General features: G+C 35.1%; 1 protein-coding gene across 1 annotated transcript; it reads right to left on the reverse strand.

Moving 5' to 3' along the window:
* Positions 1-42,292: 42,292 nt before the first annotated feature.
* LOC105479622 (multimerin 1) lies at positions 42,293-101,909 on the reverse strand. The gene is made up of 8 exons (XM_011737682.2): positions 101,190-101,909; positions 87,662-87,781; positions 84,694-84,800; positions 73,520-73,621; positions 68,790-68,963; positions 59,956-61,944; positions 45,166-45,318; positions 42,293-43,918 (listed from the first exon to the last, which is right to left on the reverse strand). The coding sequence occupies exons 1-8, from the start codon at positions 101,792-101,794 to the stop codon at positions 43,497-43,499; spliced, it is 3,672 nt and encodes a 1,223-aa protein (XP_011735984.2). The 5' UTR covers positions 101,795-101,909; the 3' UTR covers positions 42,293-43,496.
* Between the last annotated feature and the right edge of the window lie 42,270 nt (positions 101,910-144,179).

Here is a 144,179-nt window from a genome sequence, read left to right on the forward strand (position 1 = left end):
AAAAAAAAAAAAAAAAAAAAAAAAAAAAAAGCCGACCCAATGTGGTTAGTGCTTTATCGGAGTAATAAAAATGTGCTAGAAAGGCCAAACAATGTGAACAATCTATTCTTTCCTGGAAGTGAAGTTGGTGCCAAGAAAGACCCAGCAGTACAGCTTCAAGACACAGTTAAGATGTTTCCATATGAATAATATAAAAGACATTATTCTAGAGAGCAAAGGCACATATATGTAAAAATAGAACGTTTGAAGAATCCTGTGCTTATAGTGTCTTGGGAGAATGATAGACTACAGCTCCGACTTTAATTGTTGTACTTTAGCTTATAAACCTTCTTTGAAAACGTATTCATTTTTCTCTAAACCCCTTTAACACTTAGTAAGCATTAGACTCTGAGGGGATACAAACATCTAAAATACTTGAACAGTGCAATTTGATGTTTGTTTTTTCCATTCTTTATAAACCTCCCAATATTTTATATTTCCCTCTATGACCAAAAGCAAGTTAGAAGCTTTCATTTTTACTGCCCACTAACATCACCTAGGGTTTTTTTAAAAAAGACCCATATTCAAAGGCTTTTGTGTGTGTGTTTGTGTGAGACAGGGTCTCATTCTATTACCCGGGCTGGAGTGCTGTGGCACAATCATGGCAGCCTCAACCTCCTGGGCTCAAGTGATCTGCACACCTCAGCCTCCCAAGTAGCTGGGACTCAGAGACAGAGACCTTTTTGGATTCATTAAAGCAGATATTCAGGCAATTCTCACATGAGACTCTCTGGTGCAGGCTAAGGAGATCTGGTCTTCTGTGTGGTGTGTAACCATGGCCACCAGAATAATTAGTAGGACACACTCCTATACTAACTCATGTTCATTAGTCTGGAAAAGATTAACCTCAAACAGTCTGTTAAAGTTCAAACTTCTATCTTTCCTGAGTAGCTGATTCTTGAAATACCTTTCATTGAGTCCCCATGGAATTCAAAATAAAGTTAAAATTCTTAACAGAGCATATAAGACCCTTCATTATAGTAATAGTGTCATACTATTGCATATTCAAACTCATCAGCTGCTGTGGGAGAACAGACTATGCCACACCAAAAAATGAAAGACTATTGAACTGAAGGCAATTAAAAGTAGATGCAAGAATGCTCTCTGCCTTCCCTCTATTTACCTAAAAGCAGGACATAGATATACAAAGACAAAAGATATCCCTACCAGGGGAAAAAATGGTTAATAACTACAGACAACTTTAGAACACTACGGACCTGGCAATGGCACCAGAGGAATCTATATTAACAAGCTTTACTAAGAGCCTTTATCTGCCATTTATTTGTCTTTCCCCACAAGTTGCAATCCCTGGAGACTCACAGTCCTTTTGCTTTGTCTTTCACTTCTCTAAAAATTCACTGTTCCTTGTTGACAATGCTATATAAGCTGGAATTCAAAACCACTTCTTGGAAAATTACTCATTCCCTTGTTATCTCTCATGTATATATGAAATATACTTGTAAATAAACTTCTGCTTGCTTTTCTCTTATTTATCTTTCTTTACAGAGATTCCTTCCAACTAAGAATTTATGAGTTTAAGCAAAAATTGTTTTCCTTCCCCTGTAGCTGCCTTGTACACACACGCACACACACACATACTTACTTATACACACAGAGCTTTTTGTCCAATGACATACATACATTTGCCATTTTCACATGCCAGGATCCCTCAAAGCTTCCAGTTTTGAATGTCTCCCTCCTTTTGCCTATCCGGGTCTTATTCACTCATTTTACCACCCGCCTTGAGGTGTATGGCTGACTCATCCTTTTAGACTCCACAAAAAAAGTATTCTTTGATTGTGCCCCATTCCTCAGGATGAATTAGGTCCTTCCTACTCTCCTTATGATAGTGCTTTTATCACTGTATTACATAGCTAACTTGCCATTAATTACCTCACTAGGAGGTAAGTTCTTGCTGGTTAAGTAGTGGGTCACATTTTCCTCTGAAACCCTTTGAACAAATGCTTAGCATGCAACAGAGGCTCAGATGTGTATTGAAAAAAAAAGAATTATATGACTTCATTGAGGTATGTTATTATTCTCAAAGTTAATAATATTTCTAATTTTTGCATTGTCATTGAATATTTTCAAACCTTTGGCATGTTTAGGTGCCAAATCTGTGCAGCATGTTTTAGTTATAACTAGACATATGCATAGCTTTCTGTATATAAAAGTCTTCAGTTTTAGAGTTAAGCTTTTTGAAAATTATCTTATATATTTTAAATAATTGAAGTTACAGACTTGGGAAATGTTAAATGTTGTACAGATTTCTTTTTTATATTAATATAAATTAACTGGATAATTCTATTTGGAAGGAAATTTCATGCTGAGAACAAAAAGGCTTTTCTTTGTACTTAGTTCACTGTTTCTATTGTATTTCATGCTTAAAGTGAAGAGAAATGAAAAGCGAAGAAATTTGCGTAAATTGGATAAGCAATCTCCAGATCAGTGAGAAAGAACCTAATTATCCTGTGAAGATTCCCTTTCCTTCCATTTTTTTCCATTAAAAGATGTAGGGGTTTAAAAGTCTACCTCCATCTTCTTAGAGTTCTGACTAAGTCTGAGAATTGAATTGACATAACATAAAATTAACAAGAGAAAAGCATAATACAAGTTTTATGGGGCATGAAAGCCCTCATAAAAAAATGAAGACCTGAAGAAGCAGTTTGAGTCAGTTACTTATATATTGGATTGGACAAAGAATAGTAAGTTATGGAGAAACAGCTAAGTTATGTGGGATGCTTAAAAGACAAGAGATATTTCAACAAAGTTGGAAAAAATTCTCTTGTTTTTGACTTCTCTTCCTGAAAAATAAAGATGTTGCTTCTTTCTCATATCAAGAGGGTCTTTCACACGGGAATCTCACCCTTTGCTTTTAAAAAACAACATGAAGGTCAAAGTGATCTTTTTGTACCAGCTGTTTTCAAGTGTCTTTTACTTAAATAGTTAATATGCCATTAACTGTTACATGCACATTTTGAACCCTTCAAAGGGTAAAAGGAGCCTTAAAATTGCATAAATAAAGCTAGTTAATATTTAATGAGTGATTGACCAAATGCCAGATGTGAATCTACCATGACCAAAGCCAAGGAAATATCTTTCAATGGTTTTCACAGCCTATGTCATTTGGGAATTGTTTTTCAAATATGCTGCTATAATAATACTGATTTTTATAATCAGGCATTTATCCTCTGCTTCTATGGTTAGATAAGATGTAAAAATCTTTGGATTTGTAACCGATGAACCAAAAATCATGTCTCAAGGAAGTATACATTATATACCTCAAAACTGCTAGAAACACAAAGACAAATCTACTATGCTATTCTGACTACAATAGAGATATTTCTATAGTGTAATAAAACTTCCTATTTGAATCATTTCCTTTCTTACTCTTTTATCTCCATCAGTTGCTACTCACTCTCCTATAGTATTTTCAGACTGATTCTACCAAGATGCCACGACTTAAATTTTCACTTTTAAGTGTTGAAACTCCTGGTTACTTCCATCTACACTTCTTTTCTTAGTCTCTTATTCTCTTTCTTTTATGTCTCTCCACACGTTTTATTTCCTCCTTCCTTCTCAAATATCTTTATCTTACTTATTGCATATTCCTAACTACCAAAGGACTGTTGCAGCTGGGAAGCAGACTCTGAGATAAGATCTCTTTTATTTGGTAGAAAGTAGCGTCGGGATTAACGACTATGGAAGGAAAAGGAAACGTTTAGGTCCATTCAGGCTTCTGTAACAGAACACCTTAGACTTGTTGGCTTCTAAAAAAAGAAATTTGTTTCTCATACCTCTGGAGGCTTGAAGTCTAAGAGCAGAGTGTCAGCATGGTCAGGTTCTGGTGAAGGTCTGCTTCCTCCTTCATAGCAGCTGTCTTCTCGCTGTGTCTTCACTTGGTGGAAAGGGGGAGGGAGCTCTCCAGAATTTCTTTTTTTTTTTTTTTTTTTTGAGACGGAGTCTCGCTCTGTCATCCAGGCTGGAGTGCAGTGGCGCCATCTTGGCTCACAGCAATCTCCACCTCCTGGGTTCACTCCATTTTCTTGCTTCAGCCTCCCAAGTAGCTGGGACTACAGGCGCCCACCACCATGCCAGGCTAATTTTGTTGTTGTTGTTGTTTGTATTTTTAGTAGAGATGGAGTTTCACCGTGTTAGCCAGGATGGTCTCAATCTCCTGATCTCGTGATCCGCCCGCCTTGGCCTCCCAAAGTGCTAGGATTACAGGTATGAGCCACCACGCGTAGCCCAGAATTTCTTTTATAAGGGCGGCAGAGCCCTCATGATCTAATCACCTATCAAAGACCCCCATTTCCTAATCCCTTTGCATTGAAGGTTAGGATTTCAACGTATGAATTTTGGGGGGATACAAACATTTAGATTATAGAAGGAGGAAACCAGGATGGAGGAGGGGAAAGGTTAAGCCACAACATAGTTACAACAAAGACCTCAGCTCAGTCAGCTGATCCCACAGGGAGCTCTGAGGCTGACAGGGCTGTCAAACTTTCTGAGTTTAAGCAAGGAACCAAGGCCTTTATGCCTCCAGGTGGATCAGTCATTAGTTGGGTACTACTCCTAGAATGGGACCATGACCTTGGGCAAGGAGACTATCTCCACCTGAGCCAATTTCTGAAGAAGGCCGGTAGCTGAGGGCTCACAGCAACAATATTATCACTACCCAGGGAAGAGGTTCATCAGTCCTGAAAGGGGATCTCAGTGACACATCATAATGCCACTGGAAAGATCAAACTTGTTTGTGTGCCTTTTAACACAGAAAGCAAGACTAACACTTTCTAGGGAATTTAATGACCTTTGCTGACTAAGGACTTTAGATCACACTGTGATGCAAGATATGAAAATACTATGACATAAGAGATGAAATGTCTCCTTTAGCAAACTAACACTATTCAAGGGATTGAATTAGAGGGAAAAAAAGACTCAAGAAAATGGTGTGGGGATAGGAAGTACCAAGTATGATGGTTGAAGGATGGGCACTCTATGGAACAAAGTGCAAAAGAAAAGCCCCAAATAGCATGGGAGGCAAAAGGATTTCAAAGACCATGGTTGTCAATGTCTGACTGGAAGTTGCTGGCGTTGCTTCAACATAAATCTTTCTCAGTCACCCCCACTGAAGTCTTTATAGATCTTCTTCATCCAGCATCTTACATGAATGATATAATTTTAGCAGAAACTAAGTATAAGCTTCAGATTTGTGAATGGGTTGTATAGCATGTGTGCAAAGAACCTGGAACCAGAATTTGGCCATTTGAACATAAACCTTTGACAATTTTCATAAACATTAGCAAATGTTATTTATACATGGGCACAGGATAGGGTTTACACTTATCTTAATAGATTTCAAGGGATGAGGAAACTCCAGGTTATGCTTGTGAACTGAAGTAGTTAAGCAATGAAATGCTATTAATACAGAATTTAAAAAAGGAACAGCTTTGGAGCTCATATGCAGTTGAGATAGCAAAGATGCATTAAATATGATAGAAGAAGGGACATTTTTTTAATTAGCTGTGTTCAAGGCCACATTCAGCCTAGATTTTTTTTTCCCGTGAAAGTTAGGGGTGCTGATGCAAACTCTCCTTCAGCTGCGGTAGAAGGCATTTTGTGGCAAACATATTCACAGGCTTTGTCAATTGTATGTACATACCTGACAGGCCCTTAGTTTACAGTTCCTTTTCTGGCATAGATGTTTGTGTCAACAACTTATTAAAGGAATAGAGCAATGAAAATGGGACTAATAACATCTGTTTGATAAAGAAAATCATTGTAGTTTTATGATTAAACCTAGAATAATTAGAGGGAAAAAAATGAAAACATAATCTGTCATTTATCAGGTACCTACTCTGCACCCAGCCCTATGCAAGGTGTCTCAAATCCTCGTGCAGCTCTGAAAGATAGTCCCATTTTACATTGTAGAGCCCTAGGATGACAAGGGTTACATCTTTCAAAAGGACATGCAACTAGGATTCAAACTCAAATTTTCTGGTTAAAGATTCATACTTTCTAAATTGCTGAGAAATTTTGAAATTTTCTCATCAATTCTGATAAAAGCAAATGATCAGTCTGACATGCTGTAGCAAATTTCTATGTAGAATATAAATGATCATGAAATGTAAAAACAGAAGATGAAAGAACAAAAAGATCTTTGTAGAACTGTTGGTCAGTTGGATTGAGGTGTCTTCGATGGCTAATTAAGAAAGTATTGGTAATTAGCAAGAACATCATTGTAACTATACCTGCATATTATTTGAATTTGTTATAAAACACTCACTCTATTTAGTAAATTATAATATCTTAATTCTTTCATGTTTTATCAGTGGTTACCAACGTTCTTCTGTTGACTTTAGGAAATGTAGCTGAACTTGTGGGCCTAAATCATATTTGTAATCTGTGAAAAAAAAAATCTATAAAATCTGTAACTTATAAAATGATATACATGTGGGAAGAACAGGCAAGGATTATCCCTTACTGAACGATGCCTAAATCAGATCTGTCCATGTTTAATTTCATTATACCTTAAATTTATAGATGTCAGGCCACTGGAGTACTTGCATCACTACGCCCCAGTTCCATTGGCTAAGCATGGAGAGAGACCTTGTTTGCGAAAACATAAGGGAAAAGAACAAGAGTCTCTGCCTGGTAATCCAGAAAATTCTTCTGGATCTTGTCCAAGACCACCAAAGCTATACCTCTGTAAGTCTGCAAAAAACACAGCGATATTAGACTTTGGTCCCAAATCCCTTCAAATACCTGGAAAGCCTTCTCAAGAAAGATGGGCACAAATAAGCCCAGACTGTAAATACTACAATAAATACCTAACTCTTCAATCCCCTGACACAATGAACATCCACAAGCATCAAGACCACCGAGGAAAACATGACCCGACCAAATGAACTAGGTAAGTCACCAGGGACCAATCCTGGAGAAACAGAACCATGTGACCTTTCAGACAGAGAATTCAAAATAGCTGTTTTAAGGAAATTCAAAGAAATTCAAGGTAAAACGAGAAGAAAATCAAAATTATATCAATTTAACACAGACATTGAAATAATTAAAAAGAATCAAACAGAAATTCTAGAGTTGAGAAATGCAACTGACATAATGAAGACTGCGTCAGAATCACTTAATAACAGAACTGATCAAGTGGAAGAAAGAATTAGTGAGCTTGAAGACAGACTGTATGAAAATACACAGTCAGAGGATACAAAAGAAAAAAGAATAAAAAACAATGAAGCACAAGTGTAAGATCTAGAAAATAGCCACACAGGGGCAAATCTAAGCTGTTGGCCTTAAAGAGAAGGTAGACAAAGAGATCAGGGTAGAATGTATATTCAAAGGGGTAATATCAAAGGACTTCTGAAACCTAGAGAAAAATATCAACATTCAAGTACATGAAGGTCATAGAAAACCAAGCAGATTTAGGCCAAAGAACACTACCTCAAGGCATCCAATAATCAAACTCCCAAAGGTCAAGGATAAAGAAAGGATCCTAAAAGCCGCAAGAGAAATGAAACAAATAACATACAATGGAGCTCCAATACATCTGGCAGGAGACTTTTCAGGGGAAGCCTACAAGCCAGGAGTTACATAACATATTTAAGGTGCTGAAGGAAAACAAAAATTACCCTAAAATAGTATATTCACTGAAAATATCTCTCAACCATGAAGGAGAAATAAAGACCTTCCCAGACAAACAAGAGCTGAAGAATTTCATTAACACCAGACCTGTCCTACAAGAAATGCTAAAGGGACTTCTATCTGAAAGAAAAGGATGTTATTGAGCAAGAAGAAATCAAGGAGTTCCATTGATTGTAATTTCTTCCAAGGAAGAATTAGAATAAACTTGCCTAATAAGCAATCTCTCAGTCTCCTCAATAGACCTGAAAAACTTTTTCAAAAATTATTTTGGCCCTTAGTAGATGACTTTACCTCATTAGAAAAATAAAATTCACCAGAAATTACCTCAATTTTGCCATCTCAGTTACAAATATATCTTCTCCCACTCTCATCTTTCCCTTTTTTTCATAGAGTGTACAAATCAGTGGATAAAAATAAACCTATCTGTAGGCACATTAAGAACCTGTGAAAATTCAGAACATTATGGACAAAGAGAAACTTCTGTAAACTTTCAAAGAGAGGAAAAAAAAGGGGGTATTAACAAAAGATGGGTCAAAATTACTTTGAATTTCTCTATAGCCACGTAAGAAGCTGACAAAGTCACAGAGCGATGTGCTGAGATTGCGGAAAGAAATTGATTTTAAATTGAGGATTTGAAATCAATCCATATTCAATCAAGGACAAGAAAAGAATAAAAGTATCTTAGTAATGCGGGATAGCAAAGAATTACGTCTCATTAAAATGAGGGACTAAAACAAGAAAGAAGAAAATATGGAATAGATTCCGTTTGGAGAGACATAAGGGAATCTTCACTATGAGAGTAAGAAGAGTCTCCATATGACAACTGTTCACCAGGCCTAGAGGACAATGAACCCAGATTGGAGCCAGAGAGCAGAGATATTTCTTAAAAAAAAAAAAAGAAATTCATAGAATGATTCATGTGTCTGATCATTTTGAAGATTTAGACAATCGGCAAAGGGTTTAGAATTGAATTGTGGTGAGTACAGAGAAAACTAAGAAAACAAGCCAATGAAAACAAGATAACTAGCTCCAGAGAAAACTCATCTGTGACTGACACTTGCATAATCATCCTAATGTAAACATAAAATATAAATCTAATCAAACAATTGATCTAGCTACATTGGTAAGTTTGGTGGTGGTAAGAGGATATGTCCATGGGGCTTGGGGGAAGAAAGTTAACTGCTCTTTTTCCTCAATAGTAAGTGACTAAATAATTCCTAAAACTGAAATCTCAAGTAATAGGGATACAAACGTGATCTTCAGAACCATTTGTTTGTCTTTCAAAAGTTTCTGTGCATGTAAAACTTTAACACAAACAAAATGCAAAATACAATAAAAAACAAAACATTATAAAGGACTAATGAGATCCCATCCTCCCATGGGAAGTATGGCCTAGTAAGGGATACAGTCAGGTAATAAGCACATAAATAAAATGAAGCAACAAGTTCTAATATGTACTGTGAGAGGAACAAAAAAGGGTGTTCTGATAGACACTAGCTGGGGAGGATTTTTTTTTTTTTTTTTTTTTTTTTTTTTTTTTTGCATCAAATGAATCAGGAGAATTTTAGATTTTACCTAAGGAGGTGAAATGTAAGTTGAAACCGTAATGAAAAGTCATGTATAGCTGGGGCTGGGTTTGGGAGATTGTTCCATGCAGAAGGAAATATCAGTCTAAAGACGTAGAGGCAGGAAACAAATGAAGGTTTAGAGGAACTGAGAAAAGGCCTGAGTGTTTATAATAGGTGCGAGGTAAGATGGAGAGTTTGAGATGAGTTTGGAGAAACCAGAAAGGACTAAGTCATGCATGGATTTTATTTATTTAAAAATAAGAGTGTTTAAGGAAGCAAATAAACATATCTAAATATCAAACTGGCTTCCATGTTGAGAATGAATTGGAAACAGACAAGATTAGAAGTAGGGGACCACCTAGAAGGAGTCCAGGCTAGGGACAATGAGATGTGCTCTAGAGATGGAGAGATGTGATTAAACAGAAAATTTCTGAGACATAATATGCAAAATTGGTGATGAATACCACGTGGTGGGTGATAGAAAAGGAAGTATTGAGGATTGCTCTCATATTTTGCTTAGGGAAACTTGGTAGATGGAGGCTCCACTTATTAAAATAGAAAATGCTGGAGAAAGCACAGATAGAAGTGTGCAAGTAGAAAAGTGAGTCTTTTTAATGCACAGTTTAAATTTCAGATACCATTAGTTATTCAAGAGGAACTGTGAATCTCACAACTGGATTTGTTAATCTGAAGTTCAGATATATAAGTCAGGGAGCTATCAGAATTCAGAAGGCATTTACAACCAAAGGAATAGATATGATCACCTAGACTGAGCAGGTAAAAATGGAAAAGAATAATACTCATGGTTGACCTCTGAGTAATTCTAAAAATTAGTAGTCAAAAGAAAAGGATCAGAAGAAGAGATTAGGTGAGTTACAGACTAGTAGCAAATGACTGCTTTTCTTTTTCAAGTAACAAGCATTCACATTAAGTAAAAAAATTAGAGCAAATTTCTCAACCAACCAGAGTCACAGATGTCAAGAAGACCAGAGCTTTTAATGCTCAGTTGTACTTTAGAATTTTAGTTAGTAAAAAGCAAGTTATTCCAAATGCCTATTGATTTTTACATCTTCAATTTGTTTTGCCACCCATACAATTTTAAAGCTGCAAGGGTCCTCTATTCACTTCTTATAGCTTCTGTAACAAATTACTGCAAACTTGGTGGTCTAAAACAACAGAAATTTATTATCTCACAGTTCTGGAGGTCTGTAGTTTGAAAGTATAATAGTATCACTGGGCTGAAAGCAAGGTGTCAGCAGAGCCATAATACCTTGGCAGGCTCCAGGGAGAATCCATTCCTTGCCTCTTCTGGCTTCTAGTGGCTGCTGGCATTCTTTGGCTTGTGGTTGCATCATTCCTTGTGGCTGCATTCCTCCATGGCACATTGCCTTTGTCTCTCCCGAATCAAATATCCCTTTTATAAAAAAAAAAAATGGTGATTCCACTTAAGGGCCACTTGGATAATACAGAATAATCTCTTCATCCAGAATCCTTAGCTTAATCACATTTTCAAAGTCCCTTTTTGCCATGTGAGTTGACTTTCACAGTTTCCATGGATTAGGAGTGGGATATTATTAGGGAGTATTATTTGGCCTACCACAAGTCTTTATACATTATTTAACTTGACTATTTGTCGTTTTTGATAAGAAAAAATGAAGCACAGTTAAAGTTACTCACGCAGGTGCATACCCAATCTCAGACAGGGCTGAAACCGGAGGCCACTCTCCTTGCTGCAGAAACCACGCATTAAATTAGAAGCAAGATGACATTTTTTTTTGTTGTTCTCTGACACTGGTTTTGTACAGGCAAGCTAGAGATTTTTGAATCACAGAGATTAAAAATAAAAAATTTGAAAAATGTTAAGTTGTATGATTTTATTTTAATAACTGAAAATTACTTTTAACAATTATACTCACAAAAGTTCTCATTTATAGTGATAATTCATAATTTAATACATTTTATTATAGAGTTTAGTGTCTTCAATTAGTGTTTCTTAAGGGAATTTGTGAACGACTTTCCTGAGGGTTCCAGAGACTTTACTTTTGAAGAAAGTGCTCAAAAACACTAGGATATATCTGTATACCAGAGCACTGGTGATTCAGATAATTAAACTTTTTTTTTTTCGTCAAGTAACTGGAGAGATAGAATTAAATGGTATGTGGTTCAAATCATCCCTGTTGAAGAAGCAGGCAAAGCAAGCAGGGTTTACATGTTTCCCAAACCACTTTTACACCCAAATTAGTATACATTTTTAAATTTTATTTGTTTACACTTTACGCATAAACACTTCTTAACCAAAAACGAAAAAAAATTAAAAACTCGGCCGGGCACGGTGGCTCACGCCTGTAATTCTAGCACTTCGGGAGGCCCAGGTGGGCAGATCACGATGTCAGGAGTTCGAGACCAGCTTGGCCAACATGGTGAAACCCCGTCTCTACTAAAAATACAAAAACTACCTGGGTGTGGTGGTGGGTGCCTATAGTCACAGCTACTTGGGAGTCTGAGGCAGGAGAATTGCCTGAACTCAGGAGGCGGAGGTTGCGGTGAGCCCAGATCGCGCCATTGCACTCCAGCCTGGGTGACAGAGCGAGAGTCCATCTCAAAAATAAAAAAAAAATTAAAACCCTGTCTTAGACGATAAAATCAAACCACAGTAGATGTTCATATGGTAAAATTTTTGTTGTCAGTCATCATTGCAAACTTTTCCAAGTGTCACATCAGTCTTACATAAAAAATCATAAAATGTAGGAGAAAAACATTCAAATTCAAGTTGATTATTCTGCAGTCACTCAAAGCTGTCACAGAAAAGAATGAAGACATAATATTACCATATCTTGAAAACAGGTGGGACCTGCCTACTACTGTTTGGAGCTCTCATATATGATTCCTGATTGAGGAACCTTTTCCAAATATTAATGCATTCAGCTCCACCACACCTTTTCTGAAAAATGAGTGTTGACAAACACTATATTTTGAATCTAACTTCCTTTTTTGTTGTTGCTGAGACGGGGTCTCACTTTTTCACCCAGGCTGGAGTGCAGTGGTGTGATCTCAGCTCACTGCAGCGTTGACCTCCTGGGCTCAAGTGATCCTCCCACCTCAGCCCCATAAGCAGCTGGGACTACAGGCATGTGCCATCATGCCCAGCTAATTTTTTTTTTTTTTTTTTTTGTATTTTTGGTAGAGACGGGATTTTGCCATGTTTCCCAGACTGGTCTTGAACTCCTGAGCTCAAGAAATCCACCTGCCTCAGCCTCCCAAAGTCCTAGGATTACAGGCATGAGGTACTGCACCAGGCCTTTGAATCTAACTTCTGTGCTCAGGAAAGTTCTTAATTCCATTCTTCTGCATCCTTATGAATATTTGTTATTTTCAAAGCATTTTATTTTCAGCAATTCAGTGGTATGTTCACTGTGCAATTCACTGTGCTTGAATTCTGCATTTCCCAATGTTATGCATTCATTTACATGTTCATTGGCTATTTGGATATCCTCTTTTGTCACGTCCCTGGTAGAGGACTTATGTCTATTTTTTTTTCAGCTATACTTTATTTTCTTACTGATTTGTAAGAGTTTCTTATATGTTGTAAACATAAATCCTTTGCTGGATATACACATTTTATTCAGAATATCTCTTTCCCTTTGGAAGTTACCTTCTCACTTTCTAAATTTTTTTTTACACTGACCAATTATTAATTTTAGTATCAAACAAAATATCAACTTTTTTTCTATTACGATAGGGCTTGAAAAATTATTGTTAAGAGGCGAATGGATCACGAGATCAGGAGATCACGACCATCCTGGCTAACATGGTGAAACCCCGTCTCTACTAAAAATACAAAAAAAGTAGCCGGGCGTAGTGGCGGGTGCCTGTAGTCCCAGCTACTTGGGAGGCTGAGGTAGGAGAATGGCATGAACCTGGGAGGCGGAGTTTGCAGTGAGCCGAGACCGGGCCACTGCACTCCAGCCTGGGGGACAGAGTAAGACTTCGTCTCAAAAAAAAAAAAAAAAAAAAATTGTTTAGACTTGTTTTGAATCACATGATCAGCCAGCTGTATGAATTTAAATAACATTTTTAAAAGCTGGAATATTGAATGACATCAACCTTAAAATAATGAATCTTCAGGTGAAGAACCTAATTAGAATTCATGCACAATTATTTGAATGAGAGTTATGTGTTAATGTAGCATAGTAAGTAAGCGTGGGTTTGGCATCAGGCGTGGTTCATATATTTCTTCTGGCATCTAGTTCAGATTAGTAGATAATATAACCTTTATGAGTCTTCCAGTAAATTCCTCTGTAAAACTGGGGTAATAATGCATACCTGATAGTCTCTTAAATAGCTACCATATATAAGATGCCTTAATATGACATTATTCTCAGATGCTAATTTTGTAAACATGTCAAAGTACCAAAAAATGTTTTCAACCGGAGGATGCAGTGAAGTTTCCGGCTATCACTAAATATATGAATCAAAATATCCCTATACCTGTGGAATAAACATAACTCATTTGAAAGCAAGAATTATGAAGCACCATTCAGATGATGGATGGATGCTCACAATTTTACTTTACAAATGACACTCAGGTACTTAATCAATTTTTAAATTGCTTTATGAGAGATAAAAAATAAACTCATATATCATCAACATAATAATGTCAGCTGAAACTGTGCTATAGAATGATGGTCTTGGAAAGAAAAATATAACTTAGATTCAAGAATTCCAGAGCCATCTTAATTCAAGAATTAAACTCCATGGGTCTTAATGGTAAATGGGAAAATGCTTGGCAATATTAATAATAAGGTACTATATATACTGTGTGAGCAAAGAACAAGCCCTATTTAAGTCAGTGACATATGCTTTATAAGAATGTGAGGACTCATGATCAAGTATGTGAAATAAAATAGACAGGTCCAACAATACAAAATTGACAGCATGGTGTTATCAGCATACACGAGCAAATGAGTGGTGCAATTCTCTGAAAGAGGGCAGTCATCATGCTGTGGAAAGATCAAAACACAGATAGAAATTTCTCATTAAGATTGTTACGTTGGAGGCAATTGTGTAAGTATGTTGTCAGCACTTTTTAAAATGCTGCTCTAGCAATTGGCTAGAGAAGGCAAATTGCTTTGGTTAGATAGTGGTATTACTATATCCCCGTAAGCTTTCCATGAGGTATTCCTCATGGATAAGATCATTCTCTTTGCAATCTATTATTTTCTAATATTCACAGTGTTTTCCAAATTTAGACAAATACTTATAAAACTTACATGTTGACATAAATAACTTACATCATCTCTCCTAAGGGAATTCATCCTACTGGGGATATTTACATAGAGATACATAAGCTATAGATGATATAGACAGAGACATAACATTATAAAAATCTTATAATCATATGTGTGTGTGTGTGTTGTATACATATATAAGATGACTTAATATGATGAAATTCTCAGATGTTCTTTTGTAGGCATTTCAAAGAAGTACCATAATGTTTTCAACCTGAAGCTCCAGTGAAGTTTCCTGCTATCACTAAATATGTGAATCAAAATATCTCTATAGCTGTGGAATAAACACAGCTCCTATGAAAGCAAGAATTGTAAAGTTTAGTTGGTTAGGGCTGCCGTAACAAAATGCCACGGACTAGGTGGCTTAAACCAGAAATTTATTTTCTCACAATTCTGGAGGCAAGAAGTCCAAGATCATGATGGCAACAGGTTCGGTTTCTTTTGAGAACTCTCCTGGGCTTGCAGCCAGCTGCCTTTTCACTGTGTCCTCACATGGTCTTTCTTCTGTGAACATCACTCTTATTATAAAGATGCCAGTCAGATTGGATTAGGGCCTACCCTAAATATCTCATTTTAACTTAATCATTTCTTTATTTTGTTTTTTAAAAATTTTGTTTCTACTGGTCACATTAATCATCTCTTTAAAGTCCTTATCTCCTAACACAGTCACATTCTGAGATACTGGGGGTTGGGACTTCAACATAAGAATTTGGGGTTTGGGGACACAATTCACTTCATAACAATACATTCTGTATTATTTTATGTTGTGTGTTTAATCACATAAATGTGTTTTACTACAATTGCTGTTTTACCACTAAGTTCGGTAATTTTTTTTTTTTTTTTAAATTTATGGACTGTCTTAACTAATGTGAAAGTGGGAAAAAAAAGCCTGCTGTCCTATCTCAAATGATCCTTGGTGACACTTCCTGGGAAACCGGAAATGTTGAGGGGCGGACACTGGCAATCGCAATGTCAAGAGCCTGACACCCTTGACAATTCCTATTGGGCATAAGCACCTGAGCATCCTCCCACATGACATTTGAACTGGCCTTGCAGCACAACATGCGCTTCTGGGTGTGACACTCGAAAAGGGGCATTGGCAAGCTGTAGCTAGAGCCTGAAAATAATTTTCTACAGAAAATAATAGAGAAATGAGTCTTAGCTCAATATTGAGAATAATTTATGTGCCTCAAAATATAATAAGCTTCTCATTACATAATAACCCTTCATCCAATAAAGTGTCCAGGGACAGGATAAGCCCTAGACCAACACTACCCACAAAATACTCTTCTCTTTTCATTTCTACTGTTAACAGAACTGGATCGTTTGCACATTACCTAAGTTTACAATGTGATTATACATTAATTTGTTTCCTGAAAGAAACCTGTAGGTAAGTGAAATGCTGGGTCTCCTTTTAATATCTAATGGCATCTAGGGTTTCTGGACTGTCAAAGACTATGAAATATACTGAGATAGTTACCATCTTATTCTCCTTCAGCTTATCACTATTTGAAGGGTTTTGAATTCTAAAATTAACCTAATAATTTTATAAAGCAATGTGAGAACTTATTTATTTATGAGAATTTTCTTGAAGCAGGTATATATTCTCCCCAATATAAAAGTAATTATGTATTGGTATTTTCTTTCCCCATACCTCCCCATCTTGGAATTAACTGTGCAGTCCATTGTGTGGCTTAAGATCTGCAATAGCTTACCATAATATACAAATAAATTTTTTAGAAGGATTTAAAAAATGTTGACTTTTTTTGGATGTACATCCACTCTTTCTATTGTCTCTTAATTCATGAAGATTCATATGACCAGATCAAATCACCTGAAGACATTTTTTTATTCCTGAAGACCTAGAGAGTCTTCTGCTTGGGAGAGCTACTTTCTAAAAGAAAAGCAAGCATAAGAAGGAAGAAGATGAGCCAGGTGCGGTGGCTAAGGCCTGTAATCCCAGCACTTTGGGAGGCCGAGGCAGGTGGATCATGAGGCCAGAAGTTTGTGACCAACCTGGCCAACATGGTGAAACCCCGTCTCTACTTAAAAAAAAAAAAAAAAAAAAAAATTAGCCAGGCTGACATGGTGGATGCCTATAATCCCAGCTACTCGGGAGGCTGAGGCAGGAGAATCGCTTGAACCTGGGATGCGGAGGTTGCAGTGAGCCAAGGTCAAGCCACTGCACTCTAACCTGGGTGACAGAGGGAAACTCCGGCTCAAAAAAAAAAAAAAAGAAGGAAGAAGATAGGGGACTAAGGGTTCACAGGAGTGACTGAATTACACTTCCCAGTGTATTGTATACACTGCAAAAAAACAAAAACAAAAACAAAAAAAAAAAAAACGTGAGTTCGAGTTAGGTTTTGCCTGGAGGGGATTAGTACCAAAAGAAAGGGAAATAAATTTGACATTTGCATTTGTGGACTGAGATTTGCATTCCCACATCTAACAAGTAAATTGATCTTCCTTTCATATTTTTAGTTAGGTTTAATCTTTTTTCCAATACTTTATCACAGTAAAGTGGACAAACATTTCATGAAAACAAAAATATTACATTGGGATTATTCTCAAAATCAGGAATTTTTATTTAATAATATTTTAAATATTTAAAATCCATAGAAATGTTGTAATTCATATGGATTACTTTCAGTTTTAAATGAAACCAAATATTTCTTGATTTACACAATAATAAAAAAATAAAATAAAGGAGTATAAATTATGTGCCAAGTGGTATTCTAAAAGCTGTATGTCTGTTAATTAATTTAACCACCATACCAAATTATTTTAGAAAATAATTTCATATCACATTTTGTTTCTTTGTATGCTCTCATTTTAAAGCATTCAGTTTTTTCCTATGTATGAGCTGTTTTACTAGAAGTTAATGACACATTTGTAGTTGGAAAATCCAAAGTGCAAAACCATTTTCCTCAGTTATTTTCTTTCAGTAATCCAAATTTTCAGACTGTTGACCAAAATTAAGACTGTTGAAGCAGAAAAAAAATTATACAATTTTATTTAAAGCCAAATTTGAGGATCAATCAAGAAAGACACACCAACAAAGGTGGGTATGTTCCAAAGTTTGTTCCAAGTTGGAATGCTTTTGTAAGAAAGTTTAGAAGATGGGAGGGTGACTCCTCATACTGGAGTTGTCCTTTTTCATTGGAGGTTACAATCCAGAGGTTACAATCATTGGCTACAGATAACATCTTACAGGCTCAAATGTTTAACGCACAAGACAATAAGTAAAACTTCATGATTTAGAAAGAAATCAGCAAAACTTTATGATTTAGAAACAAATTAGTGTCGTTTTCAATGTCAGTAGGTTACATACTAATCAGTACGTAAACAATTTGCAGAACTCATGATCAGATTTGAACATCTCACGATAAGATTCTTTACCCAAGGACAGGATATAAGACATGAATAATAACCTTCCCCAGGCAGTTAAAACATATTTTATTATTTAAGTATAGGGGTGCACGACTTAACCCTTGCCTGGCATGGGCCTAGGTGCTGTATATAATTTGGTATTTTATTACCATGAAGAATCTGTTCTATCAGTTTTGTAATCTCTATTTTAACATTAATGCTGGTCAGTTGTTGTGTATAATCCCTAAAAGGGTAGAGGTATAATGAGACCTGTCTGATTTCCCATCCTGTCATAGCCAGGAACTCAGTTTTTAAGGTTTCTTTGGGGGTCTCCTTGGCTAAGAGGGGATCAGTTCTGGCAATGGGGTGCTTAGGATTTTATTTTTAGTTTACAAGATGTCTATGTGTTTATGTATTTGTAAATGTGCATGTATATGATAAAAGAGTATGCTTTGTTAATATTTTATCACTTCTAATCTTGCTTTTCTCTTGCTTTGCCAAATCACTAATCTAACAATACAACTGAGTCAGTCTCAACCTAATTCTATTCCCACCTTACTTCGCTGAATTGCATTTGTTGTCAGTGGTCGATGAGGCTGTTTTAATATACTTATTCTTTCATCATGACTCTTTTTCTCAGAATTTCTCTTCATAGTATATCTAACCACTTCATGAAGTAGCTCATTAGATCATTTCTAACCTTCTCCTTCAGTGACACATAACTAAGTCAAATATGCAGGAATTATGTGGATTAAGTTTGAAACTTGTGGTTTCCCTATACCATAGCCAAGGTACTTGATCATGTAAGAAAAAAAGCTTCAGAAGGGCAACAGAGATAGATAGAAATGAGTGGGAAATTAATTTTAGTAGCTGAAAGTTCTTGTTTTACATTGGCTTACTCAAGACATTCTTAATAAAATATTGCCTGTTGCCGTCTCTTGATATTTACTTCAAGAAAGATTCTTTGAGCATCTCAAAATCTTTGTTTCAAGTGAAATATTTTTGAGATTAGGAAAAAGCTTGTTTAGATAATAAATTGAAACGTAACAGCTCTGAGCAATAGTGACCTGACATCCAGAAAGATCCTATCACATTTTTTTACACTTTGACATGGTTTCAAATATTTGTTGCTATCATCTTTAAGTGAAGAATTCCAGAATTACCAGTAGCAAATACTTCAGGAGTACGAATTCTGTGCCAAGTGGTATTCTAAAGGCTGTATGTCTGTTAATTAATTTAATCACCATACCAAATCTATGAGGTAGACACAGGCACACCTCGTTTTATTTCACTTCATTTTATTGAGGCTTTGCAAGTATTGCATTTTCTTTTTTTATTTATTTTTTAGTTTTTTTAATTTTTTTTATTTATTTATTTTTTTAATTTATTTATTATTATTATACTTTAAGTTGTAGGGTACATGTGCATAACGTGCAGGTTTGTTACATATGTATACTTGTGCCATGTTGGTGTGCTGCAACCATCAACTCCTCATTTACATCAGGTATAACTCCCAATGCAATCCCTCCCCCCTCCCCCCTCCCCATGATAGGCCCCGGTGTGTGATGTTCCCCTTCCTGAGTCCAAGTGATCTCACTGTTCAGTTCCCACCTATGAGTGAGAACATGCGGTGTTTGGTTTTCTGTTCTTGTGATAGTTTGCTAAGAATGATGGTTTCCAGCTGCATCCATGTCCCTACAAAGGACACAAACTCATCCTTTTTGATGGCTGCATAGTATTCCATGTTGTATATGTGCCACATTTTCTTAATCCAATCTGTCACTGAGGAACATTTGGGTTGATTCCAAGTCTTTGCTATTGTGAATAGTGCTGCAATAAACATACGTGTGCATGTGTCTTTATAGCAGCATAATTTATAATCCTTTGGGTATATACCCAGTAATGGGATGGCTGGGTCATATGGTACATCTAGTTCTAGATCCTTGAGGAATCACCATACTGTTTTCCATAATGGTTGAACTAGTTTACAATCCCACCAACAGTGTAAAAGTGTTCCTATTTCTCCACATCCTCTCCAGCACCTGTTGTTTCCTGACTTTTTAATGATTGCCATTCTAACTGGTGTGAGATGGTATCTCATTGTGGTTTTGATTTGCATTTCTCTGATGGCCATTGATGATGAGCATTTTTTCATGTGTCTGTTGGCTGTATGAATGTCTTCTTTTGAGAAATGTCTGTTCATATCCTTTGCCCACTTTTTGATGGGGTTGTTTGTTTTTTTTTCTTGTAAATTTGTTTGAGCTCTTTGTAGGTTCTGGATATTAGCCCTTTGTCAGATGAGTAGATTGCAAAAATTTTCTCCCATTCTGTAGGTTGCCTGTTCACTCTGATGGTAGTTTCTTTTGCTGTGCAGAAGCTCTTTAGTTTAATTAGATCCCATTTGTCAATTTTGGCTTTTGCTGCTGTTGCTTTTGGTGTTTTAGACATGAAGTCTTTGCCCATGCCTATGTCCTGAATGGTACTACCTAGGTTTTCCTCTAGGGTTTTTGTGGTTTTAGGTTTAACATTTAAGTCTCTAATCCATCTTGAATTAATTTTCGTATAAGGAGTAAGGAAAGGATCCAGTTTCAGCTTTCTACTTATGGCTAGCCAATTTTCCCAGCACCATTTATTAAATAGGGAATCCTTTCACCATTTCTTGTTTCTCTCAGGTTTGTCAAAGGTCAGATGGCTGTAGATGTGTGGTATTATTTCTGAGGGCTCTGTTCTGTTCCATTGGTCTGTATCTCTGTTTTGGTACCAGTACCATGCTGTTTTGGTTACTGTAGCCTTGTAGTATAGTTTGAAGTCAGGTAGCGTGATGCCTCCAGCTTTGTTCTTTTGACTTAGGATTGTCTTGGAGATGCGGGCTCTTTTTTGGTTCCATATGAACTTTAAAGCAGTTTTTTCCAATTCTGTGAAGAAACTCATTGGTAGCTTGATGGGGATGGCATTGAATCTATAAATTACCTTGGGCAGTATGGCCATTTTCACGATATTGATTCTTCCTATCCATGAGCATGGTATGTTCTTCCATTTGTTTGTGTCCTCTTTGATTTCACTGAGCAGTGGTTTGTAGTTCTCCTTGAAGAGGTCCTTTACATCCCTTGTCAGTTGGATTCCTAGGTATTTTATTCTCTTTGAAGCAATTGTGAATGGAAGTTCATTCCTGATTTGGATCTCTGTTTGTCTGTTACTGGTATATAAGAATGCTTGTGATTTTTGCACATTAATTTTGTATCCTGAGACTTTGCTGAAGTTGCTTATCAGCTTAAGGAGATTTTGGGGTGAGACAATGGGGTTTTCTAAATATACAATCATGTCATCTGCAAACAGGGACAATTTGACTTCTTCTTTTCCTAACTGAATACCCTTGATTTCTTTCTCTTGCCTAATTGCCCTAGCCAGAACTTCCAACACTATGTTGAAAAGGAGTGGTGAGAGAGGGCATCCCTGTCTTGTGCCAGTTTTCAAAGGGAATTTTTCCAGTTTTTGCCCATTCAGTATGATATTGGCTATGGGTTTGTCATAAATAGCTCTTATGATTTTGAGGTACGTTCCATCAATACCAAATTTATTGAGCGTTTTTAGCATGAAGGGCTGTTGAATTTTGTCAAAAGCCTTTTCTGCATCTATTGAGATAATCATGTGGTTCTTGTCTTTGGTTCTGTTTATATGCTGGATTATGTTTATTGATTTGCTTATGTTGGACCAGCCTTGCATCCCAGGGATGAAGCCCACTTGATCATGGTGGATAAGCTTTTTGATGTGTTGCTGAATCCGGTTTGCCAGTATTTTATTGAGGATTTTTGCATCGATGTTCATCAGGGATATTGGTCTAAAATTCTCTTTTTTTGTTGTGTCTCTGCCAGGCTTTGGTATCAGGATGATGTTGGCCTCATAAAATGAGTTAGGGAGGATTCCCTCTTTTTCTATTGATTGGAATAGTTTCAGAAGGAATGGTACCAACTCCTCCTTGTACCTCTGGTAGAATTCAGCTGTGAATCCATCTGGTCCTGGACTTTTTTTGGTTGGTAGGCTATTAATTATTGCCTCAATTTCAGAGCCTGCTATTGGTCTATTCAGGGATTCAACTTCTTCCTGGTTTAGTCTTGGAAGAGTGTAAGTGTCCAGGAAATTATCCATTTCTTCTAGATTTTCCAGTTTATTTGCGTAGAGGTGTTTATAGTATTCTCTGATGGTAGTTTGTATTTCTGTGGGGTCGGTGGTGATATCCCCTTTATCATTTTTAATTGCGTCGATTTGATTCTTCTCTCTTTTCTTCCTTATTAGTCTTGCTAGTGGTCTGTCAATTTTGTTGATCTTTTCAAAAAACCAACTCCTGGATTCATTGATTTTTTGGAGGGATTTTTGTGTCTCTATCTCCTTCAGTTCTGCTCTGATCTTAGTTATTTCTTGCCTTCTGCTAACTTTCGAATGTGTTTGCTCTTGCTTCTCTAGTTCTTTTAATTGCGATGTTAAAGCGTCAGTTTTAGATCTTTCCTGCTTTCTCTCATGGGCACTTAGGGCTATAAATTTCCCTCTACACACTGCTTTAAATGTGTCCCAGAGATTCTGGTATGTTGTATCTTTGTTCTCATTGGTTTCAAAGAACATCTTTATTTCTGCCTTCATTTCGTCATGTACCCAGTAGTCATTCAGGAGCAGGTTGTTCAGTTTCCATGTAGTTGAGCGGTTTTGATTGAGTTTCTTAGTCCTGAGTTCTAGTTTGATTGCACTGTGGTCTGAGAGACAGTTTGTTATAATTTCTGTTCTTGTACATTTGCTGAAGAGTGCTTTACTTCCAATTACGTGGTCAATTTTGGAGTAAGTACGATGTGGTGCTGAGAAGAATGTATATTCTGTTGATTTGGGGTGGAGAGTTCTATAGATGTCTATTAGGTCTGCTTGCTGCAGAGATGAGTTCAATTCCTGGATATCCTTGTTAACTTTCTGTCTCGTTGATCTGTCTAATGTTGACAGTGGAGTGTTGAAGTCTCCCATTATTATTGTATGGGAGTCTAAATCTCTTTGTAAGTCTCTAAGGACTTGCTTTATGAATCTGGGTGCTCCTGTATTGGGTGCATATATATTTAGGATAGTTAGCTCTTCCTGTTGAATTGATCCCTTTAACATTATGTAATGGCCTTCTTTGTCTCTTTTGATCTTTGATGGTTTAAAGTCTGTTTTATCAGAGACTAGGTTTGCAACCCCTGCTTTTTTTTGTTCTCCATTTGCTTGGTAAATCTTCCTCCATCCCTTTATTTTGAGCCTATGTATGTCTCTGCATGTGAGATGGGTCTCCTGAATACAGCAGACTGATGGGTCTTGACTCTTTATCCAGTTTGCCAGTCTGTGTCTTTTAATTGGAGCATTTAGTCCATTTACATTTAAGGTTAAGATTGTTATGTGTGAACTTGATCCTGCCATTATGATATTAACTGGTTATTTTGCTCGTTAGTTGATGCAGTTTCTTCCTAGCCTTGATGGTCTTTACACTTTGGCATGTTTTTGCAATGGCTGGTACCGGTTGTTCCTTTCCCTGTTTAGTGCTTCCTTCAGGGTCTCTTGTAAGGCAGGCCTAGTGGTGACAAAATCTCTAAGCATTTGCTTATCTGTAAAGGATTTTATTTCTCCTTCACTTATGAAACTTAGTTTGGCTGGATATGAAATTCTGGGTTTAAAATTCTTTTCTTTAAGAATGTTGAATATTGGCCCCCACTCTCTTCTGGCCTGTAGAGTTTTCTGCCGAGAGATCTGCTGTTAGTCTGATGGGCTTCCCTTTGTGGGTAACCCGACCTTTCTCTCTGGCTGCCCTTAAGATTTTTTCCTTCATTTCAACTTTGGTGAATCTGGCAATTATGTGTCTTGGAGTTGCTCTTCTCGAGGAGTATCTTTGTGGCATTCTCTGTATTTCCTGGATTTGAATGTTGGCCTGCCCTACTAGGTTGGGGAAGTTCTCCTGGATGATATCCTGAAGAGTGTTTTCCAACTTGGTTCCATTTTCCCCCTCACTTTCAGGCACCCCAATCAGACGTAGATTTGGTCTTTTTACATAATCCCATACTTCTTGCAGGCTTTGTTCATTTCTTTCTCTTCTTTTTTCTTTTGGTTTCTCTTCTCGCTTCATTTCATTCATTTGATCCTCAATTGCTGATACTATTTCTTCCAGTTGATCGAGTCGGTTACTGAAGCTTGTGCATTTGTCACGTATTTCTCGTGTCATGGTTTTCATCTCTTTCATTTCGTTTATGACCTTCTCTGCATTAATTACTCTAGCCATCAATTCTTCCACTTTTTTTTCAAGATTTTTAGTTTCTTTGCGCTGGGTACGTAATTCCTCCTTTAGCTCTGAGAAATTTGATGGACTGAAGCCTTCTTCTCTCATCTCGTTAAAGTCATTCTCCGTCCAGCTTTGATCCGTTGCTGGCGATGAGCTGCGCTCCTTTGCTGGGGGAGATGCGCTCTTATTTTTTGAATTTCCAGCTTTTCTGCCCTGCTTTTTCCCCATCTTTGTGGTTTTATCTGCCTCTGGTCTTTGATGATGGTGATGTACTGATGGGGTTTTGGTGTAGGTGTCCTTCCTGTTTGATAGTTTTCCTTCTAACAGTCAGGACCCTCAGCTGTAGGTCTGTTGGAGATTGCTTGAGGTCCACTCCAGACCCTGTTTGCCTGGGTATCAGCAGCAGAGGCTGCAGAAGATAGAATATTTCTGAACAGCGAGTGTACCTGTCTGATTCTTGCTTTGGAAGCTTCCTCTCAGGGGTGTACTCCACCCTGTGAGGTGTGGGGTGTCAGACTGCCCCTAGTGGGGGATGTCTCCCAGTTAGGCTACTCAGGGGTCAGGGACCCACTTGAGCAGGGAGTCTGTCCCTTCTCAGATCTCAACCTCCGTATTGGGAGATCCACTGCTCTCTTCAAAGCTGTCGTTTGCGTCTGCAGAGGTTTCTGCTGCGTTTATTATTGTTTACTGTGCCCTGTCCCCAGAGGTGGAGTCTACAGAGACAGGCAGGTTTCCTTGAGCTGCTGTGAGCTCCACCCACTTCGAGCTTCCCAGCAGCTTTGTTTACCTACTTAAGCCTCAGCAATGGCGGGCGCCCCTCCCCCAGCCTCGCTGCTGCCTTGCCGGTAGATCACAGACTGCTGTGCTAACAATGAGGGAGGCTCCATGGGTGTGGGACCCTCCCGGCCAGGTGTGGATATGATCTCCTGGTGTGCCTGTTTGCTTAAAGCGCAGTATTGGGGTGGGAGTTACCCGATTTTCCAGGTGTTGTGTGTCTCAGTTACCCTGGCTAGGAAAAGGGATTCCCTTCCCCCTTGAGCTTCCTGGGTGAGGCAATGCCTCGACCTGCTTCAGCTCTCGCTGGTCAGGCTGCAGCCGCTGACCAGCACCGATCGTCCGGCACTCTCCAGTGAGATGAACCCAGTACCTCAGTTGAAAATGCAGAAATCACCGGTCTTCTGTGTCGCTCGCACTGGGAGTTGGAGACTGGAGCTGTTCCTATTCCATGTATTGCATTTTCTTTTACAAATTGAAGGTTTGTGGTAATGAGCAAGTCTATGGGTGCCATTTTTTTCCAATAGCCTGTGCTATTGGAATAACACAGGCTATGGGAAAACATGGCAACCATAGACCAAAATGTCACAAAGAGACTTTGTGCTTCTCATAATAACTCAACCTTTTTCATTATTATATCTGTTATGATAATCTGTGATCAGTTATATTTTATGTTACTATTATGCTTCCTTTGGGTTGCCATTAACCATGCCCGTATAAGATGGCAAACAATCAATAAATGTGTGTGTTCTGACTCTTTCACTAACAGGCCATTCCACATCTCTTTCTTTCTCCTTTGTTCTTCCTGTTTCCTGAGACATAACAATGCTGAAATTAGTCCAGTTAATAACCCTACCATGGCCTCTAACTGTTCAAGTGAAAGAAAGAATTGCATGTCTCTCACATTAAATCAAAAATTAGAAATGATTAAGTTCAGTTAGGAAGACATGTCAAAAGCTGAGATGGGTCAAAAGTTAGGTCTTTTGTGCCAAACAGTTAGCCAAGTTTTGAATGCAAATAAAAAAATCTAGACAGAAAGTTAAAGTGCTACTTCTGGGAACACATGAATGATAAGAAAATGAAGCAGCCTCATTGCTGATATGGAGAAAGTTTTAGTGGTCTGGTGAAAAGATCAATATGGACACAATGCTCGCTTAAGTCAAAGCTTAATTCAGAGCAAGGCCCTAACTCTTTTCCATTTCATGAAGGCTGAGAAGGGTGAGGAAGCTGCGGAAGAAAAGTCTGAAGCTAGCAGATGTTGGTTCATAGGCTTAGGTAAATGCCATCTTCATAACACAGAAGTGCAAAGTGAAGAAGCAAGTGCTGATGTAGACGCTGCAGCAAGTTATCCGAAGATCTAGCTAAGATCATTGAATGAAGGAGGCTTCAATAAATGATTTTCAAGTAGATGAAACAGCCTTCTTCTTTTGGAAGAAGATGCCATGCAGGACTTTCATAGCTAAAGAGAAGTCAATGCCTGACTTCAAAACTTCCAAGGACGAGCTGACTCTCTTCTTAGGGGCTAATGCTACTGGTGACTCTCAGTTGAAGCCAGTGCTCAATTGCCATGCCAAAAATCTAGGGCCCTTAATGAATATGCTAAATCTACTCTATCTGTGCTCTAGAAATGGAACAACAAAGCCTTGATAATAACGCATATGTTTATAGCATCGTTTATTGACTATTTTAAGCTCCTGTTGAGATGTACTGCTCAGGGAAAAAAAAAAAAAAAAGATCTGTTTCCAAATATTACTGTTCATTGACAATGTATCTGGTCACCCGAGAGCTCTGAGGGAGAAGTATAAGGAGATTAATGCTGTTTTTATACCTGCTAACACAACATTCATTCTGCAGCCCATAGATCAAGGTGTAATTTTGGCTTTCAAGTCTTATTATTTAAGGAATACATTTTGTAAGGCTACATCTGCCATACATAGTGATTCTCCTTGTGGATCTGGGCAAAGTAAATTGAAAATCTTCTGGAAAATCTCCACTATTCTAGATGCCATTAAAAACATTTGTGATTCATGGTAGGATGTCAAAATACCAACATCAATAGGAATTTGGAAGAAGTTGATTCTAACCCTCATAAATCACTTTGAAGGGTTCAACACTTCAAAGACTTCAGGGGAGGAAGTAACTGCAGATGCAGTGGAAATAGCAAGAAAACTAGAATTACAAGTACAGCCTGAAGATGGGACTGAATTGCTGCAATCTCATGATCAAACTTGAATGGATGAAGAATTACTTCTTACAGATGAGCAGAGAAAGTGGTTTCTTGAGACAGAATCCACTAGTGAAGATGTTCTCAAAATTGTTGACATGACAACAAAAGATTTAGAATATTGTATAAACTGAGTTGATAAAGCAGTGGCAGGGTTTGAGAAGACTAACTCCAATTTTGAAAGAAGTTTCCCTTTTGGCAAAGTGCTATCAAGCAGCATCACATACCACAGAGAAATCTTTTGTAAAAGGAAAAGTCAATTGATACAGCAAACTTCATTGTCTTCTTTTTTAAGGAACTGCCACAGCCACCCCAACTTTCAGCAACCACCATGCTGGTCAGCAGTCATCAATATCCACGCAAGACTTTTCACCAGCAAAAGGATCATGACTTGCTGAAGGTTCAGATGATTGTCAGCATTTTTTAGCAATAAAGTATTTCTAAATTAAGATATGTATTTTTTACATACCTTAACAACATAATGCCGTTGCACACATAATAGGCTACAGTATAATGTAAACATAACTTTCGTATGCACTGGGAAACCAAAAACTTTGCATGACTTTCTTTATTGTAATATTTACTTTTTGCAGCAGTTTTGAACCAAATCTGCAGTATCTCTGAGATATGCCTGTATAATTTTTATCATTTCTCATTTTATAGAAGATGAAATTGTCACTCAGATTAAATAACTAACCATAGGGCACACAGCAGGTAAGTGGAAAACCCAGGTTTTGAGGTAAGCAATCTTGTTTGTAGCCACTATGCATTCCATCTCTTTAGAAAAATCCTTTTAGTTCATTGTTTCTGTGCCACTTTTAATCTAATGTCTTTTCCAGCATGCTAGACTGAGGAAATAGTATTTTTAATTGAATATTTGAAAATTCTTAATTTAAGATCAATCAAAAAATTTTAGTGAAGCATTTTATTACTACTGAGCCAAATAATTTTTAGCAATATAAAATGGTTTCCTTAATTTTCATTTAATTTTGGTGCATTAGAACAGCTTGTGATATTCAGTAGCTCTAACTTCTACATGGTCTGTGTGATTTGTTATATTGACATTTATGGTTAATATAATACTAAAGAATCTATGAATACTATATTAAAACAGATTCTAGAAAGACAATAAGCAGACTAAAAATGGATTAAACATTTTACTTATGGGAGAAATCCTTTTTCATTTTGGTAATAATTATTTTTGCAAAACCTTTTGTAGTTAATCCTTTTTTACACCCCTGCAAGGTTTGTGACACTATGACACAAAGAAAAGTGAAAAATTAATATAGCTGCCTGAAGTTCAACAAATAATTTCCTCTTGCATTTTCTTGTTCATATGTCCTTGTTTCCTATGCCAGCCTTTTGCTGAAACACTGATATATTACCTTAGGCTAAGGATATATTTCATTTCAGAAGTAAGCAATTGAATGTGTAAGGCTATCTTTTTATCTATTTTTTTCCTTTTAGTTTTTTAATCTGTCAGATGATGCCTGTGCGAGCTTATGCTGGTGACATGATATCTCTTGATTTATTCATTTCCAAAAGTTGTTGTACTCTGCCAGTTCTGTTCATCTTTGTTAAAACTCGAATCCAACAATAAGCAGTTATTTAAAGCTTTCTAATTGTCTCCTCTTTCCTGTGCATTCTTCTTTATCCTTCACAATCTTTTTTCTAGCATAATCATAGTGCTAGCCAATCATTTTGTGGGTATTTGCTAAGTACCAGTCATTGTGCTTAATGTTTTGCCTGCATTGCCACATTTAATCTACATAAGAATCTTAATAAGTAGGAATCATTTTATGTCCATGTTACAGGTGAAGAAAATGAGGCACAAACAATTTGAGGTTAAGAGGCTGATGACTGTAGTTTAAACTCAATCGTCTGTGTCCGTATGATTCCCCACTCTTATTAACCAGCCTCTTGCATCAGATCGGTATGACCTTTGGGTTTGACCAACTGACAACTGATTTTAGGTCTTGTTTACAAGGGAAAGCCTGATTATCTTTGTGCCTAAATCTGTGATTATTGTCGCTAAAAAAAAAAATTTGATTTAAGGTAAATAAACAGTGGAATCAGAACTTTTAAAGACATGCAAATAATCAAACTATGGTTTACAGATGATTCTCATAGAGTTGTCTTTGGAGTTGATTTAGTACTATAGACTTTATTTAATTGTTATGGACAATGATCACAGGGAACTGGATTTATATGAGAGATTATTGTTATAAAAATTAAATTTTACCCTTACTATTTCCACACATCTTTATGTATAAATTATGTGATTCTTCATAGCATATTTCTGTTTGAAGTAATTTTAGCTAACATATTTGTGCACACCTAAAACATATGTCCTTATGAATACTTCACTCACATTAATTATTTAAGTCAAGCATTCACTAAAAACATATTAAGTAAATTATCTACTATATGTTGACCATAAATAATCTACTATATGTTGACCATACTATATATGATATCTATAAGGTATGACTCATGATACCTTATAGATATCATGAACAAGAGAAACCAATGTTAAGTCCCTGTGAAACAGCTCTAATAAATATAACTAGTAAGTGAGTATTGCAGGTTTCTGATTATGGGAGTGAATTTTTTTTTTTTTTTCTGTAGTAGCTACGCCTGAATGTAAATGCTAAATGCCAGTGTTTCTTTGTAATGAAAAGCAATATACAGGAGTTCAAAAATCTTTTCTTTTTAAAATTTCGGTCATTTGGAAAATAGGTTTGATTATTTAGAGAGGTCTATAAATTACCCTTTATTCAAAATGTCTATAATTTTAATCATGTTATTTTAATTGCAATAGGTTGTAAATTTGCAATAAAATAACAAGAAGGGAGGCTGTAACAGATGTTCTGCCAGCACACGTGATTTTATCTGAGACAATCTAGCATTCATCATGCTTAATCTTCATCAGTTGAAATGTACTACTGCTTTTCAATAATGTCAGCTCTGTACACTCAAACGGCTTCTGATATTTAGGAAAAAAAATTGACTCAAACAGTTTTTTTGTGTGTAGTTAAACGATGTATCTTTTTATCCTGATTGTAATTTTATTTAGTTGTGTATTATTTCATATTACATGATTTTAAAAGATAGCTATCTCTTTCTATAGATGCAGTATTTTTATTTTTTGGATCATCCCATGTTTCTTTGCACATGATGAAAAATATTTTACCCAAATAGGCAAAATATCATCTATGCTAAAACTGGATGCAATTTGTAAATAATGGTGTTAATTTTTTTCTTTGGAATATACTACCCAGATGGCAGCGTAATTAATTTAGATAGCTGTAAAATCCTATGGAACAGCACATTAGCAGTAATACTTTCATAAAGGAAACACAATTTAGGCCTGCTTCAGTACTATATTCAATGAAAATTAATTTCATTAATAATATAGTGCTTCCTAGAGTGTGTTTTGTATTATTTTAGGATCTTAGAACTTATGAGGTAAAAATAAAATAAAATGAGAAAACAAAACAACATTCTTTAAATGACGGTTTATGAAAATGTATGTCAGAAAGAGAGTAAGAAGGAGAAAAAAGAATAAGGAGAGCAAAACAGAGACTGAAAGTGAAAGAAGAGAAATACAGTAATAAGTACGTAAAAAAACTAATGGAAAGAATAGGAAGCAAAGGAGGAAGAGGAAAAGATGGAGGAGAAGGAGGAGAGGAAAAGGAGAAGGGAGAGGAAGAGGAGGAGGGAAAAGGGAAGAGATGGGGAAAGAAAAAGAAGGGAGAAGCAAAAGGAGAACCAGGATCCTGCGAGTAAAAAGACCAAAGCTTTTCCTTTCACTTGCAAAGCCAGACATTCATCTGCTGACATTCAGAGGATCCTGTAGAGAATCAAGCTGTTGGATAATGAGAAGGTGATCTCCTGCCTTAGGGCTTGCTTTCATAGAAAAGGAGTGGACGTGGGGAAAAATGAATGAACATTCCTGCCAATGGGACGTGGGGAGAGACCATTAGGTCTTGGCTAGTTCTCAGATACCACAAATGCCATTTGTCTAGGCCTGGAATTGTCCTTGTTGCTGGGTAAATGATGGCAGTTTGAGAGGCTCCCAAGGAAATGTGGGGAGTTGCCCAGAAACATAAGGCTGGTGAATCAAGAGGTCAAAATAAGATTTCAAATTGGCAAAAAAGGAACAAAATTGCGCTTGTTTGTTTGCCTTTTCTATCCAAAGGGTTGGAGAACAAAACAGAGTAACTTCCAGAATATCTTTTCATTCATTCTAAAAAATTATCATGATAATCTTGCCTGGATGACATTATAAAACGTTTTAGCAAGAAAAAAATCAGAAGAATGTGCCTTTGATGTCTTTTCTGAGATTTATAAAGAAACTCCTCTCCCAAACTCCACTCCCACTGTTATTTGTTTATGAGATTCTCAACTTTTCCAAAATAAATGCAGGATGAAATCAAGAAAGTTTTATTTTAAGTGGAAATTTGTGTTATCTTTACGAGCTTTTTGGGAGAGACAGTAGTACATATTATTACAGATTATTTTCTGGTCAATATTTATAAGAACATATTTTGTGCTAAGGGCCAACTGAATTCAATGAAGACTTATTTTAAACCCACTACTCTAAAAAATATTTTAAAATTCATATGCCATTTCCCGCACTTTTAGAGTTCAGAAAAAAATAAAGTTTAAATGTATTTGCTAATTTCCTACTTTAATTCAGTAGCAATGCCAGTGTTGAAATTTAGCAATTCCATTATGAAAGCTTAAGTTCCATTTATTAAAACTGTACCCATTTACCCATTTATGCCTTTTGTTTTAATGGACAGAGCTGCCTCGTACGACTTCAAGAAGTATGCTGAACAAATGCACCAATGGTCACATTATACCAGGGAATAATCTTAGGATACCACTAAAAGAAAATTTATGGAAATGGTAAGTTTTTATTTTTTCTTGTTCGGCAAATTACCAGGTTTCAAGAGTTAACAGGGAAATAAACGAGAACACATACTCACAAATAATTTTTTAAATGGAGGCATAATCCTAGTCCTTTTTCTTGCTAATTTGTGAAGCTAGTATTGAAACTGCCTTTGCAAAATTATTAAACAGTGAAACAGATCCAATTTAACTGACTCCATCTTGCATCTAACCTCCAAGCTGTCCTTGTTCATTCCTGACCATAGGCTGAACTAACTTTGGGAGAAACTTAGTTTGTAGTTTATAGTTTAAACAAAGACAGCCTTTCCCAAAGCAGACTTCCTTCTTGCCTAGGGACTGGACTAACATAAAACACAGGATTAGAAATGGTTTAGGAGTCATGCAGCTGGAGGCTACAAGATTCTGACCCTCCCTAAACTGCTCCTAACATCAGTGCTTGAGATATTTTGCAGACCCTGCACTTGATGGATCAGCTGGCACCACCCAGATCAACAAACCGGCTTGTCTGATCTTGTAACCCCACCCAGGAACGCTGACTCAATGCAAGAGGACAGCTTCCGTTCCCTATGATTTCAGCCCTGACCAATCAGCACTCCTGGCTCACTGGCTCCCCACCAACACCCAAGTTATCCTTAAAAACTCTGCTCCCGGCCGGGAGAGGTCGCTCACGCCTGTAATCCCAGCACTTTGGGAGGCCGAGGCGGGTGGATCACAAGGTCAAGAGATCGAGACCATCCTCCTGGCCAACATGGTGAAACCTCGTCTCTACTAAAAATACAAAAATTAGCTGGACATGGTGGCATGCGCCTGTAGTCCCAGCTACTCAGAAGGCTGAGGCAGGAGAACTGCTTGAACCCGGGAGGTAGAGGTTGCAGTGAGCCAAGATAGCGCCACTGCACTCCAGCCTGGGCGACAGAGCGAGACTCCATCTCAAAAACAAAAACAAAAACAAAACAAAAACTCTGCTCCCTGAATGCTCAGGGAGACTGATTTGAGTAATGGTAAAACTCCCGTCTCCCGCACAGCTGTCTCTGCGTGAATTAGTCTTTTCGCTATTGCAATTCCGCTGTCTTGATGAATCGGCTCTGTCTAGGCAGCAGGCAAGGTGAACCCCTTGGACAGTTAAAGTATAAAGTTACTCAAAGAATGACAATTTTTTTTTCTTCAACTTTTATTTTAAGTTCAGGAGTATATGTGCAGGATGTGCAGGTTTGTTACATAGGTAAACGTATGCTATGGTGGTTTACTGCACAGTTCATCCCATCACCTAGGTATTAAGCCCAGCATCCATTAGCTATTTTTCCTGATACTCTCCTGCCCAGCTCCCGCACCTCTAATGACAGGCTGCAGTGTTTGTTATTCCCCTCTACGTGTCCATGTGTTCTCATTGTTCAACTCCCACTTATAAGTAAGAATATGCAGTGTTTGGTTTGCTGTTTCCTTGTCAGTTTGTTGAAGATAATGGCCTCCAGCTCCATCCATGTCCCTGCAAAGGATATGATCTTGTTCCTTTTTATGGCCGCATAGTATTCCATGGTGTTTATGTACCACATTTTCTTTATCCAATCTATCATTGATGGGCATTTGGGTTGATTCCATGTCATTGCTCCTGTGAATAATATTGCTGCAATGAACATACGTTTGCATGTATCTTTATAATAGAATGATTTATATTCATTTGGGCATATACCCAGTAATGGCATTGCTGGATCAAATGGTATTTCTGCTTCTAGGTCTTTCAGGAGTCACCACACTGTCTTCCACAATAGTTTAACTAATTTACACGCCCACCAACAGTGTAAAAGTGTTCTATTTTCTCTGCAACCTCGCCAGCATCTGTTGCAGAATGGCAATTTCACCAAGTCCAAAGGATGGACTTAAAATGTGTTCAAAAGTATGTCTCAAAATGTGTTCAAGATGAATTTGCAAGTTTTCAAAATGGCAACTGGAGTAGAGACAGTAATGGTTTCCTATTATAGATTTCCTCTCCTAGTTTTTCACATCATCTAGGCTAGAGGGAGGTTGATGGAATGGTACCAGGATCTTACATCTCTGTGGCTTTCACTCTGCCACACTATGTCACACTGTGTCTGTTCACCCTCTGTCTCTTAACGTGGACCAGTTTACCAGTTTGGATATACAGTTGACCCTTGAACAACATAGGTTTGTATTGTGTGGGTCCAATTATACACAGGTTTTCTTTTTAAAGTTTTTTTAAATTAAAATAGGGACAAGGTATCACCATGTTGACCAGGCTGATCTCAAACTCCTGTGCTCAAGCAATCCGGCCCCCTTGGCCTTCTCAACTGCAGGTATTACAGGCATGAGCAACTGGGCCTGGCCTATAAGCAGGTTTTCTTAAGCCTCTGTCACCCCCACCCTGGAGAGAGCAAGACCAACCCTTTCTCTTCCTTTTCCTCCTCAGCTAACTGGACATAAAGATGAGGATGGAGACCTTTGTGATGATCCACTTCCACTTAATGAATAACACATATATTTCCTCTTCCTTATGAATTTCTTAACCTTTTCTCTAGCCTACTTTATTGTAAAAATATAGTATATAATACATATAACATATAAAATATGGGCTAATTGACTAGTTGATGTTATTGATAAGGCTTCTGTCATTAGTAGCTTCTTCGTAGTTAAGTTTTTGGGGAGTCAAAATTTTCATGCAGATTTTTGATGCACAGGGGATCAACGGTAGTTTTTTCTCCTTCTCATTCCCGTCTTTCTTTCTCTCATTGTGATCCTCCTTCTCTTTCTCTTTCTCCCACCTCCCTTCCTCTTCCTCCTCCTTATTTCTGTTCTGTTCTTTTGTCTCTTACCTTTAATTCTTGTTCTTTTTCTTGTCTTTGTTATTAACTTCTGCCAGGTAGCCACCAGAAGATGAAAAACAATAGGGAAAGAAAATGTCCAGGAGGTTTGTTCCTGAAGTTTGTGTTGCTTTAGATTTTACAATTATAGAAAAAATGATATTATGCCTTTAAAAGTGTAGTGATATAAGGAAGATTAGTCACTCTGGGTAATGTCCACATCAAAAAGAAAATGACAAAATCAATTTTACATTATTATTCACTGTTGAATGTGATCATTCCCCTTGAGGCTGGAACCATTTGGCCCTATTGCAAATAGTTTTCTCACAGGGTCATTTGCCAAGTAAATTTCTCCATTGGGGTGGTTAACCTAAAACAATCACAAGATCTATAAATTTAGAAAGGGAGACTTCATTTCTTGTAAAAGGTTACAGCCTTGCGAGGTGGCCATCTGGCAGGCTGGGAAGTGTGCCTCCAGCTGAAGCCATTTGCAGGCACTTTGAGGAAAGGAGGGGTAGGGCAAGAATTTAAGTTGAAAAGGTTGGCCAAACATACATATTCAACAGGTTACAGGAGGAGCTATGAATATTCATAAAGATGGTCTTGACACATGAATATTAAGTAAACATGCATGTAATATATGACCCTTGTTTACCTTGGGGGTGCAACTTAACATTTAAATGTGTTACAATTAGGCCCTATACATCAAAAGATGAAGGAGAGCTACAGAGGCACTCAGCCATAATTAGTCCATGGTCAGTGGTCTTATCGGGAGACAGTTATTGAAATCAGTCTTTTGCCCAATCAAAGCTTGTGGAGCAGGGGCCAGGGACCAGTTAGTCTGCATATGGTAGAGTTGCAAATTGTTTTAGTTTTGCTTAGCTCAAGGCCAGCGCTTGTTATTTGCTAGAAAAAAACAAACAACAACAACAACAACAAAAAACCCTTGTGGCAGTTAAAATATAGTTTATTCTTTAAGTATAGGGGTGTATGACTTAACCCTTGCCTGGCATGGCCTTAGTGCTGTTTATAATTTGATATCTTATTGCCACAAAGAGTCTGTTCTCTGTCAGTCTTGTGGTCTCTATTTTAACATCAGTGCTGGTCAGTTGTTGTGTCTAGACCCTCACAGGGAGGAGGTATTGACAGGGACAGGAGTCAGAGAAATTCTAGGCAGAAAAGGGCAGGGTTCCTGCCCAGGGACCCACCCTCAAGCCTGAAATCTGGGGCCAAAGTGAGAACTTTACATCCCCGTTTTCCTGTTCGAATGTTGCCTTTTCTAAAACCATCCCTGGCTTGCACCCACCCCCACCCTGTTCCCATAAAAACCCCAGGCTCCACTGGCAGAGAGCAAAGAAGTGGAGAAGAGAAGAAGCAGCTGAACATCAGAGAGAAATAGTTCGACTTCAGAGGGATGGCTTGACTGCAGGACTTCAGAGAAGAGTCTGGCTGGAGACAGCCGGACTTCAGGGGAAGTTCCCACTCCATCCCCTTTCCAGCTCACCCTTCCTCTGAGAGTCGCTTCCATCAGCAATAAAATCCTCCTCATTCACCACCCTTTAATTCATTTGTGCAACCTGATTTTTCCTGGACACTGAACAAGAGCTTGGGCGCCACACAGGTGTGGACGCTAAAGGCTATCACACCGACCCTCGACCCTCTGCGGAGAGCAACTGCCTCACATAAAAAGGCAGAGGGCCCACTGAGCTGATTAACACTTAAGTCATCCACAGATTGCAAAGCTAAAAGCATGCAGCACTGTCACACACCCCTCTGGGGCTTTGGGGGTTATGGGTACTCCTGCGAGATGCTGCCACAGGGCCTGCATGGAGTTTTGCTCCTGCTGGTGCCCAGAAGCACTTGCCCTAGCTCCTGTGCCCATTCACCTGTGTGCTCCCCCTCCTGTGAGGGGTTGGACTGAGTAAGCGAGGTACCTCTGCCGTGAGGCCCACAAAGGGGTGGTGGAAAATGTCCTGTTTCAGTATAACAAGGCATGTCTGGCTTTCCATCCTGTCATGGCCAGGAACTCAGTTTTTAAGGTTTCTCTGGGATCCCCTTGGCCAAGATGTGTCTGTTCAATTGGTGAAGGTGCTTAGGATTTTAGTTTAAAGCGTGAAGAAGTCGTATCTGGTTGGCAAAACTGCATCAGTGTCTTAGGATATAGCTAGGGCATGTAGTAGCTGTTTGTTAAAACCCAGAATGAGGATATTTTAAGAAAATTCGACATCTGCTTTGTAGGCCTAATTCAACAAAGACGACAACATTAATCAAATATAGATCTCATATTTTACCTCTTCAGACTAACAAATAAAAATTAGGAGTAGATTTGGGATTTATATTTAAAAATTCATATATATCTCCATTAAGATGTGTAAAATGAATTTTACTAGAAAATTTTCTAAGTTTTGTGACTTTCTCAGATTTTTTTTTTTCATGAATTTGAGACATTTAATTCTTTCTATATCTCCAGCATGTTCTGAGCATTTACTGAACTCAGTGTTTTTTCCATTAGCTGCAGTGCCAAGAACTTTATTGATGAGCAATTGGTATATGGCCTCATGGAATTCTAAAATGCTCTGTAGGCATTTTAATATACTTATTCTTCAAAACTGATTATAGAATCAGTTTTCAGATACTAGTATTGTTCCAACAATACCTACAATGTATTTCTTACATTTAAAGTTTCTTTTGTGATACCCAAGAATGCCTTTAGAGCATGTAGGTGTGTTGTTGATAATAATGATGGCTTCTTTTTCTCAAACAGATGTTCTCCGTTGAGTGTACCACATGGGAAGAAAAAAGCCACAATTATACGGAAATGTAATTTGTTTATTCTTCCCTCCACCTTTGTTTATTCTTCCCTTCATTGCATGGGGTAGATTACATAGCTTGCTGTTAACACAGAGCTCTGTAATAGAGGAAAACTCACTGATGAGCTCTCAGTCTGCTGACCATTTAAAGGAAATAGAATTAATATATCAAATAGAATCAAGATTCAAGGGATTTAATGACAAGATTCAGAAAGGGCAGTAAAAGTCACATTAAAAAGACATGTAATCTCTGGAGGATCTTTGAATTTCATCTACAGAATAACTTCTACACTATTTAGCTTCCTCTTCAGCTGGAATAAAGAAATCTAAATATATTTGTTAAAATAGCAAAGCTACTATGGTGAGGTTGGCAAAAGGGTACAGTAGAGATTGAAGGAGGGTTTGAGACTGTGGGAGGAATCTTTGTAGGTTATTTTTTGTTAATAGCAAGGTGGCTCTATGACAAATCATAAAAATTAATGCATGTTAATATACCTAAGAAATTAGGATAAGGAAAGACCATATTCTTGAGATATATTTGATATATAAATAGCAACTAAATGTCTTTGTATGAGTTTAATACTTTTCTCAACACAAAGTATACATCTAGTCACCTTAAATCACTTTTAGAAAGGGTTTGGAAGCACAAATAAATGTATTTTTCCTACGTATATTTTCTAGCAAATTACTATCATCCTTAATCCACAGATTTCATATCAATAAAAAAAATACATGTGGTTCTCTTTATATATATTATGCATAATCACATATTTTGAAGATGATTGTGGCAGCAAGCATAAATGAAGGGAAGTAAATTACAAAAATAACAGAAACTATCCATAATCATCTGTATCCTGGTAAGAGGGACTCAGTGAGTCAATTTCTTTATCAGTGGCTTGAAGTTAGGAGAGTAAAGTGGTATTTATAAGAACACCCATTCCTTGGGTTGCATTATGTACTATTTTCACTGTTAACTTGAGTAGATATAATTAATAGTATGATTCAAAAAAATAGTAAATCCAAATAAATATTTGAATCCAAATAATACATTGAAAAAATACATCAACTTTAAGATAATGTCATGTAGCACATTCACTGTTATCTTCAGTGGGCTTGCTATAAATGTTTATTTGAATCTAATAGAAAATCACATTATAACTAGGATCTACTATAGACTGATATTTTAAAAGCTATGCAAGGAATGTTTTAAAACACTATCCTAAATATCACTACATTCAACACTTGGTACTGTACACTGCATGTTTGTGCCCCCTCCCTCCATCAAATTTATATGTTGAAGCTCTAACCCCAAATGTGATGGTATTGGGAGGTGGGGTTTCAGGAGTTAATTAGGTTTAGATGAAGTCATGAGGGTGGGGCCCTATGATGGGATTAATGTCTTAAAAAGAAGGAAGAGACCAGAGCTCTCATGTGCTCTCCGCCCTCATGCTCCTTCTCCCTCTCCCTCTTGCACCCTCTCTTCCCCTCTTTCTCCACATGTGAATACACAATGAGAAGGCAGCCTTTTGCCTTCTATAAGCCAGGAAAAGGGACCTCACTAGAGACACCAAATCTGCTGGCACCTTGATCTTGGACTTGTCAGCCCTCAGAACTGTGAGAAATAAATGTCTGTTGTTTAAGCCACCCAGACTATGGAACTTTGTTGTGGCAGCCCAAGCTAACTTAAATAGTTGGAATCTGAAAAGTGTTTTGACTAAAGCCTTGGCTTTGAAAGTTTATGAAGCAATTCATGAGTAAATATAATAAAAACTCCAAAATTTGGACTTTTCCCAGAGTTTTAGATTGTATAATTAGGATGTCAGCCCAGAGAAATAAATACTACTTTATTGTTGTTTTCTCTGAACACAAATGCAGTATAGCTCATTGAGAATTCTCACTGAGCTGTGGTAAAAGCACTCAAGGGAAGGTTCTTAATAACACTCCCCAGTCTGTTGATGAAACCCTCGGTTTGAAATCACAGGGACAGGAAATAAGCAAACATCCCTGCCTTCCACACAGGAAAGCAACCCAGCTAAATTGTACACTCTAGGAAAGGCAAGCCTATATTTTTGCTTTAATGTATCCCACAGGTGCCTTGCAATGATCAATGATAGACAAAATTGTGAATAATGAGAAAAATTTTGCTACATTGAAAATTACCTTTGTTGAAGACAAATACTATGTATGACTCACGAGGTTTCCAATGTGAGTTGACAAATTTATATTTTGAAACAGATTAACAACAACCAAAAAATTATCTCTATGTGCCCTAAAAATCAAGCCAACTGAAAATTAGGATGGCTTATTTTAATCATTTCTTAATGATTAACTAATATTAGCTTATTCTTCCAAATTGCAAATTTTGACCAGTGAAAAGAGTAAGAAAGAGCAATTGTAGACACTCATAGCTTTGAATAGGAAGTCTCTCAATTCTGGGAATGAATACAAAAGGAGGTAACAGAAGACTGGTCAACAGCGGGAAAAAAAAAAAAAAAAAAAAGAGGTGGGTGGTTATTAAAGATAAATTTCTCATTCTTACAGAGCTATCCATGATTCTGGTGGTCGTAAATGCCATCATAACCCCGGATTATGTATTTCAAATGCAACATTTGTCTGTACTGATTTACTTTATATACTTTTTATTATTTGTTATATATAATTTATCATGCCTCCTATATTATGTACCTTCAATTAGGTATGTAATTAGCTACTTATTAAATACTAAATGAATGGATTTGAGATATTCATCAGTAATTAGTGACTTGGTGTACTTTGGGAGCCGGTGTGGCTGGAAGATATTGTGAGAGAGAAGGGCTCTGAAATTGAATCTAAAAAATAATATTCAAGGTACTTGGCTATCTCCATAGAAGAAATAAAGAAACGTTCCAGTGCTATATTTTTTTCTACATGTATAAGTTTAAAGATGATGATTAAAAATACAATACTAAATTATCTTTGATTATATTGAGTGACTTTAAAAAAATAGCCAAGCAAGTTCATAGCAACTTAAAAGTTGTTATAATGCCTCTTGGCTATTGGTGGCAATTTGTTATTTAATTGTATATATTCTACAAATCCATATAAAAATAAAGAATATTATTAATAATTATATTTCCAAACACCAAAGCATTATGTAATGCTAAATGTTATTATCTAACTAAAAATAAATAAATTATATTGGACAGTGCAATCATGAACATTGTCAAATGATTTCCTTCCTTCTGTTCTGGTAACAGTAAAGAAAAACAATATAATGAAATCACTGAAATCTATGTCAAAAAGTATATATGGAAAACAAAATCTATTTTAATCTGTGAAGAAATAAAATTTTAAAAATTTAGATTATAGTAAATTTTTAGGCAGAGACTGAAGATATCATGAGAACTTTTTAAATGTTTTTGAAAATGACATGTTTACACATAACAAGATAAAAAGTTGTCAGTCATTCAGTGATCTGGTTTGAATTTGTGTCCCCAAGAAAATCTCATATCCAATTATAATCCTCAGTGTTGGAGAAGGGGCCTGGTGAGAGGAGACTGGACCATGGAGGTGGATTTCCCCCCTGCTACTCTCCTGATAGTGAGTTCTCACGAAATCTGATTGTTTAAAAGTATGCGGCACCTCCCACCTCTCCCCTTCCTCCTCCCCCAGCCACGTAAGATGTGCCTGCTTCCCCTTCACCTTCCACTATGATTATAAGTTTCATGAGGCCTCCCTGGCCATTCTTCCTATACAGCCTGTGGAAATGTGAGTTAATTAAACCTCTTTTCTTCATAAATTACCCAGTCTCAGGTAGTTCTTTATAGCAATGCGAGAATGGACTAATGCATCCAGTTGTCAGTTTTAACTCTTGGGTCACACTCTTCTTTGGCAGCCTGAATCTAGTAATGAGTGAGGCTACAGTATGAAGGCCTGATTATTTTGACTCAATGCAGGACATTCTGATGGACAATACTTACTTTAGAGTTCCTCCTTGCAGAGGTGACGAAGTTTGTTAGACTGCAGTTTAAAATCTTCTGCATAGTTATTGTGAAATTCCCAGGTGTTGTACTGTATTGTATACGTACGTGAAAGTTTGCTTAACCACTTGTCTGTTGCAGGACATGTGGGTGATTCCCAGTTTTCAAGCTATTACAAATAAACTATGAACATTTACATACAAGTCTTTGTATGGATGTATGCTTTCAAGTTTTGGCAAATTTGAAAAATTTTCAAGTATCTGCTACAAATAGAAGATACTTTCATCTTGAAGATTGGAAATATTTCAAAAATTGTTAATTTTTATGAGGATGTGTAGGGTATAAGGAGCCGTTTTTCATATTGATAGGACTTAGATTGTTAGTACCAATCGAAATGGAAAATTATGGTCATCCTTTGTCCCAGAAATTCTCCATCATTGGCTATACTACTAGGAAAATTACTTAACTTCTATGTGCTTCTGATTCTCATGGGCAGAAAGAGAGTAATAATATGTAGTACAAATTTCATAGGTTAATATGTAATTCATTATGTTATAGTGATCATTAAACAAATCAATTCATAAAAAAAGACTTACCATACCAAAACTTTTATTATTATTTTTACTATTACTTATGAAAGTCTGTTCTTCAGAAACATTTTGTCAGATATCCAAGGAATGTATTTTTAAGCATGTTCACTACAGTAATATTGTAATAATAAAAAATGGGAGACTACACAAATAGCAGATAAAGGATTAGTTAAAGAAATTTTAGCACATCTGTGGGAGGTAATATAGAGAAAGGATGGATGTGGGCTCTGGAGAAGACATGGCCTGATTCCAAATCCTACCTCAGCCCTATGAGCTCATGGGCCTTGGTCTCTGTGTCTTAGGTTCTTTAACTATAAAAATCATGGTAATAATGCCCACTTTACAAGGGTTATTGTGAGGAATGAGACATCACATGTAAATTGTTTAGAAGAGAAACAGGGCATAGTGAGCATCCCATAAATTGTAGTATTACACAGATAATGACTTACCCTTTAGAAGAAGAAGGGCAGATCTGCAGGTACTGCCATAGAAGAATACTTATTAGAAAAATACTGTTTCCCCCTTATAGATGTTGTGTGGTGGTAAATGATCCACTCATATATTCTTAGACTTGAGTGTACATGTCCAACTACGTGTCACTTACTATGTTATAATTAGATAATTATAGGAAGAGAACAATAGTTAAGCATATTTCAGATTTTCAATTCAACTTGCTTAATTTTGATTCTGAATGAAAATCTTAGTATGGAAAATTGATCAACTCAACGTAAAGAGTAAAAATAAAAGTTTACAAAACCATTTTCATTTTTTGAGTAATTTATTGAAATTTGTGAATCTAGAAAATGTATGTTATATATTTATATAGAGGGAATAACAAAAGTTAAGTGTTTTATTGGAAAGAAAACTGACTGATAATATGGTGTAATTACCATTTTATAATATTACTTTACATTGCAATGATTTAAAATGAAGAAATAAAAAGAGGAATAATTATGCTAACAAATTCACATTGTTTCATGTGCCACTAAATTTCTTTAGGATCAAGAACTCCTTCATATTCAGACATTAAAAAAAATTCAAATAATTTTATAAAATAAACAGACATACAAGTTTACTCATATTAAAAAAAGAAGTTGGTTTTCTTTTCCTGTAGAAAAAAACAAAACAGAGCAGATGTGCAAGCAAAGATAAATGAAAACACTGGCTGTTTCTCAATAAAGGTGATAGTCTGATTTTCATACTAACTTATGTACGATATAGTAAGTAACCACTAAATGTAGTCACAGGGGGAAACTTGGCTGGAATTGTTCCTTTCGCAAGTCGTAACCAGACTTCCTGCCCATAATTTAATTCTAATAAGGCATCCCCAGTTAAAACCCTATCACAGTGTATTTCACTGTTAATATTTTCAGACTCAAATGCAAGCTTGTCTATTCCATCAACCACTAAAAATCCAGAGATATGAGCACTGAATGACTCGATGGTATACTTGAAAACATATACTCCAAGATATGGAATTCTAAATTTTCCAGTTCTTGGGGTATATGAAGCTCCATAATTGACATCCAAGTTATTAAACAGGATAGGACCAGGTGTAGTCATTCCATATGTATGAGATGCAAAAAATGCCACCATAGGTGCATATCTGTAAGATCCTTTGGAAAAATCTGTTAGAGGAAAAAATGGCAAGAGTTAATTTTCATGTTTTTATCTTATTTTGTCTTTCCTTATATCTTCATCACTTTTATCTCAGTTACAAAAAGTCTTAGCAGAAGAGAAAGGCCATCCATAAAATTTAGCAAAGGTGCATGTGTCTCGATGCCTGTCTCTTCTCTTGGGCAAATTACTCTAAATTGCTTAGCCTCTTGGTGCCTCAGTTTCTCCATTTAGACCAGGATACAACAAAAATAACATTTGACACCTTCCTCAGACAAATGCCTCAAACATAATTTGCATTTTGCTTTGATCTCCCGAGAGATAAAGGAATTCAAAGCACTCTATGATTATTATGGTTATGTCAGAATGTTTTAAAGCCCCTTGCAGGAATTGAAGCTGACATGATGTAGAAACAATTTTTCCGGCACCTTGTCAAGCAGTTTCTAAAGGCTAAAACGAAAACCATATAAAGTCATATTCACTGTAGCAAAGTAGACAAAGGCAATTTTCTGTGTAATTAATGCCAATTGTACTTACAAAGGCTGAGATCTAAAAACAGACTAAAAAAATTTGCATTTCACTATGCAGTATATTATTAAGAAAAAGCTGATTTGAAATAGGTTTTTTTTTGCAGTCATTAAATAACACATTTTTATGCTGCACATAAGTTTCTGTATAAAAATCAGAAATGGTGCACTCTTGAAGTAAATCCAAAGCACAATACTTATGAATTTAAATAAATAAAAACGCCATCTTGTTTTACTTAATACATTTGAGCATGTTCTACTAGTTCTCACACAGTCAAAATGGTACCATTAGTTTAACCTTCACAGAAAACGTGTTACTAAGCATGTATTAAAGCCTCATTTAAATGACCATACCAGACATAAATCAAAGATGTATTTCTTTAACTACTTGTTTGAGGAGAAAGTGTTTCTATCAGTCAGATATATACATCCATATTTTATTAGGATGCACAAGAGAAAAAAAGTTTGTGAGAGGGTGGAATTTTTCATAAACTGCCTCTATATAGCAATATTGAAAATTTCAACAAATTCATGTGAATAAGAACTTGCCTAACAAAAAGACATTTTCACTTGTAAATCAGGTACATTATTCAGTAAGTTTCAGAAAAGTAAAAGGAATTGTCAAGTAGATCCAGATTAAGCAGGCTTAAATATTCATTCATAAATATTCTCAAAAAGTGTTTCTATTTATGACAATGAGCACGTCCAAAGATGCATATAGTATTTTTTACCTGGAGCTAAAGCATTTTCTTCCACAAGCTTGATAGTGCAGTTGTCACCAGTGAAAGGATGCCTGCAGGCACAGGTAAAGCTAGTTCTTCCATTTATACATGTGCCCCCATTTTGGCACGGATGCCTACTACAGCTTGAATACTCCTCTGTTACTGAAAAAGAATCAAGGTAAAAGAGAATAAAGTGACCTATTTTCCTGTTGATCTCAAATCGTAGTTTGCATCAGAATAGGAAAATGACTGAATTTAAGTAAGAAAAATGGGCTCCACAGGCCAGGATGCCTGTCGATCTGGTCACAGAACGTCATGCAAATCCCTCAGCTCTGATATCTCCTTCAGTAAAGTGGGCAAAAATCTGGGATCCATTACATTTATTGGTGTGAAATGTTAACATTCTTGTCAACTGCAGAACAGAACAGAATTATCTCAATACAGATCATGTATATTTGAAACTGGTATGTGATAAAGGTAATGCTTTAAATCACTGGAGAAGAAAAATATCTATTCAATACACGGCGCTAAGCTGGTATTTAATATATATAAAAATATAAATTCCACATATACAAAAATACTAAATATAAAAAATCAATATGATTGCATTGCAACAAAAAAGGAGAATATCTTTCTAGAGCTTTGAATTTTTTAAAAATTCTTTCAAAGCAAAACAAAGCAAAGCAAAGGAAAACAAAACCATAAAAGAAAAACATTATCATGTTTGACCTAAGAATTAAAACTAGTTTGCATTGAGAACTACCATTCTCAAAGTTTAATAATAAGTTACAAATTAAAAGAAAATATTTTTAGAAGACATGGCAATCTAATGACTAATATTCGTAACATATGAAAAGCTCTGAAAAGAAAAAAAAAAATTCTCCCCTTAAAAAATGGAAAATGAGGCTGGGTACGGTGGCTCACACCTGCAATCCCACCACTTCAGGAGGCCAAGGCATGAGGATGGCTTGAGCCCAGGTGTTTGAGACCAGCCTGAGCAGCATAGTGATACCCCATCTCTAACTTTTTTAAATAAAAAATAAATAAAAATAAGAAAATGGTCTTCACTTAAAGATCAGAAAAAAATAAGTTAAAAAATGGATAATGTATCAGTAGGCAAATCATTGAACAATACCGACAAAATCTCACTAAAAGTTTTAAAGCATATGCAACCTCATTACTAATTAAGAAATAATAAATTTAGCAATAATAACATTATTTAAATATCAGGTGGCAACATTTAAAAAGATGGAAAATATCCAGTCATGTCAATATAAGGGAACATGGGCCTTTTCATGCAATTCTGGCTGGAGTGTAAACTGCTATAGCTGTTAATAGGACAATGTGACAATATTTATCAGTATTAAAAAGGTTCATTTACTTTGAGCCAAACATTTCTTCTGTCTGTATATATATACTCCAGACATACTTGTCCATGTGCACGAAGACAATTTTTCAATTCAAAATGATATCATTTGCATTCGTGAAAAATTGTTAAATAAATTATAACATATTCCCACTGAGGAATATTAGACAGCAATTAAAGAATGAGGTAGATTCCCCAACAGGTTTGGTTTACTGAAGACAGAAAGTTACAGCTCACACATTACATATAGAATAATTTCATTTGTTGTGAAAGCTTCAAATTACGAATATGGTTATAAAGATAATACATAATTATGTAAATGCAGAAACAAGGTCGGAAGAATTCAGCGCTTACACTACTTGCCACAATTACTCTGGTGCCACCTTATGGTAATGATGTAGTTTACCATCCACTTATTTCAAATCAGGTGATTGTTGATGATTTTTAATTTAGAAGTTATTTGCTTTGTGCAATATTTTTCTCATGAAGTGAGATTTATAAATTTCTATATACATTCTATATATCTAAATTTTCATATACATTATATCCGTATAATTGAAATTCACATAAAATGTGACCAAACTGCATGCCTGTATTATTAACATTTTTTGCAAAGCAAATATATTAATATTGCACTTATGTAATGAGAAATTAATCAGAATTATATTGATATATTCTCTGTAATATTCTATAAACTATTATTCCTTATTAATATTTTATAAGCTAATATTCCTTATTAAGAAAAGTATTAAAACTATTACGTGTGTGCAATATCTTTTAACAAATATTTCAACTGGCTAACATTCCTTTAACCTCATTTTGCTGCATGTGAATAGAGAACTTTGCCTATTATTTTCCTGTGTCAAAAACATCAATGACTTTTCATTACCTGTAGTAATGTGAATATTTTGTATCAAAGCATTTGCTTCATTTATTTTTACATTCTCTGAATTTAGCATAGTGATCAACCCACAGGAGAGGTTTCAATTAATGCGTTTTACTAGGAATGTATCAATTGTGCAGTAGAATTGGGGGACACTAACTTATTTATGTAATTTGATCAGCTCTATAATTTTAATTTTCCCAAATATAAAAAATCACACTCACCTGTAACCTTGGCCCTGTTCATGAATCAGGGATCAAAGCTGTGCTATAAGGAGAATTTAAGAAACTGTAGAAAAGAATAGACTTATCTGCATTGCTATTGGCTCTATTCTGAATCTTCAGGATGAAGGCTTCTGCCTGCTATTTAATGTCCAGGAGCAGCATTCCATTTTTTGCTTCTTTATGTTCCATTACTTTAGGAATGGGGTCTTGCCTTGCTCTAGTTCTTTGAGTTATTTCAGAGGGTACTATTTTACCCCTTTTTCCAATTTCTTTTTAGGGTCATTCATCTAGAGGAGGGCTCCACTTAAGTTTAATTGAAGGTCTGCATCGACTCCTGCTGTTACAGTAGCCCAAACTTCTTGAGACTGCACACAGCTTCCCTTCTAGGACATCTTTCATGGTGCCTACTGACTCTCTGCCCAGGATGCCTCAGCCACTTGTCTGTACCTGCTTCGACTGCTTCTGTTTTAAGTTCCTTTCTGTGCCTTTTTTGCTATTTTAGGTATGTCTGGACTTTCCAAGTCTCTGCCAAAATAATCACATTTTAGTATATAAAATCATGTCCATGGCACCCAGAACTGGACATATTGCACCAATGGAGCCTAAGCAGAGTAGGTTATGGTAGCAATTGCTAGTTACCCCTGCTGAAATGAACTTACACTTCTGTTAAGATAACACAAGCATTAAGTATTCATTGTCCATTTCTGCATCTGTATTACACTGTCTCATAACAGGTCTCCTGTGCTTTGATACATTGAAGCTTTCTAAAATCTCATGTTTATTTAATTCATTTAAACATGAATTTACAATTATTATTGATAATAAAATTTATCTTATTAGACATGAGTTACCATCTCTGTCCATAGAAACCATTCAGTTTTATTCTGCATGAGATGTTTCAGCCACCCTCCCCATCTTTGTTATTATTTCCAAATTTATGTCTCATGCGTTCCTCCAAGTTATTGATAAAAATAACCACTAGAAAAGAAATACCTAATGGATTAGTGACAAATACAGAGCCTTATAACAGACAACTGAAGATTGGCTGGCACTGATTTTTCCAACTGAAGCTATTTGTACTTTGTTATACAATGAGTTAGAAATCAACTTTTGGCTGGGTACAGTGGCTCATGCCTGTAATCCCAGTACTTTGGGAGGCTGAGGCGGTCAGATCACCTGAGGTCGGGAGTTTGAGATCAGCCTGGTAAAACCCCATCTCTACTAAGAATACAAAATTAGCTGGGTGTGGTGGTGTGTGCCTGTAATCCCAACTACTCGGGAGGCTGAGGCAGGAGAATTACTTGAACCCAGGGGGCGGAGGTTGCAGTGAGCCAGGATCATGCCACTGCACTCCAGCCTGGGCGACGGAATGAGACTCCATCTCAAAAAACAAAACAAAACAAAACAAAATCAACTTTTGTATACCACCTGACTTATTTTTCTCCTTTATTATTAAAATACTTAAAAAATGGTCAGGTGCCTTTATAAGTACCTACTCATATTTGTGCTTAATAGGCTACTTGTTATTGAATTACCAACAAAAATCAAACTCCAATAAAGCATCATTTTCTTTTTGACATCTTTCCTCATCCCTATGAGTAAATTACTTTAGTTCTCTCCATTTCTGCCTGATGCTCCAAAATCGTCTTCTTGAATTTATCACACTCAACTGTAATTGCTCTGGTGTCTTTCTCACTTCCGACAAGAGTATGAGGTCTCATGAGGTCAGGGATCATGTTCTCTATTACTTAAACTTCATATCAACACTTATTAGCATAATGCCTGACATATAGAAAATACTAGTTTTAAGAATGAATAGACAAATTAATAAAAGATGGAATAGAATGCCACATTCTTATCAAATTTCAACCTTCTTCCCAGTTTCTCAAAGGTCACAGAGTTTGACAGTATGTTATCATTGTCGTGTTACCCTAGACACATGAATCTATTTATTTATTTATTTTATTTTTGAACTGGAGTCTTGCTCTGTCGTCCAGTTTGGAGTACAGTAGCGTGATCTTGGCTCACTGCAACCTCCGGCTCCTGGGCTCAAGCTATTCTCCTGCCTCAGCCTCCCAAGTAGCTGGGATTACAGGTGCATGCCACCACAACAGGCTCTTTTGTATATTTTTAACAGAGACAGGGTTTCACCATATGGGCTAGGCTGATCTCAAACTTCCAACCTCAGATGATCCACCTGCCTCAGCCTCCCAAAATGTGAGTTTACAGTGTGAGCCACTGTGCCTGGGAGTGAATCCATTTCAGCAAACTTTCCACAACTTCTCTCCTTACTTTTCAATAACCTCTTAAACTCCTTCCTGTCCATTTTTTTTTAATGGAGATCAGTGCAATTAGGTCAACAGTTCTTCCAATTCAACATTCTACCACTGTGCAAGTAGCATAACTGATATTTCATTTATAAGTTTCAATTTGTTCTGGTCTTTGCTTTCTGGACCCTAATATGTGCTCTAGTTATAATTTTCTATTAATCCTACTTTCATATATCCTAAATGTTCATATTAAATTTGAACCAATTGGAGAGCACCTTACATTTTCAAAGCACCCTGTCTTTGCTAACATTTGTCATTTTTTTATTATAATTACTTAATTAATGTATGAGCTTTATCAGAAGAGGGGCTGTGTTGAGTTTATTCTATTCATTCAACTTTTCTCAGTGCTCATTCAGAACTTACTCAACAGGAATTTGATAAATAAATGAAGGGATACATTGTGTTGATGATTCCTACTATATTCTTACTTTTATTTGTATTACATATAATGTCATCCATCATATACTTTTATTTTAATTTTACTTTATATTTCATTGCTTACTTCTACTTTAGCATCAAAATCTTAATTTCTTCATGTAAACAGTAACATTGTGAGGGCAGATAACTGATCTTTGCTAGGGCACAATGGAGTTTCCAACAGATTAGTGAGGGAACCTATCGTTTTGCCTCTCCTCCAGTTTTACAATACACAGATGAAAGCATTCTATAAATCTGCTTCTAGGTCATATGCCCACACAGCATTTGCACTTCTCTGTATGTTTCATCCTGATTCCAATGCTCTATAAAATGTTTTCATTTCCATATTAATGGACACATTCTAAACTTTCAGTGCTTTTATGCTTCCCCATTTGTCAAAACTCTTTATATCAAATAAGGTCTATCTTTCTATTGTTCTAGAAATATTTCATATGCCCATTGCCAGCAACTTTCAGGAATACTAATACTTATCTGTTTTTATTAAGTTTTCAGATTCATTGTTTTAATTATTAACATTGTGTTCTTTGGTGTATAGATGGATAGAAATACTGTTTCAAACCATGTTTACTGCTTCTCCTTCAAACCATCAGTTTTTATTTTTGCTATTCTTTTTATATCACACCCATTGTTTCTTATACTGTTTTCTGGGATCTTTTTTCCTCAACCCTTCATATATTACCTTAAAGCACAATTAGTTGTATCAGCAATCTTCAGCAAATATCTTACACCTGTCCCAAAGGGTTTACTTCATCCCTTGCTGTTAAACTATTATTTTGTTATCTTAAGCCATGACCTATGAAATTAAATGTTTTCGTTTGATGTCATAAACTGATTTATCCTTTTTATTTAGTGTCATAACCATCAATCAAGAGAATAATTAAAAACATTGTCTGGCAAATACATTAAAATATGTTCAGTGTTCCTAGTCACTAGGAAAATGCAAAACAAAACCACAATGCAATGAGATATAACTATGCACCTACTAAAACAACATAAAAGATACTGACAATGTCGAGTGCTGGCAAAAATTTGGAGCAATTCTCATACATTATTCATGGAAATGCCAAGTGGTTAGTCATTCCTTATAAAGTTAAAACTATGTATCTTATAACCAAACTATGGTACTTCTGTATAATTATAAAAGAGAAACAAAAACTGACATTCATACAAAAATCCGAATGTGAATGTTTATAGCAGTTTTATCCACAGTAACGCCAGACTGGAAACAACCAAAAAAAGATCCTTCAACTGGTAAATAGATAAAGAAATTGTATATTTATACAATCTACTACTTACAAATAAAAAGGAATACATGCAAGAACATGGATGAATCTCAGACATGTTACATGAAGTGAAAGAAGCCAGACTCCAAAGCCTACACATATTGTATGAGTTTGTTTCTTAGATATTCGGGAAAAAATAAAATTGTCTGGGAAAAAAACAGATCACCGGTTGCCAGTGCTTGGGAGTGAGAACAGGGTTTAACTACAAAGGCGCATGAGGAAATTAGGGTTGGTGATGGAACTGATCTCCATCTTGATTATAGTGAAGGTTATATGACTATGTATTTGTCAAACCTCATAAGCTATCTATCAACATTAGTACATTTAACTAAATGTAAGTTATACCACAAACAAATAAACTCACATTGTTTCAGGTCCCTTAATTTCCTACCTAGGATTTCAAAATCACTAAGAATATTATAGGTCATCATCCCGCCTTTTTTGTTGTTTATAAAACTTATTATTTTACCAAATGTAACTTCCCAAAAGTAATCTCCCTGCTCTTTGATTTCCATTCCATCCCCATTAGCTTTTCTAATTGATGCTCTCATTTTCTCATATCTAGATGATTACAGCAGTCTTAACACCACTTTGCCTGCCTCTAAACAACCCTCGTCCATATAGCTGTGAAATATGCTTCCCTAATTACAATGGGATATAACTGCACAACTATTAAAATGATAAAATAAAAGATACCGATAGTGTCATCATTGTCTGTCAAAAGTCTCATATTTAAATATTTTTTAATTTTTTAGACAAACTTTTTGGGCAAAGTTAACGTGCCCATGTGTATTTATGTGCACACAGGTAAAACACGGCCCTTTCATAAGTTGCCTAAGGGAGCGTAAACTGATACTCTCTGAAGAGCAACTTGGCAATATTTATCAAATTCTTTTAAAATGTGCATGGGCTTTGCACCAATAATTTTACTTCTTGGATGTTATCTTAAGGAAGTAAGATTAGAGATGTTCACAAAAATTTATTAGTGCAACACTATTTAAAATAGAGAAAAAATTTAAACTGTACAAAAGTCAAAAATCGAATACTTAGATAAATACTTAGAATATGCTGTGGTGTGTTGTTTCTTTCACATTCAAAATAGCTTCATAAAAACATGGTATTCATATGCAAGTACCAAAATATCAAAAAAGTATAAAATATAACAGAACATAACACTGCTCTATAGGTATATCTTTCACTATCAATTTTTTTTTTTTGAGATGGAATCTCACTTTGCCACCCAAGCTGGAGTGCAGTGGCACGATCTTGGCTCACTGCAACCTCCGCCTCCTGGGTTCAAGCTATTCTCCTGCCTCAGCCTCCCTAGTAGCTGGGATTACAGGCATGTGCCACTACACCCAGCTAATTTTTGTATTTTTATTGGAGATGGGGTTTCACCAGGTTGGCCAGGCTGGTCTCGAACTCTTGGCCTCAAGTGATCTGCCCACCTTAGCCTCCCAAAGTGTTGTGATTACAGTGGTGAGCCACCACTCCCAGCCTCACTAGCAAATTCTTCTAGAACAAAAAATTGCAAAGCTTACTGAGCCAGAGCCTTGCTTTCTAACTTGATCCCACTTAGGACTTAATATTTGTTGAATCAAGTTGAACTTTCAAATCAAATTCATAATTCTAAAAATAATTCATTTGGCTCCTAAAACAAAAACTGCTTTAAAAAGTTTTAGCACAACATCTTAAGTTAATATGACCATGAATAATAGAAATTATATCTTTATTGTAGCATCCGTCTAGGAAGGTGTTTTACAAAGATCCTCTTGAGGTAAATCTGCAATTTCACATTTTCAAACAAACTTCCTAGTTCAAGTAAATGACTAAATACATGTACACATGATTGTGTACAAGCAATTTCTTAGTTGACAGTAAAGTCACTGAGTTTAGGTTACATATAAAAGGTAGTGTTGATGTCTCATTATTATTCAGATGATGATTTGGGATATTATGTATTTTTTATAACTTCCAATTTATTTTGGCAGGCCTGGAAAATGCAATCATATGCTAGCGTCCACATCAGATGAACTCATCCTCCTGTCTCTTTTGTTTCTTCTTGATATTCTCTCCCGACCTCTCTCTCTCCAGTTATGCTTTAGAGGTTGCTGTTCCTCTGATTCTGCTCTTACGTGAGTCCCCTGGCTCAGTTCACCCACACCCAGAGTTCCCAAACACCATTTTCACGCCAATATCCCTCAAATCTAAATTTCCACACAAATTTCAAATCTTAACACTTGTTTAAGATTATAAAGTCTGGAAAGTAATTCTGAAAGGAAGGTTGATTAACTGTAAAACAATTGTTTACATTTTTGTAAAAAGTAAAAATATAGGTGTAGTTTAGAACTTTTATCATTCTGGCACAACATGCAATAATTTTTTTCATTGATTGCTTTATTTCTACAAACACTGTGTCATAATTTCACTGGTAATTTGATTTTAGGGTAAAGACACTTGAGTTTAGATTTATTAATATTGATATCAATGGAGTGTCATGTGATACTTTCCCCTAAAACAATGCTGTCAACATAATCAGAATTAAAAAGTTCAAATTAGGTTTTTATCCTAAAATAATTATTATTTCTTTGGAGAGCCCATTTTAATCTATGTATAGTAAAACTGGCAATTAAAAAGTTAAAGTATGTTTTTCAGACTTCATATGCAGTTAATATATGACACAGCTATTATTTCTATGCTGTGATTTTTGTCAGGATGAAAATATCATGTTCACTTAGATCATTCCATAGCAAATTTACAATCTGTCATTTAATAATCCTGGCACCTTCCTTTTCATGTTTGATAATAAGTTACAAAATAATACTATTGTGTACAATTTTAAATTCATAATATAGTTAATGACCAGTACAAAAATATATGTTTATTGCATTTCATTTACAGACAAGAATCTAAATTCGTTTCAAATCCTTGGTGTCAAAGAAATCGTCTATTGTTGGGAAACAGCTCCTGTGATTCTTGCTTGGGAAAGAACCCAAGCATATGCAGTGACTGTGTAAATGGAACCTGGAATTCCTTCCCATTTCCTTTTTCATGTCAGAGCAAATGTTAGAAATTCTGGTTCAGAGAATGTGATCATTAAACGTCTGGGTTTCTGACTGTGCGCCTTAGATAGCCTGGCTACTTTACTGAGGACAAGGTGACAGAAAAGGTTGTCAATTTCGTCAGCATTCGCTCTTTAGCTGTCATCATCCTTCCTTATGAAGAGAATCATATGGAAATCTGGGGGAGTCTGTTCTTCTCACAGAGAGCCATGAACAAAAAGGAGTTCATTTACTATTCCCTTCAACACTGGTATGTTTTATTGACACAAACTGGGGAGGCCATCCCCAGCAGACAGGCCTCCTAACCAATTCTGACACAAAGAATATCTTTAAGATAATCTGCAGAAAAGAGTGAACAGAGCAGGCCAGAGACTGCTATCTTTAGAAAGGCTTACTTGGAAGGTTTTACCGTTGGTTAGCATCTGGGAACTTGACTTCTCTCCATTCCCTAACTGATAAGTGTCATTCACCATGCCCAGACTCTCTGTACAAACAATATGGCTTATGCTGAATATCTGCTTCCCTTCTGAGAGTCTGGGGTTTTGGTATGTCCTAGGCAGAGGATGCTAATGTGACCAGCCCCCAGTAGAACTCTTGGGTGCTGAGTATCTGATGGGCGTGTCTGGGCAGAATTAATGTACACGTGTTACTAATTTTGTGTATGTGTATGTGGCTAGAAAAAAAGAGCACACAGAAATGCTGTCCATCATGGGAGGGATAAACATAAAAAGTGCTGCGCCTAAATTTCCCCAGACTCAGCTTGTATCTTTTTCCTTAGCTGATCCTATTATGAACTTTTTGCCCTAATAAACCACAGCTGTGAACACTATAGATGCACCAGATCCTAAGAGCGCTTCTATTGAATTACAAAATGCATACTTGCTTTTGGGGGACTTCTAAAACACATCATAAATTCTAAATTGAAGCAGATAGCTTTCAAAATTTAACTGGCTTATATTCAGCCATTTTGTACAGAAGATAACCTATTAGTTATCTTGAGGTATATTTGAAAATATTTTATAATATAGAAAAATCACATAAATAGTAGAAAATCACTTGGAGAAAACCACTTTTTGACATTTATTTTCAGTGCTTATCAATGTACATGTTTTTACAGTGTCTTTATATTTTGTATCCTATTCTTTTTGATTTGTCGTTGTATGATAACCATAAGCTAAGTTATAAGCATATGCAGAGTTTGAAACAAAGTGACTTATCAAAGTAATAATAAGTAACAATGAAATGCCATAAGTTTGTAAATTATGTTGATGCATGGAAATATTAAGTGAAAATGTTGAGAAAATAAAAACATATACACTGAATATAGCTAAGAAAATTGCATCGTATAGCAATAACTTAATACACTATCTGCAGATTATATTCTTGATTCTCAAAATAAGCTTGTAAGGTTTGTATGTTATTCTTATTTTATAAATGAGGAAAGAAAGGTCTAGAAAAATAAATGACTTATTACAAATAAATACATTGCCAGGCAGGACTTGAACCCTGGTGTCCTGATTCCAAGTTCAGGGCTCATTAGTCATCACAATTGCCTCTATGCTGAGTCACAAAATTTAGAAATGTTTTCAATGTGATATAAGGCAGGTAAATATTCACTAGATCCTCATTTTTTCTCTTTTAAATAGCATATATTTGCATCTATTATAATTTTTTAAATTACATTTTAAAACACTACCAAATGTTTTATACAAAGTAACCTTTCTTGGGAGTACAGGAATAATTATTAATAAGAGAGGCTTATGAAGGAGGACTAAATTGGTAAACATTAGGGGAAAAGTTGAAATAAAAAGCCAATGGTTTTACAAGCAGGAGGTGCACATGCTCAACAGTGAGCTGCTGACATTGTGTTAAGGCAGGATTCAGCTGCTCTTGGAAGGGCAGGCAGCCAAAAGCTCTCTGCAGGGATAAGTCTGCCAATTGCTGTACAAACAAATCTTCAAAGATGAAATAAAAACCTCTTGGTGTCTATTAGAATATTGTTTAGAAACAAATCAAGTTATTTAGCAATTGAACCAGAATAGCTTATCATCAGTGGCCTACTAGGAATCAGAATTAGCATGAATAAATGTAGGAATGGCTCAAAAGGAAGTGGCAGGGATGAGTACTCTGAATTTTGTCCTTCTTCGTCAGGCAAAGGAAAACCTTGTGACTATTTGATGGTGACTTTCAATAAGTACCCACTGGCCATATCCCAGAAAAGCCAAACTGAAAAGTAGCACCTCTACTTCCTCATGTGCAGAAACAAATTATCAGTATTTGGGTCTTCAAGAAAAGAGACTCCCTAAAAATATCAGCTCTGGCCATATGGAATATTCAGATATGGCCAGACTGAAAAACATATGACGCATGAAACAGAAACAGAAAGAAGAGAAAGGCGTGTGAACACACGCTACAATCTCTCTGAGCATGTGGTTGAGGACTGAGCCCTGAGTCTAGCTGGCCAGAAGCCGAGCTCTATCACTTACTAGTTGAATTACCTTAGGCAGGATACTTGAGTTAATGTCTCCAAGGGTCAGTTTACTCATCTTCAGAATAAATAATAATACTTACCTCACAGGTATTGTTAAATGAGGTTATGAATATTGGGAATTTTCACAATGTCTAACATACAGTAAATATTAATGAATACTAACTAATGTCATATTATTACAGTATTAATATTATCAGGCTTCAAAGTAAGTTATCAGTTATTAAAATTAAGATTAAAACACTGTTTCTATTGCTTTTTTTCTATATACTGTACTTATTTTGCAAATGATGGCAGCTATAATCTGAATAATATGACTCTGAGATTCATAAGATGATGATAAATTATCTTCTGGCTTTAGTTATGTGGGAGAGCAATGTGCCTGTATAATACCTATATAATATCAAAGGTGAAATGAAACAGCCAAATTTAAGCAGTGTGTCCCACTCCTGGTATAAAACAGGGTATCAAAAGTAGTAGATTATTCTGCAATTGTTTGATTCTTACAAGAGAACTTAGCCTGAGTTCATTGGTTTCATCATCTTTCATAGCCCTTGCCTGCTGAGCTGCCCAGTGAGTGACATCTGTTCTATGACCCATGGAAGTCTGGCTGGCTTAATGGGCATGCAAACCTATGCACCCACTTAAAAGGGTCCCATACATTTTGTTGCTGGCCCGGTCTGGCATAAAATGAATATCTACCTTGCACATGGGAATTAGTCCTTTATTACCTTGACATCATTATTGGTATCTTCACTTAAAATAAAGAACTTTTATTTAATAGTTATTTTTGGTAGACAGGAACATAAAAAGTTCTATTCTCAGTAAATAAAGGAACAGGAAGCAATGTTATCAAAGCCTTATTGGAAAAGAAGAATCAAAACTGAGTTATTTCTTATTATTAGCTTATTAAGCTCAATATTGAGTCAATCACAAGTATCTAGATACAATTTTTATAAGGTCCTAACATGGATTCATTATATTATCAAAGTTTAAAGGTTCTTATGTTCTATAAATGTTTTTGCCTCAATTTATTTGAGGCTATTTCAATTTTATACTTACTACGAAAATAGCATATATATATGTTTAAAAAATGGCATAGCTTGCCTGATGTATGGTCACACATGCTGTATAGCTAATTGAAGATCATGATAAAGTGTCCACGTGAAGACCAAGAATAGAAATAGTATGAAAAAACAACTCCTTATATTTCCCAAAATTGTTAATGTAAGAACATCTTAGTTACTGTCTTTCTCTGGGAAACGGATAAGTCTAAATAGTTTGTTCTATGTTCCTACAGAAGTAAAATTAGTTCTATTAGTTCAGATTAATCTGGGGGAGTCATAAATAAATATACTAATTTAAATTGTGGAGAGAATTCAACTCTTATTGTTATTTTTAATATTATCAAAACATACATTAAATAAGAGTCATATTATGTTAGAATAATGGTCATCCTTTGTAATGAAAAAGCAATAAAGTACAAAATTCATAAAAATGGACTATAATTTAACAACAGACTCATATGAGAAAAACACAGCCATTTCTTTTTGTAAGAATGAATAGCCATTCTTATTGTGAAAAGATTATTCAATATTACTTATATGACAACCATATTCATAAAACACTTATTTCATACAGAGGTACTATTATGCAATTTATATGCACCACACAATTCCTCTTTCTTCCAAAATACATGCTTCTTCTTTGGTGTTTAGAACATCTGTTAATGGTACCACTATTCTGTCATTTCCCAAATTCAAAACATGGGAAAAGTCTAGGTCTCTCTCTTTTCCAAGTGTCATGCATTAAGGCTGTGAACAGATCGTGGTTTTTTTTACAGTGATGCAATCTTCAGCATATCCCTACTAAGCACCTCAGCGAATCACCTATTGCAATCTCATCACCTAAAAGGAAGAAACTAAGGCCTAGAGAGGTGAACGTTTTACCTAGTGCTATTAACTAACTCAGAAACTTACTAATACAGCTAGGATCAGAATCAAGATTTGATGTTCCTCAAATCATTTTTCTTGACACTCTCCCTCTGTTTCTGTTTATGGGAGCTTTTCAACATTTCTCACATCTGCCTTAGAGCTTCCTCTATGCCTCTTGCCAATATTCATTCAGTAACATCCCTAATATCACCTCTGCAATCACACTATACACTATTGCTAGCTTCATGCTTTTGAGTTGCAGCTCTTACCACAACCAATCCACTGATACAAATTTTCAGACACCTACTCTTTACAAAATCATGTCTAAGCACTTAGCTTGGCATTGATGACCTTCTATGATTTACCCAAATCTATTTCCTGGACATTCATTGTCAGATCGTCATTGAACAGATATTTACTGAGTTCCTATTGCATATCAAAATGAGCAAGTCTGGTCTATCAAAGATCTCCTTGCTTAACAGCTTTGTTTAATTACTTGTACAAAGCAAATTGTTCTATAGGAGAAAATTTAATTATTTTATAGAGGGCTAGTCAGAAAAATTTTAGAAACTTATAGCCAAATATACACTAGAAATATTTGTTTTGTATTGATGCCTAAAATACTGTAAGATAGATTCAGATTTAAATGTCAGTCATCTTCACAACTTGACTATCTACCCAAGTTCAGGTATGTTGTTTTATATTTAATGGTCTTGCTCAACTGTACAGATCTATTAAATATCATTTAAGTAAAAAGAGAGATTAAAAGTTACTTTTCAGTAACAGCTTACCAGGATATATTACGTTGTCTGTGTTTCTTTGAGTCCGGCCTATCAGGACAGTGGTAAGATTTACCGTTGGTTTCTTAAGCATATTAATTTTCTTCGGCAATGATTTTACTTGCTTCTTAGACTTGACAACATTTGCCAGACTATCAGGCAACGATTGATCTATACAACAAGTTAAATTAGAGAGGACAGCTTGAGTTTTTATTTGAATTATTGGTTCCACAAATTCTGTCAGACCTTTCTGAAGAAGTTGAATATCTGGCAGGGAACGTTTTATCCACTTAGGTATGGTAGCATTCAGTTCTGACACACTTGTAGAAGCATTGTGACACATTGTTAAAACTTCATGGAGAGTTTTGTTAAGCAAAAAGAAGTTACTTGAAAGATGGATGGATTTTGCTTCCAATGCCTTAAATCTAGAATTCAATACTTGCAGTTGAAGAGCCTGATCTCTCTCATTTGTAACCACATTGCCTTTTTTAAGTGAAATATAATAAGGTATGAGCGTCTGGGTAACTTTAGACTCAATGTCTTGCAACCGAGTTTCCAAATTTTTGGAAATCTTGGTGGCTAACAGCATTTTTTCTTCCAAATGACTCATATTTTGCTGGTATTTTCTCACTTGGGAAGTGGTTTCATTGAACATTTGAAACATCTTTTGGAAGTTGGACTGATTTAGTTTCTCATCTCTAGGAATACCTGCAAGGGTCTTGGCAACTTGCAAAACAAAGTTGTATCTCTGATTGTCATTGATCAAAATCTGAATAGAATCATTCAGACGTTGGAACTGAGGAATAAATGTCAAAATAGTTTCCATATCGGAGGTACATTTATGATGGACCTCATGATTATCTTTAATAGTACTTAAAGTCTCTTTTAGGGCATAGTTATCTTGAATGAAATCAATAGCATTATTTACAATAGTCATTGTCTTATTTAGGCCATCTTCCATTTCTAAGGCATATTCATTGATACGTCTTTCTAAGGTATCATCACGACTCTGTACTTCATTTCTAAGTAAGTTGTGTCTTTTTGTAAGTTCTTTGATAATAAAATTTAGACTATTGACAGCACTAGTCAGATTTTCTATCTTTTTCCTTGTCACTATTGCTTCCTTTGGTTGTTCATATGTCATTGTCTGTCTGAGTGATGCTCCCTGCTCAAGCAAGGGTTGAAGGATCTCCATATCATAAGTCAAATCATTTAGTTGCTCACTCATTTGATCCATCTTATTGTCCATTGGAAACAGAACTTCAGCCAATGTTTGGTTTAACACATGTAAATTCTCTTCTGTGTCCTTAAGTTGAAATTTAAAATCATTTCTGCATTTGGATAACATGTCTTCACATTCACCTCTGAGAGACTCTTTCTCCATCTCTAAAGAGATGGTGAGATTGTTAATCTTGCTTTCTTGAATGTGCAAATCTTCAAACAGTTGCAGCATCATCAAACTCTGCTTCTTTATATTCTCATGTAAAGTAGACATGTATTCAGTGACATTATTGCTAAGTGACTCAATGGCTGGAACATTCTTCTGGTCTGATACCTGTTCAGTGGATAAAAGCTGCTCATGTACTTCCTTCAATTGAGAAAGAGTTTTATTGAGGGATTCATAATACAGAATGCTTCTTGAGTGTTCCTGTTCTAGAGCACCTTCTAAATGAGTCTGCTTTACTTCTAGTTCTTTAATAGGCTTCTCACATGTAACAGTCATTTCTTGCCTTACATTCACAATGTGATTCCTTAGATCTACTATATCAGTCAAAGTGGGCCGATTGTCTTGCATTAAAACAGACTTTTGCTGGGCTGCTATTGAAACCACAGATTCATTAACTTTTTTAATTATTTGCCTGGTGCTTTCAAGGTCCTCTGATAGACTTGATACAGTCTTGAAGAGCTGTGCTACGGTGTCTTGCATGTCATTTTGAAACATTTTAAATTGTTCTCTTACTATGTCTCTTACCAGTACATTAATGCTTTTTGATTTTAGATCTAGAGAAAGAAACAATAAATAATACATAATTTTCATTATATGAGACTTTAAGCATCTCTAAAAAGATTAAAAAGTTTGAAATTAAACATTAATAACATGTAATAATAAAAATACCACTTAACTACATTTACTTATAAAATTTTAAAAATTACTATAACTTACAAAAGGTGATCAATTCCTTAAATAATAAATCTGAGAGGAGATATCACTTGCAAAACATACTAGAACATAATAAAACCATAAAACTAAGGTCCTTTGGATGAAAGACATGAGGGAACTACTACTGACTTCAGTAATACACTGTTGTGTGTAATAATTCTAGGTCTAGTTTTAGTTTTGTATGAAAATAAATGGCTTTGGGCTTTCTGCTTTAGTAAATAATACCTGGTGTTAGCTCATGACTGTGTTATTAGGTTTCTAGTAATTAAGTTTCAGAGCTTATGCTTTGAGCTTATAAAAGCTAATAAATTGACTTCTGGGGAAAATCTTAATGATATTCTCAAATGAGGAAAAAATGAAGTAATATTCATAAGATTTAATACTGGTTTATAATAACAATAAAATAATAATAATGAAGCTTGGGAATTTCAAAATTAAGTCTTCCTCCAATGAAAATAGGAATTCAAGATACACCTGACATATTATTATAGTATGACATTAATTTTTAACAAAAAGAGAAGAGAAAACTTGCAAGTAATGAAACACATAGTACTGTCTCAAATATTAGAAAACATGGATTAATCGCAAGACATGATTGCAGTAGTCTCTAAACGTAGCATAAAAAAAGGAACAGGAAAAGTATACTGGACTATTCACAGTTATTAATATTCATAACTATTTAGAATAGAAAATGACTATTTAAAATATAAAAAAACTTGCATACAAAGACAGAAAACAGAAAAAAATACATATACTAGAGATATATTTATAATATCTAGTGATGAAGTACACATAAATGGAAGATATGTCCATTCACATTCAAAATATAATTAATATGGCTTGGCTGTGTCCCCACCCAAATCTCATCTTGAATCTTACTTCCCATAATCCCCACATGTTGTGAGAGGGACCCAGTGGAAGGTAATTGAATCATGGGGGTGGGTTTTTCCCATGCTATTCTCAAGATAGTGAGTTCTCACAAGATCGGATGGTTTTATAAAGGGCAGTTCCCCTGCACATACCCTCTTGCTTGCTGCCATGTAACACATGGCTTTGCTCTTTCTTCGCCTTCTGCCACGATCGTGAAGCTCCCCTAGCTATATGGAACTGTGAGTCCATTAAACCTCTTTTTTTTTTTTTATAAATTACCCAGTCTTGGGTATTTCTTCATAGCAGTATAAAAATGGACTAATATAGTTGTTACCAGTAGAGTGGGGAATGGTTATCAGTAGAGTGAGGTACTGCTATTAAGACACCTGAAAATGTGGAAGCGACTTTGGAACTGGGTAACGGGCAGAGGTGGGAATAGTTTGGAGGGCTCAGAAGAAGACAGGAATATGTCAGAAAATTTGGAGCTTCCTGGAGACTTGTTGAATGGTTTTGACCAAAAAGTCCAGGCTCGGTGGTCTCAGATGGAGATGAGGAACATATTGGGAATTGGAGCAAAGGTGATTCTTGATATGCTTTAGCAAAGAGGCTGGTGATATTTTGCCCCTGCCCTAGAGATCTGTGGAACTTTGAACTTGAGAGAAATGATTTAAGATATCTGGCAGAAGAAATATCTAAGCAGCAGAGTTCAAGAAGTCACTTGGGTGCTCTTTTCAGTTTTATTAATTCGCAAATATATGGCTTGGAATTGGAGCTTATGTTTAAAAGGGAAGCAGAGCATAAAAGTTCAAAAATTTGCAGCCTGATGATGAACTAGAAAAGAAAAAAAAAAATTTCCTGAGGAGAACTTCAAGCTGGTGGCAGAAATTTGCATAAGTAACAAGGAGCCAAATGTTAATTGCCAAGACAATGGAGAAAATGCCTTCAGGACATGTCAGAGTTTTCAAAGCAGTGCCTCCCATCACAAGCCGAGAAGCCTAGGAGGGAAAAATGGTTTCATGGGGACCTTGCTCCATTGTGCTGTTTCAGGACTTGGTGCTCTGTGTCCCAGCCATGGCTAAAAGGGACCAATGCATAGCTCAGGCCATTGCTTCAGAGGGTGCAAGCCCCAAGCCTTGGTGGCTTACATGTGGTATTGGGCTTTCAGATGCACGAAAGTCAAGATTTGAGGTTTGAGAACCTCCGCCTAGATTTCAAAGGATGTATAGAAACACATGGATATCCTGGCAGAGGTCTGCTTTAGGGCAGAGCCTTTATAGAGAACCTCTGCTAGGGTGGTGCAGAAGGGAAATGTGGGGTGGGACCCCCCAAACAGAGTATCTACTTGGGCACTACCTAGTGGAGCTGTGAGAGGAGGGCCACTGTCCTGCAGACCCCAGAATGGTAGATTCACTGACAGCTTGCACTGTGCATGAGGAAAAGCCACAGACACTCAACATCAGCCCATGGAAGCAGCTGGGAGAGAGGCTGTACCCTGTAAAGCCATGGGGTGGAGCTACCCACTACCATGGGGACCCACCTCTTCCATCAGTGTGACTTGGATATGAGATATGGAGTCAAAGGAGATCATTTCGGAGCTTTAAGATTTGACTGCTCCACTGGATTTCAGACTTGCATGAGGCCTGTAGCCCCTTTGTTTTGGCCAATTTCTCCCATTTAGAATGGGTGTATTTACCCAATGCCTGTGCCCGCATTGTATCTAGGAAGTAACTAACTTCCTTTTGATTTTACAGGTTCATAGGCAGAAGGAACTTGCCTTGTCTCAGATGAGGCTTTGGACTGTGGACTTTTGAGTTAATGCTGAAATGAATGAAGACTTTGGGGGACTGTTGGGAAGGCATGATGGTTTTGAAATGTGAGGACATGAGATTTGGAAGGGGCCAGGGATGGAAAAATATGGTTTGGCGTTGTCCCAACCCAAATCTCATCTTGAATTTTTGCTTCCATAATACCCATATGTCATGGGAGGGATCCATTGGGAGATAATTGAATCATGGGTAGGGGTTTATCCCATACTGTTTTCATGATAGTGAATAAGTCTCACAAGATCTGAGGTTTTATAAAGGGCAGTTCCCCTGCACATGCTCTCTTGCCTGCCACCATGTAAGGTGTGGCTTTGCTCCTTCTTCACCTTCTGCCTTGATTGTGAGGCCTCCCCAGCCACGTGGAACCAAGTCCATTAAACCTCTTTTTCTATATAAATTACTCTCTCTCAGGTTTTTTTTTTTTTTTTTTTGTAGCAATATGAAAATGGACTAACACCATAATCAATGACTATAATGTTAAATACAACATAATGCAAAGCATTTTAGACAGGAAAGTCTGTACAATGGGATATTGCCATCAGTTAGGGCTACTAGGTAGTCTATTAAAGAAAGATCATCCTAGGATTAAAAGAATAGGCTCTACATGTCTCTATTTTGTAAGTAAGTTTTAAAAAGCACTTAACATACATGAGGGACTTACATAAAATATGTGAAAGAGTGATTATTAAAATATAATGATGTTTGAGCATTTTGATATTGACAACTTTGTACAAAAACAAAGCTGTAAATATTACAATTTAGATGGATAAACGTTTCTCTGGAAATCCTACATCATAAAGATCAGTGTTGCCAGATGAAAAAAAAAATGGCAAAGATATTTTCCTTTACATTTTATAAACTTAGTGGAAACTAAAGTAAGTTTAAAAGTCCAAAGATCAATTTGTATGTAATTGAAAAAAGAAAACAAAACATGAAATATGGAATAGTAATCAATGACCACAGCCTTAAAGTACTAAGAAAAGGCTAAATGAATTAGAAAAGACTAGCCACAATTAAGATAAATTATGCAGAAATAGTCCTAGCATTTGTATCAAATAACATGGATAATCACACCAGAAAGGCTTTAAAATATTTTTATCTTCTACATTTTGCTTAGCATTTAACCAGTCACCCATTTATTAAATAAATATTCATGAAGTACATTCTATATGCTATACAGAGAAAGTAAAATTTAGAAAATTAGACTTCTGGTCTTAAAAAAGAATATGTAAGTATCATTGAGTGTAAGGTACTATTCAATAGTAATATTAATATTACTCTTTCTATAAGAACATTTAGTCATTTCCCATTAGTTAAAAATGACTCTAATTCTCCTGATGTCAAAAACTTGATGAAATATAATAAAACATTTAAGGTTCAGATTAGACCTTCTTTGACTTTATAACCTTACAATTTTTCAAAATTTAAAAGAAATAATAAAATTTAAGCTTTATTGACTTTATTAGTTGTGAACAATTACAATAAATGTTTAACTTCAGCAAATAAAAAAACTACATGACGTGAAAGCCATAATAAGAGTAACAATAAGCAAAAACTCTGCAGATAGATAAAACTCAGTACAAAAGCTTGATCAATATAATTAGGAAAAAAAATGAAAATGAATAATATAAATTAGCTATTATGCTTTAACACTTTTTTGGAAAAATACATTGAAGAGAGTGCAAAATCACAGCAATGTCTGAAAAGACATTAAACAGATTATTAGCTTAAAAATGTGTTTTGGGATAAGAAGCTTTTCAGATGACATTCCTACAATTTGTTACTAAACAAGCATCTGTGCAAGAATCTGATTTTGCAAGAACATATCAAAGTGCTTTATGTTAATATTTGAGTGGGCATATCGTTTTAATTCTATTTGATTCTGTTTCCTGTGACTGATATGCTTCCACTTTCTTAAAAGCATATTACATTTGGTGACTTACCAGATATATTTGGTATCAGATACCTTCGCATGCCCCTTCTGTGACTGTGAATGTATGGCCTTTTAATAACATTTAGGTGCCTCTTAAGGTATCCACCTCCTCTTAAGGAGTTGAGACATTTGATTTTCAACAGTTTCTATGGCTACTGTCAGATTAAGCAGTGTTTTTCACCTTGGATGTAAAATAAACAAGGGAGGAAGCTGTGGTTTCACTAGGCAAGCACAGCACCTTGCAGGTGGGTTTAGTTTTTGTTTCCTGTAAGAATATTCATTAACTTCAAGCCCTCTGGTTCTTATAATTAACGACTGTGCTCAGTATACAATTAATTCCTCCTATTGAGGAGGGAGTTTCATTATTAACGCTGTTGCTGTGAGTGTGTGATTTTTCTCCTGTGTCAGTGCCACAATCTTTGTAGTAGGCTGGTAGGTCACAAAAAACAGGTGACAGGCTAATTCTCTTAGCTCATGAGAATGAACTCTTGCTAAACAAATCTCATTCAGATGGTTATAGTCAATTACATACTGTTTCTATTTGACTTCTTTCTCATGCTGTCACGTCAGGGGGAAAAATATTTCCTTCTCATGCTTAGCATTGGTAAGGTTGGGTCATATCAGATACGTAGGACAAGGTCTCTCTTTTAGTGGCTGAGTAGCAGCAATTATTTATATGATTAAAAAATCATAATTGTTGTTGAGTTATGTAAGTGTCTGTACTGGTAGATGATATATTAAATATCCACCTATTTGTCTTTTTTAAATCTGAGAACCACAATAGAGAAAAGATAACTTGTGAATCATAAAAATTGGGTTGTACACTGAGTTTTTTAATGAATAAAGCAAAGGGAAAAAACCCAGTAATCCTGAAACTTGCAAACAGACAAGCTTCATACAATAAACCCATTTGGGACACTCCCAGGAACCAAACTAACTGCATGCCTAGGACATCCTTGCCCTACCTGAAACTCTTTTGCCTGGTTAACATCGAGATGGTTTCTCCTTCTAGATGCTTTCCCTGGTACCCTTAGATTGGATTTGTTGCAAGTGTCAAGTAGTCCCATTCTATCCTGTGTATAACACTTTCATAGCAATTACTCACTATGCATAAATCTCTGTGGCAGGCAGAATAAGACACACCCATTTCCCCCAAGGTGTCCATATGCTAATTCCCCATATCTGTGAATATGTATCTTACATGGCAAAAGGGACTTGGCAAATGTGATTAAAGTTAAGTGCCTTGAGATAGGGAGATTTTTCTGATTATCCAGGTAGGTCCAATGGAGTTACATGGTCAGAAAGATGCAGAGAGAACTCAACACAATGTAGCTGGCTTTAAAGATGGAGGACTATGAGTCAAGAAATGCAGTGGCTTCTAGAAGCTGGGAATGGACCTCAGTTTACAGACATCAAGAAAACAGGGACCTCAGTCCTACAACTGCAAGAAAATGAGTTCTGCCAACAACTTGGATTAGCAGAAAATGGATTATCCTGTAGAGCCTCCAGAAAGAAACATAGCCTGCTTTTAAGCCCACTGTTTTAAGAGCACAAAATTCAGGCAAAGCCTATTCACATATATAAATTTTTTTAATATTAATAATAACTGGAATGTTTTAGGATATATTTAGTAGATTTTACACCATAACCTAGAAAATTTTGGGGCTAACGATCCACTTCAGATTAATATTGAGTCAAACAGGCATCTAGCTGTCTTGATCCCCTAAATGTATCTTTATTCTTGAAGTGGATAACACAATGGAAGTAAATTAATATGACTCGCGTTAACTAAAAATGAATATAAGTAAGGCTATAATTAGATGCATTATGTTTATCAACCAAATGGAATATTCAAAGACTTCAGTATATATAATAAAATGTAGATATTTCAAATTATTTCAGAATTTTAGTGATTTTATATCTCATTCAAAAAATATCTTTCTTAGGTTTCCATACCACCCAGACTAAAGCAAAGATCTCGAAGTGATGTAAGAAAAGAAAAATGAATCATTTGCTTCCTGTGTTACTGAATGAATAATTTATTTTATTTTATTTTTACCTTTTAGAAGAGATTGAAATTCTCTGCCTTTATCTTCATTGACTTTTCCTTCTAGGGAAGAGTAAGTGTTCCTTATGTCATTCACAGTCAAAGAAATATTGTCAATCTTGTTCTGCAGAAGTGTCAGTTTCTTTGCCTGGTAGTTTACCTGGTCAGTCATTTTTCGCATCACTTCTGCATATAGAAGAAGAGAAAATTGAGACCATTTAAAAATATATTTTGACCCATAGTTTGTATCATATAATGGAGAAAAACTAAAACCCCCTTTCTTCTATCATCTGGAGCACAACAAGGATGCTCACTTTCACCACTGTTTTTCAACAAAGCACTAGAAGCTCTAGCTAGAGCAATCAGACAAGACAAAGAAATAAAGGGCATTCAAATTAGAAAGGAAGGGGTCAAAGCATCCTTGTTTGCAGATGATATGACCTTATATTTGGAAAAACCTGAAGACTCCACCAAAAAACTATTAGAATGGATAAATGAATTCAGTAAAATTGCAGGATACAAAACCAACATATGAAACTCAGTAGCATTTTTATATGCCAACAGTGAATAAACTGAGAAAGAAAAAAAAGTAATCTCATTTACAGTAGCCACACACAAAGTTAAATACATAAGAATTCAATTAACCAAAGAAGTGGAAGATCACTATAATGAAAACTATAAAACACTAATGAAAGAAATTGAAGATATGTCATGTTCATGGATAGGAAGAATAAATATTGTTAAAATGTCCATACTATCCAAAGCAACCTACAGATTCAATGCAATCCCTATCAAAACACTGATGACATTCTTCACAGAAATACAAAAAAAAAAAAAAAAAAAATCCTAAAATTTATATGGAACAACAAAAGACCCAGAATAACCAAAGTTTACCTAAGCAAAAAGAACAACTGAAGGAACAACTGGAGGAATCATATTACCTGACTTCAAATTATAATACAGAACTATAGTAACCAAAACAGCATGGTACTGGAATAAAAACAAATAGACCAATGGAATAGAATAGAGAACCCAGAAACAAATCCACATATCTACAGTGAGCTCATTTTCAACAAAGGTGCCAAGAACAAACACTGGGGAAAAGACAATCTCTTTAATAAATGGTGCTGGGGAAATTGGATGTCCATATGCAGAAGAATGACTCTAGACCTCTATCTCTTGCCATGCACAAAAATAAAATAAAAAAGGATTAACTATTTAAGTCTAAGACCTCAAAACATGAAACTCCTACAAGAAAACATTGGAGAAAGTCTCTAAGACATTGGTCTGGGCAAAAATTTCTTGAGTAATACCCCACAACCACAGATGCTCAAAGTAAAAATGGACAAATGGGATCACATCAAGTTTAAAAGCTTCTGCACAGCAAAGGAAACAACAAACAGAGTCAAGACACAACCCACAGAATGAGAGAAAATCCTTGCAAACCACCCATCTGACAAGGGACTAAATAATCAACATATATATGAAGGTCAAACAACCCTATAGGAAAACATCTGATAATCCAATCAAAAAATGGGCAAAAGATTTGAATAGACATTTTCAAAAGAAGACACACAAATGGCAAACAGGCATATAAAAAGGTGCTTAGCATAACTGATCATCAGAGAAACTCAAACCAAAACTACTATGAGATATCATCTCACCTCAGTTAAAATGACTTATATCCAAAAGATAGGAAATAACAAATGCTGACCAGGATGTGGAGAAAAGGGAACCGCCACACCCTGTTGGTAGGAATGTAAATTAGTACAACCATTATGGAGAACAGTTTGGAGGTTCCTCAAAAACTAAAAAGAGAGATACCACATGATCTAGCAATCCCACTGCTAGGTAAATACACAAAAGAAAGGAAATCAGTATATCCAAGAGGTATCCACACTCTCATGTATTTTGCAGCACTATTCGCAGCAATAGCCAAGATATGGAAGAAATATACGTGACCATCAACAGATGAATAGATAAAGAAAATGTGGTATATATGCACAATGGAGTATTATTCAGCCATTAAAAACAAAGCAACAACATGGATGCAACTGGAGATCATTATGCTAAGGGAAATAAGCCAGGAACAGAAAGACAAATATCACATGTTCTCACATATTTGTGGGATCTAAACATCAAAACAATTGAACTCAAGGAGATAGAGAGTAGAAGGATGGTTATCAGAGGCTGGGAAGGATAATGGCCGATTGGAGTGAGGTGGAATGGTTCATCTCCCAGGTGCAAGCGATTCCTCTGCCTCTGCCTCCCAAGTAGCTGGGACTACAGGTGTGTGCCACCACGTGCGGCTAATTTAGTAGAGACGGGATTTCACCATGTTGGCCAGGATGTTCTTGATCTCCTGACCTTGTAATCCACCCGCCTTGGCCTCCCAAAGTGCTGAGATTACAGGCGTGAGCCACCACACCCAGCCTAAAACCATTTAAATGTTTAATTAAAAATTAAATATATATGTGTGTGTGTGTGTGTATATATATATGTTTAAAAATATATAAATACAAATTTGTTTTTTATTTGAGTATAAAAATTTTGTTAGAGGCTGGGCACAGTGGCTCACAGCTGTAGTCCCAGCACTTTGGGAGGCTGAGGCAGGTGGACTGCTTTGGCCCAGAGGTTCAAGACTAGCCTGGGCAACATGGCTAAACCTCATCTCTGTAAAGAAAAAAAAAAATTAACCAGGCATGGTGGCACACGCCTGTAGTCCCAGCTGTTTGGGCACCTGAGGCAGGAGGACTGGTTGAGCTCTGGAGATGGAGGCTCCAGATGCATGATCACTTCACTGTACTCCTGCCTGGGTGACACAGAGTGACCCTGTCTCTAAAAACATTAATAAGTAAATAAATAAATAAATAAAAATAAAAAAGAAGAACAAAATAAAGAATGAATAAGACCTACTATTTACTAGCACAATGTTGTGACTATAGTCAATAATAATTTAATTATACATTTTAAAATAACTAAGAGAATATAATTGGATTGTTCGTAACCGAAAGGATACATGCTTGAGGGGCTGGATACCTCCTTCTCCATTATGTGATTATTACACATTGTGTACCTGTATCAAAACAATATATACACCTACTATGTACCCACAAAAATTAAAAATTAATTATATGTATTTAAAACCACTTAATTTTTTATTTTTTATTTTTGAGACCGAGTCTCGCTCTGTTGCCAGGCTGCAGTGCAGTGGCATGTTGTCGGCTCACTGCAATCTCTGCCTCCCGGGTTCAAGAGATTCTCCTGCCTCAGCCTCCCAAGTAGCTGGGACTACAGGAGGGCACCACCATGCCTGGCTAACTTTTTTTATTTTAGTAGAGACGGGGTTTCACCATGTAGGCCAGGATGTTCTTGATCTTCTGACCTCATGATCCACCTGCCTCAGCCTCCCAAAGTGCTGGGATTATAGGCATGAGCTACTGTGCCTGGCCTAAAACCACTTCAATTTTTAATTAAAAATTAAATATATATATACATTTAAAATCACTTAAATTTCATGATAGATTTGAAGGTAATTCAAATAAACTATATTTGCACTAATACATTTGAAAATATAAGCCTATATTCATTTAGCAAATGGCAACTTGAATGTTAAGACTAAGTGTAGAAATTTGTAAAAAGCATTATAATAGCTTCGATTCCTAAAATGTTTTAACTTTTCTCAGAATTTTCTGTTTTAAAAAAATTATTTCAAAGAGTTACTGTTACACTCTCAAGAAGAAACAAAGGGGCAGAAAACCAAAATAACTTGCTCGCAGTTACAGAGCTGATGGCTCATCTTCTGCTTCCAAATTCAATACCTCGATATTAAAAATATGCAGCTGTATATATGTATGTAGTTGTAGCTATGTTCTGAGAATTTTATTGTTTACCGAGGTATTCATTAATCAAGGATAAAGAGACTTATAATTTAGTTTGAATCACTTTATATAGCAATAATACTGTCTATCCCTTTACACATGTATTGCAGTAATTCAAGAATGTTATGGTCTTTTATAAAGATACTGAATTTCAATCCCTTAAAAAATTACAATACCATTGTTAGGGGATATTCAGCTGCATTCTTAAAGACAGCCCTTTAAGTGACATTTCTTAATTGAATGCCTTGTTTTGTATGACTGGATCCATGCCAAACACAGTGAATAGGTGTTTTAAGCAGCAACCAACCTTATGTTTGTCAGAGCTAAAGTTTAGCTTAAAAGAAATGGCAAAACCTGATTAGAAAGATGGAAAAACATGTGACATGCCAGCTTTGGATCAGCAGGAGGTTCTTGTTGATTCTGAGTCATAATTTCGTTTCTTAGGGATCAGCACCTGTTAAGCGATCTCTTATCAATGAATGGAAGAGAGCCTTCTTAGATCCCTTAAAATAATATGTTGTTCCTTCCATGTCAAGGGTCTTCCATAATGGCACTCTTTGGAGAACGAAAGTTTGGTCTTGTTTTGGAAACCTGTGGTTTCCTTACAACCTAATATCATAGCATTTTTATTCATTCTGTGTTTGCACACAAAGCTTCAATAATTGTACATGGTCTTTTCAGTACCTATTATAGCTTATCCACAATTTCTCCCAACATCCAGCACCAGTAGAAAAGGACTGAGAAGTATGCTAATGTGTCACCATCAATCATTTGACAGCTAAGAGATTTCTTGCTTAGAAGTTGTAATAAATAGCACTGGCAATAATTGGGTTAGAGATGATAGCAATTACAGTCTATGACCTGGGTCACCACAGTCTTGCTGCTGCTGCTCAGCTACTCCTCTGCCAACAGCTGTATGACTTTCAGCCTGGTTGGTGTGTATCAAATGTTGCTGTTCCTGGGCTAAAAGGAAGCAGAAAGAGAACAGAGACAGTTAAGCGCTGGGACGGCCTCATTTTTTCCAGTCCTGAACAATAATGTGGCTGACATTCATTTTCCCGTGTACTGAAGCATGATGGTCGGGGATGATTGCAGAGTAAGCTGCTCCGCCCCCAACCATAGGGCAATGTGACACCACACTGGAGTGGGAAATGCAGGACTCTAATTCTGCTTGGAAAAAAAATAAAATTATTCAGGCCTCCTTTCCATGAAAATGGATAGTAGTTTGCGGGAGCTGTGTAAAGTAGCAGATGTATACTGCCTGCCTAATTGAGGGGATTTTAAAATCCGCTGTTAAAAGCTGTAACAGTTTTATAAGTGGACTGCCACAAAGGCTGATTGTTTAACAAGGCAATTTCCAACTGAGGTCTACTTGGATAAAAGGGACAGCTACAGGTTCCTTACTAAAATAAAAATAGCTATTTCATTAATAGTGCCACTTAAATGGATTGTTTCCAGATTTTTATAGTCTCAAACTGGACTAAAAATAAAAGTAAACTATTGCAGGCATATTTCAAGCAAATCAACTGGTAAAGTCAGTGAAATTTCATTAAATAGAAATTCTCGTAAAATAAGTCAACTCTATTGAAGATTTAACATGACTCAAGTAATATTTTAAATGGCAATATAGTTTTTCATCGGGGAAAACAGTTTAGAGAAATGAACTATTTAAAATATTGAGAACAGGGCAGGTGTGGTGGCTAATGCTTGTAATCCCAGCACTTTTGGGAGGCCAAGGCAGGTGGATCACTTGAAATCAGAGCTCAAGACCCACCTGGCCAACATAGTGAAAGCCCGTCTCTATTAAAAATACAAAAATTAGTCTAGTGTGGTGGTGGGTGCCTGTAATTCCAGCTACTCGGGAGGCTGAGACAGGAGAATCAATTAAACCCAGGAGGCGGAGGTTGCAGTGAGCCAAGATGGCACCACTGCACTCCAGCCTGGGGGATAGAGCAGGAATCTGCTAATAAATCAATCAATAAATAATAACAATAAAAATAAATAAAATAAAATATTGAGACCATCAAGTAATGTGGCTTTAATTTACAGACTTCTAATGAACAAATTTATCCATTAAAGTCTGCATGTCAGACATGAGGAAACAAATGTTTTGTGTCTGGCTGTGCTTCTTCCCATGTGAATTTATGAACCAATGAAACTCTGCATCTCTGGCACATGTTAATTATGCTCCCTAAGCCATATGTGGCCGTGACTATAGTACTTAAGCTTCTCTACTCCACAGGAAGTATATTTGATATTAATTTGAGTCTCTATTGTTAGATTGAATTTTGCATTGTTTTTCTTCAGGGCATTGAGCTAAATTAATGAATTTCCATTCATGTCCAATATTTTTGTTTTGACGCTGTTTCTTTTTGATTTTCATTTCCTCCACTGTATTCTATAAAGTCCTGTGTAATTGTTGACTTATCTGGTGGACAAAGGCAATCTGCAGCTTGGGAAATAGTGTAATTATTTAGGGGATGGAGTGGGTGGCGAAAAGTGTAAATCTTCTTCTAAGACCTAGCAATAAGGTTATTATAGTGTAAGTTTAAATTAATTCACACAGATACAACCATTTAATCATTGCATAAATTTTTATCATGATTCCTCCTTAAATGGTGTAATAAGGCCTTTTATTCTGGCAGCTTAAATGTAAATCCATCCAAGAGTATAACTAGAGAGTAAAGCAATGGTTCTTAGACTGGGGTTCCTTAATCAGCAGTATGAGCATCACCTGGAAACTTTTGGAGGTAGAACTTCTAGAACCCCACCTTGGACCTACTAATTTAAATATGAGTATTAAGGATACAAACTTAAAAGTATTTATAGCAGTAAGAACAGGTGAATTTAACAGCATGAACAATGATCTTTTCATTTATTTGCTGCTTACATTTTTGGCTAGATCATAGGAACAAAAAGAGCTGGTGCATTTGAAGGTAGTACCATTACTCAGTAGGCTGTGGATACTTCGTTAGGAAGGGAAGCATAATTATAGTGAAAGCAAAGATAATATTGTTTTATGGTGTACAAACAAGGTTACTCTTCAAATTTCCTTTTCTATCATTAACTTTTATTATAACACATATTTCTTTACATCCCATTAGAAACTTTTTTTTCTCATGGATGGAAATCAGAAGTTCCTGTATACTTTGAAACATTAAGTGTCCATGTTCTTTTCACTCCCTCATCTGAGATTCTCATTCAGTAGATCTATTTTGGGGAATGGGACATGTGCATATTAAAAAACAAAACAAAACAAAAAACTCTACAGGTGATTTCCATGTATGGCCCTGGTTAGGAACACTAATTTAGAACAAATTGCTAAGCTTTCTACTTCTAAGAGGGAAATTCATTGTTATAATGCAGAAAATACTAGATAGATTAATACTAAAATTGTAATCCAGAAATCAATCTTCATAGACTTTTAAATAGCATTCCTGTTAATAACAAAGGCATGTGTTGAAGACATGATTTAATAAAGTTTAAGAAATGAAAACCTTGAGTCTCATACCATTCCTTAACGAGTGAGTGAAGTGGGATGGGGGTGGAAGGTGCCTTTCACAGGTTCCTGATTTCCTCATGTAGACATTACCATTCTTTCTATTGTTATAGCACAAGATCCCTAAAGAGGCACTGCTAAGCATGGAAGCATATGAAGGGTGTTTGTGCTGCCTTCACAGCAATCAAATCTACAGCCCAATGACAATTTTAGAATGTCTCAGAAATAAAATCGCTTTCCACTCAAAAGCCAGACTGTTGCTCCTTACTCCCATCTAGCAACATTGCACATTCCCCAACTCCATGATTGTGTTTTGCCAGTATGTAGCAATGTGGTCGGCCAATTGTTAAAATATTGAAATATAATAAAGCCACAACTGTTGGCAAATATATAATGCTGAAGTCCAATAACTGACAGGCTGAGTTATACCAATTATAATATTAACTAATTACAAGTTAATCATGGATACATGATAAAGGATATATTTTTTAGGATATGTGATGAATGGAATTCCTACTGTGGCAACATCTGAAAACTATTTTTCAAAATTAGCATTTTGTTGGACCGATGTCAGGCACTGCATAGATTCCGTGAAACAGTCAGTGTTTTAGTAGAATGAACTGTTTATCATTACTTATGATTTATGTATTTGTTAGAACTTCCAAATCTTTTGGTGCTCAATTTATTTTACTTATTAGTATGTGCTAATTGTTCTAAATGCATAGTTATTTGATAATTATAGTCCAGAAGTTTATAGTAAATTATTGAAGACACTGAAAAAGAAACAAAAGTTTAACCAAATTTTAAAAGCATTTGTTTCAGGTATCATGAGTATGAATTTTTTGAATCTGAGAATAAAACAAAAATTGTATCACTTAGGAACCTAGTCGTAAATTAGGTAATGATACTGTGCCAAACTCAGTCTGGAACATCTTTTAATATGTACAACATCTAAATAATACCAAATAATTATAAAAAATAAATTCAATATTAAATAAATAAGCTACATTTCTGGAATGAAAATCAACTTGATTTTCAATATTAGTAGATTATTTTTTCTTGCTAGGTAAATGTTAGATTCAAACAATCATACAAATTTGTATAATAAAGAGATAAAATTGCTAGACTCATTTTTCATCATAATGACATTTACCCATTATGTTAAACATCATTTGCAACCATGAATCATGAAGAAGAAAATATTAAAGAATGTTATGAAATTAGTCTCATGAAATAAGTATTCTTAATAATAAAATTTTTCAACGAAATCAATTGAAGTAAAAAACTTAAAAAATACTTTATCAGATGTTAATAAAGTGCCCATAAAATAAATAAAATATTTAGAAAAAAATCAGAATTTTAAATTATTTCTTTTTTAAAATAATAAGAGAATTAAAAATAATAGAGCATTTTAGAAAATAAAAATATTATAGAACATACCTAATATAATAATTCTGATCTAGGAATATCATTACAAATCAGTTTTATGATACTGCTTTTTGTAAGACAACTTCTTAGAAAACTTAAAAGTCAACTTGAAAAAATATAAAAGTATTATTAATGAAACTTGAACTCTTTCATATACAAGTATTTTCATAATTTTACTAAAATGTAAAAATCAAGAATTTTAAAGCAGTTAATTTTTTTAATCTCAGTAAATCAGAAGGAAAAGCATCTTTAATACTACATTAGTAATGTAGTAATACATATGAACACTCGAGAAAGGAATTTTCCACGAAATTTGTGTATGTGAAAATTTAATTTTTTAGATAGGTGAAGCCAGTGCAATAATAGTGAAAAAGTAAACCAGGAATTCCAGGCAAATTTTAGATAGACTTCTGTTATTTTTTTAAATTTTGGCACTCTAAGTTACTGTATTCAAATATTTCTGACTGAAAGTATAATGTGTTATCAAGTAAACACTTGAAATCTTTTCTACATGAATTTCATATTTACTACTATATATCAAATAGGGAAGAGACAATAAAAATAGACTAGAGGGAGAGAGAAAGATAGAAAGACAGATGGAAAGCAAGAGTACATGCTAAAAATTAAAATAATAAAAATTAGAAGAATATTTGGACTTCAAAGATAGCCTGTGATACTACAGCTAAAAAGGCATTTTTTAAATTCTATCAAGCCCTATGAATTCACTTTCGTATAAATTGTGAAATTTAACATTTGGAAAATAGACTTTTAAAAAAAAAGAAATGATTTTCAGAGATGACACACTAACAGAAATGCCAATCCTTTTTCAGCTTTACAAGAAAATTCCCCTTGTTAAACTGGAGACAATTTAAAAAACTGATCAAAGATAGTATAGATATAAAAATTTCATGTATTCTGTAAATATACATTTGAAACATATATATTCTATTTTAAATGAGCATATATTAATTGAAATCTATAGATGTATATATACTATTTGAAACAAAAACTAGTAAAAAGACCAATTATATAAGAAAAAAGTTTTCTAATAAATTGTTTGAAAATAAAATTTATGTGACAAAACTAAAAAAATGCAATAAATATTCTTTGATTTATGCTGCCAGATGAATTTGGCCTTATGACATTTACAAAGCTCTATAAACAAATAGGATATTTATATAAGAATTTTCATGATTTAGTTAATAGTAAAGATAGTAAACTTTCAAAAATACACATAGTATTCAAGTGCTGATAAAAATTGAATGCAATCACTTTTTATTCAGGAAAGCCCAACAGATAATTCAGCAGGAGGATAATTTAACTGATGTTAATAGAAATTACAAACTTATTGAGACCTCATGTCACCCAGTTTCTCTAAATCTGATGGGTAAGTCATTAAAGGAGGTTGAGAGAGTTCCCTATATTAAATTACCTCTCTGACCAGGACATCATTTAGCTGGTATCATCCATGGCAAAAGACCACACCAATATAATTTGTAGAAATCAATAAATTGCTTAGAAATTATTAGAATGACATGAGTGATTTTTGGTATGATTTATCTTACTTTCTTACTTGGTCTGTAGTTTTAGACTGTGTTATAGACAATGCTTTAATTTAAGAAAATAAAAAGTAATGCATTCTTAATTTTTGATTTATATACAATATTGACTGTGACTGCTGCCCCTTCCCACCAATCATCATAATCAAAAGGCAGATTGGTTTGGGTGCTCGTGATCCTGAAGTGGAGAGACCTCAATACAAATCACAAAAGCATTTTACACAGGATTTATTTCCGGGGTTCAAAATACTTTGGTAAAGCTTTATTATAAATAGTGACATGTTATTTTAAGTTGCATTTTATAATGGAATTTTAGTCAGTTCTTTTCATTTTACTTCTTACAAAGTATTACATGCTGCATATTTAATATGAAGATTATAATATAATGTTTTACTTAACATCCTTCAAGGACTGGGAAGCAAGGGCAAGGTCTCTCTCTCTCTCTCTCTCTCTCTCTCTCTCTCTCTCACACACACACACACACACACACACACACACACGAGGATGTGTGGGGGGGTATTTTAACTCTTCTAGGATCCTATTTGAGACTTCAGTAGGAGCACTTCATCAATATATAGTTCCTTCTGTGTACCCAGTCTAGGAAAGATCCTGAATGCTCAAGAAGTAAAAATTTACCTAGGTGAGAGGTAAAGTGTCAAGAATAGAAAAGAGGCAAATGAAGAGCATCAAAGTTTAATTTTCTATTGACCTGAGGGTCAAAAGAATTTGAGATATATATCACTCATGTGATCTTGAAAAATGCTATTACATTAAAAAAGGGAATAGACAGTGATATGTGGGAGATAATCAATATATTGAAAATAGTAACCAAAAACATAAGAAAAAACTTTAAAATCAGTGACAAGAGGGAGAGGAGAGAGTAAATTAAAAAGTTGTCAGAAAGAAAAAAAAACAGCAATTGAAAGAGATAAAAAATAAACATATATAGAAGAATCAAGTAAAAATCTAGTTTTCCTGTACACTAAAATTTGATGATTAATTCCTCAGTATATGAAAATAATATCTATAAAATGAGAGAAATTAAGCTTTTTTCATATTTTATAGTTTCAAGATCGCTAATTTGAAAGAAAATGTGATTATGAAGTATTTTATAGTATTAAATGCCAAAAATTAATGTAATTGCATGTGTATATGTGCATGTTCATAAAGCTTCCCATTTGCTCTTAGCAATATTGTTAAATCCTTTTTTTTTTTTTTTTTTTTAGAATCTAAGTGAGAAAACTGTACTCCTGAATAAAAGAAACAACTATTAAGCATCACACAAAGATCCTTGAGATCCAATTGTCACATGAATCTCTTTGCTCGGGAATTCATTAGATGGAGTCCCTGCCAAGGCTGTTGAAAACTTGAAATGCCTGTTTTACAAATTCAATAGTTTATGTTATCTTTCCCTACTTCTGTTTGTTGACTGGAGTTCAATACTTCCATTCATCCCAATTTATTACACGGGATTTAACCAGCCACAGCAAAGAGCTGATAGGATCTCTGACAGTGGAGTCAGTTACTCTCCTGTGATAAAGAGCCTCGTTGATTGATGCTCTTTTGTTTTTTCATTTAGCAATCTTTCTGTCTCCCCAAATGTATTCTCTACCACAAGGACTGCCACAGATTCTAGGTTTTCCAAGCAATCTATCTTTCACTTGACACAGACCTTTGCTTTGTTCCTTACAGGACAGATTTCTAAGTTTCTTTTTCTTGTTCCCTTCTAAGCGATAAGCACAGGGACAGAGGACATTTATTTCAGTCAACTAAATTTGTAAAGATGTTTGTGCACTTCAGATTTTTTTTAAATGCAATATATTTTTTAAGTTGGATTCCTTTGCTTTTCTCCCAGCACAATTACTCTCTTTTTTTTCCCCTTGCAATGGAAGACCTGACCTTGATGGATCAAGGACTTACAGAAGCAAGGTCTGCAAGTGTCTACAGTAGGAGCAACAGCTTCCTTATTAGATCCTTTTTTTTTTTTTAATTAGATGGGTTTTATTTGCATTATTTTGTTGTTGTTTTCCTTCCAGGCCTTTGAACCATATGGAGAAAGTCATTAATGGCAACTCAGTAATGAGAATGTTTGCTCTCTCCCACTCAGAGCCAGAAAACCTTCCTGTGTGGCTTGAGGAGACAGATATCCAGCTGATCCATCAATATCAGGTGAATACTGGCATGGTGAATGTTCGGTGTACATATTAAGCTTTACTGAGATTTACTAGTTAAATTGAAGTAGGCAGTTTGGTGCAACAATCACTTATGGTACACAGTGTTCTTCACTAAAGGCATCATCATTTTATTGTGAAAGATGCTTAGAGAAGGTAATGTTCTTTCTCAAAGAAGAAAACATTTGCTACTGCTGGGAAGAACTAGACATGCAAAACTACAGGGAATGCATTTTACAATCCTCCTGCTGGAGAAGCCCCATATTCAAATGTTAGTTACAGTAGCTCTTATATAATTTATTGCATGATTTCACAGCATTTGTAAAACCAAATATTTGTTATATATTCATAACATATGGTAGGGGCCAGTTTATTTCAGCACTTGTACATGCTCACATTTTGTCAGCATTCATAATATCTGTAGTACAAAACAGAATGTTATAAGATACCTTTTTCCTATAAAAGATCTGATGATTAAAGCCACTGTATTTTTAAAAACAGATTTGCAGACAAGTTTTCTTCATCCTCTGTAATCTAACATTATTTGTGTTTAAATCATTGCCCTTTGTGTCGTTAAAGTAAGTCACGCTTTCCTTGTCCCACTTCAGAATATTTTAGAGACATCTACTGGAAAAGAGCATTATTGCAAATTTTATAAAACAGGTTTAAGTGTATGTTACTGCTGACTTTTTGAAAAGTGTCTTGAATACCATATCACAAAATTAGGTCCTTTCTAAAGGCAAAACCCTTGTGCAAACTGTCTTTGATGACTCATTCCTCATTATGTACAAATATATATATTTGAAATGAGAAAATGACATAACAAATGTAAAACATATCAGAATTATTGCTTTGATGTTGGACTTAAAGCTCCTTTTTTCCCCATATAAGGTTCTATTCATTTAGATTTTTAAAATTGGTTTCCTTTTGATAATATGATGAATATTTTTACAAGGTAATCTAGAACTGTGGCTACCAGTATTTTGATTATCTTGAGTTGCAGCTGAAGTACATGTGTAGCAGATTAGCATATTGTGGAATAAAGAGAGAATCACCCATGGATTCTGAGTCACCACATCTCTTTCTAACAGTTTCGCAATGGATTTACATCCCCAAAGAAATAGAAAGAAGGGTATAAAAGAAAGAAATGGAAAGAAGGGTACAAAAGTGGAGGAGAAGCAGTAAAAAAGAGTACAGTTGCAAATAGCTCCAATTTATTCCTGAACTGGTGACATTTCTTGCATATTTACAAGATCTTCCTACTACAATTTGGTTAGCTATTAGAAGGGAAAATGTGCAAACAGCCCCCCAGGAGAGAAATAATGAAGGTTCAAGGGACAAAGGGACACAGTAGTTCGTAATACAACCAGTGCATCAATTGCACTAATAGAAAATTCAGTCATTGAAAATACAACTGCACTAAAAGTGAAAAGTAGAATGGTCAAAGTATAGTAGGTAGCAACAGGAGGTTCTTTTGGAATCAAAGCTATATTAGAATTGGTTGTATGACAACATGACACAATATGCACATCTGCCATTGGAACATTATTCCCATTGTAGATTTCCTTAGAAAAGAGGCCTTTCAATAACAGCTTAATCAATCAGCAGATACCTGAATTATGAGTGGTTCCAATTACGCTGTTATGACAGAGGTAGTAATCGGAACTGTTCTGGGACATTTTTTGTCACTGGAAATCAATACAATGATTTGTAAATCTAGTATAAAACCTATCCACAGGTTACTTCCAATTAGGATATAAGGTGCCATTAGACAATCCCTAAACTACTTGAATTCATAAATATTTCATATCATACTTTGAAAAATGAGAATGGCAGGACACAGTCTATATTTGAAGCTGTCGACTAGTCTTTGTTTCTTTTGTCTATATTTACAGGGATATTCTGGTGTTTTTTTCTTCCTACATGTGTGTAGTTCACCATAGTGATAAAGAATTGATTCCTAAGTATAAAAGGTTGAAACACGGAGCAACAACAATTCTCATCAACTGGAGTCCATGACATTGTTTCATCTGTAGACTTTTTCCCTTCCATGTGTCTACCAATAGGATGTGTAATAACATCCTAAATTTCTAGAAATGTGCTCTGCAAACAAACACTCGAATCACCAAGAAATAATGATGGAATTAATAATCTCATGATATCCTTCCTTGTAGAAGAAAATAAATACAGATTTCAGAAACAGAATTCTAAATACTATTCAGAACTTTTAACCATTCACCAACTCTAGACACAAATATGTTTTACCATTGTGAGTATATTCGTGTACTTCATGGAAATCAGAAATCAGGATCATATTTGGGCCTTTTTAGAATATGCAAAATTCTTTATTTCCAAATATTTTCAGCATAGATTATATTTTATTTAAAAGTTTATTTTGCCTGGTTATAAATGCAGTACATATTCATTCTATAGTCTAAAAATAAATTGAATTTTCATAACATCTTCGAAATTCAGGCCAGACCCAGAATAAATAGCATTATGGTGAAATTTGCCTGCAGATTCTCATTGTATGGGCTAGTAAAACCATAAATAATATCCCTAACTAAAATGCAGGATTCCTAGAGCTTTTGTATTATAATTTGCTTTTTCTTAATGTGAGTCATAACGGTTTATTCACACTTATATTAATTTTTAATCACAGTCTCTTACACTGTTGATTGAATTCCCCACCACTGCTAATGGCCTTTCTTGTAATATTCATTCACTTAAAATATGTATGCTGATGCCATATTTTATTTTTCAAAGGAAACCTGTTTAAAGCCAAAAGCAAAATAATAGTCACATGGATATTAAGCCACAGCGGGTTACCATGTGTTTGATCAGCCTTGCCACCAGAAAGTCCTTAAAACCTCGGTTGAAAAAAAAATAGCTCCATTAGAATTTTGAAAAAGAGAGAATTATTCATGACATACTTTGTATGTCCTTTAATACTAAATTTCATTCATATGCACATTATTTCAAATAACTGAACTGGAACAAAATTAGAGAGTAGTCTTATTTTTAAATTGAGTCACTTCTAATAACACTTTATTTAAAAATTGAAAATTAGCATTCCTGATATTTTAATAAGGCATGCCTCTATAGCTTGTTGTTAAGAATAAGTAAGATCTTTCATCAGATTTCCATTTGCTCATCATATAACTCCAACATAAAAATGGGGGAAGAAATTAGAGACTAGCTTATGAGACTTCAGAGTGTTATAAAAGCTACCAAGTTAGAAAGCTTAGAAAGTTAACAGTCCTAGGAATTTGGCTACATGTTAATTTACCTTGGTTCAAAGGGGGAAATGCTATTCTTTTCTTCAATAGAATCAGTTTCTTATTGTTCAGAATTGTGATTACTAATATTAGAGTATACCTCTTAGCTGACATTTCGGCCCACTGTATCCAGGACAACACCTCCAATCCAACGAGGTGACAATTTTATGTTGCATCCTGTAGATAGGATTGGATATCTTCTGAGATCTAGAGAGTTGAGCAGTTGGGGGGAAATCAATTATTTGTTTCACATTAAATTATCAGTTGGAATAATAAATGTAAAGTTTTTGGGGAAATGCCTACAATACAACAAGCATTTATTTAGTATTAGCTGTTATAATCATAATATTCATCATCAATATTATTGCCTAACTTAGGTTTCTTTCAATACATTACAAAAAGCAGTAGTAGTTACGGTATTTGGTATTTTAAATTGATAGCTGTCATTGACTTTCTAAAGATATTATAGCTTTTCTCTTGATAATACTTTTCGCTAAATCAATGTTAAAACATATTTTATTACAATTTTAAAGTTATATGGAGATAATTTATTCTACTTCATATTATTTCCTATATTGTTATAATTAAAAAGATCTATATTTCCTCCAGATCAGTATCAAACAACTTGAAACAACTGGATATTCGTGATCTAATTGAAATTTTGATAACCACTATCATTTTCCCATTGAAATTTTATCATCGAAGTTTTGAAATTATACTACCTACTATTTTTGTCATATAGTATTTCTCTGAGAGAGACAGAGAAGGACAGAGAGAGAGAAGGGATGTAATATGAGGAACTTTTATTTCTAAGATGAAACCATAAAACAGCAGAAGAGAAATAAGGAAACTATAGCAGTTCAACACAACAATCAACATAATTAGTGAATGCTACTAAATTGTGAGCTCCGTGTGTGTAAATGTAAGTCATAAGTGCAATTTGGCCATATTAGTCTTACCCATGTGACTTTAATATTTAGTTGCTATTTATCAAATGGGTCTGTAAAATGGGCACATACTATCTTGCTTAATTTTCATATTAGTTTATGATGAAGGCATTATTATTATCCTGATTTGCTGATGAGGAACCAAAAGAACAGAGAGATGAAATAACTGGCTCAAAGTCCCATATCTAAAAGGGGTAGAGCTGTGATTTTTAGCCCATGACATGTGGGCTAGCCTCCAATGTTATTATCCTGGAGTTCGCCACGTACAACTATATGGAGACAACAGTCATCCACATGGGTAAACGCTGAACATGTGGAACAGTAACATTATAATAGACTGGCCTTTAGGGACTTGGGTTTCAGTTTCTGCTATAACGTGACAGGTAACCGAGTATGTCTGAGGCTATTTGTCAGTTGCAAAATGAGCTACAAGATCCTTTCCATTTGTGAAAGCATGCTAATCATTTACCCTCATTTATTTCACTAAATCTTTCTGTCTAGTGAAATATCATCTGCAATCCCATAGTTAAAGCTAAGTAGGAAGTAAAGCAATTTGGAAAGGGACTCTATATGGAGTTTGTAAGGATGGGCTCAAGCAGTTAGTTGAACTATTGTTGGGGTCAATATTCCTGCTTTGGCAAATTGAGTATCTGTTGCATGTAGCTCAGACATAATAAAAGAAAAGGTAGCAATTATGACATAAGTATTAAAATAGCGAATGAATGGACCCACTCAGAAGGCATAAAAAAGATAAGATTTGAGAATAAAAATAAATACTTCTGGTTTGTTTGAATAAAAGAAAAAATAAATAAAAAGAGCTCACCTTGAATCCAGAAAGGCAGTATGCTAGAGTCTACTGTGGTCAAGTTTTCATTACTAAAGAATTAGCAATGCATTCTTTGTGTCTCATATTGGCAAGGAAATTGTCACAAAGGGAGTAAGGGGTGAAAATAGAAATAGAGTTCAGCTCTCCCAAATCCCTAAGATGTGCTTAGCTCTCTGGACCATGAACCTTAGCTATTCCTCAAGGGACTAAGAAGCACCTTGATTTTATGTATCCTTATTGTGCACTGTTCCAGATTGCCATGTGTCAGATTCATTGCCTGAGTTATTTGTATGACAATTTGCATAACATTAGCCATCATGGCCTGAATAACAATTTGAGTTTTTATTGCAGGCTCTTTGGAAACACCCCTAGCTGAGCTACTGTGACTACATGAATTCAGAGAATTTATCAATTACTCAGCCCCATCTTTTAGGACAACAACATAGATTTTTTTTTTTTTTTTGGAGACGGAGTCTCGCACTGTCGCCCAGGCTGGAGTGCAGTGGCCGGATCTCAGCTCACTGCAAGCTCCGCCTCCCGGGTTTACGCCATTCTCCTGCCTCAGCCTCCGGAGTAGCTGGGACTACAGGCACCCACCACCTTGCCTGGCTATTTTTTTATATTTTTTAGTAGAGACGGGGTTTCACTGTGTTAGCCAGGATGGTCTCGATCTCCTGACCTAGTGATCCGCCCATCTCGGCCTCCCAAAGTGCTGGGATTACAGGCTTGAGCCACACCGCGCCCGGCCTTTTTTTTTTTTTTTTTTTTTTTTAATGATAATCAAATGACATGGCTAATTACAATAGATACAAGAAGAAAAGCTTCACTTAGCTGCTTTACCATGCATAATTGTAACTAGAAGCACTTCTAATTTTAGAATATGAACCAAGTTATAAACTTGTCTCTGACCTGGCATGAAGAGAAAATAATAAATCTTCAAAATTGTGCATGAAATTCATAAGCAATTAAAGGACAGGATTGTTGACCTGATATAGAGTAAAAGTAATAGTGATAGTAAAAATAGAAATAAGCATGAGAATTAACATTTATTGAATGCTTACAAGGCACAAGGCACTAGGCTAAATATATTATTGCATGATCTCAAATGATTCTAAAAATGACCATATGAGGCAAACATTATTAGTGTCTACATTTTCACTTACTGAAGCATAATGCGACGACCATCCCCTGACCCTACTATGTATTATGTACCTTGGATGACTAACATTATATATTCCTAGCTACAATTTATTATGGTGCAAAATCAGTGGCTATTTTCAAGAAATATTACATACCTCTGAGGACAGGATCCACCGGTCCAGCCACAAGGTCCTCTCCCACCTGGTACATAAGTGACCTGGTTGTCCAATATCACTGTAGGAGATAACCTGGTGTGTACATAAGCACACCAATTCCTAAGGAAGATCATAATTGTTAGGGAAAAAAACTGTTGTCAAAAAGAATTATTTTCATCAAAATTATTTTCACAGACAAACGTCTATTTTTGCCATACTATAGATCAGAAACTTTGTAAGATTGTTATTTAGCTTTAAAATATTTAAATATAAGAGAAAATAACTTATTACTGCATTGCTGTACTCAGGAATTATAAGGAAACACTAACAAGAACAAAATAAAGAAAAGAATAAATCAAAGCTAAAATGAGAAACCTGCAGAGTATAGCTATAAGATAAATCAAAATGCAAGAATGCTCTTGTAGCAAGGATTAATATTAGTACTGAGATTAAAAAACTCAGATCCGGGTCCATCACTTTAAAATATGTGCAGTAAAGCGTAAGTAAATAAGTAAATAAATGGTTTAAAAATCAAAAAAGAGGAGAAAGAACTGTTATTAGCTGTAGTGGATATGATTGTAACCGAACAAAATACAAAATGGTCTAGATGCAGATTATTATAATTAAAAAGAGAAGTCAGCAATGTAATTAAATATAAATGTTTATGAGTTAATACAAGATTAATTTATATTAATTCAATCACAAAGTTAAGATCAGTTACATTTCTCTGTACCAACAACAAATTCAAAAAGACACTATTAACAATAGCAAAAAATAACAAGAATAATGTACCTAAGAATAAATTCAGCAAAAGAAGTGTTAGATTTAATATGTAAAAATTTTAAACTTTATTGAAAAACTTTAAAGAAAAAGCCAGTGGATCATGTTAATTAATGGGAAACCCAATGCACATATGTCAATTTTCCTGAAATTAATCTCCAAATTCTATGCATTTTCACAACAAATCTTAGCTTGAGATAAGGAGTTAAATGAGCTTATTCTATAATTTTTCATATAAAAAACTAAAAACATAAATTTCAGAGAATTTTGTCCCTGGCTATATAAACTATCAGATTTACCTTTTTATGGAAAAAATTATAAATCTGGACAAGATGTATAAAGCAACAGTTTTCAGATGTTGGGCAGTAGACAATGCAGTGATATGATGCTTGAGGGAAAATATGTGATGTTAGCTCCACATTCAATCTAGTTTTGTGCCTGGGAACAATTTTCAAACTGCATCACAGAAGGATGGATTCCAGAAAAGACACCAAGTAAAGAAAATAGAGATCTGAGTTTGGGGATACTAGGGTGGTTAAAAAGTGTGGCAAAGATTAATAAAATGAGGGGGACAGAGAGAAATATCATTTTAAAAGTCAATATAGGGGTGTCCTTGAATCTTGGACTGAATACTATTTTGTGCTTGCAAACAATAAAATCCAGACACTGATAACATAGCATCCACAGTGCCCAGCATGAAAAGCAAACAAAATGAAATATGAGAAAAAGCAGCAAAATAGGACCAGTATATGGAGTAAAAATCCAGTAAATAGAAAAAAAAAACAAAAAACAAGGGTGACATAGATGTTGGAATTAGCAACCCATGACTTTAAAACAATTAACCATTAAATAGAATGAGAAGTATATAACATATGAATTAAAAATGGACTGGATGTGCTTAACTGAAGTCTGGACACTTTGGAAAGTAAGACCAATAAACTGGAAGACAAGGAATAGAAACCGGCCAAACTGAAGTACAGAGAAAAAATTCAAAAACATAAATGAGCAAAACTGAAGTGGTTCTAAGATCGGCCAGAATAAACATGTGAAGAAAAAAAAGGAAAGTTTTCTAAATGTGTTTTTAAAAAAAAAAAAAAAATCAACCCTCATATCTAAGAAGCTCAATGAATTCCAGGAGGATAAACACATAGTAAAACCCCGCTTAAGTACATCATACACAAATTCCAGAAAACAACACATAAAAAGAAAAAAAAAGATATGTTAATTGCTTGCTTTAATCATTCCACATTGTCATTCATCTAAGGCAGATAAATTGAGCTCCATACAACTTATTGTGTTCTTTTGAATGCGATGTTTAAAATTTCAGGCGCCTCAAAGAAGTAAGAAAACACGCTGGCACATGTTGTTAAATCACTGGTAACAACTGAGGCAAAAATAATGTAAAACAAAGAACTGGAAAAAGTAAGAAATAAAAATAAAACGATTTGAAATTGAGATGACCACAATAAAGGGATCTTTAAAAAATTAACTAGATTCCTCATGCAAATGCAATGAAGATCCTAATTACCGAGACTGACTAACTTCAACAGAAGCACAATTAAATTGTCACATGAACATTCTCTGAATGACTGTGGAGGAGGGAGTGTGGGGCAGAAACAACACAAGGATCGCCATCACTGCATGCTCAGGGCTTTGAAAAGAAAAAATATATTAATTCCCTGTGAGGCAAAATGATAGTGTCACCTGGCAGAGGCCTTTTCAAATCCTAAATATTAAAACAATCTCATGACTAAAATAGTTGAGGAGGCAAAGAAGCAGATCAGCAGACTGCTCATGGCCCAGCAATCTTTGATCCAGTATAAATTGGAAGAACAATCCACAGCAAAAGAGCCCCTGGTGTGACTTGTAATTAGGTTTACGCTACCAACGAAATAAGCTCATTAAGGAATGTTAAAAATGTAAATATAATTTTAAAACCAAATTATCTGAAAATGTAGGTTTAAAAACAGAAAATTAAGCATGGCAAAATGGTGATGGGCAGTTTAAAGGAAAATGCAATGAGCCCAGACAAGCATTTTGCTTAAACCTAGTAATCCTTTGTACCTTTGTACACCATAGACAGATTATGGTGGACGGTGAGCAGTTACTTTGAAGTATTTAGTTTTCCAGGGGGTCATAACCCTCCATCCAGCAGACCACATTTGGGATTCTCTTTCAGGGTAATAACTCTGTTGCTTTTGTGCAGCAACATGTACTGAAAAAAAGCTTGTATTGATTCTTTGGATTTTTCAAGTTAATAGGTAAAAGGTTTGTTCTAGGGAAAAGCAGACATCTTTGGTTATGAGCAAAGGCCTAGCTTGTTGAACATATAAAATAGAGAGGGGAAAGGATTCTATTATGATTCATAAAACTCAAAGACTTGTGGATAATGAACTAAGAGAAGGCATCATAAGTAAACAGTTTATTGTATTTTTGATTTTGACATTTTAGAAACCAAATCTTTCAGGAAACTAGTGAAAAGACTAATGTAAAAAACTTCCATTAATTGACTAAATAATGGCCCAGTCATACCAGTTCTTATCCTGAACTGAGTGAGAGGGGACTGAAGCAAAGAAGATGGCTTTAAATAATGACCACACAGAATATTTTCCCAAGAAATAAAGGGATAATCTAAGAATTAACATTATTCAGTTATACTAGTCCTTAGAACCCAGATGAATAGATTGCTTGTCATCTAATTCAAAAGAAGCTACTTAAACTTTCATATTAATAAACTGTGGCTTTAACAGACAAAATAGTATGAAAATACCAAGTCCTAAGGATGTTCATTAGAAGTCAAGGTAAGCCAATAATCACCACCATAAACCAAGCCAATGGTATATAATTTTCTTTGAGAAGCTGGAGAAGATTTTGTGTCTGGGGGAGACTTTATGGATTGAACGACCTTTGTTTCCCATCATCCCCTTGAACGTAGAGATTTAAAGGAGAACAAGAGGAAAACAAAATAGGACAAGACAGACATACTGCTTCTGAAAATTAACATTCTCTCAAAGAAATAGGATTATCAGGTGACTCTAGTAATAAGCCCTCACACCTCACTTAATACCCACCCATGCCTTTCTGACTTGAGAAAGTGTAAGATCACAAACCCACCCATACCTCTCTGACTTGAGAAAGTATAAGATCTCAAATGTCCATTTCTTTACCTTGTACTTAAAGATGACTACAATTTGCAAATGACAACATATGCATACATTAATGGATTCATAAATGCCTCAGGGGAAGAACTAAGTCTCTGGTGGGACTTAATTTAGAGAGAACAATATTAATCCCTCATAAGAGAATAACTTATTCATATTATTCCTAATTTACCTCATGAAAAATACTATTGTCTTAATTATAAGATTATTATTGCATGGAAGTACATCCAAACAAAACTTAACTGTTTGACCATTACTAATGGCAAAATTATGAAATAATAGTGTTGTACATCATTTTACACTAAACTCCGGAAGTCCATAGGGATAAAATCCTCACCCAATTCAATGATAAGTGGGACAAACATATGCTAAATATATAAAAGTTAGTCTTGTATTTTTAAATAAGTGTTTACTGCTTTTTACAAATCAAACCTGCTCATTTTATTCTGGACTCTGTAAGTCTGACATATGTGGATAATTCCCCCTCTCTCTCTTTTTAAAAAATATCACTTAGTAAAAAATAGTTTGTTTAAAGAGGAAAATAGAATTTTAAAGGCAACTATACCTTAAGAAACCTATTTTTATTGGTGTCAATAATCAAGGAAAAAATTCAACTGAAGCCTCATTTGGTTTAGCAGTTCAATTATTAAGTCCCTGAGGAAAATTATGTGTCCTAAGTCAATAAAAGTAGAACAGATTTTAGATAGCACCACTAGTCAGAGTACGTGTTCTCCCTAGCACACTACCCTAATTTGAGAACATCATTAAAATATCATGTATCACAATAACAGAAAGGTAGAGGCAACTCTAGTGTCCATTGACAAATGAGTGGGAAAAGAAAATCACACACACACACACACACACACACTCAAAATGGGGTATTATTCAACCTTCGAAAAGGAAGAACCTTGAAAACACTATGCTAAGTGAAAATAAACAAGACACAAAAGGACAAATATTGTACAGTTTCACTTATATGATGTACTTAAGTGGTTAAATTCATGGAGACAGAAAATAGAACGGTGATTGCCAGGGACAGTGAGGAGGCTGCAATGGGAAGTTATTATTTAATGGGTACAGAGATTCAGTTTGGGAAGATGAAAACGTTCTGGAAATAGATGGTAGTGATGACTGCAAAACAATGTGAACATACTTAAAGCCACAGAATTGTACGTTTAAAGACGGATATAAATTTTTAATGTATATTTACCACAATAAAAATAAATAAATACATACTGAAAAAATGCCATACAAAGTGATAAATAATAATTGTGCATATCTCTTGTCAAAATCAGAGAGAGTTGAAGAAGAAAAAGTAAGAAATAGCGCAAAGGATGAAAAAATAGGACAAAAGAACAGGAAAGGGGAAAAGAAGGAAGGAGGAGGGAAATGAGGCATTTCTGGCAACATCAGAGCCGTCATCAATACATGCCTTTTTTCACCTCCTAGGTCAGAATTAGAAAGTCATTTCTGATGATGAAGGTCTGCCTGCTGGACAAGATTTTTATTCTTTTAACTCCACACATAGGGGCGAATAAAGAAGAGAGTGTATTTCTGTGCCTAGAGTTTTTTGTTTGTTTGTTTTTATTCCTGAATTAGGCAAGGGTGAGGGGTGGGGGCAGTGGGCACACCTGCATAAGCAAAAGAAAATAAAGAAAAATTTCCCATAACATAGTTGGATGCTAGAGCCAGGCTATCTGCTTTTAGATCTTGACTCCACAATTTATAGCCATGACTTTGTCTGGCAAAGGTGACTTCCTCATCTACAAAGCATCTACAATAATATTATCTACCTCACACGATTGTCGTGAGACTAAATGTTTTAATAAAAGTAAAATACTTGCTGCTATCACTGCTCATAATAATTAAATGATTCAGAGTTAAGTGGAATCTTTTTAAAGAGAATATATATATAAAATATGGCCTCAATATTTTTTTGCCTCAGATACAAAGAGACACAACTCCCGATTTGCTTCTTTAATGACCTGATAATTTCATCTTAACCATAATTGTTTGTATGTTTCAAGTCAATAATTTCCATAAAGCTAACACAGAAGACCATCATCATCATTTATGGTCAATTCAGATGACGAAGTTTGCCTCTCAGGAAAACATAATATTGAGAATGTCTCTACAGTCTTAAGAAGTTATGAACATAAATACTTCCAAAGTGTTATAGAATCTGTTTATTAAAATCTTTATTTTTTCTAATCAAGCTAAAAAGAGAAGTTTTTAATCAAATTATTAATTTGAGAGACTATAATTGGCATGTAGTTCACTAGTCATAAATGAGAAAATAATTCAAGGGAAATATATACAACATGAAAAAAGATAATAAAAATGGGAAGAAATAATTTACACTTAGTGAAAAGATTCATGATATATAACTTATATTTAAATAAAGCAATAGACATTTGATATTTAGCTTCGGCTAACAGTCCAAAAGACAAGTTCATCTCAATACTTATTTCCTTAAGAAAATCACTGTTTTATTTCCTAACAACAAAATAATTTATGTTTGTGGTTCTTTTTTTGTAGTGTACCTTTATATACTTAATTCTTTTACAGAATTTTATATAATGTTCAAACTGAGATAAAAATATCAGTTTTGTAAAAGAATCATATAAATAAATTGATATTTAAAATAATTTTTTGAAAAGCAATTATGCAAAACTCAGATCATGGGGAATTTCAGATGCTTTGATTTATGGTTAGACTTTAAGAAGAAACCCTTTCTTATGTACCAACTTTTGCATTTAAAATATTTTCATCAGGCATAATTAATTTGCTTTCTGTAGTGGGAACAATGTGGTGAATGTAGTTGAGTTTTCAATGATAGATGACTGTAGAGTGCCTCGCAGCCACAAATTACTGTCTATACACAATATTGTCAGTGTAAAGTTTTAGGAGATCGAGCCGAATGTATACCCATCACAAGATGTGCATAGAGTTTGCTGCTTGGATCCAACCTATTTTCCAATTTTAAAGTGAAATTTTTCAATTTTTAAAGTGGTACATCGAATTAACTATGTATAACGTATATTTTTTATAAGTAATGATTGTTAAAGTCAACCTTTAATACAACCTTTTTCATAAATTTGTTTTATTTTACCTAATTTTATTTTTTGTTTCCCCCTTCCCCGCATAACTGTGACTTGAGCATACTCCGGGCATTGTAAACTGTTTCTGTTCCAGTAGGTGTCAGGCTTTCCCAGCGTGCAGACCACAAAGGCAGGCTAACAGATGCCGTGATGCAGAATTCTATGCTTAATCCATTTCCTGTAAACTGACTTTTTTAGCATTTACCCTCAAATAATCAACTTAAAATTGCAGTTTTATATTCAGAAAAGCAGAAGGTGTGCGAATACAAAAAGTTCCCACTTAATTATTAGGAATATATAAGCACTCATTAAATTCTAGCATATGAAATGCAATATATATTTATAGTAACGTAGAAACAGCAAAGTAATGAAATAAAGAATGCGATTAATGAGTAAAAACTGATAGAGAATATACTTTATATAGTGTTTATTTCACTGGCGGTAATGTAATAGAGACGTCTATTTCACAAAGATATAAGAAAATACCCTTTAGTATAATGGTTTCTCTTTAGAATTTTATAGCATGTAAAAATTACCCATTTTGGATGTTATTAGCCCTAATAATAACTTTGCAAATAACACAGAAATTTAGCTGATCAGATAATTCACTTCTAAAACCTGTTCATAATTCACACAAAATGAGCAGAAAAAAATGTCTATTATGATAGACAGTAGAATTAATTTAATGGTTAATTTTTGTAATTTTAAAATAATTTTCAAATTTGTCATTAAACTCAGAAAAAAAAATCCTCCTGTTTTTTCTGCATATTCAAATTTTACCTTCCTCTGACCCTTCTCATTAATATGTTAACATATGTATGACCCCTCTGTATATAAAATAAAATATAATAAGAAACAAACACAAAAAATAAATAACTGTTTGGACCAGCCTTGGCTTCTGACCACTTTCTCCATTTTTTTTTTTTTCATAAAAGCCTTCCTTAATTGAGTTGGTTTTAATGGCTCTTTTTTGCCTTCCTTCATACCTCAATTTTCTCAGGCCAGAGCACGGTGCTCACTCAACTATTTATCAGTTCCATGTCACTGAAATACTGACTATTTTTCAGTCCCCACTTTGTCTTTTTCAGCAGCATTTCACACTGTTGATCACTTACCTCCTTCTTAAAATATTTTCTTCCTTTGCTCTATGACACCACACTTTTATAGTTTCCTTCCTAACTTCTCTGGTCACCCCATTTAAGGCTGTATTGCTGGCATCCACCACTATCAATTAATCAAATATTAGAGATTCTCTATTCATAATTCTAGGTCCTTCTTTCTTTCAGCATCATCCACATTCATGACTTAATACATTTCTATACACCAATGCTTTGCCAAATTTATATCTCTAGCCTTGATCTCCCCTCTGGATGCCAAACCCATCTAATCATCCATGATTTTACAGAGTTTTATTGAGCTCTTTCTATGTGCCTGGCACTGTTCTAGGCAGCAAATACAGTAGTAATAAGACAGGCAAGGTCCCTGTTTTCATTGGATGTATTGCGGAAATACATAAAATACACTGTTGTCTATATAAATAGAATAATTTCAAATAATTCCTACAAAGAAAAAATAAGGGTGACAAAATAAGGAATGGCAAGTGAGAGGATAGTTACTGGGTCAGAGAAGGTCCTTTTGAGGAGGTGACATTAAAGCTGGAGGTGCAAGAGTCCTTCATTATAAAAGGTGCAGAAAGAGCATTCCAGCAAGAACAAAAAAAGTTTCCCTTGAGATTTATATTAACTTGACATGTTCAATAAACAGAAGGGAAGCCAGCGTGGCTGGAGGAAAGGAAGTGCAGTGAGCTTCAAGTGTGACAATGAATGAAAGATCAAATTTCACAGATTTTAAGACACACGTTTTTGAAATCAAGAATGTGTCTTGAAATCAACGGCATTTTTCAGTCACAAGTGGTCAGACAGCAGTTGTTGCTATTGCCTTAGAAATACTTTACCAGTTTCATTTACATTTTCTTCTTAAGTTTGCAAAAGTGATATGTGTCCAAAATCTCAAAGTCTGAAAGACAAAACTAAAAATTCAAAGTAAGCAAGTATGATGTCATACTTTTCTTTCTGATTAGTACCTAAAATAATGTGTCACTTACAATAATGAAGTCTTACATCCAGTGAAATGCATTAATCTGACTTAAATGTTCAAAAGATTCCTCCCTTGTGTGGATCATGGATTATGGTAAACAAGGGTGGAAAGAAGTGGACCAGTTAGAACACTAGTGGTGAATAATGGCAACTAGAAGATGGAGAGAAGCTAAGGTATTTGGGATCTATTAGAGGTGTAACAAGACTTTTTGATAGATTAGATAAAAACCAGCGGGGAGAGAAAAATTCCAAAGATCTATCCAAGGTTTCTAGTTACGGAACTAGCCATTCACTGATTTGGTAAAAATTAAGATACATGGGTACAGGGGTTGGGAATTGTGAGAAAAGCAGGCAGTTGAATTGTATCGTTACCTAATTTCACTATTATCCTCTCAGGCAAGGTTTACTGACCCCATTCACAATGGGTAGACCATTCCCCTGTTATATACTACAATTTCTTAAGCTTCATTCAGAATCAGCATTTGTGATTCACCGTTATTCCTCCTCTCACCTCTGCCACTGGGCTGTTGGTTCCATAAGGCAGGACATGTAGGAGTTCTTGTTCATTGTTTTACTCCCAGCACAACCACAGTGCTGGGGACAGATAAGGTGTTCAGCAAATATTTGTTCAACATATAAATACACTAATCCTAATTTCTTATTTCCATCCTTCCTATTTCAAAGTGCTTGGTCATTGACTAATACCCACTCTGCCAGACAGGAAACCACAGGGCTATTGTAGCCAGGAGTTCCTGCAATGCTAAAAAAAAAAAAGAGCTACAAGATGAAACAAAAATGTGCCAGAGTAATCCTGAATAATCTAGAAAAGAACCTGTAATAAACACAAATACTCCTTTTACTAAGAATTATTATAAAATTCCAAGAATGGTAGAAAAAAAAATATGTTTATTCTAAATCAACCAGGTTTTTTTCATAAACAAATGCAAATATTTACTTGGGAAGCTTTCTTCTTTATATTCACATATTGATGCTCATATTTCACATTCAGTATGATTAAATATTGATTGTGTACCTGCTATAAACCAGAGACTTTGCTAGCTCTGAAAATAAGTCCCTGTATGCAAAGACACTAAAAATTCATTATGATTATTATGCAGTGTTGTAAGTGCAGTGAATAGGGGAATTCAAAGAGACCTGTAGGAGCAGTTAGAAAGGCCACCTAACTTCACCTGAGGCTTCCTGCAGTTATTATTAGGTGGGAAAGGAGACAATTATGGCAAAAGAGAACCATTGTTAGTCAGAGGGGCAGACAGGGAAAAAACGTGGGTTTAACAAACAGCATATATTGGACCAGAGAACTACTTATTTGAATAGGAAGGAAGTGGCGGAAGATGAGGTTGGGGAGGTAGGCAGGAGGCAGATCTAGGATGGCATCATGTGACTAACTGGGTGACAAATCTAGATTGTAATCTGGAGGCAACCAATAGCCTATGAAGCCTCACGAGCTGGGAAGTGAACTGGTCACGCTTATCCTCCCACTTGTGATAAGAGACTGTACCTGCCAAGGGAGTGTAATGTAGGAGCTGACAGCAATGAATCTAAAGCCAGCCAGCTTGGGTTTGAATCTTTGCCCCGAGATTTGTTAGCTAAATGACCTTAGGTAAGCTACTTAATCCCTCTGTAAAGAAATAATGATAGAATCTTCCTCATCTTTATGGAGTTATAGTAATGATTAAATGAGTGAATATATTCACTCACAATAGTAGAGTACTAGGAAGAGATGCCATGTACGTGTTTGCTACTACTATTATTATTATTTGCCAATCAAATGAAAATTTGAAAGACTTCTTTTGACCTTATCAAGGGTTTGCATCCTAGGTCCTTAAGCGAAGGACCTAGGTTTTCTCTAATGCCATTGTCATTTGAATGGCTTAATGAGTAAGGAATCTTGGTAATGGAAAGGATTACTAAAAGAAAACCTCAAGCTCTCCAGGACCTCAAACAACAGAATCCCTACATGGAGTTGGTACTTTTCTATAGAAAGAATTTAAGAACACTTTTGTTGGAAAAGTCATAGGATAAAGTTCTGTTCAGCAAGTTATACCTTTAATATTGTTTTCTCATAGAGCATATTCAAATTTTTTGAAGTCTGATAGGTATGTTAGTGTTTACTTTTTATAGGGAATATTCCTTAGAGGCAGGAATTATTGTTATTTTTTAAATTCTGTGTGTCCCAAAACCTAGCACAGTGCTGGCACATGATGGGCAAATTATAAATAATCATCAAATAAACAAGCGTTCCCAACCTTTGAAAGCAAGGACCTTGGATAAAACAACTAGTATTTATTTAAAAACTAGTATTGATCAAACTACTAGTTACTAGTTCTAATTATGACAGAGCTGTATGCCACTTTCTATATGGTATATAACATTTAAATGCTATTTTAACTTGAATTGTCTCTTTGTTCTGTTTATTATACTTCCCTTTCTATTAAAAATTTCTGGCTGAGTGCGATGGCTCACGCCTCTAATCCCAGCACTTTGGGAGGCTGAGGCGGGTGGATCAAACGGTCAAGAGATCAAGACCATCCTGGCCAACATGGTGAAACCCCATCTCTACTAAAAATACAAAAATTAGCCTGGTGTGGTGGTGCGCCACCTGTAGTCCCAGCTACTCAGAAGGCTGAGGCAGGAGAATCACTTGAACCTGGGAGTCGAAGGTTGCAGTGAGCCAAGCTGTGCCACTGCACTCCAACCTGGCAACAGAGCAAGACTCTATCTCAAAAAAAAAAAAAAAAAAAAAATTATTAGCTATAGCATCTCTGAAAAGCTCACAATCGTTTCCCATGAATGTCCAAGAGTTTTATTGTAACTAATTTTTAAAAATTTAATTACAGCCTCTAATAAAATATGATTAACAGAGATGATGCACTCAAGTGATTTAGAAAAAGCTCTCAATAAATGACATTTCTGATTATTATTTAATAGACAAAAATCCTCTTGTCCCCCAAAATGAGAAAGATTAATACATGTCCGTTAAATGTTTTTTAATGGCAAATCTACTTGTCCCAAAATGAACATTTTGTAATCTGTACTATTTGTTTTACAGTAAGCTGGCATTTTTCCAAAGTCCACTATGTGAATACTTTTTTAGTTACAATCAGATTTACTTATATATTTTAAAAAATTCTGTAACTTTTGAAATATATTGAAAAATAGACTTGAATAATAAATAATACAGAAATAAGTAAATTAATCAGCTTGTATTCTTACCAGTGTCTCTCTTCTTCTCACCTTTATATCAGCAACAGCTTTAACCAAATGCCTTTCACATAGCAGGTGTGTCAACTTCTATTTTTAACTTTTATTTTATTTTATATTAGTAAGATGTTTAACCCCATTTTGCTCCCAAGACATGTCTGGTGTCTTGACTTTGTTTTATTACATGTAAAAACTATTTGTAAGTTTAGTTTTATAACACTAAACTTCTAGTATTCTAAACATACAGATAACTTTGAGCCTTAAATGAATAAAATATTGACCCACCCAGATATTTTTTCTTTGTTTATTTTGATTTGACTATCACTTCTTTTGAAAACCCTCAACAATGCTCCTTTAAATTTGTTTTATTTTATTTCAACCTTTCAAATTGCTCTAACTTAAAATTAAAATTAATCTGAAAAGTAGATTTTCTGAGTCATCACATTCATGATGGCAACACAACTCAAATAATAAAACAGTACTATCAAAATGTGAGTTGTTGAGCACCTATTCTGTGAGGATCACGCACCTAAGCACATTTCATTCATTTGTATCTGAACGAGAGCCCTGCAAAGTTTTATTTTTATTGACATTCCTTGTATTAAATCTGTAGTTTCTGTATGAAGAAACCGAGGTTCACAGAGATCAACTCAGTTGCTCAAAATCATGGACCTAGACCATACTGAAGCCAGGATTGCACCTCTGGTGTGCTTGGTTCCATCTTTAACAACTGTTACTTTTTATAATACTGCTATTCCAATTCTCAAATCTGTTCATGCCCCAATTTTATTTATTTATTTATTTTTCTCTTTCATATTGTGGGAATGGTTGGGAATACAATCAACATATCCTTGAATTAAACTAACAGCCACCGTGGTGCTACTTTGCTTGGCAATGACTATTCTAAAGTAAAACCACCTCTATAAGTTAATAGAAAAGTGAATGATTATTTTAGTTAAAACAAAATTGCTGCATTTTATTTGTTCATTTTTCCCTATTAGATAAGCTAACAATAAATAACTTTATCTAACTGAAATGGCGAAATTATAAATATGATCCAATTTCATCCTGAATTTGAAATAATTTTCTGGGAGTGAGGTAAATTTCACTCGCAATCTTCTAGACCTGCTAGACAGAGAAAGAACAAAAAGAAAAGAAGATTCCTTACTTTCCTCTAGTTGTTTCAAAACTTGATTTTTGGTAGTCAGTTCTTTGGCTGGGACTGCTGTCACCCCGGCTGAGGTATGTTTCCCGTGGGGCTCGATTTCCGACGCCTCCAGTGCCTCCAACACCTCCAACTGCATTTAGAGAAGTTGCTTGTTCATTTGACTTTCTGGCAAAGCTCTGAAGAAATTTCAGTGTGGAATTGGAAAGGACCACTGGTTCTGCTCCAGGATTGAACTCGATGTTAGCTTTGGTTGGGAGGGTAAGATTCTGCAACTTGACCACTCCTTCTGCTCTCTCTGTGGATGTGGGAGTTTGGTTTCTCACACCCTCAGCAGGTGCACTTTTCTCTGAGGGAGGCAGTGTTGATTGAAGAAGACTCTCTTCAGAAGTTCTTGCCTCTGGAGCTGTAGCTATCTCCGCTGACATGACCCAAGTGGTTGGCAGTATTTGCAAACTTTGTATTTTATTTGGAGGAACTGAAGCAGAGGTCATAGTCTTCTGAGAGTTCCCATCCTCAGGTATAGTCCAAGAATGCTTACTGTTGTTAAGGCCAATGCCCCCACTCCATAAACTAGAAAGCAGGACAAATAATCTTGCCCCCTTCATCTCAGTAGTTTGAAGCAAGGTAGCTCATGTGAAATTTGGGGACAAAATGCGTGTGGCCTTTTTGATAGCTGCTTCCACACTGAATCTGCTAAGACCAAGCTTTGCCAATTTGAGATGTGTAGAGGAAACAGGTTTCTGTGTTTTGTAGTGTGCTCAGGAAGTTCGATTTCCTGTTTCTGTAGGGTTTTGGTGATCTGTGACCTCTAGTGGGATGGCTCTATGGAAGTGCTGAAGGGTCTCTGACAAAGCTGAGGGTAAATGGGAAAACACAGGCAATTATTATCAGGAAAACCCATGAGAAAAATATGAAGTAACTTTCTTTTTCTGAGCACACCCATGTTTCACATTTCACTGCTTTCAAAGAGAAATTTCAGGTTCACCATAGATAGTGTAAAGTTTTGTTGATATGGGCTGAATGCAGGAGTTTTAACATTTTGTTCTATTGCATAAAGACACTGAGAAAAGTTTTTATGATACTTCTTATCTGCTCTGCTCTATCCAGAGACCTGCATTTTGTTCAAGTGCATATCAACATGCGTACACATAATCAAAAGGTTGTTTACAGTGTCTCTATCCTTTCATATGGTACATATACCCTAAATTATAAAATATATATATAATATATATGTCTTTCTGTTTCTATAAATACACTTCAGCTGTATCATTACTTAATCTCAATGATTATAAGTAATAACAGAAAAGGAAAGTATAAGTAATTGAGTTAGACAGGTATACCAGGAACTCACTTTAAATTTTGCTCCTGGAACTTCTACCAGAGATACCCGCTAATGGAATAAATAATCAGAATTTTACTTCCTTTATTTTCCAATCCTGAATGTCTGGTGGATGTGGGTAATCAATATTTTACTAGTAAGGGATAGATGAAGAAAAAGTGGAGTCACATAAAAATAAATTAAAATGGGATCATATAGAATGCTTTTATACTTTTACTGTAGGACAAAATTATACCAGTTGTAGGTAGCAGAGAACCAGATGTATCAAAGAGTTTTCTGTGGGTTTTTTTCTGGTAGAGATGTTTCATGACATTTATGATTTAAATTCTCCAGCAAATCTCTGATCCTCAGACTTCAATTAACCTCTCGTCTATAAAATTTCATAACAGCCTGTTTAAATAGATATGTAAACTAAGTTATAATAGTTCATTCATTCATTCACTGATACATTTATTTATGTATTTACACGTTCAGTAGTTGCATAACCCCTCATTCTGTGCAAAGTACTCTCTTATATGCTAGGATTATAAAGGAAAGCAAAAATATTCTTTGCTGTCAATTTGCTAATTGTCTGTTATGTTATTTGAAAGCTAAATCCATGTGTAACCAATCTTCCTGTCAACTTCTGTCCCAGGCATTATGCTCTTGCTAAATATTCAGTCATTGATTATTAAACTATTATTAGATTTTATTTTTTGTTATTAGATTATTAAGTTCCTTCTTTCAAAATTAGAGAACTGGAAATCTAATTCCTGCTTGGTTATGTTTTATTGTAGATATTTTCTCTAATCCTTATTCCTGGGCACAGTGCACCAGATTTGAAATAAGGCCTAATTCTTCCCTGGGCTACTAACTACTTGGGCTTAATATTTTTCTTCCCTCAATCTTTGCCATTTATTTCCATAAGTGTATTGTTGACCTCCTAGAGAGTATATAATATGGAGTTATTTAAACTAAGACAATCATCAGCAACCCCAATTGACTTTGATATGGAGTAAAAAGCATCCATTTCTCAGATATACCACAGAAAAATCCACAAGCCTTACCTTAGTAAAGGAGCAAAAAGGTCCAGCACAGACAATCCAGGAAATGAGTAGTTAATAAAAAGAGCAATGAAACTGCACAACTGTCACAATACAAACACAATTTTCAGTACAAAGAAAAAGGCTTTACAGTGTCTTTATCTGGAAAAGACAGAAAGAAATAGCTTTGGCTTATAGAAGAGAAGTAATTTTGTAAAATTTAGGAAAAATATTCCTATTTATATTCAATTTTATACCAATTTTCCTAGATTTAGTAAAAATAGATGAATGGACTGCCTTGAAGATTTATAAAACTGCCAGAATAATGACATTCACTGATTTTTTTTTTTTTTCTTCTAGAGTTTGAAAGACTGTTCAAACCTGGTTTGGCAAGTGAACTTTAGTGATAAAAGGTCACCCACTGGTTCTATAACTGATAACAAATAGTTACCCAATGATAATAAAAGCTGAACAAAGCTAAGCAATTCATTTCACCTCTTATAAGGTATTGACCAATAATGACTTTTGCTCACCCCCATCCTAGCTTACAAGTGACCCTGCAATCCAAAGGCTAAAGGTTCTGTATCTCACTATTGATCTACAAAGCCATCTTGTGCTTTAACTCCCCAGAGAATCCCAAGCTCATTTAGTGATTTTGGGTGTATGGATCAGCCCTTAATTAGACATATAAAATACTCCAGAAACTGTCAGAGGCCTCATCTCAAATTCTGCTTTCTAAGACTAATTAATATTCATCAAATAACAATTAAGAAAAATAATATTGCTGAGATGACTGACTGAGGAGTACTCAGTTTATTCATTCTTCTAGATACTCTAAACACTATTGTTGGATTAAACTATAACATCATTTTTGTATACCTGGACCCCGTCATTTTGCTCTACCTCCCATTTCCCACTAGGTTGTTTATATTAAATTATGTTTTACCATCTTGCCATTTGTTCACCATGAATATTTTATAAGATAAAAATCATGAAATTTATTATATTACGTGCTATCAGGAGATTTTTATGTCATTTTTCATTGTATCATAAACACAGGATTCACTATATACTGCAAAATGGGTTATCTGTAGGTGATGAGATAATGGGTTGGGTTCTTTTCCCCCTTATAACCCATATGCATTAATTTTCTAACCGCAAGAAAAACAAACAAACAAAAAAACAAAAAAAAAGATGATTAAGTTGAAAGAAAATACAAATGTGAGTTAAAAGGGAATCTTAGATTGAGGAGTTCACTGTAGATGGTGCTGTGTATTATTGAAAGCCTTTTTTTTTTTTTTTTTTTTTGAGACAGAGTCTCCCTCTGTTGCCCAGGCTGGAGTGCAGTGGCGCGATCTCGGCTCACTGCAAGCTCCGCCTCCTGGGTTCACACCATTCTCCTTTCTCAGCCTCCCGAGTAGCTGGGACTACAGGCGCCACCATGCCCGGCTAATTTTTTTGTATATTTTTAGTAGAGATGGGGTTTCACCATGTTAGCCAGGATGGTCTCGATCTCCTGACCTCGTGATCCGCCCGCCTCGGCCTCCCAAAGTGCTGAGATTACAGGCATGAGCCACGGCGCCCTGCCTGAAAGCATTTTTAAAACTGTAAGAGTTATTATTCTCCGTAAAATGTTGGGGGTATGGGCTAACTTCTACCATTAGTAGGATTTTTCAGCAGCTGTTTTCTTTATTTTTCACGAGAAATCCCTATTTTCTTAAAACAGTTTAAAACATCCAAAATGCGATTTCATTATAACCTTCCTCCGTAAGATGTATCAGTCAAAAATAATTGAAGAAAACAAATTTTAGAGTTTTTTCAATTTAATGGTGTTTGAAAAATATTGAAAACCTTTTAAATTTACATGAAAACCTTTTAAATTTACATGTGGACAAAGGGGGTTATCAACATACAGCAAACGGGATGGAGAAGAAGAGAAACTGATTTCTGCATAATTTTGATGAGTCGATGTGCTAGGTAAGTTAAATTTGGCATATTATGTAATTCTTACAAATGTGTTAGGTAAGTATTCTATTCTCATTATACTCATGGGAAGTTAAACTTAAAGAAGTGAAATAACTTCCTAGGGTAGCACATTAGTAATTGATAGAACAGATATTTATGCCTGATTCTGATTCAATAGGCATTCAGTAAATATTTGTTGAATCAATGAATGAATGGATGAAGCTATGACCATACTGCTATGTATAATGATAACACATGGGTTGAGGAGGGCTCTATTTCACATTCTTATAGCCACACAAAAGAAAAAAAAGTGATCTAAATAAATATAATGCACTTGTTCCAGGAACACAACTTCAAAAGTCTTCTGAAATACCCTTTCAGTCACATTGCTTCCTGTAAGTTCCTCCTAAAGAAAATTCAGAAAGCCTATTGATTCTACATTATCTATTCTCAAAATAAATATGAGGTTTATTTTGAAGCCATCATAGCCATATTAGAACAATAAACCAAAGACTAGGAGCTGTAGAAAAAAAAAGATAACGAAGCAGTAGCAATGCTAGAAAAATATAAGATAAACAAATAAATTGAAAGTAAGAAAATTTAGGTTTGAGTAGGCTGGCAGGAAAGGGAAGATGGACAATTAATGAGTTACATAATTCTTAATATTAAGTGAGAGAAACATATTAGTTTATCAGAAAAAAAACCAACATATTTTGTCCTAATATTAAAATTTTAACTTTATAAGAACATAAGGAACATACTGATAAAGATGACCAAATGCCCCAATGAGAAAATGAACGTATGAATAGTTCACAGAACCATGCCATTGCTAATTTTACATTTCCCATTTAAGTAGAACAGTACCCTTGAAGTGAAAGAGTTCAAAACTCATTTCTTTTGATCATTTTAGAAATAACAATATTTTCATTTTCTTAATGGAAAGTTGTCTCTGGTTATCAAGTGATTATCAGTAGTGACTTCTGCTTCTGAAAATATGGAATAGACATATTTCCCTATTCCTTATGCTAAGTACATCTGAAAATCATGGACATTATATATAGAACAAATAGAAGAAGATTCTGAAGGGTGGAGAAAAGAAGGCAGAATGACTAGGTGACCCAAGGAACAATTAAGCATTGAGTTCCCAAGTGTTCTTTTGCCTCATTTCTGGGTTCTGGGGAATTTGGCAAACTAGGAACACCAATAGGCACAAACAATAAAAGCCCCAATAAAAGCTTTCTTTAGGCCAATGACTAGAAAATTGAAAGCCTAGAAAGAAGGGAAAGATTTTTTTTTTTTTTTTGAGACGGAGTCTCGCTCTGTCGCCCAGACTGGAGTGCAGTGGCCAGATCTCAGCTCACTGAAAGCTCCGCCTCCCGGGTTCACACCATTCTGCTGCCTCAGCCTCCTGAGTAGCTGGGACTACAGGCGCCCGCCACCACGCCCAGCTAATAGGTTTTGTATTTTTAGTAGAGACGGGGTTTCACCACGTTAGCCAGGATGGTCTGGATCTCCTGACCTCGTGATTTGCCCGCATTGGCCTCCCAAAGTGCTGGGATTACAGGTGTGAGTCACCGCGCCCGGCCTAGAAGGGAAAGTTTTTAGAAAATAACCACTCTACCCCCACCATACAGCACAGGAAAAGAAAAAAGAAATAAAAACAAAAAACAAAAGAACCCACCCTTGCCAGCAAAGCCTGAAGGGAGAATTAAACTTCCACCTCACGAGGTTGTAACAAGGTGTCCCAACCCTCATTCTCCTGTTGGGGCAGTGTCAGAGAAGGCCAACAGAGGAGCCAGAAGTTTCTTCATCAAGAGGCCTCGCCTGAGTACACTGCCATAGCTCTCCAAAAGCTGAGTGAAAGGAAAAGAATGAAAATCAATAGCTTCAAAAGGTCCTCCAAAGGCTAGAGATAAGGCAAGAGGTTGGAAAGATGTCTTTCAAGGTGTAGAAATCCAAGGGTGGGTCTGGAAAGAAATGAGAATGTACTAGAGACTTTTTAAAAATGATTTTTCAAAAGTGATTTTTCATTGTAAAGTAGAAGAAGATTTTTCACTGTGAAGTAGTGTTTTAATCACCCTCTCTTCACCCTATTGTTGAGGGAGGAATTCCCACCTTAGGGTTATAGGAATGGGTAAACACATGATGTCCAATGTTGAATTGATGTGACTGGCAGCAGTTTATACATAAACTAAAGCCCTGGGGAAGAGGACACAGCATACCACGCAGGGCCACACCAGGGCTGCACTCGGGAATAGAATGAACAATCAACAACGCTAGAAGATGGACTTGGTAATATTAAGAGTATGAGGTGTCCCCTGGCTGCCACAGGCGGATGTGACTGGCTTGTTTGAATAATTCTGTGGGCTGGCAGGGAACTCAAACCTACTACTCAGGGATAAGCAGGAACTATGCCTGGTCCCCTTGATAAGGCAGTGGATATTGGGCTGGGAACCTTATCCACAAGAGCAGAGTGGGGAAGGAAACTTTTGGGTTAAGGCCATCGATGCCCTCTGGTTGCAGATGTCAAGACAGCACATAATTCTATGTCTTTATTTTAGGCCTCATATTACACACAGTTCAGAGAGCTTTTTCTCTGTTTTGTCAAAGATAAAGAGCTCTCCAGAGCTTTGCCTGTGCTCAGATCTCAAATTTAGTTGAAAGGAAAATCCTTATCATGCCCTCAAAGTATTTTAAGAGCATGGTGAGTTAAAACTTAACACTACAACAATTTTGGTTTATATTAGACCTAGCTCAATTACAAATTGGGATAACTCCGCTCCTACACTAAAGGCCTAGCGGGATAAGAATGTCCTTCTCTCAGGTAAATATTATTTACTATAGCCTTTATTCTTTTATGCATAATGCCTCATATAATAAAAAATTTTAAGACAAATGAAAAAATAAGAAAATGTAATTCATGGTCAAGAGAGAAACCCTAAAAAAATCCAGAAAGCACCAAGGTATTGGAAGTATAAGAGAGAGAATTTCAAATAAGTATGATAGAATGGGTATTGAAGGTGGGTAACATGTCTGAATAGAAAGGGAATTTCAGCAGAGATAAAAATTATTTTTTAAAAAGTTGAATGAAAATGCCAGAAATAAGACATAACAAAAATGAAGAAGTCATCTGGTAAGCTTAATAGCACACTGGAAATATCAAAGAAAATAAGCAGTTAACTTGAAGATAGGATAGAAGAAATTATCAAAACTGAAACACAAAACAGATGAATATGTGAACGAAATAAACAGTGTCTGAGATCTGTGGAACAATTTCATATGGTTTAGCACACCTATAAATGGAGGGATAAAGAAGAAAAGAGAGAGTAAATAGTACAAAAGATAATTTTTTAAAGATTTATAGGTAAGACTTTTCCAAAATTGATGAGACACAATTGATGAGTTGTTAGAAAAAAAAAAAACCACGCCATATCACATAAAGAGGAACATAATTATAGCTGACTTTTCATTAAGTCAAATAGATGACAGAGAGCAATAGAATTACACCTTTAAAGTGCTCAAAGGAAAAAAATAACTTGTCAACTTATAATTCTATATCTTGTAAAAATATCCTTCAAAAGTAAAGGGGAAATAAACACAACTTTAATAGGTGAAACTTGAAAGAATTTGATTTCAGAAGACCCACCCTATAAGATATAGTAAAGAAATCCTTCCAGCTAAAGAGAAACTATAGAAAAATGGAGCTAGATTGGCAAGAAGGAATGGAGAGCATCAGAAAAGTTTTATATAGGTAAACAAATTTGATATTATCTTTATTATTGATTAAGAAAGGTAGATAATTGATATTATCTTTAGTATAGATTCAAAAAAGATGCATATGTGAACAAAGTGAACAGTGTCTGAGATCCGTAGAACAATTTCATATGGTTCAACATACCTATAATTGGAGGAAATAAAGAAGAAAAAAGAGAGCATTATAATTTCAAATGTAATGTGAAATAATAATGAATTAAATTATTTTTTATTTGACTGTTGGGACAAAAATCACAGCAATAATGTATGGTGAGATTGATAGCATTTTGTAGTTAAAATTCAAGACAGAGGAACACAAACAGCCTGCAGGTGTGTAAATGAAATTACACAGATATAAGGAGATTCTGATGTTATAAGTGAAAAGTAAAATGTTATTTGAAAACATACTAGAATAAATTAAAATGCATATTTTAATTGTTAGAACAAAAATATAGCTCAAAAATCAGTATAGGATTACAATGGAACATTTAGAAAGTACTCACTTCATATAAAAAGGGAAAGAAAGGAGGAAAAGAGACTCAGTCAATCAAGAACACATAATACTGAATATAAATGCACCTAGTAGTGTTTCAAAATATGTGAAGCCAAAATCACTGTAAATGTGTGGATTTATTTCTGGGTTCCCTATTCTGTTTCATCAGTCTATGGGTCTGTTTTCATGCCAGCACCATCCTATTTTGGTTACTACAACTCTGTAGTATAATTTGAAGTTAGGTAATATGATTCCTCCAACTTTGTTCTTTTTGCTTAGAACTGCTTTGGCTATTCTGTATTTTTGGTGGTTTCATTTAAATTTTAGGATTTTTTTTTTCTATTTCTGGAAGAACGTCATTGGTATTTTGATAGGGATTGCATTAAATCTGTAGATGGCTTTTTGTAGCGTGAACATTTTAACAATATTGATCCTTTGAATCCATGAACATGAGATATCTTCCCATTTTTGTGTCGCCTTCAATTGCTTTCATCAATAATTTTTGACAAAAGCTCCAAAAACATACACATGTTTTCTTTAATTTGTGGGAGCTAAAACATTTGCTCTCATGGAGGTAGAGAGTAGAATTTTGGTTATCACAGGCTGGGAAGGATAGTGATGAGTTGGGCATAAAGAAAGGTTGGTTATTGGGTACAAAATACAATTAGATGGCAGAAATAAGATATAGGGTTCAGTAGCACAATAGGGTGACTATAGTTCACAATAGTTTATCGTATATTTCAAAATAACTAGAGAAGTGGATATGAAATGTTCATAACACAAAGAAATGATAAATGTTTCAGGTGATAGATATCCTAATTACCTTGATTTGATAATTAAACACTATATGCTTGTATCAAAATATCACATGTACCCCATAAATATGTACAACCATTATGTAGCCATAAAAATAAGAAATAGAAAAATAAAAATCATGAAGCCAAAATGGATAGAATTAAAGGGAGAAATGGATAAATCTATTATCATAGTCAGAGATATTAACATCCTTCCTTTAGTAGACAAATATTCACATAATCAGCAATGATATAGAAGATTTGAACAAAATTATTAACCGATTGGACCTAATTGATATTCATGGAACATCCAACAACTACAGAACACATACTTTTTAAATGTAAAGGGAACCATCATTGATACAGAATATGTTTTGGATCATGAACTATTTCTCAGTAAGTTTCAAAGCATAAAAATCATAAAGAGAATATTCTATAAACACAAAAGTGTTAAGTTACAAATAAATAAAAGTAAGCTGTTAAAAATCCCTAAATATTTTAAATGAAACAATATACTTCTAAATAATCCTCAGTCAAAGCAGCAATAACAGGGATGTTTTAAATATGTGTAACTGAATGATAATCAAAACATACCAAACTTTGTGCAATTTTGTCACTTGAAATGCCTATATTACAAAAGAAGAAAGGGGGCAGGCACAGTGTCTCATGCCTATAGTCCTAGCACTTTGGGAGGCTGAGGCAGGTGGATTGTCTGAGCTCAGGAGTTTGAGACCAGCGTGGGAAATGTGGCAAAACCTCGTCTCTACTAAAATACAAAAAAATAAAATAAAATAAGTAAAAAACAAAATAGCCAGGCATGGTGGCTAATAAAAAATAAAAATAAAAGGAAGAAGAAAGGGATGAAATTATTGAGGTATGCTTCCATTTTAAGTAATAGATAAAAAAGATCAAAATTATCCCAAAGTTAGTAGAAGGAAGAAATAGTGGAAATAATAGCAGAAATTAATGAAACAGAAAATGGGCAAAGAACAGAGAAGAATAATTTTCGAAGTTGATTTTTTGCAAAAATTAATATGATTAACTGACCTTTAGCAAGACTAATCAAGAAAAACAAGCAAGAAGAGATTATAAGTGTTAGAAAATAAAAGTAGAGACATTATAAAGAGCTTACACACATTGCAAGAATAGTAAGGACACATTATGAAGAATTTATGCCAATATATCTGGCAACTTAAACAAAATGAAAATATTCCTTTAAAAACTAAAACTGGTATAGAGAGACATTTAGAAAACTAAAAATCTCCATTCGTAATAAAACCTTTCCCACAAGTAAAGCTCCAGGTCCAAATGACTTCACTCGTAAATTATATTAAACATTTGAAGAAAAAACAATACAAATCTTCATGGATTCTTTTCAAAAACAGAAAAGGAGATACCACATCCCAACCTCATTTATAAGGCCATAAAAACCTAATACCAAATATTACAAAAAATATTTCAATAAAAACAAAACTTCAGACCAATATATTTCATTGACATAAAAAGAGAAGTATTAAACCAAATGATATCATTATGTAAAAGCTAATATATCATGATCCCACAGGAGTAATTCAAAGAAGTTAAGGTTCATTTACATTCAGAAGTCAGGCAATGTTATTCACCATATTACAATGAATGAAAGAAAGACAGAAAGACAGAGAGAGAAAGAGAGAGAGAGACAGAGACAGGAAAGAGAAGGAGAGAGAGGAAAAAAAGAAGGAAGGAGGGAAGGAAGGAAGGAAAGAACGTAGGAAGGAAGGAAGGAAGGAAGGAAGGAAGGAAGGAAGGAAGGAAGGAAGGAAGGGAAGGAAATGTATTATATACATCTAAATAGATAGTGTAAAAACATGTGACAAGACTAAACACTAGTTTATATTGAAATCTATCTGCATACTAGTAATAGAAGGCATCTACAAAAAATCTATAGCTAACATCTTTATTAATTATGAAACTTTGAATGCTTTTTCCCTAATATAAAAAGGAAAAACAAAATTATTTGCTCTCACAACTTCTGTTCACTATTGCATTGAAAATCATAGCTGATGCAATAAGGAATAAAAGAAGTTAGAAGTAAGATGACTGGAAAGGAAAATGTAAAGTGCTATACTATATATAAATGACTTGTCTGTGTACATAAAAATGTGATGTAATCCTCAAAGTTTCTAAAGCAGGGTGTGGTGGCACACTCCTGTAGTCCCAGCTACTTGGGAGGCTGAGGCTGGAGGATCACTTGAGCCCAGGAGTTCTAGGCTGCACTGTGCTCTGGTTGCACCTGTGAATAGCCAGGGCACGCCAGCTTCGGCAACATATCAAGACCCTGTCTCTATAAAAAGGGAAGAAAAGAAAAAGAAAAATAATTCAAAATTAGTGAATTTAGGCAAGTTCACATGATAAAAGATTAACATTCATATATTAATCGTAGTTCATATGATAGCCACAAGCAATGGGAATAGCAATTTATTAAAGTTCCGTTTATAATGGCATCCAAAACCCATCAAAATCTTGGAATAAACCAAATTTTGCAAGATTTTTGCAACGAAAACAACAAGATATTGCCAAAAATTTTTTGAAACACCTGAATAAGTGAATATGCCAAGTTCAAGGAATGGAAAACTTGATATTTAAAAGTCCATCCTCCTCAAGTTTATTTATACCTTCAATACAAAACTAATTAATCTTAGCAGATTTTTGTTGATTAAATTTATAAGCAATGCTAAAATTAATAAGGAAATACATTGGATCTAAAAACTCAAAAAATTAAAAAAAATTGGATAGTTAATACTACCTGATGTCAAGACTTAATCTACAATAAGCAAAATAGTATAATATTGGTGTAAAAATAGAAAAATAGAGCACTGGAACAAAATAGTCCAAAAATTAATCTATACCGATTTTGGACAAAGGAACCAAGTCCATTCAATGGTAAAATATCTTATTAAATAATTATGCTGGAACAAATACGTGAATTTAAAAAAATGAACCTTTACCTTGAATCCACTCCAAATCCAAACATTAATTTGAGATGGTTCAGAGACTTAAATATAAACATTAAAACCATACACCTTGTAGATGCAAGTATAAGGAAATGTCTTCATGGTCTTGGTATAGAGAAAGATTTATTTAATAGATACAGAAAACATGAACCATTTAAAAATAGTTGAAACATTGCATCTCCTCAAAATTTAAAACTTTAGCTCATCAAAGGACATAGTTGAAAACAAATTGGCAAGTCACATCTTGGAGGAAAATAATAGAAATTTAGATATTTGAACAAATTACTCCATCCAAAATATAAAATGAATTCATATAAATTAATGAAAAGACAAGCAATACAATTAATAAATTGTCAAAAGCTCTGAACAGACACATCACAAAGGAAGATACACAACTGGCTAACAGACATGTGAAAAGATGTCCCAGCATCTTTAGTGATCACAGCAAAACAAAGCAATTAAAACCTTACTGAGATACCATTTCACACCCATTAAGAGACCTAAAATTTTAAAACCCTCATAGCACCAAATGTTGGATGGGAGTGGAGTGAAGCAATCAGAACTCATTCATTTCAGGTAGAATAAAACGGTACCACCACTTTGCAGAATTGCGCAGCAATTATAAAGTTGAAAATTCATGTCATTCATGATTCAAGAATTTGCCTGAGATACTTACACAAGGAAAATAAAAAATATGTCCACAAAAAGACTTGTTCAAGAATATTCGTAACAGCCCAAATATAAGAGAATATCAAGAGAGGAAGATATAAACAAAGACTGGAATATTGCACTCATACAATGAAATAGTATTCTGCAATGAAAAGGAATGAACACTGATACATGCAATAACATGTATGAATGTCAAAAATCAATATGATTCCTGAGAGAGTTGAGATGAAGAATAATACTTATGTTACAGTTATATTTATATGAAGTTCAAGAGCAAGAAATACTAATTTACAATGATAGAAATCAGAAAGAAGTTTCCTTTGGGGATGGAAAGATTGATTGGAAAGGGACATGAAAAGCATTTCTGGGATGATGAAAATATTTTACATCTTGCTTTCGGTTGTAGATTCTGAGTAGATGCAATTGTCAAAACGCGTGAAACAGAACACTTAACAGCCGTACATTTTATTGTGTATATATTACAAATTAAGTTTTTAAAGTGAAAGAAAAGAACTTAATGAAAATGTAATAAAGAATGTTTGCCTCTTCCTATCATTGTATTCATCTTCCTTAAATCAAGTATGCAATCTTTTGCTTACCGAATACGATGCATATATATTCTTCTGGACAGCAGCAATTATCTACAGCACAGAGAGTCAACTTAAATTGAACTGATATTTATCAAAGATGTAATATGCCTAGGACATTAAATGGAGGAAAAAATGCAGAAGGGCATTAAGAAAACTTCACTGTTAAAAGTGTTAGACTAAAATTTAAGTTTTCTAAAACTAGGTCAGTAGTCTTTCCACACCTTACTCTGTCTGTCTTCATACATGTTCTCTTAAAATCACCTAAATGCAGATAAATTTAAAGCTTAGAAGATTTTTTCTAACTTTATTAAAGAATGAAAAAACGTTAAGTATTGTTCTTAAGTTTATATATATTTATATATTTACTGTTATTTAATATAATATTGATGAAAATGTTTCAATATCAGGAACATGGATTTATAAAGAGACAGCAACAAAAAAACTCATAGCAAGTAGTTGAATAGCAATCTAAATTCTCTTTTTTACATGACAAAACCTACTTAAGGTAGTAAAATTAAGAGACAACAATATCCTCCACTCCATATCATAGTAATTAAATTAAAGATGTATGGTCATTCTAGTGAATGTGATTGTGATAATCAACATCACCAAAATACTAAGGTAATCTTTCTCAGAGGGTAACTTAGCTTAAATTTAGAGAGATCCCCGCTGCTGACAAACTTTCATTAGTAATAAATTTAAGGCATTAGTAATAAATTTAAGGTATAACTAGATATTGGAAACAAGTGTTATTATCAAAGTGAAAATACAAAATAGCCCAGAAAGCACTTTACATTCATCTGAAATATTTTCAATAATAGTTAATGCATAAGTTATTATACTAGACTCTTTTATTAGTTGTATCATTACTCTTTAGCTCTCAAAGGCTAAACTGTAAGTTTAAAGTAGTGCAACCAAAATGGATTCAGTACACAACTTTCAACAATATATTAATGAATTGAAGCAGGTGTACAGCACTTAATTGTGTAAAAATAAGAATCAATACTAGATGAACCAATACTAGAGTTGCAGTAACAGTACTGACTAGAAAAGACATCTTCCATCCACCATGGGCACCTTTGACAAACACAAAACAGCTTTAATGAATATTAAATAATATTCTTTAATTAATATCAATAATATTCTTCTATCAGTCCTTCATTTACAAGAAAGTGAAAAGGCATATAATTCATTTATACACACATTAGAATTCATACAAAATGAGAACATCTGCTTTTACAGTTAGAAAAAATCATTTTTAACAAAACAAGTACATACAACATTCATTCTCAACTTGTGGAGACTGTATGTCATGACTAGAAAACGGCCACACTTTGTTCGAGTCCTTTAACACCTCAGAACAAGCAGGTCCTAAATTTAAGAATTGTGCTACAAATGTATTTGCTTAAAATTTACAAATGTGGTTTGAGTTTTGAAGTATGTATGTGCCAGATTGGAATTTAAACTTAACTAGATGCTAGCATATGCCCCAATAAAATTAAGAAGTTGCCTCCACCGGCAGTTAATTTGTTGCTTAGCTTACTGTATACAAGCTGTGTTATCATTCGTTAAATTAAAGAAATTAGTCACTGAAAAAGTTCCAGTGAATACAAGCAAAAGATTTCTACAGATTTGCATTAAGGGAGCAAACAAATGCCGCAAACAAATGCCTTACCCTTAATTTATCAGTGCTTCTGCTCCCAAATCCCAGTAGTTACTACATTTATCTACTTTATGAAAGCACATAGTTTTTCTCATATTTTTATGGACTTCTTCCCTCTCAACCCTTTAACATTTCTTTTAGAATTACATGCAGCGCAATATAGAAAGAAATATCAGGATCGAGCCTAAGACTGTTTTTTAACATCCCTGCTGTCAGGTACTGCTGGTGTGGTCTTAGACATATCGGTTGATGTTGCCAAGCTTCAGTTCTGTCCTCTGTATTCTTCTTCCCATGATTACATGGGTCACACTGCCTAGGACTGTTCCATTCGATGTAAAGCCATATGTCGGTAAAAAGGAGAGATGCTATATCAAGAAACCAAACCTATGCTTTATCAATTCTTAAATGTCCATTATGTTTTCTCTCCTCTTGTCAAGGTACTGGACTCACCTATCCTTGAATTTCTTTGATCTTCAAGGCAACGTTATTCTTACTCTAAAGCACCACAGAGCCTTCTATGTGACTCACCTTTTCTATAAATTCTTGCTGGACAGCTTACAGATTTTCTGAATTTTCTTATGCCAAGAGAAGGGCAGATTAATGCTGATTTCCTTCTTTAGGTTATTATAGTGGGTAATCGTTAACTCTGTGCACTGATTTTGTGCTAAGCACTGTATTAAGTGGCATATAAACTATAATATCTTTTTTTAATTTCTCTAAAACTCCTGTGACATAGTGACTCAGAATCCCCATTTTAACAAGCAGTTAAGTAACTGCCCAAGATATGGCAGCTGAGAGGGGACAGAACTGCCATTTAAACCCAGATCCTTTTGCTTAAGGGCTTAAACTCAACCTTCTTCCCCAACTTAACTGATTTCATGTTTTAATTTAGATTCTTTGTGTTGACACAAAGAAGTCAATTTCTGCTACATTAGAAAACATGTAAACAGCTAAACCAGAGTTTGGTTTCAAAAGAGAAGCAGGCAGTTATATTTGTAAGTTCACCAACTGTCCTCCTCCAGGGTTTCTATACCCAGAGCAATCAGAATATCTGTAAAATTAAAAGCAGCATCATACCATGTCCAAAAGATTAACAGTTCTACAGTACAAAGTTTGTTGATTTAGTAGTGGATTCAGCCTGTCAATCAAAATGCCATAAACAATAACATGATAACAGTTTTCAACATAAATGCTTTTCTTCAGGTTATTTTCACATGTCTCACTGAATTCTGCCAGAACATTTTCTCTGCACACTCTTCCTGAATTCTAAGTGCCCATTATAAAGGAAAATTAATGCTTTTTTTAAAAGAGAATGTATGTTACACAAAGAGCTCAACTATTAATACTTGAAATAGACCTGTAATCTTAGTTGAAGCAACAATAACAAAGTTCTATCTTACAAAAATAAGCAAATGTTAATTTAAAAAATTATTGGTAGCTCTTACCTTAATATTCTTTGCCCGTGGTTATAACCAAATGCTAACATCAACAGAAGCAGAAACCTCTTGGCTTCTCTGTAGGCTGTCTCCAAATATTCACTTATTTTCAGAAGCAGAGAAAGGCAAGTTTAAAGAGGGCGGGGAGAAAACCACCCTTACAATGGCCCTGCCATTATTCTTTCAGTGAATGCCTAGCAACAGAAGTCCCGGGACCTAGAAACTAAGATGCCTGAGGGCACTGACCCCCAGCCTGCCCCACGTCCTTTCAGTGTAGCTAGGATCCTGGAGCTCTTACTAAAAAGTGTTATACAACCTGAAGGTTTAGCAGCCACCATGATTAAAGTGTTCAGAATAATGTTACAGCTAAGATAATTTTCTCAAAAATATTGATGGTATTGTATCTTCTTAATTAACAATACTTCAGCCAGTACTGGAAATAGGCCTAATAGATAAATCTTGTGTATTAAGATTTAAATGTTTAATTCCACCCAGTTTACAAACAAGACAAAAAAATCATGGAAGCTGGAGTAATCTCCTGCTCTAGCTTTTTTATTACAAGATTATTACAACCCTGGATTACATTCCTGAGAGCATTTCGTAGTCACCCACAACTCACTGATAAAATCTCCAAGACTTAGCTATTTTATAATTTTTTACACAGCTTCTTTAAGTGGGTGGAAAATGAGTTACCAGAGTCTGTATCATAAGAAAACTTCAGTCGGCTCTAGTGAAGTGAATCTCTTATACTTAGAGTGCTTCTCTATTGCAACATTTGTCCTATTTCTTCCGTTGAGTAACCAGACCTTCCTCTCCAAATTGGTGGTGGGGAGGCACTTGTGCTTTTGTTCATCTTTTTAATACCAAAGGTCCAATCTTGTGCATGATAGGTGATTGATAAATGTCTTGAATTGAAATGACTTCCTATTTGCTTTTGTAGCTCAAAGTAGTGGAAGCTGTGACGTAAGTTTGAGTTCTTCCTCACATGTATTTTGCTCTCCTATGGATTTTTCACTTGGATCAGCTAAGAACCCTGACTAAGCACATTGTTCATTGTTGACAAACAGTCTCCAGGCTGTTCATTGCTGAAAAAGTTTCTAGACTGCACATTCAGATCCCTGTGCTTGAACCCTTTAGAAAGGTGGAAGTGCCATTGTACCTAAAGTTCAGCGAGTTTTAAAATATTATGCTTTTGAGAGAGAAGACAGAGTCTATACAGAGGAAAGAAAAACTAGAACATGGTGTTCTTTTTTAAAGTGAAGTAGGCATTCCACTAGTTGTTTTGCTTTTATAAAATGAGTAGAACCATAACATACTATCGTAAATCTCTGTCATAAAATAATACAAATTCTATCATAGAATTCTATGCAAACATGACTTACCAAATTCATGAACAGCACTGAGTTCAGCTCTCCTCTATGTGGCCCTATCCTATCCTATTTAGAGTCAGGGTACATAACTTCTTAAATGCTTTATAAATGCATTATCCCATCGCAAGTAGACTAAATTAATAATGAGTTATAAATAAAAATATTTTTGCTTTGACACTAATATTTGATTAAACATTACATTTTAAAATAAATTATGCTTGGGTGAATATATTTTCCCATAATTTAAATGGGAGATATTTATAATAGTAATTATCCAGCAAAATAAAAATATAAAACTATATTTTATATTTTTAATATATTTTATTAATACATTTATATTTTTATTAATGTTGAAAAACACAAGTCTGTGAATTCAACAGAGAGTACTGTGTGGGCATGAGGCACAGTACCAACCATGACAAAATTGAGCTCACCTGTGCAAATTATTAGAGTAAAATTCATATCTTTACTCAAATATTACAAAAAATATGAAAACAACAACGCACAATTTAGTATACAGTATATTATATGTAATATAATATCTATGTAGAATTAAATATGTAGCATATATAATATATAAACATATATACATAATATACACCTATAGCATATAGAATACATACATAATTTAGTGTATGTGTAGTATGGATGCACATATATAAATGTGCACACATACTAACACACACCAATAAAATATAGAAAGAAATAAGCATTTTAAAGAACAAAAAATAAAGAGCTATGGAAGTTTTCAGAAGTTACTTTTCATTCATTCATTTTTACAAATGAGTGTGTGTGTGTGTGTGTGCATGCACGTTTCCCTCAAAGTCGCCCAGGCTGGAGTGCAGTGCCTCAATCTTGGCTCACTGCAGCTTCTGCCTCCGGGGTTCAAGCAATTCTTCTTCCTCAGCCTCCCAAGTAGCTGGGATTACAGGTGCCCGACACCATGCCTGGCTAATTTTTTGTATTTTTAGTAGAGGGGGGTTTTGCCATGTTGTCCAAGCTGGTCTTGAACTCCTGACTGCACGTGATCTGCCCACCTCAGCCTCCCAAAGTGCTGGGATTACAGGTGTGAGTCATCATACCTGGCTTTTGTTCTGAAACTTTTAAAATCCCTTAGTATTACTTTTTATTCCGCAGCCAGGGGTACTTTATGGAAAATGTTAATCAGAGCATGTATACTCCTGTGTTTGTTAAAGCTTTATCTTCTCTTTATGCCTAAAACATCGCTCAGATTCTCAGGCACAAAGTGGTCTTCTTACCACGACAATTGCATCTTCACACCCACTGTTTCCTTTGCCTACTATGTCCCAGCCACACCGGCATTCTTCAGTTCTCAAACTTGCCACTTAGTAATAGAACATTTTCTGCTCCCTGCCTAGAAATCTATCTTGCCTTCTCCCCATGGCTATTTCCTTTTCGTGGTTAATTCTCAGCTTATATAACTCCCTCTTCCCTATATGTATCTCCTTAAAAACAATATATTTCACCATTAGTCATTCATTTACTGTTCATTGCCTTCCTACCACATATCACAATTAGTTGTTCCTTTACTTATTACTTGTTTTCATTCTCCCCACTTGAATCACTAAATTCCATAGTGGCAAAGGAACACATCTATCATGTTCATTTGTTTGATCGTATAGCCTAGTATGATATCTTACATACAGTAGGTGCTTAAAAAATATTTAAGTGAGTGGTGAAAAGCAACCTTGAACTCCCATTGCTATTTATTTGTATTGTGCTATAAGCACTTCATTCTGTCTACCTTGTATTAGAGTGATTTGGAATGTAACTGGCATGTAAGGTCCTCCACGAGTCCAGTGCATATGTTTTGATTTTCTTCTTTGTCTCCTATAGCACTGGTGACAGATATTGCTAGCTATCTGCTGTAGTAGATGATGTGAATCACTGTACATGCAACTCCCAGTGTCACACTCTATGATACTCTATAATTCCGCTGGTATATAGACAGACGTACTAATACATTTGAACTTGGAATTGAACATTATGAAACTTTTGTTTAGGACACTGAGTTTTTTGGTAGATAGAGTAGGGGTCTGTGTCTTTGTCAGTAGCAGTACTGGCAAAGTATCTGATATCCAAGTTCATCTAACTTTACAATCTTCATTTGCCTCATCTGTCAGTAATACCTGCTTCACAGGATTATTATGAAATGTAAATAAAATAACCTAGAATTTAGCAAAAGACTTTCCATGTAGAAAATATTTAATAAATGTTAGATAAAAATATTATCAGTAATGTCTATTTTCTCTTTATCTCCGTATATTACCAAGCAAAGGCTCTAGCTTAGGAGAGAGAATTAAAGCATCTATTTGAGAAACATGTTTGAGTGGATATAATGTCTTATTTTTGTATATAAGACAAAAGTGAGTTGAAAATAAAGGTTTTATTTATGAAAAAAATCCATAGAATAGCTTTACTAAAAAGAATTCAGGGATACTTTTGCCATACTGAACCACTGGCAAGAAAAAATATAAAACATAAAAAAGGTATTAAAAAATCTTATAATTAACATTTATCCATGAGAGTGGAAAAATATTCAATATTTTACATTTATATGTAAATTTTACACACACACACACACACATATATATATATGCTGCAAAGGTGAAAAAACAATTCTGGATATTGGAAATTAATTTGATAATCCAACACCAGTCAGGTATCTGTCTTTATGATGAAAACTATATGGTGACTTGAATATCTGATTTTTCAAATATCAACTCCCAAAAATATCTCTCAAACTTGAATATGACAGATAAATTCACCATCAGTCAGCATATGGTTGTTGGAATAGAAGGATAGGATGATTCATTAAAGTTGAGTCTCTTTTGTTCAGTTTGGGTTTGGAGATGTGCATTGGAAAATGACACAAAACCATATTTTTCTGGGATTTGATGAATGGCATGATCAGCACCAAATCATTTTCTACACACCTTACATCAAGTGGTTTGCTATTGAAGAGTGTTTAATAAAGGAAAACCAAAGTCAATACATACATGAAAAGAAAGAGATGCTATCATTAATTTTGAACTAAGAAAGGAGAACAATTTTTATTTTTATGAAAACCTTATTTAATCTTTAGGGAAACACATAAAGAAAATATTTAAGGCTTTGTAAAAACCCTGACAGATGTTATTACTGAATGTTCATGTGGCCTGAATCAAATGCTGCTTTTTAAATGTGTTGAAATAATATTGGAACTAAGACCTGACATTACTAATTGCAATATGTTGAACAAATGCTTATTTGAAAGAATACTGAGTCTCCACTTACTCCTGCTGGGACCATTTTCACTTTCTGTGCTCTGTCATCATCGCCTGGGCTGCTTTTGCTGTTTTCCTTTCTCTAGCTGTTTCATATAATATTTAAGTGCATCTAAGCTGCACGTGTGTGAGCTAAGTCCTCTATGATTAAAAAAAAAATAGCCGGCATGTGATTTAGCAACAGTATAACAAATTAGTTGTATTAATAATAATAATAAAAACCAGACAAATGCATTATTTGGGTTGTGCACCTTTATTTGAAGTCATATATAGTGTCAATTTTAGAATATTTATAATTATAATTAACTGCTTGATTATCTCCTTAATTTAATATTCAAGAAAGATTAAAATATTTTTAAAATAGCATACACTTAAGGCAATAGTACAAATACAGTGAAATTGTCATTTCACTTTAAGAAATGCCATCAAATTTGGGTGTTGATTCAAACAAATCAATTGCAAAAAGACATTTTGAGAAAATCAGCAAAATTTGGTTATGGGCTGGGTATTAGTTAAATAGGAATAATTTGATTTAGTTCCATGTGATAATTTTATAGTTATATAAGAATATGGCTATACATTTAGAGATGCATGCTGAAGAACAGGAATGCAGTGATATAGAATTGCTTTAAAATACTTCAGCAAAAGGAAAAAAGATTCAAAAACACAATTTTGTCAAAATTGTGATACTTTCATTTGGGTATTGGGTATGTGGGAATTTATTATTTTCTTTTTTTCTAATTTTTTTAAATGGAGAACTGAGTAAATCGGCAAAATCAATGAAAAATTGATTGCTTGGAAATGCATAAAAAATAAATATGCCAGTAGTTCTGAAAATGCCATCCATTAGGCTTCCTCACTATGGCCCAGCCACACTGGCTGCTTTGGAGGCTCTTTCCTAAGGACCCTTGCAGAGGTCGTTTATTCTCTTAGAAACACTCTTGCCCAGGTATTCACAGGGCTTATCCAGAGGGCTTGCTCCCTCATTCCTTCAAGTCTTTCTTTAACTGTTACCTCATTGAGCTTTTCCCTGATTATTTTATTTAAACAGTAATACCCACCATCCTCCCCTAATATTCTGTATATATTTCCCTGCTTTATTTTTCTGATAGTGTTTATTATTGCCCAATACGCTATGCAATTTACTTTTTTTTTTTTTTTTTTGAGACAAAGTCTGGCTGTGTTGCCCAGGCTGGAGTGCAGTGATGCCATCTTGGCTCACTGCAAACTCTGGCTCCCAGGCTTAAGTCATACACTCACCTCAGCCTCCCTAGTAGATGGGACTACAGGTGTGCACCACCATGCCTGGCTAATTTCAGGCTGGTCTCGAACTCATGAGCTCAAGTGATCTGCCTGCTTCGGCTTCCCAAAGTGCTGGGATTACAGGCATGAACCACTGCGCCCAGCCACAATTTACTTTTAATTGTGTATATTATTTGCCCCCCTCCTCAGTAGAATGTAAACTCTATTAAGGCAGAATTTTGCTTCTGCTCTAGTAACAGCAATATTTCTAGTACTTGCTGAATAAACTAATAGGACAGATTCTGAAAGATGAGACCGGAGCTGTATTTCTGCCTGTGGTTACTAGGCAAAAGTTTAAAGAATGAAAAAAGATATTGAAGAAAGAAAGGCAACATTGCAAATGTGGCTCACAGCCCATATAGGCCAAAAAGTGCAGCAATATTCCCTTGTTCAAAAATATCTCAGGGAACTTTTCACACTCTAAAATTTCATTTAGATTAAAAAGTTTTGCTTTAAAATAAGCCCTTTGGAAAATTAAACTTTTATTTTCTTATACTTCACGATGAAAGTTTAGATTGTTGATTCTGTGACGATCAAGAAATGATGAATGTTTTAATGGGAATATGATGAAAGATGAGACCATGTTGGAATATACCAGGTGAGGTGGTGAACTTTAGAGGAATAAGCGCTAGGAGATGGATAGAAAGGATAAAGTAGCAGTGAGGTTCTGAAGTATGTATAGTGTTAATGTTTAAATCAGTTATAATTTTATAACAAAACTCTATGGTTAAGAAATTAATTCCTTAAAGATATATCTAAAACCTGAAATCAGAATTCTTATTCTGTTTTAAAAATGTATAAATGTGTGATCTTGCATTTTATAGACCTAAACTCTGACTGAAATAGCCATATTTTTTAATGTGTCTTACTGTTTTCTGAAATTGTTCACCTAAATGTATGCTTGGGTTTTCTTACACCTAGATGCTGAGACAAGATTTTCATCACCTGTAATTTTGCTTCATCTATTTAGGCACCTCTTTCAATAAATATCAAACAGAGACAAAGTTCCTTAGTAAGAGATGTTCAATAGAAAAGGGATATAGAAGGGAAGGAGAAGAAGCAACAAGATAAAAAAATATTAAATGAAGATAACTACTCAAAAAGCTCTCTTATTTTGGTTTTCTAAACTGCGTTTTGACTAGTTAGCATGTGTTTGGGGTAAATTACTGAGCCTATGTTTTGTTAGGTATAAACTGAAGGGGCTCCACTAATGATCCCTAACGTCAATGATATCTTAAAAAATTTTAACAACCAGTCCTAGGTGACGGATAGCCAGAGAGAGGGAAGGCCTGATGTGTATTACTTACCAGTTCTGATCAATTTCTGTTGTATAAATATTCCCTCTGTGGCTACTTTGGTGGGATAATTAAGCTACCAACATGATCCTATGAAATAAGATTTATAATTTAATTCCATTGTGTTCAGAGAACATGCATTGTATGAGTTGAATTTAAAAGTATTTTTTGAGACTTGCTTTTTGGTGCAGGATATGGTCTATCTTGTAAGATGTCCAATATACATTTGAAAATAGTGTTTATTCTGCTGACATGAGGTGTAGTGTTTTAAAAATATCAATTAGATCAAGTTGATTGATAGTGTTATTTAAGTCTTTTATAACCTTACTGAATTCCTGTCAACTTATTTCATAAATAGTTAAAGTATGTTGAAATCTGTAACTATAATCATAAATTTGTCTACTACTCCTTGTAGTTCTGTTAGTATTGGATTCTTGTATTTTCATGTTATTAGATACCTGGAATAGGCAGAATTCTAAGGTTTTCCCCAAGATCTTGCTCCCTGATGTATATGCCCTGTATAATCCTTGGAGATTATTCTCAGTGAACCTGGCCTAATCAGGTTAGTCCTTAAAAGAGACAAAGGTTCTGGTGAAAGACATTCAAATTATTAGAGGAATTCCATGTGAGAAGGATTCCTTGTACCTGACTTTGAAAATGGAGGGGACCATGTGGCAAAATACAGTTGAGCTCTAGGAGCTGAGTGGCCTTCAGCTGAAAACCAGTGAAGGGATGGAGACCTCAGTTCTACAACTGCAAGAAATTGAATTCCGTCACAACATGTGGGCTTGGAAGAGACTCCTAACATCCAGAATAGAATACAGTCTAGCTGCCACATTGATTTTACCTTTTGAAACTGAATAGAGAATGTTATGTTCAGGATTCTGAGCCACAGAACTGTGAGCTGATAAATGGGTGTTTTTTTTTTAAGATATTAAACTTCTAGTAATTTGTTATGCAACAACACAAAACTAATACAGTGCATAAACATTTTAGATTATTATGTCGTCTTCATTAATTGAATACTTTATCATTATGAAATCATCTTCTGTATCACTGGTAATATTCTTTGATACGAAATCTGCATCGTCTTATAATTAATATGTCCATTCCACCTTTCTATGATAAATGTTAGCATAGAATATCTTATTCTATCTCTTTACTTGTAACCTAATTATGTTTTTATATTTAAATTGGATTTACCATAGACAGCACATAGTTGTGTTTTGCTGTTTTATCTAACCCGATATGGTGTGCTTTTTAATTGCAGATTTTAGACTTTTACATTTAGTGTGATTGTTACATGTTGAATTTAAGCCTCCTGTCTTATTGTCTTATATTTGTCTTAACTGTTCTTTGCCTCTCCTCTTTTTTTCTTTTCCTACCTTCTTTTGAATTAATAGAGTATATATTATGATACTACTTATGATTCTCCTTTGTCGACTTATTAGCTATCGCTCTTTATAGGTTCATTTTAGTTTCTGTAGGATTTATAGTGTCCATCTTTAACTTATTACTGCTTACCTTCAAGTAATATTATACTACTTGTAAAGTATAAGAACCTTACAAAAGCATACTTCCTTTTCTACTCTTCCAGAATTTGTGTTATTGTTGTCATACATTTTCCTTCTATATATATTACAAACAACACAATACATTATGATTATGTTTGCATTAAACAATTATGTTTTTAAAAGATTGAAATGAGAAGAAAAAAGCCTGTATATGTATGCATATAGTTACTGTTTCTAGTTTTCTATATTTCTTTGTATAAATTCATATTTTTATCCAATATTTTCCTTTTGCTTGAAGAACTTTCTTTAGTATCTCTTATGACATAGGTCTACTAGTGATAAATTCTTTCAGTTTTCATATGTCTGAAAGTCTAATTTCACTATCATTTTTGAAAGATACTTTGGTTGTGTAAAGAATACTGTATTAGTTTATTCTCACACTGCTAATAAAGACATACCCAAGACTGGATAATTTATAAATGAAAGAAGTTTAATTGACTCGAAGTTCAGAATGACTGGGGAAGCCTGAGGAAACTTACAATCATAGCGGAAGGAGAAGCAAACACGTCCTTCTTCACATGGTGGCAGCAAGGAGAAGCACAGTGCAAAGGTGGGGAAAATGCCTTATAAAACCATTAGATCTCATGAGAACAAACTCTCTATCACAAGAACAACATGGAAGTAACTGCCCCCCACGATTCAATTACCTCCCGCCAGGTCCCTCCCACAACGTGTAGGGGATTATGGGAATTTTTTTTTTTTCTTTTTTTTTTTTTTTGAGACGGAGTCTCGCTGTGTCGCCCAGGCTGGAGTACAGTGGCCGGATCTCAACTCACCGCAAGCCCCACCTCCCGGGTTTACGCCATTCTCCTGCCTCAGCCTCCCGAGTAGCTGGGACTACAGGCGCCCGCCACCTCGCCCGGCTAGTTTTTTGTATTTTTTAGTAGAGACGGGGTTTCACCGTGTTAGCCAGGATGGTCTCGATCTCCTGACCTCGTGATCCGCCCGTCTCGGCCTCCCAAAGTGCTGGGATTACAGGCTTGAGCCACCGCGCCCGGCCGGATTATGGGAATTATAGTTCAAGATGAGATTTGGGTAGGGACACAGCCAAACCCTATCAAATACCAAATTAATAGTTTTTTTGAAAAAAATTTGATTTAAGTACTATGAAGATTGCTCCAAAGTCTTCTAAGGGTTTTCATTTTTTGTAACCCCTCCTCACCAACAACGTCTGCTGACATTTTTTGCTCCTCTGTACAGAATGTACCTTTTTTATTGGCTGCCTTTAAGAGATTTTCTTTATCACTAGTTTCAAATGGTTTGATAGTGATGTCCACTGGTGTGCTTTTTGTGTTGTCTTCTATTTGTGGTTCCTGAATCTTTGTGTTTAAAGTTTTCATTAAATCTGGAAAACAAATTACCATTATTTCTTCAAATATATTTTTCTTCCTCCACCTGTAAGAATTTCAATTACATGTATATTCAGTTATCCTACAGTTCATTGATGTTTTGTTAATTTTTTTCAATTGCTTTTCACTCTGTGTTTCATTATGGATAATTATGGATAATTTATATTACAATTTTCAAGTTGACTAACATTGCAAATTTAAACATTTTACAATATTTTATCTGGCTTTAATCTCCTTCAATATATTTTTCATCTCAGTCATTGCTTAATTTGGGCTTTTAAAAAATTATCTTCTGATCTCAGATTCCTTCTTCATATGTGTATATTCATCAGTGCTCAACTAAATACTTGAGAATAGACCTCTGTAGCTCTTTGGAGCTTTCAGTCTGTGCAGCATTCTCCACTTTAGTACTCTGCCCTGCATATATTTATGTTATACTTAAAATACTCTAGAATTAATTCATTTCTGAAAGTTTATTGCTAATAAATTTCTACAGACTTTAATGTAAAAGATAATAATCTTTGTAAAGTCGTTGCTTATGCAAGCTATCAATAATGGCAGGGAGACTACATGTTTTCTTCATTCTTATAAAAATCTGGAATCTTCTACTTTTTTACAATTTAAAATTACCCTTAGAATGACTACAGAGAAGAATCTAATTATAAAAAGGAGTTTACAATTCCACTTGTAAATTTAATAACATTAGAAAACATTGCCTGAAACTAAGTTGAAATAACCTACTATGAAATGTTAAACTACTCCTGTGAACAACAGCATTAAAAAAGTGATCTGAAATGTAACCCAGGCTAAGGATCCTTCTGTAACACTGCAAATTTAAATTGTTCAGAACTTTCCTGGATTTCTTTTTATCTGTTAGTGTGTTAACAATTTTATTGTACCAACAAATCTGTTTGACAAACTGTGGAGAAGAAAGTGACAGCGATGGAGCAATAAATAATGTATATATGCAATATATTAGCTTATTATGAAAAACAAAATAAAATAAAGTTCAACATATTTCTTTGAAATTATAAAACCTATTTTAGAATTTTTTTTATACACTGAAGTAAATACTTAAAATTTTTAGTAGTAAATTAATCACAAAAACCAATCATGTGTAATTTGAATTATCTTTTTTCTTGTAAATGTAATGGGAAATGTTCCCTTGTCCCCCTTGCCAGGGCGTGCGGTGGGGGTGTGGCTCTCTTCTTCTTAATAAAGGTATTCTTTTACTTTTCTCTGCATCTGTAAGATTAATTACATAAAACATTCCAAAATTAGAAGATACTTAAAGAGAAGAAATTATAAAATTCACATTATCAAATGAGTTAAATATTTTAAAATACTAATTTTATTCCCCCAAGTGTAAGATATATATTTATGTGTTGCCCTAGTCACATGTTTACTCATAGTTGAATTTAATCTACTTGTGTTTCTGAGGCTAAGAATGACTTTTTTAAATTAAAAAATAAGAATAGGAAAAATTTTTTAGTGAATCTAGAATTATCTTCATTATTTGGAACTAAAAGACACTCCTTAACAATTGAATGTAAATTAAGGTGCATTATCTTTCAAACCTGAAAGTATCTTTATTATCTCTGATATCTATTACTTTACTTATTATTTTAAAACAATCTGAAGTAGGCTTATTTTTAATAGTTGCTAATTTTTAGGCAAATACATCATATGTATAATAATTTCAAGATTGGACATGTTATACAATATAAAAGAAATAACAAACGCCCTTGTATTTTGAAATGCAGCACGAATAAAGCTTTGTATCTTTTTCTCTTTTGAACAAATTGAGAACATGGACAAAATTAGTCTTAACTTTTTCTTGAAAATTAGTAGAGAAAGAAATTGTAGCTTTTAAGGGCGTGCAATTTTGTTTCTAAACAACAGATGGCACTATCAAATTCTAAATTTACTAAATTTTTTTCTATTTTTTTCCCTTTTTTAAAATTAAAAAAGTTATAATAACTGTCTTAGCTTCAGAAACACAAGTAGATTAAACTACAGAATTACAGTTTTACTGGTCTTAAAGAACAATATTTGTAGGATCTTGAATAAAATACTGCTTTTTCAAAATTAACACTTGATGGTAGTTAAAAAGCTGTTTGATCAAATTTTAGAAGTATTAACATCAAAACAAATGAAATCAGTGCTCATAATGTAATTGATTTACACCAATAGGAACTGAATTCTCCACTTTACAACTAGGATATTCTCCTCTGAGCATTAGTAGAGATAAGGATGTTCTGTGAGGGAAGAGGCTGACCTCGACTGCACTAGAACTAAGTAGCCTCTGGGAAGCCCAACATCTGATAGTCACATAGAACTTAAAATGCAAATCAAATCAAATAATAAAATGATAAATTTGTTTTTTTACTTTCCCTCAAGAGCTATAGTCAGGGTAGAACATTTGGGAACAGAGCTGAGAAGGAGGAACGATTGTTAAAAACGGTTTTGTTCTCCCAGAAAATAAATGCCCCAGTCTGGTATAGGAAGAGGAGACTCATTTATTGTAGAATTTTGCTATGGACATGAGTTCTTTGGTAGAAGTGCTTACAGTCAGCGACTTTATCTCCATGACTGCCCTATTCTGGTCCACCCCGTTACTGCCAGGTAAGGTGGAGGTAGAGTTGCCAATTTCAACCATTTATTTATCTATGTGTTATCTTATATCCTACTCTTAGCAATCCTAGTGATATACCAGTCTGTTGTATCAAGTGTTCTTTCTTAGAACAATATTCTAGAAATTTAGCCTAAAATATTCTTGATCTCTCATTATCCCATTTCTTTTGTTTGTATCTTTTTTCTTTAAAAAAAAAAAAAACTCAAACTTTTTCTTTCTAATGTCCTCTTTATCACTCAAGAGTAATTTATCACATATCTATGTTCTCCTTACTTAGCAAAGTATTAATAATTATCCTTTTCCATTTTTCCTACATCAATCCTTTCAAATTCTTATTTTGCTTGACAAAATAGATATTGAATATAACTAAACCGCTTTAATCTCACTTAATACTTTCTTTTCTACTTTAGGATATCTCTTTATGTGTAGCTTGGAAGAACCCCCTACTTCAGTTTATATGTTCACTATTTTTATTTCTCTATTGAACTTAGATAAATGGATTATTCAATCATTTTGAGTATACTATGAGCAATATACATTTGCTCTATTCATTTAGTAACAGTGAGAGTAAGGTTTAACTCTATCTATTTTCCCAGGACTGAAAACAAAAGCCTTAAGTAGTAGTCACTTTCCATTCTTGGTTGTGAAAAACTCTAGGGTTTCATTAATTATCTTGGGATGTCATGATGTTCTCAAAAGCAAACCAATATAAAACTAAGGAGTGTCTAAGGCAAGCTTTCTAACCCATGGTAGGTTGAATGTGGCCCAAGACAAATTTGTAAACTTTCTTAAAACATTATGAGTTTTGTTTGTAAACTGCTTTAAATGTCATATGGAACCAAAAAAGAGCCCACATAGCCAAGACAATCCTAAGCAAAAAGAGCAAAGCTGGAGGCATCATACTACCTGACTTCAAACTATATTACAAGGCTACAGTAACCAAAATAACATGATACTGGTACCAAAATAGATATATAGACCAATGAAACAGAATAGATGCCTCAGAAATAACATCACACATCCACAACCATCTGATCTTTGACAAAACTCACCAAAAAAAAAAAAAAAAAAGCAATGGGGAAAGGATTCCCTATTTAATAAATGGTGTTGGGAAAACTGGCTAGCCATATGCAGAAAACTGAAACTGGACCCCTTCCTTACACCTTATACAAAAATTAACTCAAGACGGATAAAAGACTTAAACATAAGACCTAAAACCATAAAAGCCCTAGAAGAAAACCTAGGCAATACCATTCAGGACATAGACATGGGCAAAGACTTCATGACTAAAACACCAAAAGCAATGGCAACAAAAGCCAAAATTGACAAAGGAGCTCTAATTAAACCAAAGAGTTTCTGCACAGCAAAGAAACTATCATCAGAGTGAATAGGCAACCTGCAGAATGGGAGAAATTTTTTTGCAATCTACCCATCTGACAAAGGGCTAATATCCAGAATCTATAAACAACTTAAACAAATTTACAAGAAAAAAACAAACAACCCCATCCAAAAGTGGGCAAAGGATATGAACAGACATTTCTCAATAGAAGACATTTATTCAGCCAACAAACATATGAAAAAAAGCTCATTATCACTGGTCATTAGAGAAATGCAAATCAAAACCACAATGAGATACCATCTCACACCAGGTAGAATGGCAATCATTAAAAAGTCAGGAAACAACAGACGCTGGAGTGGATATGGAGAAATAAGAATGCTTTTACACTGTTGGTGGGAGCGTAAATTAGTTCAACTACTGTGAAAGACCGTGTGGCAATTCCTCAAGGATCTAAAACCAGAAATACCATTTGACTCAACAATCCCATTACTGGGATTGCTACTATAAAGGCACATGCACACGTATGTTTATTGTGGCACTATTCACAATATTTTGTGGCACTATTCACAATAGCAAAGACTTGGAACCAACCCAGATGACCATCAATGTTAGACTGGATAAAGAAAACGTTGCACATATACACCATGGAACACTATGCAGCCATAAAAAAGGATGAGGTCATGTCCTTTACAGGGACATGGATTAAGCTGGAAACCATCATTCTCAGCAAACTAACACAAGAACAGAAAACCAAACAGCACGTGTTCTCACTTATAAGTGGGAGTTGAACAATGAGAACACATGGACACAGGGAGGGGAACATCAGACATTGGGTCCTGTCAGGGGGTGGGGGACTAGGGGAGGGATAGCATTAGGATAAATACCTAATGTAGATGACGGGTTGATGGGTGCAGCAAACCACCATAGCACGTGTATACCTATATAACAAAATTGCATGTTCTGCACATGTACCCCAGAACTTAAAGTACGTATATATAAAGAAAGAATAAAGCAGAAGGGGAATGGGGGGACAAAAAAATAAAAAAGAATAAAGCTGAAAGATTTACATTAAAAATTATGAGGTTTTTGTGCTCACCAGCTATTGTTAGTGTTAGTGTATTGTATGTGTGGCTCAAGACAGTTCTTCCAGTGTGGCCCAGGGAAGCCAAAAGATTGAATACCCTCGGTCTAAGGTGTACTGAAAGCTCTAATGGGGGGTCAGGGAAGAATGAGATTGAAGCAGACATAGCTGCTGATATCCTACTGTCAATTTCGAGTCTACCAAGAGAATAATAGCAGTAGCAGGAGTAGCGTACTCGATTGTTTACAGATGACAGATACATATGTAAATGAATAAAGATCAATTTTCCTTGAAAAATATAGATGTCCAGTTCTATCTTTCATATTTTCTGTTTTCATATGATATGGCACATTAGGATTAATTTAAGCTGCAAATAGCAGAAAAATGCAAAATAACAGTGGCTTAAATGAAATACAAATATTTTATCTCTTGAAAAAGTTCTGATAAAACAGTCAAATGTTATAAGGGCAACTGTGTTCCAGAAAGTTCTCAAGGAGCCAGGCTACCTCTAACCCACTGCTCTGCCATCTCTAGTTCATGTCCTATGTCCTCAGGGTCCAAAATGGCAGTAAAAACCCTCCTCATCATATCTGTGTTTCAAAAAGTAGAATGGAGAAAAAGATGGAGAAGAAAAGGTGGCATTAAGGAAGATTCCAGAAGCTGCCATATGACACTTCTGTTAACACTTAATTGGCCAAATTTTAATCTCATATCACATAAGCTGTAAGAGATGCTAGAAAATGTACTTTGTCTCCACTCTACATGGACATTATCAGAGTATTTCTCAACAGAGAGGTCTATGTAATAATAGTAAAAAGTAAAAGTGGACACAAACCTAGTCCTTTACCTTTCAGTGGAAGTAAAAATGCTGTATTAATATTTGCTCTCTCTCTCTCTCTCTCTCTCTCATTTCTGGTTTTGACAATCAAATTCAGCTGAATATGATTGAAACTAAAAATCAAGGAAAGTGCATTATACTCTGTTGTTATGGTAACTGGAACGGTGAAATGTGTGTATTATTTTCACACCCTCAATAATACATTTCTAACTATATATTTTTTAAAAATTGCTGCAGGGTTTGCTTAATGACCAGAGTATAAAGGCATATTTGTTTCTCAGTTGGCAAAAACACAGTTTTGACAAATTTGACAGGTTTTTGTAGATCTGTAATTTATTTAATTTAATTAAATTTTCATCTTGTTCTCACGATGAGTTATTGCAAATAAAAAATAAAGGTTTAAACAGGAAAGTTTTAAATTTGAATTTTCTTGGTTGAACTCCTCATACTTTTCACTTTCAATTCACTAACAGAATAAATACATCATTCCACTGAATATGAACCATCCATACAAAGAATACATGACCAAATGCAATGTCACTCGGTATTTAAAGTAACCTATAAATTACATTCTGTCTCATTGTCCACAAAATACTACAACTTGCATATTTGGATAAACATTTTGTTCATGGCATGTACATATATGAGGCATGCATAAGGATAAATAGATATAAAGTTGTAAAAATTAGACAAATTTCATATTTTTGTCCAGTCTTGAAACTTTCATTTTTCTAAAACAAAATATAAAATGCAAATTTAAAAAATAAATGTGCCATCATCACATTAGGGAATATTAGGGAAAACTGCATGAAAAATATACAGAAACACTTCATACTTTACAAATCTTTTGCACATCCTATATTATTTCAAAGTCCAAAGTTTTAAATATGTTCAGTTTTGAAATGTATTAGAAATGTTTATCTAAAGTTTTGTTGGTGTTAAGATTAATATATTAGTATTATTACATACAGAAAGACAGAGGGTAAAAGTAAAGTTAGTTTGAATATGACTGTCATTTTAAGTCATTAACATTTAACCTTACAACCATTACCTCAAGTTGGCCCATATCACTGCTCAACCTAAACACATGGTTACACACAGCCGGTAAAGTACATGGCAGGAGTATTGAGATATCAAGGAGTCACTGTGTGTCAGGAAATGATAAAGTTCCCCAGCGTCTCCTCACCTGTGCCAGGCCGACTAAGGGAAACCACATTCTACATTCATGAAGAGTGATCCGTGGGCTTGAAAGGCAAGTAAATGGAAAGAAGTGTTTATCCCAGCAATTCATGAAAATATTGAAAAAAAGAAAAACTAAGTCAGCTTTCTTTGGAACCCAAGTTTCTGCCTGCCTTTTTTGTTTTTTTTTTTTCCTTAATTTTTTCTGTTAAAGCTGCCACCATTTTTCCAGATGCTCAAGATAAAACACTCAACACAGAAATGTATGATTTTATTGTGAGATACAGGTTTGTTGTTTACACTCTACCCTCCTATCCATCGCACCCTTCCAGTTCTGCTTGCTCTCAGTCTCCACCTCTGATTGCTACTTACACAATTCATGCCATGAAACACCATCAGATTATTCCAGCACACACCGGTATCTCCAGGCCTTCCCTGGTGCACTGCACTCCCTTCTTAGCCCACAGGTATATACACAGGCACACAGGCACATTCAAACATTTTAAGGCTCAGTACTCAAACTCCAGTATTCAGTTCAATATCCTTCAACAAATCAAAAGCATATTTTACTCCAGGACATGGGATAAACACATTCATTAACAAAATATTAAGATGAAATTCCTGCACTTAAGGAAAACAGTGGGGAAATTGGCCTTCTAACATGGTACCCTTTCCTGTTCTCCAAATGTACTGCTGGATATATTTTCACAAACCTAACACACCCACGTAACCAGCACTCAGATCAAGGAGAGGAGAACCACAACTGGAAAATGCCTCACAATGTATTCTCTTAGTAATTGCCCCTAAGGGTAACAACTTTCCTGACTTCTAAGAGTAGAGAGTAGTTTTACCATTTTTATTTTTATACAAATTTAATCTCACACACACATAAACACACAAACATACAGATTTATTTTGCATATTATATTGGTTTTCTTTTGCTGATATAACAAATTACCAAGAATTTAGTGGCTTAAAGCAATAGACATCTATTATATTAAAATTTTGTGGGTTAGAAGTCTGACGCAGAGCTCACTAGGCTTAAATTAAGGAATTGCCCAGGCTGTGTTCCTTTCTGGAGAATGTGTTTCCTTGCTTTTTTTGGCTTCTAGGGGTCACCCACAGTCCTTGGCTTGTGGCACTCTTTCTTCATCCTCAAACTTAGCAGTGTTTCATCATTGTGATTAGACTGAACCCACATGCATCAGTCAAGATAATCTTCCCACCTCAATATCTGTAACCTTAATCACATCTGCAAAGTCCCTTTTGTGAAGTAAGGCAATATATTCACAGATGGCAGGGATTAGGATGTAAATATTTTTAGGAGATCCTTATCATAGGATGGAATTGCTGGCCATAGAATATGTATATATTCAGATTTAGTAGGTATTGCTAATTTTTCAAAGTGGTTATATCAATCTGCACTCCAGCTAGCAGTGTATGAGTTGTCAATACTTGATATTTTTGCCCTTCTGACTTTATCTGTTTTGGAGAACAATATTACATTGTGTACTTGAGTTCTCATAATTCCAAATTTTCTGTGCTTTTCAAAGTGCTGATTTGAGAACTCTGAAGTGTCCAACACATTACCGTACTTGGAAACCAACAAGTTAGCCTGACAAAACTGTATAGATATTTGCAAAAGACATGAGATTCCTGAGTCAAAGATGAAAGACAGTTTATCACTCATAGCAACAGCAGGTGCAAAAATATCTGCACTTACTCCAGTTCTCCATGCCCCAGTTCCCACAGGACAACACAAAGAGGGCCAGGTGCCTGTGCACACAGCGGGCTGCATTACAAAAGAGGAACCCTGAGCTTAAGGGATCAAATCCTTTACAATGGAGAATATGCGTGCCTGCCCTTTGCCCTAGGATGAGACACTGTGGCTATCTTCCAATGTTGAAATAAAACTTGCTCTGGAGAAAAACACTATATTCATCTTCCAAGGCCATTCTCAATTAATATACCCTTGAAAATGTGTTCTGGAAAAAAGGCAACGAATGAATCTGTTTCTAAGACATGCAGAAAAGTAAGAGACGAATGGGTATTGTCTCTCAACATTTTGCCTGTCTTTAATCTACTCTGAGGCTGATAAATAAATTATGATAAATTCAACAAACACAATTCACCATATGGCTGTATGGGGTGTATATATGGAGAGTATTATAAAAATAAATTAAAAGATGTCCTTGCCTTCAAGAGCTTACAAATTAGACGAGAAAGAGGATACGTGTACCTTTCCTATACATGTGTTATACTTCAAACAAAGTTTTTAAATGCAGCAGTACACAGTGTCACAATACTGAACTGACTTGCATCAACAAGGTGAATCTGAGCAACTCCTTTCATCTGTTTGCCATTCTGAGCCTGTTTTCCTAACTATAAATGGATGGAGATGATGATGATAAGTATAATATTGTACTAGATTGAATAACATCCTCTCAAAATTCATGTCTACTTGGAAATGAAGAATGTTACCTTATTTGGAAATAGAGTTTTTCATACATTATGATGAAGTCATATTATAGTCTATTGACTGGCGTCTTTATAAAAAAAAAAAGGAGGGCAATTTTGATACAGAAACACATCAACACAGAGGCAAGACAGCCAAGCCAAGACAGTCAAATGAGGCCGCTACAAGCCAGGGAGTGCCAAAACCTGGTGGTGACCACCAGAAGCTAAGAGAAAGCAAAGAAGTATGCTTCCCTAGAGCCTTAGAAAGAGCATAGCCCTGACTAAACCTTAATTTTGTACTTCTAACTTCCAGAACTGTCAGAGAATAGATTTCTGTTGTTTCAAGATACCCAGTTGGTGATAATTTGTTACAGTAGCCCTAGTAAATTAATACAACTACCTACCTAACTACTTCGTAGGCTTCTGCAATATATAGATGGCATAATTTATATTACAGTGTTTGAAAAGTACTACATTTGTTTCCTCTCAATGTTCGTTAGTTCCATGGTAATAACACTCAAAGTAGGACATACTCTTCTAAGATATATGACAAAATCTTTCCTCTACGAACAGAATGAAATGAGGCATACAGGTGGGGAAATATATCACATATCCAGTTGATTGAAACAAAATGACTCCCAGAATGCTGGGACTCATGTCTATACAGTAATTTTGGTTTCCTTTGGTCTTCCATTGTCTCTTTTTATTATCTCCACATATTAAAAACAATGCACTTCAAGGAAGGTCTTGGTGCCTAGGCAGGCCCAATATACAGTAGTGCTTTTGTTTGTCTATGCTCTGAACCAATTGAGAAAAAGGCAAACAAGAAGAAGGCAGAGCGGAAATTAAAATATTACTTCTATTAGTATCGACACCTAAATTATAAAACATAGCTTAAATTTAAGAGATAAACAGGCTTACTAACTGGATCACAGAATTAAACGAATTTACCCATTCAGTCTTCTGTAGCACTAAACTGCAACTGGCCTCTTCAGGAGATCCACAGGTAACACTTAAGGCAGGGCCATGACTAGGGAGTGCCATACTCCTTTCAAGATATACAAAGTAAGTAAAAATGTATTACAAAATGCTTTTTTTTTTTAATCGTCCAATTACTGTTATAAAGATTCTTGATTGTATTTAGGCATCATTTTTCCTTTTCAGATCAGGAACTATATTTACATGTTCTTTACTGTCAAATACATCATCTTCGATAATTTTGTATCTCCTACCTTGAGAGAAGATAGCAACATTGTTACTATTCACAAGGCGGTGGCTTTCCAGAATCCATTTGTACTGAAATGATATGGATCTTCTTGCCTCTGCAGTTCCCTAACGCCATTTGTTTAACGCTGTTTACATGATTACACATGATGTGCCACCCACAATGCTGCCTGTGAACACTGGCTTCCACTGACTCTCTCACTGCTGTCACTGTGCTTTGTGGATGAGGACTAAGTATACAAATCTTGTATGCAGAAAAATGTGAACAACAATTGTTTACTGTACAGAATTTGATACTGTAAACTTAGAATAACACATTTTATAGTCCTATCCTCTCTTGAAGCTTTTAGGATGTAATCACTGAATTTCCAGAGTGTGATTTCTTTAAATGTTGACCTCACTCTGTCTGTCATACATGGCCATCAGCCAGGAGGATAGGGGAGGGGCTGTGAGCAGAGCTAAAAGAGCAGTCACATTTGTGTAAAAACATCCATTCCGACCTCCAAGGACAGTTTAAGATCAACTATTGAGAACAAGACTTCACCACAGGGAGGAAAAGCAAGAGAGGACATGGATCAGAAGGACTCGTTATCAACAGGGAGCAACAGACTTGAAAGCTGTCAGATATGTGTGGTTATTCCCGAGGTTTTCCTGATGGGTGGCACAGAGCCTGTGGAAAAAGTGGCACAGTAGCTGGAGGAGCACACAGGGTACAGTACACCTTTCCCCACCCAACTCTTATGGTGACGTAGACCTGAGGTGGTACCATGAAGGAAACATAGACAGATGAGGCCGCATGCAAGAGCCCAGACACATGGCTCAAGCTCCCAGGGTCAGTGATAGTGGATAGCTAGTTGGGAACCCTGCACTGGTTCTGTGTTCAACATGAGTGGGTCACCCTAAAAGACATGTCAGCATGGTTCTGCCTCCCCAGTCTTGCAAAGAAATATCTCTCCACCCAGTGAGAAGTGATCCACTAGCCAGGCTGCCCTCCTAGACCTGAATTAACCATAGAGTCCTAGAATTATTCTATAGGCATGAACCCCAGCATTCTATGGGACATCTAGGTGACCCCACAGGCAGCGGGGCTAGGAAGTCTGAGAGTAATATCTCAAAAGGTTGGCCCACAGGGGTCCTGTCCAGGATGGGAGGGCAGCTCCTGAAAAGCACTGCAAACCCTGAAGTTCCCAGCATGGGAGGGAGGGGGATTTGGAGAATTGTGAGGAAGCCATTCCAAAGTGCTACGGTGTCCAAGTGTAGACTTACATCAAGAAGAAATTGAAACTTGACAGCTTTACCCCAAGTGGTAACAAGAAGTAGCTGAGCCAAGCCTAATTGTATATTCTTCCCAGTTTTAACCCATTTATTAAATTACCGCAGCCCTCCTGAGCAGAATAAGGGGTAGGGAAGGAATTCAGGAGAGTTCAGGGAAAACACCTCCTCATGAAAACTCAAAAATTTGGAAAACTGTTGGTTCCTAGTAATCGAGATAGCTACATTTTCCTTCAGTTACCAAAACGAAACTTAGGAAGTTCATTGTCTTTTACTCTTAATCCGCAAACAGCTTAGTCCTGTGAACAAACATGAATCGAAAGAGCCAGTCCTTCAAGACACAACCTGAGTGGCTAAATGGGGCTATGTTTTAAATAGGGACAAGTGGCCATTTGCTAACTAAAGGTCACATATGTACATTCTGAGTTCCCTGAAAACTCACAGCTCTGTTCAACTTTGGTACTTCCAGAGCTTACCTGATCCTACCAATCAGGCCTGGGCTGCTTCAACCAATCAGGGCTCAGCTGTATCAAACAATGGGAACTGAGCATTTGCATAAACAAACCTGACTGGAAACTTGGATGGGAACTTTCACCGTAATAACTGAACCTTCTCTTGGCTCTCTGGATCACACCTTCATTTTACACCAAAGGCTTTGTCTCACGGTTTGCAAACTGTTCACTGGAATAAAGTCTTTCTTCCAAATTCCTTTTCAGAGAACTTTTGTTCACAGTCCCTACTATCCAAGGTAAATCTGTAATCAATATGTATGTGTTGGAAAGTATTTCTTTCTTCCTCCCCATCTTTCAATCCTTGTTCTCTTCTAATCATCTTACAGATAATGTCTAAGAAATTGGCTTATTTAAGTTAAACGTTTTGACTTCCTTACTACTCATTTGAAAGTACAAAATACCTCAGTTGCACATGCCTACCTGCTACGTCAACAGTGTGCTGCTGCATATTAAGAGGGACCCAATTTAAAATCACCCGGAAACGGCAAAATCTTACTTTTTCTTGCTTTAGATTACCTCTAATTTTATGGCTGATATCAGCCACAAACCTCCCCTTCCTTGTGAAAGGAGGGCAGCCTTCAAACTGAAGTTCAGAGCATTGTTGTACAACATTCCTGAGGTATATTGCTCCCCATGGGATTGGGATCTGTGCCACAGAACCTATAAATGGGATTTACACAAGCTTCTGTTATTGTCCAGGGAATAAATTGTGGACCATAAAAGTGAAATATATAATTCCCAATGCCTTTTAAATGTATAAATATGCACAGCAGCTCAGTGCACTTTTCACTGGATTAACAGCATGCTGCTACACTGTGATACTGCCAAGAAAGACCTTATATTTCAAAGCAGAATACATTAGTCCTAGAAAAGGAGAAGAGCAGCTCTAGGGTATGCCCATGATCCCTCTGTGAATCTGTTGTCTGCTTCATTGCCTGAGGCAGAACAAAAGAGCACGTGGCCAAGAAGGAGCCTCTGGATCAGCCCAACATGGGTCCTCGGCCTCAAACTATGGCCTCAGTGACTGTTTCCTGATTCACAGAGTAAATACTACTGTGAATATCCAACACAATTCAGAGGATTGAATGAGGTTAATTAACTTCATTAACAATTATTAATTAATTAATTAATTAAAAACACTAGGTCACAGCCTGGGCCATAATAAGCTATCAATAAACACTTACTATTGGTGTTGGCAATCTTTACTTTTATTTAAGTGATGTAATTCCTCCAATTTACTTTATTTGAGTGATGGACTTATAGATATATATTTATAACTTATATAAGTGTAAGTAGTTATACTTTTGGATTATACTTATACAAGTACTTATATAGGTTATAATGAAGTATGTAAGTATATTTATAGCATATTTATACGATTAATATAAGAAGAATATTTTTTATAAAATGATCTAACATGCTAAACTATAGAAATTAAATAAGTAAAATTATAATTTACTTTAGCTTGTGTTTATCTGACTCTAACCACCTGGACATTTAGTCCATTTACTGCAGTACTTCTCCAAGTATGGTTCTTGGGCCAGCACCATCAGCATTACCTGGGAAATGAGTTAGAAATGCAAATTCTCAGGCCCCACTACAGGCCTATATGAAAACTACTGATTTAGTGTTTCTAGAAGGAAAAAAATCAAAACACTTAGCTTCTTTTGGGAAAAAATAACTCTGATATTGATATATACCTCTCTTCACTTTTAAAAGTTTCTTCTTATAGAAACCAGATCTGATTGGATTGTTAAAATTAAATTTGTAAATTTTTTCACAATGAATTTCCTCTGTGGTGGTCTATGTTTAAGGAAACACTCATCCCTGAACTCAACTGTACCGGGTTGGGCATGTTTTCTACTTGTATGTCTCTCTTCTTGTCTTCCTTCTCTCTTGAACCCTAGTCTCCCTCCCTGCCTTTTCAGAACTGTTTCCGCCTGGAGTTCTTAGCCTACTCTCTTTTATCTTTCCATCCAAATATAGTCACCAATATAGTCCTCTTCTCTTTCTCAATCTACACAGCTGGAGCCTCCACTGCTGCTTTAGAATCCAGAGAGACTTCCAATCCCATTATCCCCAAAGATGAAGTCTCTGTTAAAAATCGAAATTCTCTATTTTAGTAGTGGTGGCTCTGTGTTGATGCTGTTCCCTCTGCCTAAAACAGCATTTCTTCATATTTTCACAGCACATGGCACATAAAAAGCACACAATAAATACCAACATTCTGAGTTAAAAATGCGAAATGTCTTTTCCTGCCAAAATAATGTATGCATGGTGTTTGTCCCAGTTCAATACACGTTTATTGACTGCCTAATACTTTACAGGCATTGAACAAAGAAAGCATGGGGTAGAAATAATAACAATATTTTCTCCCTACACTGAAGTGGCGTGCACTCAAATAGGGAAGAGATAGATAGATAGATAGATAGATAGATAGATAGATAGATAGAGATTATTTTCTCATAATGTCACAGATATAGCAATAGGAGAGTACACACAGTGGCTTGTGACTACTAAGGCCAACTTGAGAGATCAGAAAAGGTTTTTAGGAGAAGGTGTTGAAGGGTTGAATATATTTTAAAACTGCTAAATGTGTTTTCAAAGGGCAATAAACACCCATATGTTCCATAAATATAAACAGCCTGCTTATTCAAGTTAATTCAGATTATGTTTTCAAAAACAAGATAGATTTAAATCACACTTATTCTTTCCTTTAAATAAAATATTCCTCAAGTTAAAAGTATTATGAAGTATGTCTGGGAACCATTTTCTTGTTGGAGACCTTTAACATCTTCACGTATTCCTAACTCAGAAATTAGCAAACCATTTTGACATCTCCCTCTTCCTCAATTCTCTCATACAAGAATCCTTAAGTCATATCCATTGCATTTCCGATGTTTTTCAAATTATTTTTTCCTTTAATATCCGTATTGTCAGTGCCTTCTTTTTGCATCTGTTTCTTTCTAGATAACATCCTAATTATTTTCCCCAAAACTAGTTTTCATTCCCTCCAAATATCTGCAAGATATTAGAGTGCTCTTTAAGCAAAACAAATCAGATCACATTTTTCTCTTACTTAAATCTTTTATTATTATGCTCCTCTAACTAGGATGAATATGCATCCCAGTTTGTCCAAATGTAGATATTCCAGTTTTATACCTGCTGACTAGCATAATTGTCAGGAGTGTCTCCTTTCACTCTCAGAAGTGCTTGTTCTGAATTAAAAATTATATGGTTACCCTTCTCATTGCCTTCGTTATTTTGTTTGAATTCAATAATCTTACATTAAAGTCTTCATTTATAATGTGAGTCCTGCCATTAAGAGATGCAAGGTTGCTCTTACACCCTGCTTTACCCTTTTATGATTTGAGTTCATTAAAATCATGGATAATGTCTTAAAAACAACTAGTATTTAACACCATGCCTGCCATTGAATAGGCATATAATGATGACTATTAAATTTTAAATAGTTACATTTAAAATTGAAGTTTTTGTGATTAATCATATTCTATATGAAATATCCTTAGATTATTGAATGCAGCCATACAGTTTTTGA

This window comes from Macaca nemestrina, chromosome 3, assembly GCF_043159975.1.
Source record: "Macaca nemestrina isolate mMacNem1 chromosome 3, mMacNem.hap1, whole genome shotgun sequence".
Lineage (NCBI taxonomy): Eukaryota > Metazoa > Chordata > Mammalia > Primates > Cercopithecidae > Macaca > Macaca nemestrina.

What these genes read in the sequence shown, in the direction of transcription:
- LOC105479622 (XM_011737682.2), bottom strand. Translation starts at nt 101,794, where the DNA reads ATGAAGGGGGCAAGATTATTTGTCCTGCTTTCTAGTTTATGGAGTGGG. An exon ending in GCCGAAATGTCAGCTAAGAG is followed by an intron (nt 73,622 to 84,693) that starts GTATACTCTAAT and finishes GCTTCCTTTTAG; the next exon opens with CCCAGGAACAGCAACATTTG. An exon ending in GCAAGACTGTGGTGACCCAG is followed by an intron (nt 68,964 to 73,519) that starts GTCATAGACTGT and finishes TTCTATATGCAG; the next exon opens with AAGTGATGCGAAAAATGACT.